At 38.5% G+C, this 144,179-nt stretch overlaps 1 protein-coding gene across 1 annotated transcript; it reads right to left on the bottom strand.

Moving 5' to 3' along the window:
* Window positions 1-54,430: 54,430 nt before the first annotated feature.
* Window positions 54,431-110,593, bottom strand: LOC104034491 (cAMP-dependent protein kinase catalytic subunit PRKX). Its single transcript, XM_075713733.1, has 8 exons — window positions 110,407-110,593; window positions 81,213-81,381; window positions 76,669-76,932; window positions 70,147-70,266; window positions 64,069-64,164; window positions 60,103-60,160; window positions 56,972-57,049; window positions 54,431-54,556 (listed from the first exon to the last, which is right to left on the bottom strand). Exons 1-8 carry the CDS (start codon window positions 110,591-110,593, stop codon window positions 54,431-54,433), a joined length of 1,098 nt encoding a protein of 365 aa, XP_075569848.1.
* Between the last annotated feature and the right edge of the window lie 33,586 nt (window positions 110,594-144,179).

The raw sequence follows: 144,179 nt of genomic DNA, 5'->3' as shown, positions 1-144,179 counted from the left end.
ACCCATCAGGAACAGCTCTGACAGTGGGGGGAAGGAAGGGGGCAGGGAGGAGAGGGGGGGAGTCAGTGCACAGTGGAACACTGTGCCAGAGAGTTAGTTACTGGGGGCACAGATGCAAAATGATGCATTGATCCTCACACCCAAATCTGTGCAAGTTGTTGCAATAAGAAAGCACAACACTAATAGAAACGTGTAACGGTGGTCCAGAAGAAGGAGGTACAACAAGCAGACAGGTAAGTTAAAGGGTCAGTCTAGGAAAAGGGAGTATGACAGGGAAGTAAATGAGCTGAGCACTTTCTGGGAAGTTGAGGGGAGAGAAAGAAAAAAGTCCTGCTGACTTTAACAGAAGCTATACATTCACGTGAAGGAGAAATAAAAGATTCACTGAAAAATGATATCCTGAGGAGAGGTCTTCTCAAAAAACAGTCTGCAGGTAGCTGAGTCAAAAACACAAGAGAAAGAAGGTGCCATTGGAAAAGTTATAAATTAAACTATTGTAGTGAGTAAACTTTCAGTTATTTGCTTACCTGGAGAGTGGGAGGGACCCTTATTTTAATGTCATATGAAATCCATGTGGTTTTTTTCCCTTGAACAATGAAAAGTAAACAAACAAACATGTCAGCTTAATTTAATTTCAGATTCAAGTTTGATCTTTTAAAATGCTTCAAAAACATTCTAAAATTATAGATTCATTATTTTTAAACACAAATACTATGAATAAAGTATGGAAACACTGCAAGAGGTGTAAAAATTACAGATATGCTATAAGGTCTGAAATGAAATCTTTTGACTTTCTGACTCACCCCCAGAAGAAAACTTGTTGTTGAAATTTCACCAAATTCTGTAATAATTTTAGGCCTCAGAAAGTTGTCTTTATGTAAGTAAGCAGTTGTCTGAAACAAAAATTAAAAATACATTTTCCAAAGCTAAACCATGAGGAGACAAAACATATTTCATCCTTACTGTTTAAAAGGTGGACTCTGACACACACCATATAATCCATTAAAAAAAAAAAAAAGTTGGATATGGATTTATGATCAAAGCTACTTGCACTGAAAACAAAAACAGCAGCAAAAAGCAAACAAAACCAGTTTTAGAAGTAGCCACTGTCCTGGAGCCACTGCCATTCCCTTCCCAATGTGCCCATAAATTAACAGCATTTTTCTTCTGAGGAAGACATAAAACATGAGTCAAAATTGTTGCTCAAGGCAGTATCCCCTTGACAGCGAGATACTGCTCAGCTTGAAATCTGGCACCAGCATGGCAGCTAATGTGTTGCTGATTATCATTTATGGTTTAGTAATTAGTGAAAACACTCAGCAGCAAAATTTCTACTATGCGGTATGTCTGAGAGCGAAGGAATGAGAACTCAGCTCCACATGTGTGAATGGAGTAACTGATACTGAGCTCTTTCCCCACATCTTTTCCCTCACATATATTCACTTTCCCATATGCAAGCAACATTTAGCTCTTAAGGGAGTGCAATCATCAAATCCTGCTGAATACTCTCAAAAAGCTGATGTCTAATATCCAGGAGATCCTTTGAAAATCTAGGATACCATCTGTGATAGATGGTACTATCCCACTGAAAAGCAGGATTTACTCTGTAATAAATCATAACTGCTTCTGCTATCCCCAGTTATGATTTATGTCTTGATTGGTATCTTATGCTGGAATTCACCAGTCTGTAATTGTCCTGGGCTATTACACTTGGCAACAGTTTAATACTTCTTATTCTTAAGGTATCGTCTTACACTGAGGTTCTGACTTTTCAGAAAATAAAGAACATGCAGGAAGAACATTTGATCTCTATCCCTCTCATGAATCACCCACTCTTCCTAGAGGCAGTCTGTTTTCATTATATTTGACCACTGAATTTTACCTGCGAGAGCACAGATCATGAACATGAGGATCTGCATTACAGAGATCATCAGTGACTTAACAAAGCCTCAGTGGCTAAGAGCTTCAATACGAGTTCAGATTTCTAAATAACTTCATGCTTTAAATTGTTCTCAAATGAAGACGAAGACAAAGACAATAAATATGAAACAAAATTTAAAACCTTCTTTGACTGTCTCACACTGTCAAAGGAGTACCCCACAGTTTGAAACTGATATGCACTGCAGGTATGAATCATAGCATAAGAGCATGTATTAGCCTCCATAAACTCTTCTTTGTGTCCAGACTGCTCCAGAAAGGCAAGGGCAGCTGAAGGCTGTTCGGTTCTGCAAAGCAGCAGAGGCTCTTCAGCTGGTTGAACCCAGAGATCAAGGAATAACCAGAAGAAAGAAAGGCTGCTTTCAGCTGAAGAAGTATTTTTGCATATAAAGAGGAAGAAATGTAAAAGTGCAAGATTCAACCTCATTTTAATAGGAGTGTCATTATGACTCCAGTGAATGCCACATGATCTTAATTGAGAAATATTAATGGGTATAAATTGGTATTTTTAGTCCTTCCACTGTGCCTAAGGACTTGCCCTAAATGTAAGCTTTTTGAGAATGGAAAACACAGTATTCCGTACAGAATATCCCAAATGGAAACAGGAAAAAGAAAAAAAGATTTTAGTTGGAATCTGACTTCTAGTAGATTATACCAGAAATTTGCTAATACAGCTTTAAATTTCTCACACGAAGCATGTAAACAAATGTGGAGGTAACCATGAATCTTACTGGCTAGGTTGTGGGAATCTATACAGACAGTTTTGCTGGGTCCAGTGGAATCATATCATGAATACACATATGGACTGAACATCTGCCCAAGTATTCAGCTAGCTCTCTGTGTGTGTATGTGTGTGTGTGTATATATATATAAAACATAAATCTAAATGGTCTACTGGTTAAAACAAAACTCTTTCCACTCAGGATTTCAGGGTTCTCCTGTTTCTAACACCAACAAAGGACTCAGTCTTACAGGATGCTCTGTATTGTCAATTACTCTTCACCTGGGATTCATGTGTGAAGGGGCGTAGGTGGAAAATTATGTATATGCAGCCTTTGCCAAAGAAACAAGATAAGTTTTCTAAATGTTACTTTTACTGTGATTCCTGCAGAAGCTGTATGTATTATAAGTAGTTAGCTGAGTGACTGAACAGAACACTTTCCTTGAAAAACCTAAAGACCTCAAGTGAAGAGCTAGCTCCAACGAAAGTAATTGCAATGCATCATAACTTCAATTACAGCTTTGGCATAAATGATTCCTTGTTAAAATTGTATAGTCTTTTCTCAAAAGGCACTTATTTGAAAACACAAAGCAGACTACTTTACTATTTTCATAATTTTTAAAACTAATGTTGAACACAGTCCATTTAATCCAGGAGTAATTCACAGAGAAAGCACCTTTCCTGAAATAAGGTCATCATTTATTGCTTCCCAACCTTCAGGCTGTTGTCACGAACATGTGCACAGCTGCGCCACTGGAAATGAATGAGATAGAAAGGAAAACCTGATTACAAGAAAACCCTTTATTTGCAAATTTTACAAATAAATTTCATGGGAAAGGTGAAGTCAGTTATGTACAGGTGGAACGTGTTTTAAGATTTTCCCCTGGGAAAGAAACCTCATTTTTCTGAGGTGTATGGTGGCCTCTAGTGGCTCCTGTCTTCAGACAAAAATATGACAGCTGCCATATTTTAAAAAATACTTCTTGGGATGGTTTATTTCAAACATATTATGTTAGGCTAAATGACATAATTATTAGCTCTGTATATTTGTAACTGTACGTAAGTGCCAGACGTTGTTAATCTTCAGGAAGGAAAGCTGCCAATAATAGAAATATATAGTTAAATATATATATAGTACTATGTAAGATAAATATACATCAGAGATAAGCTTGAATCCAACTCCTTAATTTAAACATCCTTATAAAAAGATAAGATATAAAAAGATAAGAAGATTGGGTTCAGCTCCAAATTTTTAGCTCCAGAACATCTGCACTGCAAATAGCCATGTGATATTCCTTCATCCTAGCTTATTGCAATGTAGAGAATAGTTGAATAGAAAAAAGTTGTTGGTGATGTGCCTCCAAGTCCGAAGTATAAATCCTCAAAATTTTTGCTTTGGTCTCATCTAATCCTAGAGGTGCATAAAGCTTGTGTTAGCCTTATTTAAATCCTTTAATATTACATATCTTAAAGATCTTTACAGTTCTGATTTGGGGCAGCCCCACAGTCACCTGAGTCCTGTGGTGCTGAGCAGTAGAAGAGTATCACGTATTGTGTCAGGATACCTAAGCTTTGCTTACCTGAAGGGAAAGGAGTTTTCTTCCCAGAGCACACTTGCCAAAATGGTCTTTATGCAACATGCAGTGAGAACTACCTCTTTACTTACAATAGCCTCCTTTTGCTTCTTATTGCAATTGGACAGTCTTACCAAAGGTAAACTCTTTGGTAACTGTGGGAAGTCAAAGAAGCAGGTAGGAGACTGTGGGTCACCTTCCTCCTCTGGATGAAAGGATTCAGACTGATTTCTCTCAGCTCCCAAAAGTGACCAAAAGCCCAGACTATCTTCTGTGGTAGTGTGGGACAGATCCCCATCCTTTCTGATGAATCTGATAGTCACTGAAATTCACCCTGGATGCCAGAACTGGTGTCAGAAAGGCAGCCAAAGCAACACTGACTCTCATAGCCCCTACAGTCCTCTGTGGAGTTAGGACACGATGACAGTCATGGAATTCTAAAGCCCGTAACACAACCAGGTCACAGTGCCTGAATCATGGCACCATTAATATTTCGTGTTGTTGGAATATAAATGTTCCCCTAAAATTGGGATAAACCTCACTGTGCTAAAGTGTCATATACCTTGGCCCATTTAAGAAATCTACAGGAGAGTTTTATAGCAGAGACAGTCATTTGGGGAACCCACAGATATCAACAGAGGGAAATGGGTGCTCCTATGGAAGGGTTCATCTGACTGGTTAGAGAGATCTTCTTAGGGATAAGCTGAACAGTACATCAGCAAGTGATCAATTAATTTGACTATTATTCAGCAATTTTGATCATTCACAAGCAAACAGGATTTGAACCCTACAGGAGTAGAATACAGAGGCAGTTAGTCTTTGGACATATTAATAAATGCCCACAAACCTGTTACTTGCATGAAGTTGACACCCTGGTAGGCTGAAAAGTAATTGATATTTTATTTTATTGATGCATCACTGGAATCTTAGTTTAGCTAATGAAAAACAAGTAATTAATCTGAAATTAAGATGTTCAGTTTTCTCCTTCTGGGTGTAGATTATTCTCTCTTTTCAAATTTGATAATACTGAATCATACAACACTCTCCTCTACCTCTTCTGCCAGCCTACGTAGGATTTTTATGCTGTTCGGTGTGGATGAGCACTGCTGCACATGTTACAGCACATCTCCTCAGATGGAGGTTTTTGTCTCAAAAGCAGAGGCAACAAAAACTATCAGTCTCAACCCTTAGCTGTTTCAGCGCTCAGCACTATAAATTAATGAACACTTGAGCATATATCTTGTGTTTCACTCGTGCTATCATATTGGCTATACCACTCTGTCTACAACACAAGGTCTTTTGCATTTTATGCACCCTGAACTAAAAAAAAATCATAGAATACTTCTTAGGCCTATGAGGCATCACATGGGGCTGAGAAGACACTCAGGCCAAGTCATATGCTGGATGTATATGGACTCTCTACTGCAGAAGCAGAGCACCTAGCAGTGCCCTCTGCACCATTATGTTGGGCAGTGGTCTCTTGCTGGAGAGTAATCATAAGGATTTAAGCTGTGCTTTGGTCTGGACTTATAGAATCATAGAATCATAGAATCGTCTAGGTTGGAAAAGACCTTTAAGATCATCCAGTCCAACCATTAACCTACACTACCAAGCCCACCTAAACCAATCAAGGGTAGACTAGACTAAACCATGTCCCAAAGTGCCACATCTACCCGTTTTTTGAATGCTTCCAGGGATGGTGACTCCACCACCTCTCTGGGCAGCCTGTTCCAATGCTTAACCACCCTTTCCGTAAAGAAATTTTTCCTAATTTCCAACCTAAACCTCCCCTGGCGCAGCTTGAGCCCATTTCCTCTCGTCCTATCGCTAGCTACATGGGAGAAGAGACCAACACCCACCTCACTACAACCTCCTTTCAGGGAGTTGTAGAGAGCGATAAGGTCTCCCCTCAGCCTCCTCTTCTCCACGCTAAACAACCCCAGTTCCCTCAGCCGCTCCTCATAAGACTTGTTCTCCAGACCCTTCACCAGCCTTGTTGCCCTTCTCTGAACACGCTCCAGCACCTCAATGTCTTTCTTGTAGTGAGGGGCCCAAAACTGGACACAGTATTCCAGGTGCGGCCTCACCAGCGCTGAGTACAGGGGGACAATCACCTCCCTGCTCCTGCTGGCCACACTATTCCTGATACAAGCCAGGGTGCTCTTGGCCTTCTTGGCCACCTGGGCACACTGCTGGCTCGTGTTCAACCAGCTATCTACCAACACCCCCAGGTCCTTTTCGGCTAGGCAGCTTTCCAGCCACTCTTCCCCAAGCCTGTAGCATTGCATGGGGTTGTTGTGACCCAAGTGCAGGACCTGGCACTTGGCCTTGTTGAACCTCATACAGCTGGCCTCGGCCCATCGATCCAGCCTGTCCAGGTCCCTCTGCAGGGCCATCCTACCCTCGAGCAGATCGACACTCCCACCCAATTTGGTGTCGTCTGCAAACTTACTGAGAGCACACTCGATCCCCTCATCCAGATCATTGATAAAGATATTGAACAAGACTGGCCCTAAAACAGAGCCCTGGGGAACACCGCTCGTGACGGGCTGCCAACTGGACTTAACACCATTTACCACAACTCTCTGGGCTCGGCCACCCAACCAGTTCTTTACCCAGCAAAGAGTATGCCTGTCCAAGCCGTGAGCTGCCGGCTTCCCGAGGAGGATATTATGCAAGACAGTGTCAAAAGCTTTGCTAAAGTCCAGGTAGATGACATCCACAGCCTTTCCATCATCTACCAGGCGGGTCACCAGGTCATAGAAGGAGATCAGGTTGGTCAAGCAGGACCTGCCTTTCGTGAACCCATGCTGGCTGGGTCTGATCCCCTGGTTGACCTGTACTTGCCTGTGGAGTTCGCTCAAGATGAATCTCTCCATAATCTTCCCCGGCACCGAGGTCAGGCTGACAGGCCTGTAGTTCCCCGGGTCCTCCTTCCGGCCCTTCTTGTAGATGGGCGACTTAACTCTGCTGAGGGCCAATCATCAGCAACTGCAGAAAGCCACCTTCATTTCCCCTAACCCTGAATACTTCATGTGTCAGGGATCTCCATAGAAAGAACATATACATGCAGATTACATTGCAAGCTCTCTCTCTCTTTTTTTTTTTTTTTTTTTTTTTTTTAGGATGACTAACAATTATTTGTGTTTTGGAAGTTCTTGAGAGATTCCCATGAAGACAATAAACAACATAACTGAACTGTATGATCATTATAATGCTGGACAGCAAAACAGTGAAACAAATAGAGCTGGCTAAACTACAGAAGCATTTGTGTCCAAAATGAACCTTTTTGTTGAATATTATTACTGCAAATACCAATTTGAAAATGTTGTCCTGCTTCCTCGGCTTTAGAAGAGACTTCTTATTGCTTCCTGCAGCTTGATGAAAACTGATTAATGCTCTGAAAATAATGTGATATGCCCTGAACCGACAGAGTTACAGTGCTTTACAAGTAAGTAGGCATTTAATATGTTTGGAAAATTCCATTGTCTAAAATACTGGTGTTTTTGTAATTGAGTATATCTAAAATGGGTTGGTATATACTGCGGTATGTCAGAAATGCTTTCTTACTGAATATTTAGCAGGTAAAATTATCTTTGGTTATCTTGCTAGTTCCAATAACCATTACCACACCTTCAGAGTGGCAACTAAAAATTTAATTTCATGGTAGAATGATTTCAGTGGCATTTAACATATTACAAATAATTGTGAAACAACAAACAAGGAAATGAGGTGGGTCCACTGGGAAACTCTCATCTGCAGAGAGGCTGATGGAATGTCACTCTCGGTGCTTGCTACATGGCAAATCTTTTTACTGTCATTTTACTGAAGACTGATCTACTGGGAATGGGCAATCTCACATATTTCTGAAAGCTGGTGTTATCAGGAGACAGTTGCTAATGGCAATGGCATATAAATCAGAGGGCTGGAACACCTATCCTATGAAGAAAGGCTGAGAGAGTTGGTGTTATTCAGCCTGGAGAAGAGAAGGCTCCAGGGACACCTTATGGTAGTCTTGCAATACTTAAAAGGGGCTTCTAAGGAAGATGGGGAAAAGCATTTTAGCAGGGCCTGTTGTGATAGGAAAAAATGGTTTTAAACTAAAAGAGGGTACATTTAGACTAATATAAGGAGGAAATTTTTTACAATGAGGGTGGTGAAACACTGGAACAGGTTGCCCAGAGAGGTGGTAGATGCCCCATCCCTGGCAACATTCAAGGTCAGGTTGGGCAGGGTTCTAAGAAACCTGCTTTAGTTGAAGATGTCCCTGCTCACTGCAGGAGGGGTTGGACTGGATGTACTTTAAAGGTCCCTTCCAACCCAAACCATTCTATGATTCTATGATAAATTCTAGAACACAATCAGAATAATCCCAGAAAGTTGCATGCTGGCCCTCAGTAATTTCTCCTTCCAGGTTGCATATCATTGTGGTCTACAGACATCCCAGATGTGGGTTCATACCCTAAACCTTGTGGATCCTTTATACCCAGAGAGGCAGAGCTTCCTCTCTTCCTTCTTTATTTTCAGTCCTAATAATTTGGTCTTCCACACATGGGACGCCTCTCCTATTCGTCTTGTGCCAAACACTCCTCCAGGTTCTTCCTTGAAAAAAGGGCCCTTCTGTTATCCACTGCTAACTTCTTCTGCCACATATCTCTTCTACAGTATGTTTGACCTTGCTATATCAGTATACACAGAAAGACAGGAAATGTAAACACTTTACAAAGAAGGTCAACAACTCACGTGTTTTTCCCACTATAAGTAAACTGAATAATCTGACTTTTTAATATAAAAAGCTGTTGTCTGTATGACCAAGCAAGGTTTTAATTCATCGAGATTCATACTGCTAGATTTGGATCTTCTTAAGGGGTTGGAGAGCTTGAGTTACTAGGATTATTCAACAGAAAGCAAAAACCAGGTTCTACTTTTGTCTTACCCAACTATGTTGTATTATGCTTATCTAAGAGCTAAGAAAAATTTATTATTACTAATTATTCCCTCCTGTTTTGGAGACATAAATGCTACAATAGACCCACAAGGCTCCTTTGGTCACAGTCCTCCTAACAGGTCCACTAATCAAAGCTTAATGGTCTCCAGAGATGTAAGATTGGATCATACAAATTTCTAGTAACTACACTTGGAAATTTTATGTAGATTAAGACTCTGAGAAATCCTTTAATTATTTTAGCCTTAACCTACCAGAAGTTTTCTCTTGTTCAAAAGAAAGAACCTGCCTGGTTCTTGGTTCCTGGTAAAACACACCATACTTCTGAGGCATGGTTTGCCACCTTTTTTTGCTACATACTTACACCTAATTACGTTTGTGTCACTAAAGATGTCCCATTCATTTCAGGACATGAAAGATGTCATTTTTTCACAGGGTATTTCTGATTTGGTTTGGTTTGGTTTTGCTTGGTAAACTGCAAAAAGGAGGTCAGGAAGGGGTGGATTTGTTTAATCCAGAAAGAAAACAGAAGAGAATGAACTGGGATCTTCAGTGGCAAATATTTGGACCTTTATGTTTAGAAAACAAAAGATAAAACAAATGGCAACTTGTGAACCTTGGAATTCAACAGACCTTGCCAAGGTGACAAAAATTAGCCCCTAGTAAGTGTGAGGGCTGTGTCTTTCACAGTGGCTGCACGTGTGTTGGAGCTCTTTACTTCAAGACTCGAGTGCCCTGACTTTGGCTCTGGAAGCCCACCGGTGGCCACGGCAGTGTCCTACCAGGCAGCTGCTTTGTTCGCTGCTGGTCTGAGAGCAGAAGAGAGGTCCCAGCACTGTGATGTGGGGCTTAGCTGTCCACAGAGTGCCATGTGGAGAAGGTCTGCTGACACATCTCTCCTGCTGTCCCTCACTCTCCTTCCCACCTTCCACTTGCACAAGTGGGTGAACAGGTCTTGAATTTTGGGAGAAAAGAAACTTGGGAAGTCTGTTTATATCTGCTCACTTACATCACTTACAAGATGAAATCTCTTCCCTTCTGAGATCTGCTTGGTATATATACAATCAATTAACTCTGTAGATGAATACTTGCCTAGAATCAGTCCTAACATCTGTCCGTATTCTGTATAAATTTCTCCATAAAAACATCTTCCCAAACAAACTCACAGTCAAACTCCTAAGCCCTGAATGCTCTGCGGTGATCATCAATTGGCTGTTACAACAGAGAAGTTCTCCAGTTATTCTGAAATATATGCCTTTTCTGGATATAAACATATTTCAGATTTATACATACACTATGTCACCCTGTACCACATCATGAGGAAAATCAGTAAATTGTGTAACAATTTCAAAAAACTAGTGGTATCACCACAGTCCCTGGTGTAGCTACCTAGAATTATTTGCAGAAATAGTTCCAGGGATAGTATCCAAACTTTTTTAAGGAACTCAAGAAGGTAGGTTTTGGACATACCTTGCATGAAATTAACACTGCTTATTGCATTACAACTTCATGTCTTCCAAATAAAACATTGAAATTGATATGGGAAAAGCTCAGATTCAGAAACTTACTGGCAAAATACATTTCTACTGCATACTGAGGCATATCACTCAAAACTGGTTTCTTACAGTATTTAGGAAAAGTGGAAAGTGTTTCTGGCATCCCTGAATGGAAATTCAATCATTTCTAGTGAGCTTGCTCAGAAAAATAACTTGCTCCAAAGTGTCTGGGTGTGCCTGCTTGTACATGAATTCTGTACTTGCAAGTGTCCGCATATAAGTGTCCAATAACACAGACCTATAAATCCTGAAACACTGAAGACTTTTATGCAAATCAGGTTTCTACTGTTATTACATGTTTAAAAAGATAAACTTTAGAAAGTACTTATCAAAAAACCTTTTTTTTTTTTGACCAGTTTACCCAGTTTCTGTGGGCAAATCCGCAACCAGGCTTTGTAACTTCCACAACCTGCCCTCTGTAACTATTGTGTGTCCTATATCTAAAAATACAAAAACAATGGTTTAAAAACAGAAAAAAAAAGGAAATATCATTTAAACAAACATATAAGTTGAGGTTGTGATGGTTTATATATGTTCTAGTGGAGATGGTTTGGTTTGGTTTGTCTTTTTTTTCTTGAAAATACTGTTAAGTCTTCCATAACATTATTAGTAAATGAAAACACAAAGCGATTCTTCCCTGCTTTCCACCTTATGGAACTGTGACATATAACGAACAAGCAGAAGGTGTCAGACAGCACTTAATCACGATGGGAGCACAGTGAACTTCCTGCTGAGTAGTGTAATGACTATTCCAGGTGTGCATTAATGGAGAATCAAATGAACATCAGTCCAACATGCTTATTTGAAATATCTCTGGAGGGATTTTCTATTAGCTACTTCTTTGTCATTTTCTCCAAGTATTATTAACACCTATGCTGTATTAGAGTACAGTATATACATATAAATCTTTATCAGGCCTTTTAAGAGAATTGGTGCCAGGTACATTTCTGACACAGTGCCATTGCCACTACTTTTAACAGAAGGGCATTGCCTCAGGTAGCTGTGGGCCATAGTCTACCCAGCTAGCACCAAATAATGGTCTGTGTTAAATAATTTGTAATACCAATGATGGTGGGAAGAAAATTATAATGACTATCATCCACCACAAGTTTGAGTGCAAGGAAAATCCCATGGACTCCATCCTTATCTGTGCTGGATATATCGCCTTCACAATTACTGAAGTAGTAAAATGGACTACTGTTGCACATGGTCAGCTTTACTGGTTCTGAAAACCAAGATCACAGTAGCTGCTGCCACAGGCAAACACCGCCTATGGCAAACAGTTCTTGTGCATTACAATACTTCTCAGCTAAAGATCTCAATTCACCGTGAACCCCCAAAATACAATATTCTAGGGAAAACACTTCTGCAGAGTTGCCAGTGCGGGCGTGGGAGGATTGTGCTGATGAAAATTCAAATTCAGCATCCTCAGAAGGAAACTGGAATTTCAGAATTTAATGTAAGGGGAAACTCTGATTTGGCATTATTTAATTTAAGTTCAATAGAATCCAACTTGGGAAGAAAGCACATAGGTTACTTTTTTAGACAGGTGTATACATATGTGTGTGTATGTACATATATGTCATTTATATGTACATATAATTTACATTAATCCAACATCTACCTCTGCTATAACAAATGCATACAGTTGGAGTTTCAAATATGCTAATAGATAAAACACACCTGCTTTACTATATGGCCTGACTGCTCAAAATATATCTATGTTTTTACACTGTTTTCATCATTATGCAACCTAAGCAACTATAGGATTCATTGAAATATGACATTTTTGAGTGTTAGTATTGACAATGACAGAATGTTATTTCTTCTCAAAAACACTTTTTATGACCTTTAGGGGGCATAGATCCCTCTCTCATTCTCTCCCCTAGCTCTTAGCAGTGTACAGTTTCTTAAAAACCAAAAATGAAAACAAAACCTCTCCTGAGATATTAGTGTCTGAAAGCTGAAAATGATTTTATGAGTCTAGTGTATTGATATGCCACAACTGGTGCTACACAGCACCTCCCCAGAGTAGTAATAACTTCTTCCTATCACTCTGTGGGAGGATGAAGAAGAACAATGAAAATCACTTTCTTCTCAAAAAACACCGCAAAATATTTCTGAAATATTTTCTATTAAAAATATGTGTATTTAACATGTACTCTTTTCAAAGGTAATCTTATTCCTGTTCAGTTAATTTTTTATTGACTGTAAGGTATAATGTGCCAAATATGTCAGATGGCCCTATAACAACACAGAAGACGTTTGAAAACAGAAGCCAGTTCTGAAGAAGTGACACCATCTTTCTAAGTTTTCTTCTAGGTTAAATCTCACCCAAGGACTGCCTAGGCCTAATCTAGCCTAACTCATGAGTTTGTACGATGTGCAACTCCGACTTTTCCTGACAGATAGTCTTATCTGTAGGGAACTGGAATTCCTAGGGTCTGCTTACAGGGGGTTTTTGTTCAGTTTAATCCAGGTTCATTGAGATCATCACTTTGTGAACTGACAGACTACCCTAAAAATGTGCTTTGTCCTCCTTGCAGAAGCCAGGCTCCAGTACGTTTAGCATGCCGTCCTACAGCCAGATGTAGCATGAAAGATTAATAGGCAGTGCTGGAGAGAGCTTCAGGTGATACTGAGATCCATCTGCCTTCTCAAGCTGCTCCTACTTCACTCATTGTACCTAACTTGTTCTTAAGAGCTACAAACTCCTTAGCGTCCCTCAGTGACCTACTCCAAAAGCTCACTATATTATTCATCTGGCCTGTAGAGGCATGGGAGTGATCTGAAATAATCATTGGCAGATATAAAAAGTAGCAGTGATACTGAGATGCAGGTACGGCCAAGTGCTCGCCAGTAGTACGCGCAAGGCTTGGAAATTGCACGCCTGTTTTCAGACCCTCTCCTTTGCCTTTCCGTATAGACACAGTCAAAAAAGCCAGCTGGAACAGCTTGCAATTTTATGCAAAAGATCATCTTACAAAATACTAATCTGTCAGGCCTCTGCCAGCAAGGCAAACCTCTGCTGGGTCCCGTTGTTCCAAGCCATCATCACGTAAGAGGTTTCAGAGAAAACTGGGGTTGGTAAGAAGTAAATGCATTTTTCTTTGTTCCAAAAAGATGCTGACTAAAAATAATGAAATAATTAATTATAAGTAACTGCCAGAGTCTGAGGCAAAACCAGCCTGAGGCTTCTGAAGTAGAAAGTAAAAACAACAACCAGAAAGTTCATAAATAAAGCAAGACTTAGCGGGGGGGGAGGGGGGGAGGGGAAGAAAAAAGATTAATCAAGTCAAGTAATCTATTTACCCCTTTGAAACAACTAACTCTGCACTTACAGCTGCAGTAGGGAGAGGAAGGGACAAGGAATGATCACAAATAAAAAAGAGGAACAAGAAAGAAAACATAAACGAACAACTCCTGCTGCTGCAATTTTCCTCAGTCCAGGCACTGAATCCAAACCTCAATCCAGATTGGAAAAGAAATCAGTAAGCCAACAGGTCATTAAGAGAGAAGGAAGATACTTTAAATTCATGCTGCTCATTAGAGGTTCACTTTAACCGCTGCACACTCACACCAGCTACAGTCCGAGCTGTGAAAGTAACCCTGCTGTTTATGGATGGAGAGCTGTGCCAATCAACTCTGCAAAGGGTGTTTACTGAACAACTTCTTTAACAGATTTGGACTTGGTCCTTGACTGAAGGAGAAGGGTATTGCAAAAGGCAATGTGACTGCTGCCTTCTGGTGTTTTCTTTTTCTTTGCTTCTATTTCTTTCTTTTGCAAGGTATTGAACAGTTTCTGAATTTCCATATTTCTCCTGTTTATGTCTATGGAGTTTCTATTCAGAAATTTAGTAAAGGGACAGCATTTGACTTAAAAGTCCGTTCTCTGCTCTGAGTGTTTTTTTCTTTTTTCTTCTTTTTTTTTTAAATAAATAAAAAGGTTGTGTCTATAGTTTATCCCAGGCAAAAAAATATCAGCCATAATTCTGTAATCTTACCTATCCCCCCGCCCAAAGTAAAATCTGAAATGTTTGCTGTCCTAAAACCATATTTCCCTTTTTTTCACAAGTCATGTTCATGACATCACCTTGTCATAGAAATGGGCCTAGGTTGCAAACATAAGTACAGACCCCAAATTTCTGGAAGTGTATTTTTTGCTGGTTTTTTTATTTGTTTGTTTTATCCTTTTTTTCATATAGATGCCAAATCCATATGGAAATCTTTCCAGAGGATCCTCCTCTAAATGGAAAGCCGTCTCTAAGTCTTTCAATTCCTTGCTCTGTTTTGGGTGTTAGTGATGTCTTCATTTACTACAGAAGAACCCAAGAATCCTAAGCTCAAATCTTAGCCAAGTAAAAAGACAACAATATCACTTTAATATATTGTCTTCCACTTGTAGATCATCTTTTTACATCTGTAGATACAGACGTGAATTTGGGCTTTAAAAACCTGTCTCGTTTTGGTCTTTTGCTTTTCAGTAAAAACAATTTTTAAAATATCCACTACTGTTATTTATTAGAAGGGGAAGAAGTAGGGTTTCATAGAAAAAAAAGAAAAAGAGTGGAAAAATGGATTATATAACTATAAAAGAAACATCAAAGCAAGTGACAGAGAATTATTATCTTGGTCATTTAGAATTTGTAGAGGAAAATTGCTAGAAAGATGTGGTGCACCTAATAGGGCTTTGGCCTCAGCACTGGTGGTGCAATAAGGAAATCAGTTTATACCTTAGTAGCTCGCTCTTCCCAGACAAATTCCAGATCCATGGAAGTGTAGGCTCATACAAAGAACTGTTGAAATAGGCCAACCTCACTAAGAAAAACGATCTGTGTGAGTTCTCCATGTTTTTGTAAGAGGGTTTGGTATGGGCACATGATTTTCATATATCAGCTGTGGGTAGGGGTTCCCATAGTTTTAAGGCTCAACCCACTTGGCAAAACTTGTAGTCACTGGCTAAGTGGGTGTTGCCATTTCTCCATATTTAACAAACCATTTCATGTGAAAATATTCAAAACTGTAAAAGAAAGACTGCTTAACTTTTATAAGAAACAATGGTGATATCTTTTCCAGACAGATAATTCATCAGCAGGCTTAAGTCTTCCAGGAAAATGTATACTGTCCAGTTTAAGATCAAACCAGCTGCTTTCAGTTTTTCCAGAAGCTTCAGGGTGTTTTCAAACACCTTTTCAAGTGATAACACATCATCTACTTTTACTGCACTCACTGTATTTGTCAAGAAACAATTTACAGTAGTCATGCCTTTACAGGATACAGGAAAAGAGACAAAAGACAGTCCACATGTCAGGCAGGAGAAGATGATGCCATATTAAAAGAGGTTATAACTATCATTTGGCAATGAAAGATTTATTTGTTCAAATACTAAAACAAACCAAGAATGTTTAGACATATACATATGCAGGATGTTTGCTTCCGCATCCTTAATCAAATTATTGTGTCCAAAGATCTTTTTAATAAAATACCTCATGCAAGTTTTAATTATGTCTTAAAGATTTTGGCTGCTGTGTATTTAATACTTCACACAGTTCTACCCAGAACAGATGAAACCAGATCACTTTTAGATTGTTAAAATATTCAAAAAAGTTTCTAGGATGGGAAAAGGTTTTTTGTTTTTATATCCTCAATTTTCAGGAAAGGAAGACTACTGAAATCCAGTTATATATAGCTGTGTCCCTGGGATGAATGCCAACCAGTGGTTCTGTCTCTTATCTTCTCTTTTGACTTTTAGGGCTTTGGAATTATGTCTGAGAAGAATTAGGAAGAAACCTAGTGATACTGGTTGTATGCTTTAATCTAGTCTTCTATTTATTTTCCCTCCAAAGTGCTACCTCTGAATCATACCTGTTTTCTCACACTGCCATGGTGGTCCTGGGCTGGTAGAAAAAATGGTAAGCTGTGTTCTCATTTTATTTTGGCCTACTTCCCTACTCCTAACAATAAGGTCAGCAAAAACTCCAACATCCATATCCTTTATTGTTTCTCCCATATACTTTCTGAGATATTGATCCTTTTAAAAACAAAGAGAGAGAAAAGAAAAACCTCAGTTTAACATTTTCAGAATCAAAAAACCATCTCTGTCTCCTATAATAAATCATTTGAATAGAAAAACTTATCAGGGTATCAAAGTATATGATGCTGAAAAAAGTCAGTATATAAACATCCTAGGAAACAGTCTATAAAACAAGGTATTATATTCATTAAGCATCACTCTCAGTAAAAATAATTTTCAACTAATTCAGTACCAAATGGAAAAACTGGCATAAAGTCTGTCTAGCTACACACTTTTTTAACCTGGAATGCAAAACTCAATTTTCCCCAAAGAATAAAAACATCAGTACAATTTTATTTAATGTTACCAGTAGAGGTGCTGTTGGTCCCTAACCACACACATAGTAAGAGCAGCTGAAACTGCAAGACAGCTTTACGAAGAAAAGCACTAGTGTTTCTGTGTTTCTAAAGAACATCTATCCTGAGTCCTACCAAATATAGGCCTACAGAGCTGGCAGTGGCCTATATTTTGGGGAAAACAGTTGTTCTGCCTGTACTATAGGAACATGGTGTGCTTTCAGGAGAAACTAAGCTAGACATGGGATTGCTAGAGACTATCTACTCAAATATTCTAATATCCCATTGCCACAGGTAACCTGGATAATACAAAACCACAAATAATACAAACCAAATGTAATCTGGTCTAGAAGAACAGGGAAAGAGACAGGACATAGGTAGTTGCATCAGCTGTGGCGTGAAGAAGTTCTGAGCTGGAGCTGGCCTGAGCTGGGGAATCCACATGCCACAGCAGTGCTTTGGAAGCCATGTTCTTTCATAGAGGCATATGAAGTGAAGGGTCTCTGCATGGATAATCCAAACCCCATATGAACCCACCCTAATGCAGATGTGGCTATAATCTTCCCAGTAATCATGGGCTTAATTATGGATTTCCTTCAGAGTATCTCAGGAAGGCCTAAGAAAGTTCTTAAGTTGAATCAGCCTTGACCAGTGCTCTTGATTTTATTTCCATCCTTAAAAATGTGGGTTTCGGGAAAGGTTAACTTTGAGTAAGTTCAACTGGGAGCACTTGAGTGTCTTCAGTGAAGTTCAGCACATTTACATGAGCAGAGAACTTGGTCATCAAACGCAGATCAACAGCTCTTGTGCAAATGGAAAATAGTCTTCACTAACATTTATTTTTTTAATATAGCAGCCTTCCCCACCCCTTATTTATGTAGCTGTAACTGAATTAACAAGGAATATTTTTTCTTTAAAACTAAGAAAGCTAAGACAATTAGAAAATGAAGACTCCTTTTCCAGAAAGATGGTCATAAATAAAAGAGAATTACTGCAGCATGACAATTCAAGATATCCTGGGTGCAAGCTCTTAGAGCAACTCCTTAGGGAACCCTCTCAGAAAATCAACAAAACCCTTAATCCTCAGAGGTAACTGTATTAAAATCACTGGATTTTGAAGATTGTAAATATTCTCACTCCATTTATTACTCTTCCGAAGGCCTTGTTTCTTCTCTTTCCCATTTCCCAAGTTTCAAGGAAGGGACTTCAGAAGGTAAAGCAGTACATTGCATTCCACTAAAATACTGTTTTCTGGAAGGCTTCATATAAAACAGGCAAGAACATATTGTTAGCAACAATATCCTAACAACGAACACTGTTATATGTTCTTTCCCCTTGCTTTCCTCTTTACGTAGCCATGTTCATAGCCAAGCGGCTATTCAAAAGGGAAAATTCATTAGAATATGCTTTATAATGCATCCACTGAGATCACATTCATTACTATTCTTGGTAGCTGTTTCAGCAATATAAAGCAGACATCATGCTAACTTACCCTTCTCCATTATGCTTGGGGGTCTATTGTATTATTAAAGCAGTGGAAAGTAGTAAAACCACACCTATTTTAATGTTCATATAAAATATTGATCTCTGCTGGCTAGAGATTTTCATTTTTAATGCATTACATAACATTCCTGACTTGAGTGGTGGAGTTTGCAATTCAGGTTATTTGAATTTATTTATATTTTTCATATGAAAACAGATTTTCTCTTCAGTTTCTATAAAAACAAGCAAAACTGTTGAGACATCTACATCTTCTGGGCTCAGTAAAGACCCATAATGTTTGTTTAATAATGAATGTAGTTTTCATTTCTTAACTGTTATATTGGTAAGTACAGTTCTCCTCAGTTCCCAGGTATAGGAAGGCACCTTAGCTCCATTCTGGAAAAAGATACAGGTATGCACCATTTCCCAGGAGTCCGATTTCTGAGGGAAATTACATCAACATCTCCAAGAGATCCCCAGGATCGGGGCACCAAAGCTATGAAGCATGCCAATGAGGTCATAGCCTCATTCAAGTATAATTCTCTTAAGAACTATATCCTGAAGCTGGAAGACTTCAGCCCTTCTTTCTGACTCTTTTTCCTCTGATTTTTCTGACATTTTTCCCTTTCATGTTTGTTCTTTTGATTTAGAGCTGGTACTTGATACATGCTAAGGACAGACGTCTTTAAATAAAAGGCAAAGGCAGGAAAAGGGAAGGGAAGGGAAGGGAAGGGAAGGGAAGGGAAGGGAAGGGAAGGGAAGGGAAGGGAAGGGAAGGGAAGGGAAGGGAAGGGAAGGGAAGGGAAGGCAAGGCAAGGCAAGGCAAGGCAAGGCAAGGCAAGGCAAGGCAAGGCAAGGGAAGGCAAGGGAAGGCAAGGGAAGGCAAGGCAAGGCAAGGCAAGGCAAGGCAAGGGAAGGCAAGGGAAGGCAAGGCAAGGCAAAAGAGTTTGGGGAAGTGCTGTACCCTGGTACAGTTTTCACATGCAGTTTGTGCACACAAGGTTTAAAAGGCTGACAATGCACAGCAATTCAGAAGGGAATTGAAAAAAAGCTAATGTTACTAGTGATTTTTGTTAATATTGTCAGCAGTCCTGCTTATCACTAATTTTACTAAAAGATTCTTTGCTCCTGTTTGGTTTTGCTTTTGTCTTTTCTTCAACCCTTTCTTTCTCACAATCCTAAACTGTTTTTTTCTAGACATTCTCCTTCTTCTCTATTCCTCTATTCCCAAAAGCTCATTTTTTTTCTCTTATGTTGCCTAAAGCAGGCACTAGTGGGAGAACTATTCAATAAATTAAGTGACATGTCTGTAGATGTGGACTACCTGAAACAGTGTAAAACAAATTATCAGAGCCAGCAGTGTACAGAAGAAATGCAAACTACATCAAGAGGGAACTTGGCACAACTTTTGTAGAAAAACAGTATACAATGCTGCAGTTAATAGCGATTTTGGAGTGGGTGGGATTATGAGATGCAGATGGCTTTATGTGCTCTAAAATTCAAATTGTCAGAAAGCCTATACAAAGTTTTCTCCAATTCAGAAATATTTTTAAAAGAAAGGAACAACTGTAAGACAGCATTGCACCTTTGCACAAATGCTTGGTGGCCATATGTAAAGAAACCTGGTGAAGTACTATGAGTGACAGGTAATCTGTATAGTAATGTCATATGTTTGACTAAAGTAGAAATTCAGCCCTCGGTCAGGGCCAGAGCCCAGCTTTTCTGAACACCATGCAAGTACCTAGGCAAGAAGCCCTTGCTTCTCTGCGCTTGCAGCTGAGGGCACCTGTATGGCTTGCTTTTCTCACATAGCTTAAGGATGGAATGAGTTAAATATTCCCACTTGGCAACCAGACCACAGATGCAGAGAACCTAGTGAAGGCAATGATAAAACTCCTCATACTGTAAAGTATGTGCCCCTTGTAACTTATTCCTGATATCCTGATCAAGCTTTTGGAGCCTTTATGCATTACAGGCTCCCATTCAGCCAACATCAGACAAACATCAGGAATCAAATTATAAAAATGTCAAAACAAATTACTGGTCTGTAACCCTTGATTATGTCTATCAATAATAGACAATAACAAGTAAGGACTTAAAGCTAGTGCTTATGGCGAATTGGCCTCCTCTGTGTATTCTGTTTGTTTTCTCTGTTAGTTTTTCTATATTTACATGCTCCATTTATGTGGCTTGCTTATCTGTGCATTACAAGTGTAGGCTGTGGGCTCTCTAGGGTGAGGCTACCTTTATATGAAGCATAGCAGGGTAGGGTCTAACCAGGATTTGTAGCTGTACTGTAAATAAACATGATTAATAAAAGGATTTAATTTTATTTAACTTTTCCAACTTAAGAAAATGATTTAATAGGCTATTCTATTTACCAAATGTAGTATAACCACAGATATATTTTTTTCTCCTCTGACAAGTATTTTTCTGCATATGCCAGGATTCTAGAAATACTATGATAACGGACAGGTATTTTGGATTTCTTCATGTTATTTAATGTGTTCAACCCAATGGGATAAAAGGAATTTTTAAATCCTTTTAAATCCTGCAATATATGTCTGGTTCTTTACATAAAGCTAAACAACATATAACTGCATCTAAGGAATTTACAAGGTAAGTGGGAGTTTCAGAAACTTGTTCTGAGATAAAGCTGTCATGTTAGGAGAGAAAGATAGTTCAGTGCACACATATGTGGTGGAAATGGGACGGTACATCTGGAATATGTCCTTATGCTTATTACAATATGAAATACCCTTCTGTACTGACTGTGTGAAAAACCCTGTAACATCAAAGTATGCTTTGGGAGAAGATGATCACTCAAAAAGAATAGCTTACTGAATATGGAGTTTAAGTCCCAGAAAAAAATGGCAAGATGAGAAAGGAAATTCACAATACCTTGTAATGTACTTAGATCACCTAAATATCCCACCTGTTCAGAAATAACCCCTTTTGAATAGGCTTGATATGCCTATACTGACTGCCTTTATTCCTTTTCACTGTGTATTCATCATAGTGATCATTTCTATTTTTAAAAAAACTGACTTGGAAGAGTCTGGTAATGATATCTTTAATTTGCATTTCATATTTTTTACAGTGCCCTTCTTGCAGAACATGATTTTGGAAAAGAGGTTGGTGGAGCAGGTCACAAGCGATCTGGGACAGGCCTGAGCAACTGTAGCACAATGGGGTCTCCTTGGGGGCAATGGTAATATAAATAACAATAAAATGCTAACAATTCTGCCTGCCAGGCTTCCTTCTTCAGGATATTACTGCAGTGCATCTGAATGTGCTTTGACCTGGCCAATGCTTTTTGCTTCCCTATTCTGGGAACTATTTGTTCCTTCCTACACATTTGTGACTTTCCATTAAGAGAGACATTAAATGATTGAACAGATTTAACCTTCTTTTTGGTCAGCAAAAGTCAATGAATTGCTGAAGATTTTTTTTTAATTCCTGGTTTCACAGAAGCTTCAAATCTGCCAAGAGAAAATAGTATGCCAGACTTTCCTTCTGACATCTTGGGAAAGCCGTACCTTTAGTCATTTACCTAAGTGTTAAGAAACCATCCAGATGCGGTTGCCATAAAATTTATAACCAGAACCTACCTTTAATTAAAACCTTACTGCAACAACAGAGAAACAGTGGGCTTTTCCATCCAGCCAAGTGGAATCTGCACATTCTGGTTTATAATTCAATTTTTACAGTGCCCTTTTCAGAGGAGACTCTCTTCTCTTTCCTGTCTGTCTTCGATTATGGCTGGGCTGGTGCCACTATCATGGCCTGCGCACCACAAGACCAAATCTGTGTTTACGCAACACAAAAGAGCTGGTCCAGCTCCTCAGTCACTCCAGACTTGCATCTGACAGCACTCTGGAAGCACAGACCTTGCACAAACTGCCAATAAAAGCCAACCTTCTCAACTGCATTCCTTTAAAAGCCACTATTGTTCTCATTCATGACTGAATAGCTCAGCCCTCATTTCAAATGAGAAAAAGAAGTCCAGGCTGCATTGAACAACTTCCAGACGTTTCCTCCACCCTCAGAGCATTTCAATCCTATCATAAGGCTTTTGTGTGTAGTACCCCTGAAATGGGTATGGTTGCTATTATTCTCTCCGATAGGACAAAATCTCTGAATTAACGCCAGCTTGATATTTCTTCAGTCTTTTAAAAGAAAGTTTCTGTACACATTAAGATGCAGAACAGGCAGGGCAGAGTAGTAAATACATGCAAGGCGTAATTTTACTGGCAGACAAGTAGGTGATGGATTAAGTCTGATGATACTTCAGCTTCTTCAGTAACAAGCCATTTTCATTGTGACCCCACATTGTTTTTCTAAGTCACGTTCTGGGCTTCAAAACAATGCAAGTGGTTATAATTTCTTTTCACTTTACTCAGTGTTATGCTAGAAAAACAATCAGCTCCAGGAAGATGTCATGAATGGACGTGTTTTTACACCAGACATCTAGATAGCCCTTTTCACCTATTTCTTGATTATGTTTCTTAATTTATCCCTTTACCATAACTATTACCTAAAAATATGCTACTAACTTCCAGTGTGTTAGAAACCAAAAAGAAGGCATGGTCCTTAGCCAGGAGACATAGCAATCTAAAATACATGGCAACTGGACAGTTAAATTGGTGAACTATAAAACAAACATCTGCCAAAATATACTTAAAAAAAAATAAAGTTGTATATTACCTCAGATGATTTCATTTTTTGACACATTTATATTATTAAAAGAAAAATAGGGATATAGATTATTTATATTCCCTGATATAAATTTAGATTTGATACATATAAAATAAAATAAAACTGGGTTCTCTGAGGTGAGCCAGCAGAGATGGAAATGCCCAATATCCATGGGCAGGTCAGATAGACTTCTGTGCTTCGCTTCCCATTGGAACAGGAGACAAAGCACTGAGGTCTCTCTCCATAGTGCAAGGGAAAAATCAGGTAGATTTAAATATAATTCTTTTAAAAAATCGAGCCCTGTGAGCAGGAAAGCATTTATGGGAAAATGCTAACTAGAAAGGCATCTTCAATCCTCCTTTCTGATGCTTAAGTGCCTTTTACTACAAGGAAAACCCCTTAAAAACCAGAAGCCTCTGCTAAAGGTGAGTCCAGGCACAATTTTTCATTAAGCATGGCCTGTGGAGGATATAAAGAAAGAAAGCTTCTGTTGAGCACACTCCTGGACAGAATTAATCCCTAGGTGTGGGAGCACTGAAAGTCTCCTTCCACCTGGAGGGATTCAGACACAAAGTTCCCATGAAGCCGGGGTGGGAGCATGCCTCAGGCCCCACAGTGAAGCTGTGCATAAAAATCACTTAAAGCTTACTCTAAGAGGAAGTGTGGAGAGATACAGTGAAATTGTGAACCTAAGGCACACTGATTAGGATGTTCAACTGGGAGGCAGGAGAGCAGTGATTTATTTTTTGGATCAGGTTGCAAAGTCAAATCCATATCCCCAGCAAGAGCACTCCTATGAAATGCACAGACACCTAAGCAGGAGATCCATACAGCCCTGTATGCTGAGCTAATTGAGCCACCTAGGAGTAAACGCCAACACTAAGGACATTGTGTTCTCCCAAATCATCAAGGTTTGTCCCAATGAATATGGCACCTGTCACAGCTATCTCTGGGATCTCTTTTTTTGGAATTAGCTGCCTGAAATAAACCCTTTATACACAAAATGAAGCAACTAGCATCCCTGGTATCTAATGGTCTAGTGGTTCAGTATTTACATGGGAAGTCATAAAGAAGGATAACCTTGCGGACCAGCTTTTTTCCATAAAAGCAGATAAGCTGGGTTCCATTCCCCATTTCTTTGAGTATTAAAGCATCTTATACATAGTGTAAGTAAAATTAATTAGTGAGCAGGAGAGGACTTTCCTCAGTGGTACATCCACTGGAGAGGAGGTGATGTGGGTTCAAATCTTGACAAGCAAGTAAGAAACTGAACTGGATCTTGCACAAACTGGATGAATTTTCTCTCCACTGAAATATTGGGAAAGTGAGGAGCCACTACTTCGGGCACAGCCTTATTTAGTCTAGATACTCAGAACACTGCTGTAAAACCAGTGCTTTGGACAGCAATACCTGGCGGCTCGACAGCCAGCTGAAAATGAGCCAGCAGTGTGCCCAGGTGGCCAAGAAGGCAAATAGCACCCTGGCTTGTATCAGAAATAGTGTGGCCAGCAGAATTAGGGGAGTAGTCATCCTTCCGTACTTGGCACTGGTGAGGCTGCACCTCAAATACTGTGTTCAGTTTTGGGCCCCTCAATACAAGAAAGACATTGAGGTGCTGGAGCATGTCCAGAGAAAGGCAATGAAGCTGGTGAAGGGTGTAGAGCACAAATCTTATGAGGAGTGGCTGAGGGAACTGGGGTTGTTTAGCCTGGAGAAAAGGAGGCTGAGGGGAAACCTTACCGCTCTCTACAACTCCCTGAAAGGAGGTTGCGGTGAGGTGGGTGTTGGTCTATTCTCCCGAGTAGCAAGTGATAGGATGAGAGGAAATGGCCTCAAGTTGCTCCAAGGGAGGTTTAGATTGGATACTAGGATAAATTTCTTCATGGAAAGGGTTGTCAAGCATTGGAAGAGGCCGCCCAGGGAAGTCGTTGAGTCCCCATCCCTGGAGGTATTTAAAAGATGTATAGATGTGGCGCTTAGGGGCATAGAATCATAGAATTGTTCAGGTTGGAAAAGACCTTTAAGATCATCCAGTCCAACCACTAACCTAACATTATCAAGTCCACCACTAAACCTATTAAGGGTAGAGTAGCAATTTCATGTTCCCTGGCTTGGTGGCTGAATTATTTTTAATAAAAGTAAAAACTAGGAAACATTAAGGTTGGGAAGGATCTCTAAGATCATCAGTCCAACCATCAACCCAACACCACCATGTCCATCATGGTTTAGTGGTGGACTTGGCAGTGTTAGGTTCACAGTTCAACTTGATGATTGTCCTGGTTTTGGCTGGGATAGAGTTAATTGTCTTTCTAGTAGCTGGTATACTGCTGTGTTTTGGATTTAGTTTGAGAATAATGCTGATAACACACTGTTTTAGTTGCTGCTACATAGTGCTTATGCTAGTCAAGGACTTTTCAGCTTCCCATGCTCTGCCAGGTGCTCAAGAAGCTGGGAGGGGCACAGCCAAGACAGTTGATCCAAACTGGCCAAAGGATATTGTATACCATATGACGTCATGCTCAGTATATAAACTGGGGCGAGTTGGCCAGGGGGCAGAGATTGCTGCGTGGGGACAAGCTGGGCGTTGTTTGGTGGGTGGTGAGTGGTTGCATCACTTGTTTTTTTTCCCCTGGGTTTGTTCCTGGTTTTGTTGTTGTTGTTTTCCTTTTCACTACAATTTATTATTATTATCATTATTATATTTTATTTTATTTCAATTATTAAACCGTTCTTACCTCAACCCATGCGTTTTCTTACTTTTGCCCTTCAGATTCTCTCCCCAATCCCACTGGGGGGAGGGTGAGCAAGCAGCTGTGTTAAACCATGACAATGATCTTAAGGGTCTTTTCCAACCTAAATGATTCTGTGAGTCATTGATTCTAAAAACATACTGATTACTGTGTCCTGCTGGGACCATCACGGACTAAAAGTGCCTACACTGTTTTGGCAATGGAAGTTACATGCCTATGACATCAGGTGGCAGCTGAAGGAGAGTTTTGTGCATGTCACGAGTACATGATGCTGATGTAAATTCCTTCATGGTAAGGAGATGCAAGTTGGCTGGGAAAATCAGTACCTAATGGGATGAATAAGATCTGCTATCCTAATCTCGCAAAAGAATAATACAGTAAAGCATTGTCTATCTGCATCCAAATTTAGCATGAGGGATCCTTATTGTTTTTATTTAGTGAATTAATAGTTACCTTACCCAAACATCCTCTTCCCTCTCACTGTTTCCTTCCCTATTGCCTGTTTCTCATCTACAGCTGGGAGGAAGCACCCTTTGGTCCCACAGGACTGTCCACTGGGTCACATTGTACTTGGCCAGTGCCCCTCACCCCAATTCAAGCTGAACACACACATTTTTGAGGTGCCAGAAGCCTAAAATATATGGGCAATGGTAAATAAAGATTAGGCACCAGGAAGGAGGGAGAGAAGGAGGAAGTCTGTCATGAAATAGTGAGCTGAGATGTTATTTCTTCCATTCCTCTCCCTGCTGTCAGGAAGGAGAGATGCTCAGAGCGGTTTCTCATTCAATACAAGGCTCTCACCTGTTGTACTGCTAGAAACGGGTATCTGATAAACGCAGAGCTCTGTTTCCCTTCCCTGCCACCTGTGCCCAGGCTCTCCTCTAGGTGCTGGAAGGGAGCAAAGTCCCTCTTTCTCTTTCTCCCTGCTCCCCTTCCTCTTAGGACAGACATCCCCTGGCCACTCTCCCGTTGGAGCACCCTTCAGCAGCTCTGACTAAGGCTCCCAGGTCACCAGCATGTGCGCGGGACTGGCCTCTTTCAGAAAAACCTGGTGACATGGGGCCAGCCGTTCTGCACACAAAAGCCTGGCAGGTCCTAATGTGTTCAGCATGTGCAAGCTGATTAAGCTCTGACTACAGGGAAATGTATAATCGTCTGCATATAGTTGGAGGTAGTAAGAAGAGAAGTTATTAAACATGGTATGAGGGAGTTTATTAGGAGTAATAGGATGGAATCGAGAAAGCAAACACTTGAACATATGGAAAAACTGCCTGACAATGAGATCAACTCTAAGTATGAAGGCTAGCGTAAGGAAGTGGTAGAAACCATGTTTAAAATTAGACTTAACACTAGAAAATGTGCTGTGGGGAACACGCCTGCCCTGGCAGAGAGATGTGCAGACTGATTGAGTAAATCTTTTCTCTCTGCACCTAGCATTCCTGGATCTGAAAACAGATCCAACCACAACAGACCCAGACACCACATTCTGAGGCTTCATGCCGTCTCTGCTATGATCAGCAGAAAAATGTTATCTTTTAAATATATGTTACCTGCTACTGGAAATTGTTGCTGAGCTGAAAGTCATGGACAAATGGGGAAAACAAACAAAGGAGAGGAGGTTGTCTTTGCAGTGATGAAGGCTAAAGAGCACTTCACCAAGACTGTAATAGTTATTTATTTCCAGACTTGCCATCACCTGTGGCTTTATTTAAAGATTTTATTGTGCATCTAGGATTTTCTGGATGGAGAGGGGCGTGAAAGCAACCAAGATGTGTAAGATTGAAAAAGAAAGCTCTTAAAATTATGTTCAGGGATAGGAAGCGCAGGCAGTGTGGTTTGCCTTTCTTGCCTTCAGCGTATGGGGAAGAGAGCTGTCAGGCAAGTCTGGCTTGTTTATTTTTACAGCTACACGACTATTGCGAAACACCGTCTGTAGACACCGCCGACTGGAAATACCCACCCACCACCTACGCATTTATTGTGAAACCAAGGCAATAGCAGAAGGCACCAGTGCTGCTGTTATCAAGTCAGCTGGGAATACCAGCAATCCTCACGTCCTCTCAGCAGCCAGGCGATTCTGCAGCTCCAGCTAGGCAGCGAAATCTTGGTTCTCAGATGATACGACAGTGCATATATGGGTCTAAGAAGGCTTGAATTAACTGTCAGACATTGCCTCAGGATACAAAGATGCATAGATTTTTCCATTCTCCTTCTCTGCAATCTCTCCCCTTAATCCCACACAGCAGTTTCAGTGAAACCCGATAGGTCATGAGTGGGTTGCTTCCTACAACTCCTGTTTTCTTCTTAGGCAGACAGTCTCAAATGGAGCAGCTAAATCAGGTTTAAGTGTCTGGCATGCAAATACCAGAAAAGAGCAGAGGTTCGTGTGGATATATTAATCGGCATATTGATTTATTAATCGGCATATTGATTTTAGTGACTGAATAGTGCTTTTTGGGAGGTAAACACGGAAATGGCTAAAGTTATTGTTGCAATTTGGTATTTTTGGAGGGTATTCTGGTTTTAGGACTAGAGATTTATGTTTTTTAAAGACTCTCTCTTGCTCTATTTTATGCTATGTTGCAGTTTTGCACCTCATATATGGACTCTGTGGGTGTCTTTGGCCTCTTGTACAATTTTTATGTAAAAATCAAGAGTATTGCACTGTGTAAACACACACCCAAATGAGGCAAATTGAACCATTTCTGTTCCCAGCCACCTACTCTATCTCAGAGTCCCTACAAAGCAATTATGCAGCTGAATACATTGTCTGTGGAATTTGATGTTTTTTTCATTACAAAATTGTGGGTAAGAAATTCTGAGTTTATCATTGTTACTTTTACGGACTTTGGCAGCATTACACAAGGAAATCAAGTAAGGTCAGTTTCATTATTTCATCCAAATGATACAGTTTTTCAACACAGGGTTTGTAGAAAATACTGTAAATTAAATACCATGGGGAGTTGATGGAGTATTCATTGATCAACACATTCAAAAAACAATGGCAGGTGGATGCTAAAAAATATTCAGAAAATGGTCTTAAGAATTCTGAAGCTGTGTAACCTCACTGCTGTTAAAAACCCAATAATATTTGCATTAAACTCAAACATTGTTCTTCATACTACCTCTACTCAAACACATACATAGTCAAAAGAAAATCAGGAAATACTACAAGTTTGTGTTTGTTCTTCTGTGAGTGAGAGAAAAGACCAGTGTGTGTTTACCTCATTCTTTTGACTTGTGTTTTCAGTCAGCCTGTAAGTGCAATGAGTTTGTCTTCACTACCATGCAATCTGAAAAACTTTTCTTCATCTATGTTCCAGATCTGGCCTTTGACACAGGTGACAGATGTGAAATGGGTTCCTCTTAACCACTGCAGAACACATTCTTAGAAGGTTGTCAAAAGTTATCTCAGCTGTCCTGAGGTCTTTGGTGACTCAACTCCATCATATTTCTTGCTTTTCATTTTAACACAGATGTATGTGAACAGAAGCTACATGGTGCCTTTTCTTCTGCTGTGTTCCTGTGTCATGCGGTATTACCAAGGGATCGGTTAGAGAAGAAAAAGGCTTTGGAGGTCAGGAGCCTTGGATGGCAGGCTTAAATTAAACATTTAATTGAGTCACCCTCAGCAAGTCATTTCATTCTGCACATCAGTTTTCCCTCATGACTGTCATTTGTAATACCCAGGACACTGAGATTTCTGGGTGGGTGGCACTGTTATTATTTGCATGACTCATATCCAAGAACCCTGGTCACAGAGTCAACCCATCTGTGCTGAACACAGTACAAAACTGACAAACGCACATATACAGATTGTAAAATCTTGCATTAGGGACAAAGTAACAATAATCCATAACACAAACAACGTTAACATTAGCTGTCTTTCATGACTGTTGCACTAGAAAATCCTGAAGAAGCAGAGCTTTGAAAATGAGACAAATAGATGAAACATCCACTAAAAATTACATAGTCGCAACAAGTTCCCTGCTCACCAGCAGATTGTTTTGACAAGCTGCTATCTGGAATATTTGAGGCAAAGCAGCTGTTTCCAGCTACCCCCACTCCACAGTGAGCTCTGCATAGAAGGCGTATGGCAAGGATACACGGAGGCAGTTAGCGCCTATATGATGTCACCCTGAAGTAATCAAACATCTGAGTTTTGTTTTATTTCATAAGGCTTTTATCATTAACAAAGCCAAATGTCATATTTCATTATCTAGTCCTTTCCACAAAAGGATTACAGCTGCCTAGTTTATCAGGGTTCATTTTTTTTTGCTCACAATGCCCACATTTCCTTCTCTTTACAGTACGATAAGACATTAATCTTGATTTTCTACTAATCAGTCCAAAGGTTTTAACATTTAATACTTTATGCGTGGAAAGCAAAAGAACTGTCAGCATGATATAATTAAATTCTCTCTCATTGACCCTTAAAATCTTTAACAGCACCTCTGGCAGTGACATAATTACAGTAAATTGCAAGGAAAGCGTCCAAATTCATTCAGATATCCTGAATAATAACTGCATTCTGCATTCCTGAACCCACAGCTGTTAGCATTGCTGTTGAGAAATACTTACAGAACCTTGAAAGAGTAACAACTATATAACCATAGCAATACTAGGTAGAAAATCCTACTTACATCACTGGTGATGTGTTAGATATTTGTCCTCACTGCAAAATGTTTTGATTTTTCTGTTCAGAACACGGTATCAAGGATTTAATGGAAATAATTCACTAGATATTGTCTCTCTGATCTACTTTCTCAGTAATCAAATCTACATAAACAGATATCAGTTACAAACATTTGTGATTTGAGATATTCAGGGAAGTATCAACGTCTTTGACCACGAGTTTCAGAAAAATTAATACCATCTCAGGCCATTTAGAGGTAAGATTCAGGAACAGAAATATGAAAAATTAAATATCAAAGCCAACTTTAAGACTGTCTGTCATTGCTACACGCACGGAAAGGATGTCAGGCTACTGACTGTCTGAGTCCTGAGACAGTCCACCGATCATGTCTGAGATAGTATCACCTGATATTAAGGTCGCAGACACCCTAAATTAAGATTTTTCTTTTTTGGTATTTGTTAAAGAAAACTAACTCCCTGTTTGAATCCCTATATATATATATATAGGATTGCACAGACAATTTTGTACTGAAAAAACAAGGTTTTTGTTTACTCAAATGTTCTCTTTCACAGTGCACAACTCCTGTGCAGTGACAGCTGGGATCACCATACACACGAACACCCCCCTCCTCCAAGTATCGTTATTTAAAAAAACTGAGAAGACATTGGTTTGCCACCTGCATCCTCTGCTGTTCCACTTCCTGGCTATTGATTTACCAGAAATTCCTTCCCTCTCGGAGTCCTCTATGCAGGACTGACTGTGCACAACTAATTCACTGAGCAAGTGAAGGGGAGGACCTGCATTTCAAGAGACCTCACTGCTGAGCGAGAGCAGCCACCCTTCTGATTCACACCCCCAAAGCTCTGTTCTCTATAAATCTGATTTCCCTAGACTTTTCCTGCTGATCAAAGTATTGCCCAGTGATAATGCGGAGCAGAAATGGAGGTTTCTTGGCTGCTGGACGCAGACATGACAGCACTCAAGGTTAACAGATGGTTTTGCTTTATCAGAAAATGATCTCAGCTTCCACCCCCTAAATTTCTCATGCTAGAGGAAAATCAGACAAAATCAATGGAGCAGATATTTGAGGGATGGGAGGAGAGCTGTGTTTCCTTTAACCTAGGCACCATCAGGAGCCCCAGCCAGTTCTGGCACATCCATCTCCCCTTACTGCTGTGAGTGTTTAGGATGGGCAAAAGCCATTTTCCTCTCTGTCTTACTCCACAGCGTGTTCAGGGCAGCTTTCAAGGCGGTTATATGCTTCCCCAGCCAGACACAGCAGCTGGGCCTAGGGCCAGCAGTCCGGTTCACTGTCCAGAAATTCGATTCTGATTTGGACTTTGTGATGGGTGAGGGAGCTGTGCTGAGCTTCCCTGGGGAAGAAAGGAGTTTGGCTAAAGCCTTTGTAACACAATGCAAGTGTAAACCCCAGAGCTGGAGAATGTATAGCGATAGGAGCTTTGGCCAGCCTCATTTGTACCACTTGCAGCAGTGCTATGACTTGCAGCTGTACCACGACTGTATTGCATGCAAACGGTAATAGATCATCACCGTGTTCACAACCATGAAAGGACACAGGGACCCGTCAACATATGAACTAGAGTAAATGGTTCGCACTGACCTCACAGCTGTTTGCCTCTGCTTTGGAACAGGATTAAAAATACATGGAGAGCAAGGAAAGGGGCTCTGTGCCTTTGCAAGGTATCCTGCTTGTGTGGAGCCCCTGCCCTTGGAAACTAACTGTGGAAGAGCAGAGAGGCAGGCAAGCTCCACTTCCAAGAGCCCTGGCTCTTTGCAGATTCAGTGGGACCTTAGGTGGGTGGGGACAGTGAAACTCAATAAGCCAGGCTGCCAAGGCTTGGCAACACAGCTTTAATTATTTGAGCGGTTTGCATTTTGTTTACTTTCTTGGTTGTTATATGATTATATAAGTAATCTGTCTTTAATTATTTATTCTTTATCCTTTCAACTTCCTCAGGAAAGAAATGAACAAAAGAAATTTAATAAGCAAAGAAAGGAACCTGAAGTATTTCCAAGGTCTTCTGTCCTACAGGCTCAGGACTAGAAAGAGAGTAAGTTACCAAGAATAGGAATTCACAAAGGTAGTTAGGATGCTGAGAAGGCAGTGATATGTGTTTCCTAGTTAGACGGGTTTACATTGCATAGAAATAATCTCTGGTGCAGAGATGGAGCCCAAGACTCCCTACCAGGCTCCAAAACCCTGAGCTTTTGCTCTCTTTCTCATCCATTCATACTAGAACCTTGCCCCTGTAATATCACATTGCTTCAAGAAAAAGTGTGGTCAAGCGCTCTGTGAAATCAGAGCTGAGAAAGTAAACAGTGGTCTCTGAAATTCTGTTTTCATTTTTTGGGTTAGTAATAATTCTATTTTACAAAAGATAACAGTAGCACCATTTCCTTGGGAGACTGCTTTCATGGTTACCCATGCCAGCCTGTAAAAGAGGATTTGAGGCTTTCATTTCTCAATCAGACTGAGACATCTTGTGGGCTTGTCTGTGTGTGCCTGCCTAAGCTCGAAAAAGGAGAGGAAATTCAGCCCCACGACAGCAGTATGCCTATTATTTCTAGCAGGAGCACCTACTTGTTTTTTCAGATACACTAATTTTTCCCAGTTTGCCAATCTTCCAGTAATTCTTACTATGTGAGTAACTGCATGCCCCATCTTGGCACTTCTCCTAAGGCCAAGAAGCAATGGTTTAACTGGGCTGGCCCTGCGAATGGACAGAGCAGCATTTTGGAGAATCAGGGCTCCTTCCTCAGTCACAGAAATCTCTAGGAAATTCACAGCTCCACGTCTGCAGGTTGTGTCTCTTATCAGAGGTATCCTCTCAGGAATCACACTTATCTCTTCTCATGCTAGTGGGATCTTCCTTGACTTTGTATGGTCCTAGAAAATTGGATATTTCTTTTTAAGTTGCCAAGATCAGACAGGATCTGGACGCAGATCTAGGTAGGATATGACATTTTATGCTTGAAAAAAAAAAGACCGTTAAGTAGAGCAAGTACAAGGTCTGGATTCATTTATACGGTAAGACTCTAGAACACTCTCTTTTTTAAGCTTATCCCATTGGATTTTTGAATCTTATTTTAAAATTTTTCAAAGAATTGCCCTATAATTTACGCTGATCTTTGCTTCGCTCCCCCTGGCCCACACTGCTGCCACCAGACTATCATTCTGCAAACAAGCAGGCACAGCAGTTCTTCTGTAGGCTGGGATCGGTTGGTGGGTGGTGAGCAATTGCATCATGCATCACTTGCTTTGTATATTCTATTATTTTTTTAATTATTATTACTATTAATTATTATTATTTCACTTCAATTATTAAACTCTTCTTATCTCAACCCACAAGTTTTCTCACTTTTCCGATTCTCTCCCCCATCCCACTGGCCAGGGAGTGAGCGAGCGGCTGCATGCTGCTTAGTTGCTGGCTGGGGTTAAATCATGACAGAAGGCCAGAAAAGGGATACAGAGACAGATCAGGTAAGAGAGCAGAAACTAAGGACTCCCAGAGAGGTTTTGTTCAGCTAACAGCAAAAGCTAGTTATTAGTAATTCACCTGCAGTTGCCTGCTTAGCTCCTACTGTAATTTTTCTAGTGTTTTCTCCATCTTTGTCTAAAGAAGAAGATTCCATATCCCTGGCTCTAAATAATTTTCTCTTCCTTCCCACAACAGCATTTCTATGTAATTTTATCCCAAGAGTACTGAAAAACATAAATTATCACAAGGCAATCAAAGCTCTTAAGTACAGGAATGTACTGCTAGGCAAAGGTACCATGCAGACACAGTTACCCACAGGGGACACAGCACAGGTAGCAATAATATAAGGTGTCTATGAAAAATTACTACAGCTAATGATATTAAGCTATTTAGTTATAGTAGAAAACAAACTCAAACTTACAGTTCTGGTGCTGCAAAATGGATAACTGATACCTAATAAGTAGGCTCAGTTTTCACAGGAAAATCTGTGAGAGTGAAGAAGAGAAGGCTGTGGTGGTGCATCCCCTTATTCCTCTTTCTCATCAACTGCTTTACAACCTCAGGAATTCCAGGCCGCGGCCTTTGTGCAGCGAGTTGGTCAGTTAAGCGCCCCTTAATTGTACCAGAAACTCCTACATGGCTGAAGCAGAGAGCGGCCCTGTCCTTATCAAAATCTTTGTATTATGGCTAATAAGGGGAGCGAGAGCAAACAGCTACCCCTGACAGCCTTGAAACAGAGCGGTATCATCGTTACTGGAATTCCAGCAACTACCGACCTGAATTGTGGCTCGGATGGAAATTTACTGGTGATTGAAGTCAATCATCTCCCAATCCTATAAACAGCCGTCCTAAGTGAGGCCCCTTGAGCTCTCCTGGGCTGCCGCGGGCTGCACCAGCATCTCCCCCTGAGCGAGACGCCTCTCAGAGCCAGCAAGCTCTGACAGTTTGCTACAACCAGAAATCCATTGCCGAGGACCGACAGTGGAGCCTGGGCTGAAACCCTTCACTCCTCGAGGCTCAGCCCTCGCCCACTGAGAAATGCCAAGACATTAGATGTATTTCACTGAACTCGAGGGGAATTTTTAACAGTATGCCAGTTTTATATATGTATCCATGTTTGTGTGTATGCATGTGTGAATCAGTTTAAGTAGTCTGTAGATGTATGATTTAATTTTAAAGTGAGTCTTATACTGCTGCATTATCTTTATTCCTATTAAACCACTGACCAAGTCTGAGACTAAGATTGGACCTAGCCGCACCTAGACTCCTCTCTGAGAAGGAGTGTTTAGAAAGCAAGGGGGTCTATTCTGAACCTTGTGACACAACGGGAGGGTCCTCCTTATCCCCGGCATCCACAATCTCTCTCACCCGAGTGTAACCTAATTTTCTTGTATGCACTTCTTCTATGTACTAGATATACATATATATATATTATCCTTATCACATAAAGCGTTGACCAAGTCTGAGACTAAGGGTGGGCCTAGTCGCACCTAGACTCCTCTCTGAAAAGGAGTTTATAAAGCAAGGGGGTCTATTCTGAACCTCGTGACTCAAGAGGAGGGTCCTCCTTATCCCCTACATACGTGATCCCTTTGTGAATCATTCCAACTCAGTGTAATTTAATTTTCCTTTATGCACTTCCATGTAGTAATAGAGTGAACCTTGCAATCTTCGAATCTGTAACTAAGTCACTGTTTTGATCAATTTTGTCTAATCACTTTGTTAATCACCGATGACTGAGTGCTATTAAAACATTACAATCAAATCCTGTGACTTGCTACAAGTAAATTCTAAATGCTACTAAATCAAACTGTGTAGTCACTCATTCGCAATAAATTAACATAACCAGCCGGATTCACAAACCTGCATTCGTGACAAAGGCTATGTTACTATGTATGTAACTACAGTAATAGATATGTTTGTTACCCACAATATAATAAAATAGTATCCATTAAAAGTGACTGAAAGAGAGAGGACTGCAAGAGGAGCACAAACAACAGCACATATGCAGCCTCTAAAGCTAAAGAAGCCTGGGGTTCCCAGCAGGGTAATTAGCTTTGCTAAACTGACAGCAGCAGCCACCAGAAACGGAAGCCCTGCCTGCTGAAGTGAATGGGATTACACTGCTGCGAAGTGTGCTGGGGTGAAATGGGTCTGTTCTTGCTTCCCAGCTCCCCTCTGGAGAAGGGGATTTCTCTGCAGACTGACCTATGCCATAAGAACAGGCCTACTCCTAGGGAACAGCATGCTAAAACCACTTTAAAAGTATTTTTCCTTTCTAAGGAGGTTGCTTCTTCACCCAAGAAGAGGCAAATGAAATCTCTCCATTCAAGTCCTTTCAGCATCACTCCTTTTTAATTCATCTTTGCTTTGTGACAGCTTCCCTTTCCTACCCTGTTCATCTTTGTGCAAAACCCAGAACACAGGCTCTACTCCACACGTCTTTTTTTCCCCTTTTTTTCCCCCTTGGATCATGCTTATAGATGCTCATCTTACTAAAATACAGTGGAAAAAGCCCACTCCTTATTTTGGATCCCTTATTTATGCTACCGTTACAGGTCTGCTGAAAGACAGAAGAGACGCGTGGGCGTTTGGGTTTGAGCCTTGCACAGAAGGATGCTTCGACACCTCCACCACAAATGCACCTACTAAAAATGGCCTTTTGGGCTGTGTGCTTGTGGTTAGCAGGCACTGACAAGTGGAGGTAACTGCTCTGTGTCAGCCGGCAGGTCCTTGTCCCTCTGGTCATGTCTCCCCACACCACACCACCACCGGCAGGGTTTTACCCTCCCAGAACTAGCTCATCTGCCGGCTTCCAGTGGTGTGGAGAGTGGCACCACTTCATTAACACTGGCAGATGCTTGCAGAGATAAAATTATCAAAGAATTTTAAGTACTAATTGGACTCCAGAAGCACGTGTACAGCAACTACTCATGACAGATACTGGATAGCCACCTGGAAGGTACTAAGCCCTTGACTCAGGCTGAAATACGTGGCTCAGGATGCCAGACTCCCTTCAGTACAGTGTCCGACAGCATGCAAAAACCAGCGTACTGCAGGCCTTCAAAAGAATTTTTACCCACTAGTTGGACATATCTGGGATATTGCGGCAAGCTCAGATTGAAAAAGGCCTGCAGAAGCTCTTTATTGGATCATGGTACTGTCATTGCACATGAGGATGATGCATTTCCAGCCTGTTGAATCACACTTTTTTAATGATCGCATATGGGACCTATACTCACTATACTCTAACTGAGAAGGAGATATTGGCAGTATATGAAGGGGTTCGAGCTGCTTCGGAAGTGGTTGGTACTGAAGCACAGCTCCTGCTGGCACCCCGACTGCCGGTGCTGGGCTGGATGTTCAAAGGGAGGGTCCCCTCTACACATCATGCAACTGATGCCACGTGGGGTAAGTGCGTCGCACTGATCACACAACGGGCTCGAATAGGAAACCTCAGTCACCCAGGGATCTTGGAATTGATCACATACTGGCCAGAGGGCAAAGATTTTGGAATATCACCAGAGGAGGAGGTGATGTGTGCTGAAGAAGCCCCACTGTATAATAAACTACCAGAAAATGAAAAGCAATATGCCCTGTTCACTGATGGGTCCTGTTGTCTTGTGGGAAAGCATCGGAGGTGGAAAGCTGCTGTATGGAGTCCTATACGACAAGTCACAGAAACTGCTGAAGGAGAAGGGGAGTCGAGTCAGCTTGCACAGGTGAAAGCCATCCAGCTAGCTTTAGATACTGCTGAATGAGAAAAGTGGCCAGTACTTTATACTGACTTACAGATGGTGGCAAATGCCCTGTGGGGGTGGTTGTGGCAATGGAAGCAAAGCAACTGGCAGCACAGAGGCAAACCCATCTGGGCTGCCGCATTGTAGCAAGATATTGCTGCTCAGGTGGAGAACCTGGTTGTAAAAGTACATCATGTAGATGCTCACGTACCCAAGAGTCGGGCCACTGAAGAACATCAAAACAGCCAGCAGGTGGATCAGGCTGCTAAGATTGAAGTGGCTCGGGTGGATCTGGACTGGCAACATAAGGGTGAATGTGAAACATGCACTGCAATCAAGCAAGCCAAGTCGTTAAAGCCTCTCTGGTATGGAGGGCGATGGCTGAAATATAAATATGGGGAGGCCTGGCAGATTGATTATATCACACTCCCACAAACCCGCCAAGGCAAGCGCTATGTGCTCACCATGGTGGAAGCAACCACTGAATGGCTGGAAACATATTCTATGCCCCATGCCACCTCCTGGAACACCATCCTTGCCTTGAAAAGCAAGTCCTGTGGCGACATGGCACCCCAGAAAGAATTGAGTCAGACAACGGGACTCATTTCTGAAACAACCTCATAGACACCCGGGACAAAGAGCATGGCATTGAGTGGGTAATCATTGTTTCACTCAGTTAAAACAGAAACATTATGACGTTAACCCACTTATGACTGAATTAAGGGAGATAGACTTACAGACATGGGAAGAGATTTATTATCTTGTTTTTGTGAAGTGCTTTGATATTCCTAAACTATTACAGAAGAAATAATCTTCCCAATCTCATTACCATGTTCAAATATAAGCCAAGTTTACAGGTGCCATTAATGTGATGACAAATCTATTTTTTAGTGAGTAAAGGTAACCTAAAAGGATAGCAGAACATGTCAACATCACATCCTTCTTAAATCAGATGTCAGAGCTACTTGCATGGCCTTGACTTACCTGAATACGGAGTCTTCAATGACTACCTAGTTAAACAGCTGCATAGTTTTCATCTGAATAAACCTATGATTTCCACTCTAGGTTAGAAATTCTTAGAAAATACCAGAAAAACAAATGCAAATCAAAATTACCTTTGTTTTGGAAAATGCTCCCATTAGATGCCTTCCAGTTAAATAGACTATGTTTTGTGAGTGATGTCTACCACACTCACTGACCCTAATGATGCTGTCACTTGTAGAATCACTAGTATTTGCAGACATAATAATCACAAAATATGTATTTCACTTCTAAAATATTAAGCTTGGCAGACTCACAAGGATACAATAAAAAATCTTGTGACCAAAGTCTCAAAATCCTTGAGCCTCATTATACTCTAAATCTACACTTAATGTCTCAATGAAATCCTTGATGTCCCACACGAGCAGAGAGACAGCCCCTCCAGAGGTCCGTGCAATCTCCTTTCATCTAAGGACATTTTGAAGCTCCTTGGCCATTTATTTAAATTCTTGGTGCGGAGTCTCAATCTCCCGATTCATTTTTATCACTCCTTTTTGATTCAGGACCATCAGGAGGAATCAGAGCACTTGGTGCATGCCAGTTGATGTTCTTGTTATCTCACTGTGCCTTGCTGTGCTTTTCGTGCTATGTATTATATTTCCAAGATTGTGATCAGCAGTATTAGAAGGCAATACATAATATATTCAAAACACTGCAAGCTGAAAGTGGAATCACTTCTGTACACAGTAGTATAAAGCCATTAAAATGCTTTTAATAGTACTGTAGCTCATTTTTTCTTAAAAGAAAAAGCTTTTTTACAACACACACTGGATTATAAATTCATGCTTTTCATATGAAAAGAGGACATTCTGTGATCCTAGCTAAAAAGACAGTTCATGGGGGAGTAATGTTTGCCAAGTTAACTACAGAGGAGCCCAAATTCTCATCAGTTCAAACAGGAAATGAGAGAGGAAGAGTGTTTTCTTTTCCTGTACGTCTTCTCAAGATCAGTTCTTTAACTCCAAATTTAGAACTGTTTGGAACTAAGCCTGGTTGAAACAATTGAATGATTTACTATTGTTTAAAAATAAATATTATGACTCTGGAGTATACTATAAAAGTACTTTTGTGGTTATTTTATTCCTTAACATACTTTTTTTGTGAACTGAGTGAAACATACTTTCAGAGGGAGAACAATTCTTCCTCTATCCTACTGTCACCAAAAGGACAAGAACAATTCATGTTCTATTAATGAACAGTGGTCAAATGCTTCTTGACTTCATCTGGAATGTTTTTCTTTTTCATTACAGGGTATTTCAAAAGAGGGGGATTAAAAAATAGATGTTGTTATTACTGTATGTACATAACCTGATTGCTAAGTAAACAAGGAGTATATATCACAAGAAAGGCATTACTTGGAAATGGCATCAGTCTTCCTCTGTTTTCAATTAAACATATTCCAGGCCAATTCCCATGGCAGAGTTTTCAGTGGAGGAGGAAGGAGATGTACTCTCTATTAGTAAAAGCCAAAATATTAGAGGGAATTACTTTGTTGACATGAGGAGCCCTGCATGAGCAATATGGTAGTTACACATTTGGGGAGCCTGAACAAAGCTGGGTGGGTGTGGACATAGGTCTTTAGACCTATTGCACAACTGTCACGCAGCCCAAGGAACAGACGTATAGCTACTCCAGCCTTTGCCTTGAACGTCTTTCCTGCCTGAGGTAACGTCTTCTTTTCTGAGAGGTCTCGCTGTGCTCCATTCCTGTCTGCCTGTGATGAAGGAGCTGGCTGGCAAGACAAACACAGTCATGCTTGGGCTCATGGTTCCTGGAAGGGCTTTTTTGTGGTGACACATTCTCTTTCCGCACTCCAACTAGCCGTACGGGAGCTCCTCAGCGTTTATGAATCATCCAGACAACCACATCTGGTGGAAATGCAAGCACAAGGTCACCAGACTTCATTGTTTGCCTGCTCGTCACATCACCATAGAAAGAACTGGGTGAAATAGGTTTCTGGTGAAACTTTTTTATCTGCCAGAGGCATATTTTGAGCAGCATCCAGTATTCTTTGGATGCAGTGCACATCCAGAAACATGTGAGCAGACCAGTCTTCTGTCCCTCAGTTCGCAAAGAGCTGGGTCCACACTGATTTCAGTCCCCCTCCAGAAGCCAGAGGGAGGCCACACTAGCTTCCTAGACTTGGGAGAAATGAGGTTGAATGGCACAGCCATTTAAAACGCTTCTGAGGTAAACTAGTTTATGAACTGCTGGAAACTTCTACACATGGAAGACAATGAGGTAACATTCTTTCTACCATGAGCTGGTAGACATACAAAACCAGTTTTCTTCCAAATGAAAATCCAAAGCTGCCTATAGAGACAGCAAATCAGCACCACCTTCAACCAGAAGAACTTGCTTGTCATGAACAAACAGCGTGCAGCAGTTGACATCAACACATAGTCCATTTCACAACTTCAGACCTCCATTAAGTCCAGAGAGGTTAAACTGTCCTTCCACAGCATTTGAGAAGACAAGGAACTCAACAAATTCCTTAGCTCATTACTTCAATTCTGCTGAAGTTAAAGTTGTAAGAATAATGGATTTATTACTTTGGTGGCTGTTTGGAAAACTTTAAAATGGAAAAAAAACCCTGTAAATAAATGCTTTATTTTTTAGTGAAATACAAAAAAAATGAGCATTGTATATTTTATTAACTTTTGGGGACAGCTCCAAAAATGTCATTTGGCTTGAATGCAAAGTAGTTTTATTGTTTTGGCTCTAGGTGACCCTGCGTGAACGGGGGGGGTTGGACCAGATGACCTCCTGAGGTCCCTTCCAACCTCAACCATCCTGTGATTCAGTGAAATGGTGAAGTGAAAGTCAAAACTTTACCTAAGTATTTCCTCCCCCTCCTTCAAATTAATTTACCTAATTTGATCTCTGAAGTCCTGAGTCCCTCTGGCGTAATATAAGGCACCGAGCATGAGATTCAGATAGAAAACTTTCAAAACCAAGGAAATAACACTTCCTCTCCCATTCCTGAGATGTTGCTATCCTTTAGTTTCAAGTACTCTCGCCACCCCTAGAAGCTGCATCTGCCTTAAATCAACTGCTTCATGGGTGGTAGTGTTTTTTTAGTTGGTTTTGATTTTATTCTTAGAGAAGTAAGAGGATACAGTGTCAAAGAAAATAGGCGTTGAAGATTTTTGATTTGTGTAGTCCCTTTTCCAGTTTCAAAAAAATTAAAACACTGACCAAAGAAAGGAACACTGCCTAAATGTGCTATGGCAATACCATGAAACATGCAATGCAGGTATTTTTTTTTCCCCCTTCTTGCCACAGGTAAAACATTTGTTATGCAATTACATTTCTATTAAAGAAGCTCACAGAAAATAATTTTTTTCACTTACTCCCTTACCCAGAGACCCTCTTTTTCCAGCCAATTACATACACCCCTACTTACTGACTTCCCCCTATTCAAAATGTGCAAAATGAGATAAATTGGGTACATGGACCCAAGTGACTTTAATAGGAGAAATTTTCTTTGATCCTTAAGCTTTGTATCTTGAGACATTGTTTTAAAGAGTTATAACTTACGTTACTGGGAATCCTTTTAAAGACTCTAGCATGATAGGGCTTTTTCTCTTTCTTTTGTTTGTCTACTTCTCATTCATAGTCTTTCATGTGACTCACAATAATGCATTGTTTCAATCTGCAATTTATTGCTGCTATCTCCCGTAACACCTCGAGAAGAAACAGGGTCAGAGATTTTTTCAACAGAATAAACAGAAGTGAACGCCACTGAACGTCACCTTCAGGGCAACTGCGAAACAAGCTTGAACATGAAGCAAGCACTTCCAAAACAATACAGGAAAATACAGCTATGGACGTCTTTAAAGGGAACTAGCTAAAAGAAGCCAGTAAATGCAACAACTTTTTGTCAATATATGAAACTATACTGTAACTCAAACCTGATTTTCAATGTGGCTTGTATTTATTTTTCCTTCCAATACATCATACGCTATGGCCCTATGCACAGGGAAAAAAACCCACACTTTGGGCAACATATGTTCTAAAAGTCAATGACTGTTTCTATAATCTTCTTGCAGCTTTACTCTTTTTAGCTGCTTGAAGCTATGCCAGTCTAAGATCAACCAAAGAGATTTAGAGAGAAAGAAGGAGAAGACTGAATTATTTCAAGCAGGATGAAATCTCCACTCAGGGTACACTAGAATACACAGAATACACTAGAATCTTAAAGATATTACAAGGTAAATGTCTCCTCATTTGCATTTTTATTGTATTAATTACTATTATTGTTGACGGTTTGAAATCAGAAAAAAAACCCCAGAACACCGAGACTCATAGCAAAGTCAGATAAGGAGGAAGAGTGTCCACAGCGAACCACTGTCCTGGTTTTGGCTGGGATAGAGTTAATTTTCTTTCTAGTAGCTGGTATAGTGCTGTGTTTTGGATTTAGCATGAGAATAATGCTGATAACACACTGATGTTTTAGCTGTTGCTAGGTAGTGCTTACACCAGTCAAGGACTTTTCAGCTTCCCATGCTCTGCCAGGTACACAAGAAACTGGGAGGAGGCACAGCCAGGACAGTTGATCCAAACTGACCAAAGGGCTATTCCATACCATATGGCGTCATGCTCAGTATATAAGCTGCGGGGAGTTGGCCGAGAGGCAGCGATCGCTGCTCGGGGACTGGCTGGGTATCGGTCGGCGGGTGATGAGCAATCGCATTGTGCATCACTTGCTTTGTATATTATTATTACTATTATTACTATATTGTTATTATTACTCCTACAATTTTACTTTATTCTAATTATTAAACTGTTCTTATCTCAACCCATGAGTTTTCTCACTCTTACGATTCTCTCCCCCACCCCACCAGGGCAGGACGAGCGAGCGTGGTGCTTAGTTGCTGGCTGGGGTTAAACCACGATGTGTACTGTTCATGATTTTGGCACTGGCATGATAAGAAAGTCTATTTGTTTCTATTTTTGAATTACAATGACAAAAATCATCAATCCATTGTTTGATCATTGAATCTTCTTATTTTATACTTGGATATTCAAAAAATCTTTTGCAACTGTTGTCTACCACCACAAGCCTAAGAGAAGTTTGTTTCCTAGGCTGATGTCCTCTGGTAAACTTATTACCCATGAAAAGATACCTACTCTGCAGAAAACACAGAAGCTGAAAACTTGCTTGTATTGGCAACTTCACTCTTCCCTTGACATCTTCCTTGCTTAATACACATACAGGAACAAAACCAGTGAAAAAGCCCCATATTTTAAAGGTGTAATGCCTCCTTTGATTAAAAAATGTGACATATCACATGTCAAACTTCAAGCCATTTAATGTTTTATATAGATACTTAGTAATTTTGAATGTAAAAAAAGATATGGTTAACATTATTAACTCTGCTGCTCCTTTTCCATCCAGGTAAACACTGCTTTTGAGGGTAATAAGCCAGACTTTACACTTCTATCAGACTTACACTTTAAAGTCAAACAAAAAGCATTTAGAGTATTAATGAATGACAACAACCAACAATTTTTTTTCAGGAGGTAAGTGACCCCCAACATATCTCATTTCACCAATTTTTTTTTAATGAAAGCACCCCAGTAAAATCTGCCTAATACAAAACAGAGGACAAGCTGTGGAGCATTCAGCATGGCTTGGATTGCAGTTTTGAGAAATGCCCCATAGATATCTCTGCTTCATTGTTAGACATTAGCTGGTGCCGTAGCTACATTTTTTCTACTACATAAGTTTTGACACGTGGGTGGAAGAGAGGAATGGGTGCCAACTTCCTCTTTTCATTTCCCATTCAATAGCTTCCAGTTTTAACACGCAGCTGAAAAATTGAAATCAGCCCACCTTCCTGATACCTGTTTATTCAGACAATATTACTCTATTTCCAATCTTAAAATATTTTACATCAAAAGCTTTTGATATTTTAAAATACCTTGCTCTGAAATTGAATTCACGGATTTCTTTATTTGACTGCCAAGTCAGTATATTACAGGATTAAACTTTTAAACAAATTAACGTAAGAATTTAAAACCTGTCATATTTTGCATGCAAATAATCACCAGCTGTATAAATAAAATTTAAAATCTTTAATTACTGGCAGAATCTACAGAGTCTTCAGACAGACTTTGCAGACATTTTCACAATCCGCAAATTCACTATCTCAAAAGCAAGGGTCAAGAAGAAAACCTGACTGAAGAGTAATGGCCACTCATGTACTGATGGCCTGCCTAGAAAAAAAAATTAAAATCTCCCTTTCCTCAGCCGCCAGACAGTGAAATTAAAGAAGAGACTCAGTCTCTAACAACACTTACTTAAATGATCCACCACCACACTTCCCTTCTTGCATCACCAGGTTTTTGCTGGGGATTACATGAGTCACAGGAGCTTTATGTAAAGATTTTAAAATGAGTTGAAAACGTGCTGTTTGAATTTTGTGTTACTTTATGGCATATTGCAATAGTCTTGCTCCCCAGTGGCAAATACTTGCAGAGAGAATAGAAGCACTTCAGCTACACTCAGCTATTGGAAATTCCTTTTCAGATCAACTAAGCAGAAGTAGTGCTTTTGATCCAAAGTTCAGTTCACAGCGGGGAAACAATTCTCATAGATCAGTTGAGTTAATGGGCTGCCTTATTGCTGCCACATGGATGATGGCAGACTGGCAGGAGGAAGCAAGTGTCAGCACAGGACTGCAGTGCTGCTTTAAGAGAGAGGCCAGCAAGAAAAATCCTAAATCTGAATACGCTCAAACCATGACTGCATTAGTCTGGAACAAACTTTACTGTTCGTTGATAATGAGTTTACATGTGTGCTCCCAGCTCAGTTTTATTAACACAAAGACGAAATAAATTACCTACTTCTATTTACTTACCTGTGCTTGTGTTTTGCAAAATCTGTTACTAGAATGGGTAGAAACTTGACCAAAACCGAAGAACAGAATGTTGAGTAATTTTGTCAGCATGCCTCAGAGGAAACTGTTAATTAGGAGAAATGAAAGACATGCCACTTGTGAAGGTTTTGCTATATTAACACAGTCTAGCAGCCCTGCTTCAGTTAAGTATTTTTACAAGCACCTTGATTAGAAGAGGGTCCAAAATTAACTTAAAACTTCTATTTAATTGAGAAATGAAAATCAGGTCAGAGAAAGTACTAGATACTACACACACAATTTGAAACACTCTATATTTTTGACACTTGTTCACCAAACTTCAGAAGCACTGAACAGCTGAGAATCTTGTATCCTAAATAAAAAATTGAGCTGCCTAAGCCTCAACTTCTGAAGAAATGTGGACTTAAAGAAAGCTGTCATTGAAAAGCTCAGAGTTTTTCTAAGGCTCAGTCTTAATATCTGCTAAGCTGTTCAGTTACAGTCTCACAAAGCTGTAGAAAGAAAAGAAGATCTGGTTCTTCAAGGTGAGAAGACTTAAGGCTCTGAAGGAAGCCTGACACACTGCATGCCTGAGCAAGCTGCTCTTTTCTGCATGTGATTTACAACAGTAGCAGCATTCAAAGCACAATCATCTCCTCTGCACAGCTTACACTTGCGCAGAACAGCAAATTAAGAGGACGATGATTGTAAAGCACTTTTCTCCTTCTCCAATCAAGGTGTTTTCGTCTCAAGAATCCTCTAAACTAGACTAATTATTGACTAAAGTTGAAACAAACTCTGGCTCCTACAACTCACTCTTTTTATACAATATTGGGAAGAGCAGCATTTTATAGCTTAGAAGCCAGCATAAAGCTAGAACAGGCACAATTTTCTCTACAACCTTTAGTGACAGAGCAAGTACATGGAATCATAGAATCATTTAGGTTAGAAAAGACCTTTAAGATCATCCAGTCCAACCACTAACCTAACACTACCAAGTCCACCACTAAACCAGTTAAGGGTAGAGTAGCAATTTCATGTCTCCTGGCTTGGCAGCTGCATTATTTTTTAATGAAAGTGAAAACTAGGAATCATGAAGGTTGGAAAGGACCTCTAAGATCATCAGTCCAACCATCAACCCAACACCACCATGCCCACTAAACCATGTCCGAAAGTGCCATGTCTACCCATTTTTTGAACACTTCCAGGGATGGTGACTCCACCACCTCTCTGGGAAGCCTGGTCCAATGCTTGACCACTCTTTCCGTGAAGAAATTTTTCCTAATATCCAATCTGAACCTCCCCTGGAGCAGCTCGAGCCCATTTCCTCTTGTCCTATTGCTAACTACGTGGGAGAAGAGCCCAACACCCACCTCACTACAACCTCCTTTCAGGTAGATGTAGAGAGCAATAAGGTCTCCCCTCAGCCTCCTCTTCTCCACGCTAAACAACCCCAGTTCCCTCAGCCGCTCCTCATAAGGCCTGTGCTCCAGACACTCCACCAACCTTGTTGCCCTTCTCTGAACACGCTCCAGCACCTCAATGTCTTTCTTGTAGTGAGGGGCCCAAAACTGGACACAGTATTCCAGGTGAGGCCTCACCAGCGCTGAGTACATGGGCACAATCGCCTCCCTGCTCCTGCTGGCCACACTCTTCCTGATACAAGCCAGGATGCTGTTGGCCTTCTTGGCCACCTGGGCACACTGCTGGCTCATGTTCAGCTGGCTGTCAGCCAACACCCCCAGGTCCTTTTCAGCCAGGCAGCTTTTCAGCCACTCTTCCCCAAGCCTGTAGCGCTGCATGGGGTTGTTGTGACCGAAGTGCAGGACCTGACACTTGGCCTTGTTGAACCTCATACAGTTGGCCTTGGCCCATCAACCCAGCCTGTCCAGATCGCTCTGCAGGGCCATCCTACCCTCCAGCAGATCGACGCTCCCGCCCAACTTGGTGTCATCTGCAAACTTACTGAGGGTGCACTCAATCCCCTCATCCAGATCGTTGATAAAGATGTTAAAGAAGACTGGCCCCAAAACAGAGCCCTGGGGAACACCACTCGTGACGGGCTGCCAACTGGACTTAACTCCATTCACCACAACTCTCTGGGCTCGGCCACCCAGCCAGTTTTTTACCCAGCGAAGAGTACGCCTGTCCAAGCCGTGAGCCGCCAGCTTCCTTAGCAGAATATGTATAAGTACATACTGTTCAGGCATAAATTATTTCTTGGAACTTATTTGGTTTCCCAAAATAGTTTTCTCTCTTCCATTTGCCTTTATTACCACAGTCCGGAATACGGACAATATGCTGGAGACAAGAAGGAACAAATAAAATAAATAATAAATCTCGTGCTGGTTAGTTGTTTAAGGTGAATCAGACTACACCTTTCAAGGTATCTGTGATATACTCCTATAAACTAAGTAAATCACTGCAGCAGAGACAGCACCTGCACAGCACCTTAGAGTTTCATATACTAGAAGTAAGATAGGCCTGCATTTTTGTGCTTCAGGTTGTCTACCAGTTTTGGGATTTCAGTGGCCTGTGTCCTAAATTACAGATACAGTAAGAGACACTTGGCTCTCAACTGCCCCAACAACTCATTCTTATTGGCACCAAAACAAATGCAGCAAGTCAGATAAAACTGTAAACATAAGTCAAAGCTGGTACAATAGCCCTACTTTCTGCTGAAATTTTCTGTTGTCACACTTTGGAATATTCCTGCACAAGACTAGAAAAATATCTGGATACATTGAAAGAAATTCTTACAATTCAGCTTGGTAAAATTTTACAGTATTCCTGGTTTCAAGGATAAATACGAAGGTTGACATATACTCATGTGTGGCATTTTTTTGAAGGGTAGATGGAAAGGAGAAGTGGAAGAGAGAAAGGAAAGCTTGACTCCTTCACTGGGACAGCAGAGAGCCTTTACTATCCCTGTGAAAAGCTGTCTAAATCTGAAGCTGAGACTGTAGCAGCTAGCACAAGTTCACACAAGAGCTCGATATGTGAATTATATACCAATTCACAAAGCACTGGGCAAGATCCGGAGGTGCAGCAGTGCCAGTTGCTTTCAACTCTTTCTTACAGTATCATACTGTTATTGGTTTACAGCAGGTCACAGAATGGTGGGTCCTTGTCAAATGCTGTTTTAACAGTGTTTTGCAGTAAAAAGGGCTAATGAACCATGGAAGCGAGACAGATTTGGGAGCAGTGAGTAATGCTATATGAGTACGGTCCAGACAAAGTTAAACACCAGCAAAACTTACCTGCCCTGCATGAGTGAAAAAGCATACTTAAAATGGCCTTTGTTGGATAAGGTCCACAGCTATACGTGCAGTCAAAAAAGATATAGTACTCGGGTTAGAACAAATGAACAAAAATTCTACCACATGGCAAAAGGCTGGGGTAAGAAAGAGATGCCAAACCAAATTCTTTACAAACACCCTGGACACTTGCTAATATTCAAAAATTTGTTATGTTTCAACTGAGCAGTTCTTTTGATTCATGTCAAAGACATGACTAAAAGCTTGCCAGGGCTCATGTTCCTTCACTTTCCATTAGCAGTTTCTTGAAGCACGTGACATAGTGGTTTACAACAGAAAGACATCAATGCACAAAATTTAGAATTAAGCCAGGCAGAAAGAAACACAAAGTTCTGTGTTAAAAAAAGAGCCCTTAACTAGTCCAAATTGTATCCCATTGGCTCTATGCCTACATAATTATCTCTGCAAGATTAAGCTATCTAGTAAGAAATAAAATACAACTGTCCCAGGAGAAGTAATTTAACACCAACAGCAACTGAATTTTGTTAAAAATGAACTTTTGAGGTTCTTGATAGAAGATGAAATAAAGGTTTAGTTAGGTGTGCCTGACATCATAAGAATATTTTTTGATGCTTAAAGAAACAGACTGAAATGAGTGTTCTGGACAGTGTTCAAGTCATTAAGTTCTGAAAATGTCAAAGCAATTAGGGTCACACAATCAAAGTTTAGTGAGAAGTCTGAATTAACACTTTTCATTATAGGTGCACTATCTGAAATGAATTTGAAAATATACTTTTTGGTGCTTCTTCCACGCCCACTAAAATATGTTCCACCACTTGTGTCTTGCTCTGGAAAGACTTAACTCCTGAAAAGAAGGAACAGTTGTTTTCCTACTCCTCTCCTCTTCATCATTTTTTTGGATGAAGAACCTCTACCTCCTCCCAACATAAATGGAAGCAAACTAGGTTTAAACATTTGAAAAGATATAAAGGTTTATTAAATGAATCCAGATTTGACAGATATTACATAAATTAAACAGCAATAAAATTTTATTAGGATTTATGTACAGATCACAGTGATTTTCATTGTGCAATGAGGGCTGACTTTGTAACTTTGAACAGTACTTACACATGTGAGCTACAACAAGCAACCAGCAACATACAACATTAGTCCAAGTTAACCTCGCAAGTCTAGCAGTTCAAACTGACTATGCAGTACACAAATGCCTGCTACCACTATCACTACTTACTACACAACAGAGTATTTATAAAGCAGTCAAGGTTTGCCATAGAAAAGTGCAAAACATGGAAAGTCTGTACACAGTACAGTACAAAAAGGAATCATGCTACAGTCATTGAAAGCTGAAAAATAATTCTATAGCATAGGAAGCACTGCATCACAACTCTTCTGAATGGCAAGCAGATGGGCTGACAACAGCCATATCTTAATTGCTTTCAAAACTGCAAAATCCCTGTTCATCCATTTAAACATAGTTTAGTACCTATATTTTGATCAATTAACAATAACTTTCTACAGTGGAAGATCACATTAGTTAAAGCTCAGTAGCACACATATTCATTGATCAAGCTAATTTACAGGAAAATCTACAGCATGTTCTCCATTGAAATCATGAAGCATTTATATCATTTGGTTACAAGGCAATTGAGTTTACAATGCACGTTTATCACTTAAAACCTCAAGTCGGGCAATTAAAAATATATATATATATATATAAAACTCAAAAATAAAGGTTGTTTTTTAATGTTTAACATTCTTGTTCACCGAAGCAGAATACCAAAGGCCTATGGGCTCTTGCAAGAAAACAGTCCTTATGCAACAGTCTATACACAAAAAACACGTTAACAGAAGCAACCATAATAAAACGAACTTCAGAGAATATCATACTTGAATAGAAAATTAAAAAGTATTCTAGTCTGCTTAAAAAAAACCCCATAAATCCAGAGTCCTTAGTGCAGTGTGTATCTGGGGACTTCTGCGTGAGCACTCGGACAGAACTACAATAGTGGGCCATGAAGTCCCAGCAAAGACTTAAAATAAGACAGACTCACTTGTGCAAATAAATAAAATGGGCAGGTATAACAGCTCATTAAGTCCAAGACTGCAGAGAAAATAACTGATCACTTAAAATAATGCTTCAAAAATGTTCGTAGTTTTTTTCTTTTAGTTAAGGATTTTAATTAAAAAAATTTGAAAGTGGTTTTGTACTAGAAAGCATGTTGACGAGGTCAGTAGTTAGGCATATGTACACATGGCTCTGGAAACAATGTAAAGTCAATGGACTAGCGTTATTAGTAAGATTGTATTCATTTCTTTAGTCTCTATCATAATGAGTGTCAGTGCATCCACTGCCAGCAATGGATAAGATTCATAAAAAGAAAATCCACTATCTTCTGTTGTTCAAGCATTCAAAACTTCTAACCACCAATGTGGCACATTAGTCAAATGCAACTTCATTTCCTCAGCTTTGAAGACTTAAACACAGTGCAGTTTTTAAATTTGAAAAAAACAAAACCAACCAAACAAAAAATGGTATTTAGCACACTTGCTTGCTGCAGTATGTACATTTTTAAATAAGAAACTGGTTTTGTAGTACTCGGATTCCATAAAATACTGTAAGCTTACACATTAAAAAAAAACCCAAAAAATCCAAAAAACCGCTGAACCATGCTTGGTCCCCTTAGACAAAGTAAGCTATGTTTTATGTGCCTCAGTTTTTCCGATTGATTTGTAATAACTAATTCCACAGATACAAATACAGTGGACCAGATTCATTTTTTTCAAGAGAATAAGGTATTTTCACCAGGTTAAAATAATAATTTTCTATGGATTTTCCTGTATTTCATTATACATTCCTACACAGTATTTACTGACTGGCAGCTGGGGCCATCAATCTGTGACACTTGCATAACATCAAGAAGACTTTGCGATATTCCAGAATTACCACTTTGAAGTACCCTGATTTTGTTACACATTGTGTATTTTTGCAAAAAGTTATGCAATCTCTTAAACTTAGACTTGCTTTATGAAGAAATAGATCTAATACCCTAGAAAATGCAAGTTCTCAACAGCACTTCTGTACTGTTTAGAGCTAAACAAAGGAAAACGGAGGTCACTTTTCCATGAGGAGACTCTAGCTGCAGATCTGTCATAAAATTATAAACATGGTAATTTCATTAATGATTACTAGAATGTCTACTTCATAAACTCAGGATTTAGTTCAGAAAAAATGAATCTTTGGCCTACGTTTCTTACGGCATTTCAGATGAAAAATGTGAAAGCAGTTTGTGGGAGAAACTGCCTGTATGATCTACTTAACAGTTTGATGTAGAGCCAGTCATAGTAGTGGAAGTCCAGTGAGCTGATGTGCTTTTGAAAAAAAAAAATTTTTTGGTCTAAATATAATATTTTCACTAAAAGTTATCTAAAACCACAACATCTGAAAGAATGTATTTAATTTTTGAAATCGAAGCACTTCAAAAATCAGTTTCCCTACATTAACACAAGTTTCATAATATGGAACACAAAAAAACCCTAAAAAAAGATTCTGACTTGTATACAATCTACCTTCATGTTTATGTGTATTCACACACATAGATACATACATATGCACATACTGATATTTGGTGCTACTTAAAATGAAGCAGTATTGCACATACTTCCTAAATACAGTGTACTCAAGCTGCTAGAAAGATGTTAATACAGGATGAAAAGACAGACTCCTTACATCTAAGGTTTGAACTGTGTACATATGGAGTTCCTGGCAGCAGAGACTTTAGGACATTTCCAAAAGCAGGAGCAGAAAAATCAGGCTCTAATATATTTTCAGTCTTCCCTCTGATATTCTGAAGTGCCAAGCATCCAACAACAACTATTTCAATAATGAAAAAAGTCTGTTATGGCTCATGCTTAACATTTGGAGACAACAGCATGCTTGACAGAGAACAACTCCTGGAAGAGACAGTTAGAGCCCTTTTATCAGTACGCACTGAATTGCATGTTTACAGAGAGTCTTCATGTGAGGAATCTCATGTCAGACAGTGTATAATCACTCAATATCCTGGTTTGTAAGGAGACACCAATGTAACAGAACTTCCTAAATTAGCCATTAAGATGCATCTTAATCAACAGTAAAACATGCCCTTGTCTTTCTGCTTTCAAGTACTATGGTTACAAGTGTGAGGCATTGGAAATTTTAGGTACAAATCTTTTTTAAAACTTAATTATTTTTATTTTTTACAAAGAATTATAAAATGTATATAAGATGATGAAAAACTTATTTATCCTTTTAAGATTTTTATTCCTAGAGAACTTCTTGAAAAACATTATTTGAAAAATAAAAATCATCGACTCTGCAAAGTACAAAAATTTACATCTTTGCACAGTTCCTGTGCTTTAGTTGTGTTGCATTCATTATATACATATATACTAATTTGTGCTTTTAATTACACAAGTTTAGTATAAACTTATAAAATTAAGTCTATGAGTTAATTATGCAAAAAGGATCTGGGAATAGCAGGAAACTTAACTAAACCATAAGTTAAAAAAAAAATTTCTAAAATATACCATTTTAGTGAGCCTACTTCAGAGTAGACTATCAATATTACAATTTACTAAACTAATGTCAAATGTTTACAGCAAAAAATTATTCTTGCCTGCCTCTAACTCTTTAGATATTTACTATATACTAATACACATATCGGAATGCTGTATCATTCTTATTCACAAAGAAAGTCTTCATTTATGTATGACCTCCATTTTTCTTCAGACTTGCTCTTAGCACTTCAATTTCCTTCCAGTTTCTAAGACAAAAAATAATGAAAAGGAACACAAAATGCAATGTGGAACATTTGATTTGAATAACAAGTATCAACCTATCACAGTTACAAGACAGAATCCAGGGTACAGAATTAACTTCACAATCTTATTCCTCTAACTAAAGCCTTCATTCTGAGTATGTCTTGCATTCAAGAACTATCACATTTCCTTGTCTGTCAAATCAATTCAGATATTTGCTTTTAACACACTATTTTAAAAATTTTAAGGACAGAAGGACTTAAAAATCTGTATGTGAATAACTCTTCAACACTATACAACACCAAAGCCTATGAGATAAATTATCTTTGTCATTCCATAAGCCTGCTTTACAATATTTTATTACAATATTTATTTCAACAGTTTAGTTATACTATTACTGTAATTCATATTGTTTTTACAAGCTGTAAGGAAGTATTAATCACTGTTATGAATCAGAAGATGTAGTTTCTGCATACGGCTCTCACTCACAGACCTACAATGGACTTTGACATTTGGACATACCTCATCCAGTGCAGATGTCACATTCAGAAGTTCTTGAAAATTTCTAGATCTTTAGCGGGTACTGGAGGCGTCTTGTTCCAGTCATCTTCAGGATAAGCTTCAAAATTGGAAGTATCCCCATCGTTGGATACTTTCGGTACTATGGGAGGCTAGTCAGAACAAGCACAACAAAAATGTTAGTACAGTTTCTTCAATGAGGTCCTCTCCATCAGATTAAAGCAGAAATTCCGTAAAAGACTGATTAAGCAAAAGGAGTATATATTTATAAAAGTTCACCTTTTTCACTAATAGTGAATGGCATGAGCGAGACAAGCTTGCAGTGACATAGACATGTTCCAACGCTTTGTATTGCAGTTAAGTATCGTTGTTAAAAGACACTAATAATACAGATACCTATTTCATTTAGCACTCAAGTTCTAGCTGCTTTGCAGACTGAAGGTAACTGCTGCAAAGGATTACTACAGCTAAGCTTCCAGGCACATGCTGTTACAGCATAATCTGCCACTCTCCTTCCTCACTCTTCCCCTCTTCCGGGGCCTATGAGCAAAAAGGAATGTAATCACTTTCAACTAAGAGTCTTGACAGCAGCGTTGGTAACTGCTTCCTAATTGAAGGAAAAAAGCCTCCTCTTCTCTTCATTGCTTTCAAGTACATTGATTGCTTTTAAGGAGGTTGAAATGACTAACTTGTGTATGCCTTACACTACCTACTATGTTTTTTCATAGCCTAGCAATGAATTCAAGCAGGTAAAGAAATTGCTGCACTGTAAAAACTCATTTCACAAGGATGTCTGTGAAAGCATCTTAATTTTAGGAAACTTGGAAGTGCAAAGAGAAGTTATCTGTTTTCTATTTCTTCCCTCAGAGGATCCTTTGAATTTCTAGTATTGCCCACCAGCTTCACAGTACCTGTAGTTTTTCCTTGTCTTATATGTAGCATCAAGATTACTCTGCCCCTCTGGCTAGAGGCTATGAGATCAAGCTCCTTTCTGGAACATTTCATTAATTGCAGGGGTTAATATAGGGCAAAAGCCTTTTCCTCTCTCAAGGGACATTCACCTCCCTATTCCCTTCTCAGTAACAGAGAGCTTAACTATCGTCATGAGTCCAACAAAACACTTTAGGATGAGAAAACCTTACAAACGATCACCAAACTGGCTAATAAAAGTCATACTGCATACAGAACTATAAAGTACAGCAAAATGTTATCCTGCATCTCCTCAAAAAGATAAAAGTCTGGCTTCTGCTAGCTCTGAGATCTTATCTCGTCTTCCAAGAGCTTAATGTAACCAGCACAAGGATTAAGAAAGAAGTTTGTTGGGGGTTTGTTTGTTTGTTTTAAATAAAAATGCAACACAAAGGATGTTTGGATCTGAGAGACTTGATTTGTACCTCTAACATTCAGGTTTTAATACTATTTGTTATGTATTTGGTAATACAGTAGGTTGTCATAAACTTCAGGCATTGAAGTATTTATAAAACATGTTATCATCCAGTTTGTGTTCTTTGCTGGTTTCTGTGACCAGAATTTACAGTAAATAATTTGAAAAATGTGACTTCATTACAAAAGATCTACATGAAACATCAACTGGGTGTAGTAATCCTTAACACCCCCCCCCCAAACAAACCCCACACATTTAAAACAATGTAAACTTTTTTTTAAAAGAAAAGTCATCTACAGCTTTGTAATAGGATGTTGTCTACAAGAACACATCAAGAACATTTTCATCTCTTATCTATTTTGCAAGAACTCAAGATGCCTAGCCAGAAATTCATTGTAAGAAACTAATGCAAAGAAAAGGAAACCCAAACATTTAATCAGTACCTGATTTACTGTGTATGGCCACCTATGTTACTGAAAATCATTGCTGTAAAAAATTGTACTAGTTAGAACTTTGAAAAGGGAAAGAAGGGAGTTTTACTTCCAAAGGACTTTAAAAAGCATTTTGCAGTGTTGATAGCTTTTGCAAACATCTGCCCTCATATTCAGTGCCCTAGAATTCAGTGCTGTTAAAAAGTATGTTAGAATTACATTCATAAATCCTTCTCTCTCACCTTCCCTCTTCCTCCTATCCCATATGCTTTACATTTTATTAAAGCATTTACCTGAATTGAACTTGGCACAAAAATTTAAAGCCCAGAGTAAAATACTTCCACAGATATAAGGGGCGGGGGGGCGGGGGGCAAACCAACCAACAAACCATCAATCCTCCCTATCCCCCCAAACAAAAAACTACTTACAATAGATAGTCACTTATGAAACCATAAAACTGAAAATTAAATGTTGTATTAACTAATCAACTTCAACAAAACAAGACGGGATTTTTTTTTTTTTTTTTTTTTACATTTAGTATATAGACCAAAATGCAGGCAGACATTCATTTAATTAATTCTGCAGTGTAAAAGGAAAAAAATGCATGTAATTATTAATGTGTGCATATGCACACATGCTGACACACACATATGAACACACAGATGCAACAGGCAACAAAACTTCAACACATCAGCTTAAATGAACAATGATTTCTTGTTGCGATGTCCTATACAGTATTTTGCAGAATATACCTTTAGTCTCCTTTGAGGTACAGCATCCCAATCTATAGACCTGAACCACCGATGTCTCTTCACATCGTCTGCTCCATTCTTTAAAGAAAAAAATCAAAATAAATATTTAGTAAGTTATATGTATGACAAACCATGTATTTCATCATAAGAACTGTGGTATCAAGGCAGACTAATGGTCTGTCTAACCTTTTTTCTTTTCTCAGGTGATAATTGTTAAAAGATTCTACAGGATAAATTCATAGTGTTACTTCCCTAGCAGATCCTGAGTTCCAGCAATAAGATCCAAATTTTTTTGTTGTTGTTTTTGGCAGCATTCTTCTGACAAAATCATTCACTGCAGTTCAACTCATTTCTGTTTTCTCCAACATTTTAGAGAATGCCTCTTATTCAGAAATACTTTCTAATTCTTACACTAATAATAAAAAAAAAACCCAAACGAGGGCTGATGGTGTCTTAAAAATCGTATCTGGGAAGCATGTATTTCTATCAAATATTACAGATGATTAGTGCCAACAGCAAGAGGTTCTCAGTACTGTTACAAAAGTATATATATAAACCCATTTGTTTCATTTTAGATATATGGTTAAAGGCATATTTGTATTGTAATGATTATTCTCGTTAGGCTGACTGTTTTGATTATGTAAATAAAGAATGAAAATATCTTCTCCCCCTTCCCCCAGGATGAAGCTTGGTTCAAGAACAGACTCATGCTCAAGGCATTAAGCACTGGGGAAAACCAGCTGGTTCTCTGTCTCAGGCCTGATCACAGCACAGCTTTAATGCACAGCACTCAAGCTCATACCACATGCAGTTCCATGGAATGAGGCATACCACACATTTATTTTTTTCAGATTTATACAGAGTGGGACTATCCATATTCATATCCAAAGAGGCAACAAGGAGAGTAATTTATCACCTAGTTCACTCGAAAACAGATCTGATTGAATGCTTCACCAGGAAATGCCCAATGGGATTTAAATCTTTTTAAACCAACTATGATTATGGAAAAGGATCAGACTTAAGACTGACCTACTGCCCCCGCCCCAAACCCCGCTTCTAATTAGAACTATTTTTAATTTTGACATTTTAGCCAATTGTAGGGGAAAACCCCCAACAAACCAAACCAACCAGAGACTAAATAAACAAACAAAAAAAAGCCAGCCAAACACATTTCCCCAAACCCATGTCTGAATAAACTAAGGTTTGCTTTTGTTTTCCTTCAAAACTGCCAGAAGATATAAAAGTTTGCACTGGTCAATAACTTTCTAAATTGTCAGCTTATGAAAGTTTGGTTTTAATCCTCCTGCCACCCTCCCCAAAAACACTGCAAAGAACTCTGAAGGATACGGGCAACATTAATTTCCTAGCTTTTCTTACCAGTCCACATCTGTGCCATAAAAGGCTCTGAAAAGGAACTCTGGACAGCAGGTCTTAGCATCTATACCTATATCAATATGTTCAAGGAACGTGGATGACTGTGCATCTTTTACCTTCTTCCCCTATGCGCAACTTAAATTGTGCTTTGTGCAAAAGAGCAAACCTCTAACTTCCCCTGCCCAGGAAAATGGAAATTTTAGCTGTCTCCAAAGAACTAAAAGATTACACAAGGTAATTTAGGTATCTGCAATGCTGTAACAACAATAACAACCCAATGAATATAGGATTAACTTACTCTACCAGAAGGGTAAATTAACCTACACTGCGTTTTGTGTGGTGCTTTGGCTAGCCTGTTAAAGTACCCAAGTTAGTTCACATGCAGCTAACTTCTCACTGCACTACCAACCATAGCTACTTGTCCTGGTTTCAGCTGGGATAGAGTTAATTTTCTTCCTAGTAGGTAGCATAGCCCTGTGTTTTGGAGTTAGGATGAGAGTAATGCTGATAACACACTGATGTTTTAGTTGTTGCTAAGTAGTGCTTGCACCAGTCAAGGACTTCTCAGCTTCCCATGCTCTGCCAGGTGCACAAGAAATTGGGAGGGGGCACAGCCAGAACAGTTGATCCAAACTGACCAAAGGGCTCTTCCATACCATATGACGTCATGCTCGGTATGTAAACGGCAGGGAGTTGGCCGGGGGGGCAGCGATCACTGCTCAGGGACGGGCTGGGCATCGGTCAGCAGGTGGTGAGCAAATGCATTGTGCATCACTTCTTTTGTATATTCTTTCATCATTATTATTACTACTACTACTTTCTCTTCCTCTGCTGTCCTATTAAACTGCCTTTATCTCAACCCATAAGTTTTACTTACTTTTTTTTTTCCTGATTCTCTCCCCCATCCCACTGGTGGGGGCAGGGAGGGTGAGCGAGCAGCTGTGTGATGTTTAGTTGCTGACTGGGGTTAAACCACAACACTACTGCACAGCTGCAGAATCAAATAACCTTGTAACATAGCTATCATCATCTTCACATGATTCTATGATTCTACCACCACATCAGGACATCTCACAGAATTCACAGGGTTGGTCTGTGTTCCTCCTTGACATATCACAGATATAGATATTTCTGAGGTAGGCTGGAATGCTACCCAAGGCATGGGAGCATATTTTTTGACTAGTAAGCTACTGCCTTCAGAAGTCTGTTCAGAATAGGATGAATAATTCTTCTTGGTGGAAGACTATTTGACTGTGCTTTATCAGCCCCACCACCAAACTATCAGGACAATGACCAAACATCATGGTACTACAACAACCCTTATATTCTTTAAAATAATTTTTAAGCTTCAAATTTGATTAGTGTTCCTTCTGGGATTAAACAACTTCAAAGAAAGTTTGAAAATCAGCTGGTGCCCTATCCTACAGGACTTAGCACCATGTTTCTGGTCTAATGTAAGTCTTCAAATTAATTACTAAACAGGTAGGGTTTCTTTTTCTTTTTTGGGGGGGTGGTGGGGGGCAGCAGAGAGCAGAAACTATCATGAATGATAGCATTAATCCAGACAATATGATCCAGGACTATGATTTTCAGAAATACACATTTAAACTTTGCATTTATGATTGCACAACCAAAGTAATGTATGGGAAAACATATCTCAATTTCATGCTTATATGAACAAAAGCCAAAAAAAAGCTGTTCTACATCTTTCCTCCAGAATTCTTTCAACCTTGTGCTATGTTCTGCATGATACTGACCTTCATATTTCCTAATCGTCTTGTCCTGTCAACCACAAGCAGCTTCTTAATAAGGTCTCTGCAGTAAAGAAAACATGTTCTCTGTTAAACAAAAAAAAAAATTTATATTTGACTGTCATATAAACATTACAGAATATGAGCATACTTCCTTTGACTAGCTAATACTGTGTATAATTTGCCTATTTATTTCCTTCATATTTTAGGACACCTAAGAGTGAACGATAAAAAGGAATAACCTATTCGAAAAGGAATTTGCAGAATTCTTGCAAGTTCCTTTTAGACTCTTTTAAGAAACAAAGGAGAAAAACTTTCTCTCCACCCCTGTCCCCCCAAGTAGTACCATATCTTTCCTTATATTTTTATATTTTGCTGGGCATTCTGAATCTCAAAATGGATCTCAAACCTATTTGCCAGAACACAACTCTTAATATATATAAAAAATACAGATAAAGCCACACCCTCAACTTTATACACTGACTTTTAAATTCTGTGGCAGCTAAATATTCAGAGAAACCATGGAAGAGTTAGTCATCTGCCTGAAACTTGTAGTATCTATAAGCTTTAATTTCATTGAAAATTAAAATCCTTCCCCGAGATTCTAGTTCACTGAGCAGTTTTTTTCTACATAAAGCTAAATCAACATTTTAAAAGATGAATGTAAGTTTAGAGACACAAAGGACTTCCATTTTAATAGCAAAGTACTTAAACTATGAAGTGCCAAAAAACTCCCAACATAAATCAAAGCAAGTATCACAATTTATTCAGTTAGCTTGATTACTTATGAGTTGAGACAAAAATCTGGCTTCACATTTCTATAAGCAGTTACTTTATATCTCCAAGATTATTTTGCTATTTATTTTTAAAAGAGCAGCATTCTGGTCTCATTACATGAAGTACAAAAGTCAGGAAAGAAGAGAAGTTAGCCACGCTTCTTGTTTCTACAGCCTCAGATAGACCTGGGAGATGCAATACTGCATGAAATGCTGTGTATCTGCAGAGTATGACTAATTCAAATTTTTAACTTTGCAGAAGGTTTAAAAAAACCCAACAACTTTATTTACAGAAAGGAATGCAAACATAATGACACACCTGCCTCTCTCCACCCCTTACTGTAACACCTACTATCCCAAAACAAAAACAGTATTCTGTCACCTATCCTTGAAATCACAAAAGCGTAAGCACAAAGAATATATGAACTGAGAGTGAATGTGCTAGACTATTTGAAAAGCTGTTGTATTTGGCAGGAATATAGTTCTAAAATTCAATTGGAAAAATATTCAATTGCCAGATAAAAGGAGAATAAAAAAGTCAAGGTAGAAAGCAATTTTTAAAACTATCATGATCGTTCCAGCCAATCAATGTCTGGATTAGACTAAATCATGTGACTGACTCCTTTTACAGTCACCTTTGGGTCTACAACCAGACTTTAAAAACAGAAATAGGGCTGAAAAGAAATCCAGAAACCCAGAACGAGATTCACAGGCTGTATGGCCAAAGATAAATCATGGAGTTTCCTATTCCTATATAACCAGAAAACATTCAATGGATCATTCTTGTCTTGCTTCAAAAATTCATCTTAGAAAAGCACAGTTAAGGGATGAGCTTGCTCAGTGATACGGTATTGTCACTAAAGATGAAGACATTTGCTGCATTCAATAGAACAAATATCCATTACAGTGAATCGAGTAGTAGATAGTTTAGTGCTTCTTTCCTACATAGTTTCTAAAGAATAATTTAGAAATAATCATGTTAATGTCAATCCAATAGCTATGTTGCTGTATGTATTTGGGGAATGAATTTCTACATCAAGGTCTTTCCAGACAAATAATCACTAAACTGCTGTAGCACTGATGTTTCATTTGGTATTTTCCAAAACTGCCTTTGCAAAGGAAAGACAAAAACAAAAAAAAAGAAAAATATAAAGAAATAACTTACAAACTCATTAGTGGCCAAAGAAATGGGTGGAGCATAATTAGTACTTATATTTTATCAGAAATGAAGTAACACAAAACTCTTGAGTCTTTCTTTGGAATGTCTAGTTGGTTAATTTATCATCACATGGCAGAAGCTGCTCTTTAGAAGTGATCTGAACTAATGGTCAAATGTATCAAGGACTTCACGTGTACAGGACAAAGGACTGGAAGAAAACATGATCAAATTGCAAGGTGGCTAACAAAAGGGACACAGTAGAGAGCAATGTGAAGAGATGCTAGCTCAGGCCAGAAGGAACAGCACTTACACAAGACACACAGCAGTTATACAGCACAGTAAGAGAGAGTGAACATCATGCAACAAGAGGGGAAGCAAAAGTGGTACAAATTCAAAAGATAAAAAGCGCAAGAAGGTCGTAGGGGGCAGGTGGGTAGAAAAATGTCAGCCAGTAAGGTTATGTAGTACATCTAGGTAGAAAAGTTCTCTCAGACTTCAAAAAGGAAAATAGTTTTGCTGCCTAGGAGCAAAGAGTTAAAGTTTCATTGTTATAAACACTGTATAGCACTAATACTTCAGACATAGCCTGGATGTGACAGGATCCAAGATAGTCTTCATCCTTGCTGAGATACCAACTGATAAGGAAGAAGAGAGAGAAAGCAAATGGGATACCAATAAGGTAAGTGGTTTAAAAAGAAAAGAAAGAGGGGTTGATGGAACAAGAGAGATACATTATGTTAACAACTCACTGCAGAAAGCAGGTGAAGCCATGCAAATGAATGAGATCACCCAAAAAAACAAGCTGTGAAACGAGGAAAGCCCAAGCTAGAATCCCATGAGACCCCTTAAAGGCAGGAGTGTAATGGGAATGAGCTGCCAAGCACACACTGAAAGAACATCTGGATAAGAAAAGCTGGGATAGAGGTGTATCAACAGCTATGTTGATTAATGTATCCTACAACTCACTGACAGTCACGTCTAGACTGAAGAGCAAAACCTGCATATGCATGCTTACTACCGTAACTAGGAAACTTCACATCAGGCCTCTTCTGGATAGTAGAAGTCAGTGCTGGTCTGTGAATGTTGAGCACAAATAGAAGCTAACAGCATCTCTACCTTTAAACGTTTTCACCGTGTTAGTCAGGTTGCTAGTGATAATAACCTACTTTGAGCTGTTCATCTTCTGGTCACACTCTTATACTTTAGTGCACACAATACTATGTGAGAAACTCATTTTATCTATTTACCTAGTGGTGACAGTAAGCAAGTGCCACCTCTAAGGTCACTTCTTTGAAACACCTTGAACGATTAACCTGGGAATGCAAGAATAACTTCCCGTCCTCACTCACTCACTCATGTCTGCTTCTGAGGAGAAACTTAATGTTTAAAATTGCATTTCCTCTGTTCTAATGCTTACTAACAATTTTTTTCAATTATGGAAGTTTTAAATAGGGGAAAAGAACATTTCATCTGCAATATACATGTAAATTGCAAAATACTATGAATAAAACCCACACATATATAAGACTGCATACTGAACTGGGGCCCTGCTATCAGAAGCAGAAGTCGATTTTACACTGGAACTTCTGAAGTATCAGAAAGTTCATTCAAGTAGTTATGTTGAGAGTGACTTAGCTGGTACATCTGCACACAAAGGAACAGTTTAGTGTTCACTTCCTGCTCTCCTAGTTTTTATTCGTATTAAATTATCTCCTCATATTTCTCCTCTTTTCTTCCTTCCACACACTAGCCCGGTACCAATGAGCTTTGTACAAGGTGGAAAAGCATTTAATATTCCAAAATATGCAAAAAAGTAAGAGAGGCAGATACTATCTTACAACTATATCTCCAGCTTGAAGTTTACCAAACACATAATTTTATTTGGACTGCGAGAGTAAAAGTAATCTAAAATGTTTTCCAACATGGTGTTTTAGAAAAATCAGAATCTGGTATCTGGTCTTCTATGAAGATCCTTTAGAAACAGTGCTCAGGAGGTGTTTAGAATATAAAAGATAGTGTTTGGAGTCATGGACTTACTTTACATATAAATCCAAATGCCTCGGGAAATCTATTTTGCCAGCAAGAATCTTCTGATATATACCAAATGGATTGTCATCAAAAAATGGAGGAAACCTATTTTAATACAGCAAATTTTTAGAGGTTAGAAAAAGGATTTCTAAAAATCTTATAAACACTATTACGTTATAGTAATTCCCTTCAGAAATTGTTGATTATATAGTTTTTTAGTAGCGCATCATCAAATACTAACTTGAAGAATAACTTAAGGCTGCTATTGCAAAACAGAAAACATTTTTTGTACGCAACACACTGAATATAGAATTAAAATTGAAGTATCACAAGAAAGATTTTTGTTATATTAATACAGTAAAAACAACAATTATGAAACAAATTTTCAGTCTTGAAGTAAAAAATGCTTTGCCTTTATCTATAAAACCCAAGGGTGTACTTTCCAACACAGCATTACCATTTTTGATCTTGTCCTGTAACTGCAGGCATACCCTTACTCACTCTAGTTTCTATCTAAAGTGTCAAAGGACCCTCATATGAATAGATTGTCCAGTTCAGTTATTTATTTTATTTCTTGAGTTCAAGTATATGTTTCTTTAGAGAAGGTTTGAAAGAGACAGACTGTTCAGAACCTGAAATTCTCTCAACGTGCAGCTGTCCTTCTGTGTTGGACAGATAAAGTACTTATTTCATAATCTTCCCAAGATGATCAGTAAATCAAGATGCAATTAAAATTCTACACTTATTATTTTCTGAAAAGTTTTTCATTGAAGTTATGAACTAACAGAGAGACTACTACTTGTTTTACAGCTACAGGAAGAACTGAGAGAGTTTTCTGTTGTGCTTCCTTTACTGGTGTAATACATACCCTGGTTAGTGCAAGAATCTCAGAGTATGGGTGCATCAGTACAGGTGATATAAGCAGCTTAGCCCAAGTGCCAATAGGTTTTCAGAGTGGCAGTCACCTTTTTAGAAGTTACCACAGGAAACCTTTTAGGGAAATGGAATAACTAACTACACATTCACTAATCTCAGTCACACTGACTCCTGTAACATGACCAAAGCATCCCTCTTACTATGCTTCTGTGTTAAAACCCCTACAGAATAGAAAAAAAGGGATTTTGAATATTAACCACATAAATAACATCCAACCACTATTATAGTCCGACGTTTAAAATATTTTCATATCTCCCTAACATTTTATAATTACTTTCTAAGAGAACTTAACTGCATGCATGTACACACAAATACAGTGCTGGTGGCTTTGGAAGTCATTCATAGCACAAACAAGGGTGAAAACAACGTTTCTTCATTTCACATTCTTTCCTTAATTTTATGTTACTCAAACTAGCTTATTCCTCAACAAGTATTAGACATTATTTCCATTGCATAAGTGTTTTCAGACATACTAATTTCTTCATCATTCACCTGATGGTCAAGCAGATTAACTCTAAAATTCAGCCACAGACAAAGCCAAATTCCATCAGAATAGTTAAATAAAGCTGTCTGGATGCATAAGGTAAAAAAAACTAACACTTCAAAGCACAGAAAAGCATGACAAAACTATCTGGTTAAGGAAAGACTGAAGAACATTTGTTAGTGTTGTTCAGAAAGCCCGAGTAGTTTCATTATGAAAAACTGAATAGCCTCAGCTAGAAAAAAACTGAAAATACAAGAATCTCAGAAAAAAAAAAATGTGTTTTTTATAAATTCTTGCTTTGACACTAAAGAACAAGGAAAATGTGATAGATATTTAACATGCATAACATTTTCCCACGCCAGAGAGACTATCATATTAAGTTTCTTTTTTAGCCAGGCAACATTATGTCCTTCACATTCTCCAAAGCAAGTTGACAAACAGTATAGTCAATTTCCCATTCAGTAGTTATTACATATTAGCATCTATAAATGCATAAAGCAATTAGAATCAGACTTTGTAATGGTGTATTACAAAGGTGCCAGCTGCAGTAAGTGGATTGGTATGAAATGCAGGGTTTTTTCCCCTCCCATCTCCAAATGTTCTGTACACCTCTGAGGTGTGAAATCAAGAAGAATAAGAAGTATGTATATGTTTTTACATATTTACATATCTCTAAATTGCTCTTTTCTTTCCCACTTTGAAAATCCAAAATTACTATGTCTAGAATTCTTGAGAGAAATTTAAATCACACTTGGGTATGTAATAATTTAATGGCAATACTGCTTAATGGCAATCCTGCTTAAAGTGCATTTGAACTGTGCACAAAATGAGAATAGCTTTGAAAGATTACACAGTTTTCTTATGGACAACCCAAATAACTTGACTTTGATACTACCTGCAAATGTCAGTCTGCAACACAGCACAGATTTTAGACCAAGCACCACAAGTATTATGCTGGAAGCTACCTAATAAATCAACAAAAAACCACTTGAGTTTCAGACTGCCTGCACCATGACCCAAATACAAACAGCTGCCTTTCTTCCACAAACTAAAAAGCAGCTTAAAAAAAAAAACAACCAAAATCTCTGTATAAGGGACAACAGCTGCAAACCATTCCTTTTGCTAACTGATGCATAACAATGGCACTGACATTGGTCTCAAAGATAACAGATAGTTTTAACACTGAAGAAGAGAAGTTGTAAAACCTCAAGGGAAAACACACAGGTCTGAGAATATGAAACCACAGACAGGAACCATTAGCTACCTAAAATGACAGACCAGCACATCACATATGACCACCAAAGCAGAAACGGAAAACACAAAGCCCTCATTAAATGAGAAAATTCAGTTAGCTACGCATCTGTTGACAGTACAATTATGATCTAACATACCTAAAATTAAATAACAAGTATATTTTCCTCTATGGTAGATTGCAACAGCACACATTTACTCAGAATGAATAGATCTTTCAACTCTTTCTATTGACAGTTTGTTTAGCTTATTTAGCTTAGCTCGATGGACTCGATATTACTAATCTGTTCTGTAAAGATTTCTTCTTACCCCTGGTTCTCCCTGCTCTTTCCCCTTCCTATATTTTACTGTCTTAAACCTAAATGAGACCTTGGCTTAAATCTCGCATGTGCAGAACTAGAATTCCATGGGCCTCTAGAGATTAAGTTAGAGAAATAAGACACTGCAGAACAGGAAAGTGTGGTTTTGTTTGTTTGTTTTTAGAGAGACCATTTCCTTACACACACGTCTACCAATTCTTTTCAATTGCTTCTGGGGTTCAGAGAGAGTAACTTCAGGAAATAACTACCAAATGTCTTAAGTAATTTACTTGCAGACAATAACTTAGTCTTTAAGTCAGGTTTTGTTCACCTTCAAATAATTCTCATATTCCTTAAACCTTCTTTGAATTTCAAGGGATAAAGTTACCTAGGACTGTTTTTGCATTAATAGCTTTGATAGTAAATATCAAGCCACATCTTGAGTTGGTGAGGAAAAGCATTTTAAAACACTTCTGCCAACAAGAGCGTAAAGCTGATAAAAAGCTAAAAGCATATGCCCTACGTGATAACCTGCCCTCTTAAAGGAATCACACACAAGCCACAAGCCCTACCCGCCTCAATCCCTCAAACTCCAGAATCTTAAAAATCCTAATCAAGTAGTATCAATCTATCCACCCCCCCAAAAAAACCCACCCACCCCAAAACCTCAAAAAAAAAAAAAAAACCCAAAACCCAAAAAAAAACCACCCCCAAAAAACACACAAGACAAAACACAACAACCAACAAGCAAACAAACAAACTTGGGTGGAGTCCCTGTCACACCTTTGGATAGGGACTCCATCCGAACATTAAAAAAAATAAGAAGAAGCTTCCAATGATTATGAAGAGCATATCTACACAAATACTGTAGTATAAAACGTTACAAAATCACTTGCAGCAGACAGCTGCTCTGTCAATCAGCCTATATAAGATCTCAGTTGCCTTTTAGAAATGCGTAATTTATCTCCATTGGTTAAGAGTCTCTATAGCCAAAGTGTTTATATTAAGCTTGGGGGAATCCAGCTCTCATCACTTGAGCCAGACAGTTTCAGGACGCAGATGATCCTACACAGAAACAATTGTAGCTGCTCCCTTTTTTTAATGAAGAATATATACCAGTCATACTGCAGTGCCCTGCAGTCTTGAGGGCTCACTGACTCCGGAGATGAGATCTTGCTTGACTGTCACTTGTAGTCAGCATGTTAACCTTGGAAACCATGTTTCTATTACTACTCTAGTAGACAGAATGCTATCACCACCTCTGTGAGGCACAGAAAGGAAAAATGCCTAATATCCACTTACACTGAGACCACGCAGACCAAACAGAGTGATCCCATCAAAACCTGTGGCAGGAAGGTAAATCACTCGGACTACAGCTAGGAGACAGCAGCACCTGCGCTAATGTTACAGCACCAGGCACTTTTATCTACACTCTTCATGCTGTCTAGGACTACGATGAGTGGTGATCAGGCTGCTGGGAATCTCTTGCTCCTTTCATCCCTCCGAGAAGAATTCCCTTGACCAACTTGGGCTGCTCACCCTTACAGGGAATGGTAGAAGAAAGGTGAGGCCTGACCTCTGCACAGATCAGCCTATATAAATAACAACTTTTTGTTAGACCAGTCAGCCAAGCCCACTTGGGTCAGTAGAGAACTATTAGTACATTTTTATGCTTTTTCTGTCCAGAAATTGCCTTGAGATTCAAAGTAACTGCATATGCAAGCCTTCAGGACATTAAGAAAGAGCAAGCAGTGGGCAGCAACGCTGTCCTGCGATAAAGTTTTGATGCTATTGGACTTCTTCACAGCAAACACACATGATGGATTGGAGCTGAGTTCCCATCAGGGAACTGTCTGGTCAGGCAATCCGAGGAGCTTGTCCAAACACCAGAACAGTCATCAAAGTTACCCTGAGCTGACAGCACTGTATAGAGAAAAGGAAGAAGAAATCCATGCAAGGATGTTTGTTCCGATTTCACTCTGTGAGGCTGCAGATCCAGAATGAAAAGCCATAGAGGCAAGCCGACTCATGCTCAAGGAGCAAGAAGGCACAGAGCACACTGGGCCCGGTACTGAAAAGAAGTTCTAATGACTATGAAACCAAAACAGATTAAATATACCATGTTTCTTCCAAAGCTATGAAAGCTTTGCTTTCACCTGCATTTGTTTTACTGCACCAACCATGGCAAAAACGATTTTCTTTCAAAATTCCCACTCTTCCTTTTTCTTTTTTTGCAAGTACCTTCAAAAGATACAGCCAAGATAAAAAACAATGAAAAACATATGGATGCCTTGGTCAGTATGCAAGCAGAATTTCACATTCTCCCTAAACCAGTTATTTGTTTTACTGAAAAGAGTATTTGCTTTTTTACAATCAGAGCTAATTAAGACAGTTAATTATATTAATGCCAGAAAGTCTCTCTTCAGTTTGAATTTGTATCTTTTGGAAATACTGCTTATCAAGTAAATTCCAAAACATCACAAGTAGCATTTGAGCAAAACTGATGTCCAAATAGACCTTTTAAGCTTTTCCTTGTTCTTTTTTCTCTGGTTTAAAGAAAACCAGTGCTCAGTAGTAATACAAGCTGTACTAATAAAAGTCTTCCTACTTGCCACTATGCATTTTTACAGACTAAAGCTCCCACTGCAAATATTATTTCACTATGCTAGAAATTACAGAAATTTCAAAGAAAACTGATAGTCCTCTTCTTCACCCTTTAAATATAAAGGATTTTATGTATAAAAATCTGAACTTCAACAAAACCTGAACTTCCAAGACGGATAAGGAAAAGAGCAGCTGTTAAAAAGGTCTTACTAAAAAAAAAAACCAAAAAAACCCAAAACCCCCCACAAACCCCAAACAAAAACAACAAACTCAAAAAACTAAAAACTAAAATAATCCCAGTAACAACAATGAAGTATGTTCTTTTGTACAGCTTCCCAATTCCTTTCTTCAGAGGCAGAAATGAAACTGGTATATCAATAATAAATTTAGCCCAAATATGCTATTCTGAATATTGTACACAGAACTAGTAAAGAATCCTCTGTGTGTGTGTATATATATATATAAAAAATATATATATAATATTGCTGTGATATAGTAATCATTATCACTTACCCTGACAGCATCTCAAATATAAGAATTCCCAGGGCCCACCAATCTACAGCTCTTCCATGGCCTTTGCTTTGTATAACTTCTGGTGCAAGGTACTCCGGGGTACCACAGAGCGTCCATGTCCTGGGAGGAAAAGAAGGAGGAAAAAAACCCCACAAAACAGAAACACAAAACAACAAAACCAGAGTGAAGTGAAAATGAAATAACAGTAACAGAAAAAAAAACACACACACAGATAGGAAGTACCCAACATATGCCTATGTATTGATTGTATATAGGAACAAGAGAAAAAAGAAAGACCTACAAGATCTAAAAAGACTGCTTTGACGATGCTCTCCAATTCTGCTGTAACAGAGATATATGGAAATTAAGAAACTTCTTGGCTGCAGGAAACATCCATGCACTGGGCTTCCCCACTGCTGGTGTGGTACTCTATCCATTAGGCTATATGTTGCTTTGAAATTATTAACTGTTTTTTTCATCCTGTAAGCTGCAGACCCTGGGAGTTCATGGACTACTTCTCACAGGCCCAGCAAAAGGCAAGCTTATTGGCACTTTCCAGCAAAAGGAAAAATTTTTGTTTAGAAAAAACAAAGGGAAGATGGGGAAAATAAAAAAGTAGTACTTTAAATCAGTAAACAGCTGCAGACATAAGTAAGATTCCTTTTACAATCTAAGCAATGTTTTTCAAATAGTATTGAAATGTAACCTGTCATCACTCCCACAATATCCATTAAAAGGAAAACATTTTGTATTTTTAGTTATTTAAAATACTTACAAGGTGTAGTTAAGCAAGTGTGAGATATGTAAGTAATACTATTTTTGATATATTTTAATGTCATTTTTAGTCATATCTTTCTTAATATAAGCTCAGGATATAAAAGTGTTATATTGCTACCTAATTGAAATGTGTACTTCAACTTCTATAAATTCATTAAATAAATTGAAGCTAAGCAGATAATATTTACAAAGACGAAATTACAATTTGAAACACAGAATATTCTGAAACAATTTCTTTCAGAAACATGCAATCTTCTTTGTAAAAATACTCATGCAGAGTTTGCTTGGCTTCACTACCTTGACTTATGTTTAAATACATGCTAGAGAAAAAAAAAAATGTGTTTTCATTCTGAATTACACTTCCCTGACAGCAAGTCAGAAGAGGAAACTCTGAAAAAGTGCTCATCAATTCAAGAGATGAAATAACAGCAGAGAACAAGAAAAAAAAAAAGCATACTGCATTTTAAGAAGAGTTCTAGTAAGAAATGACAAAGAATATAGACACAAAATTAATGGTCACTGCACACAATTTCTAACTTGCAGCAAAAGAAACTCTAATTATTTTATTTGTGAGCGCAGGAAGAATCTTCTCCAAGGCATGAATCAAACTGGTAACATGGTCCTGAACAAATGCATTGAGATGAACAGCAATCACTTTTAGAAGTAATATATACTTCTTTGAACTTCTAGTTTTTCCTACCACTGTTCTGCTAAACTTAACAAACCTTCTTTTTCCTAACCATAAATCAATATTCAAGATGCACCTATGGTACATAATTTGATTTTAAATAATATACTTTTCTGAGATTGCAGAATTATTTTAAACATAGCTTTTGGGTGTTTCCTGCCCCCCCTTTTCTTTCTTTGGTTTTTTTTTTAAGCCTTAGCCTTGATTCATAAAAATACTTAAGATCAAGGAAGAGGAGTGTATAGTCAGTCAAGACTTTAAATGAAGATTTATGATACACACAACTGAATTTCTTTAGGCCCGATTTTAATATGACAAAAGCTAAATTACTCGGCTAAACTGCCAGGATTCATTTGACACACTATGCACCCAAGTGCTTCATGGTTCTTGAAACTAAGTTCATTAGTGTAAAGAATACATATTTATTTTTTATCATGAAAGGGTGATACGATTTTTATTGCTAGAAAATATAAACTCTCTTTTTCCAAATCAAGCATACTCAAGAAAATGCCTACATACAGCACTGCTTTACACACTACTGCCATCTAGCAGTTGCCTAGATCAGGACTAGGTAATTAAGAAAAAACAAAGCTTTGTTGTCTTTTAAAACAAAACAGCCCGCCCTTCCCCAAGTTTATATAGCCATATTACAATCCATTGTATGAATTTTTATTCATGCTGATTTAGCCAGCTCTGCAAATGAAGCAGCTACCAGTTTTACTGTATTTGGGAAGAAGGGCTGTACAAATAAAGCAAACAGGGCAGGCACATTTGTTTTAATGGACAAGCCGGACAGTTTGCAGGACAATGCCCCACAACAGTCATCCTTTCCTCCCCCAAAATTGCCAGCACTATGAATGCACAAGCTCAGCAAAGATGCAGTCTTTGGTGGTTTGCATCCCTTATCAAGGTCATTTGGGATACAAAAAAAAAAAAACAGTTTAACACTTGACTATGACTTCCAGGACCCACATAATTTGCCAGTGACAATGTAACTAAAATGACCCTTAATTACCTTACAGGTTAATAACAAGATCTTTTTTTATTCAAGCAAAAGGAAAACCACAAATTAAGGAGAGGCCAATGTAACTTGAAGTCCCCTAGTTGTACCAGGAAATAAAATGTATTGCCACCAGCAGGTCATCTACTGCTCAATCAATTTCAATCAAGAAATTTGTGTTTACTAACTACACAAAAATTTGGAGGAAGCTCAACTTCTTTGTCAAGCTATGTATTTGTGCCATATGATCATGCCTTGTATTTCCTCTTTTGTTGGTCATGAAACAAGCTATTTAATATTTTGGAAAATGCACATCAAGTAAATTCTATACAAAGACCAAATTAAGAATTTTTTTAATCATCACTATTTTATGACTGTTGCATATTAATCTGAAACTCCCGATTATCCTTTTGAAGATAAATTATAAAGCAGAAAAATAAGAATAGACTGTTTCCTTCAAACTGCTACAGAAATTCCACTGCTCTGGGTTTTCAAGATAAAAGCTGAAGTACAGGTAAGCAATAGTTGAATAAGGTTGAACATGTAATTTCAAAACGTGAAAGGGAAACAAAGAATCTACTCTGGTCAGAAAAATAAGCTACAAAATAATATCTGTGGGACTTGTTAACAGTATCATTTGAAGTAGTTAAGTCTCAATGGTTAACATATTTTAGCGTTCTACACTATTCAGCATCCACCTCTGTAGTCCCTCACAAGCTTCTCATATACAAGCCAGAGATTAACAACAATGTCCTTTTTGGTGTTCTCTTCTGGCAGTTTCTGCATAATTATACTCAATGGAGATTGCTTTGTTTCCAGCCCACAAAAGTTTGTTCTGCAAGACATTCTTGCTTCTACAGTAACATACAATACACTTTACAAACGAGATTTGCTACATCTTGTTTTTTGACCTTCTCTTCAAGTCCACTTGGCAGAATAGTCATGAGTTACATCCACTTTAAGCAACAGTGCCAAAGTATCCCCAAAATATTTAATGTTCATTTTTTTATTAATTTAAACTAACAAACTAAAATGAAGTGAATAATATTCTTCTAAAAAAAATTGTAAATTTACTTAGAATTTTCACAAAATTCAGTGAAATCTGTGCATCAAAAATAGGAAATTCTATGAACTTTTGTTTCAGTTTCTCTGAAAGAACACAAGGGGGGGGTGGAACCAACAAAAATGAAACAGTAATAAAGATCAGAAACATGCTCAATGGATATATTATACCTGAAAAGTAGTATATGCTTTCCAGAAAAAGGAAGGTCTAAAAATGTAATGGCTATAAAATTTGAAGCAAATCCTTCCTACATCCTTCAGGTAATAGTCATTTATTCCAGCCTCCCTGTTGCTCATTTTTTTTTTGACACTGCCCCTTTTTCAAAGTAGTGGCACATCTATTTTATGTGAATGTACTTACAAGAACCTGAAAAGGTTATTAAGTCTTCAGTTAAGGAACACCAAGGTGGAAAAGAGGAGAAATAAACAGCAGCTGAGGCAAAGACACACTGTTTTGGAGAAAAATTTAGACTTTTTAGAAGCACACTATGACCAAAAAGGGGAAGAACAAGGATAAACAGAAGGACATATCAATAAGGAACAGAAGGAGACAAGAAAACCTCCTCCCTTTCCTCCTTCTCTAGGAAAAAAATATTAGAGTCTAGCCCTTCAGAAAATTTACTAACATGAAGGAAAATGTGCAGGCTGCTTCCCACGGCGGGAACATGAGCTATAAGCCAGCCACCCTCTCTAAAGAGCAGCTTAATTGTAGATGGATGGACATGGTGAACACTTCACCCTTTCACACATGATAGTGGGATGAAAGGCAAATGCTTACAGATATGTCTCAATTAAGCAACTACAGAATCATTCACAGGAAATAATATGTATCAAGAAATATGTACTTGTATTGAAGGTCTTCTGCAGACCACGGTTTATTTCACATCATGTTTCTCTAAGGAAATATTTGTTGGTCCTAAGTGGCATGCTTCATCACAGCTGTTTGAAAAACATATACTTTGTGTTTTATTTTCACAACTCATAGGCCCTGTATGTATGTATACATATATACACATACACACATGTAAGGTTCATATGTATAGATATTTTGTCATTTCTATGCATGGCAAACATCTATACTTTAGGTCAAATAGTCTATGAAACAAAATAACCTACTGGAGTGCATTAGTGGATAAATTGCTGACAACTGTGTATCTTTACAGTGACAAAAACAGTTTTGTGAAAATGACTACAGCTAGTAGGGTGAATACTACATAGTTGGGGAGGGGGGTGGAGGAATCAGACTTGCATAGGTAACTACTGTGCTCTAAATGATAAAGTCCTCGCTCCTTCCAACTTTGTGTTCTGCATTTTATATTAGCTGTTGTACATTTATAGATAATGCAGGTATTAATATAAAAACAGCTATAGCATTCTATGATTCAGTTCAACTTCACCACCGTCCCTGTACCTCTCCCCACTCCCAGCAAGACAGGATGCAAAAAAAACCAACTAAAAAAGTAGTGATAACTTGTTTTGATGTCCTACAATGTAATTGATCAAACTTACTCTTATAGATTCATCTTCCAGATTGAAAAATATACTTTGATATGATCTATCACCTTATTTAATGAAAGGTTACTTCTGTTGTGCCCGAAACCCACAGAAATCCAAATTAAGAATAACCACTAAGTGGCACTATCTACATGTAAAAAGGAAGCCGTAAGAATTTGTATGAAAATGTCTTAATAAAGAGATCGTCCCACTTTTTTTACATGGAATTAGCCTTACCTCTTCCTACAAAAAGTTATTTTGATTTAAAACAAAAATATTTTTTTAAAAAAAGCCAACATTTGTAGACCTATCTGCTTCCCAGTGGAAACTGAATTCAATCAAACATACTGATATTAAAACACTATGGTTTTAAAACAGACTTTTAGACCTTAAGGGTGAATAGAACCAGCGCACTTACTAGTTGCCTACCATTCTTCTGTGCCGAGGCAACTCAGCACTGGCAGCACGTAACCCGTAGGGAAGTAACCTTCACGACCTCTCTAACACAACTTGATCTGTCCCATCTGACTTTTACTTCATAAGGGATCCAGTAAGAGTAGATCCCTCAGAACCACCATAATTTCAAATTGATCTTGTAGAACTCTGCCCCCAACTCCTCCCCCACCCCCAATTGTGGTAAAGGCAGCATCAAACAGGTAAAACAGGTGAGTGAAGAGGATGAAACTCACTTACTAGGCTGCCTCAACTAGAATAATCGACCCTAGAGCACAATACCAAACCTTGTAACACCACTATTCTAATATGACAGGCTCTTTTTTTCCTCCCTTATTTTCAATCCCAATGACAGCTCTTCCTTCCTTTTAAGAACATGTATTATAATCTTGGAAGGGTAGTTCAAACAGAGAGAACAAAGAAATCACTGGGGAAAACACCTCTGCATTTTCAAAAAGTTTACATACGCTAGTAAAACAGACATAAGGCTGACAGTATTGTAGAAGTTACAGTTAAATAAATACTTCTGAAGATGGCCTTGTTTCTGTCTAGATTTTTCTGTTTCATTTTAGCAACAGGCTAGTGAAAACACAGTATCCAGTTTTAAAATGTTATTTCCACATTTCAAAAATCTCTCTAAAAGGAAAGCAGAAGGAAACAGCAGTTACAAAACATCTGGCAATTCAACTTGTATGGAAAATTAATGTCCCATTTAATGTACTGATGTACATGTCTCGATATTTGCTCACTTTACTTCATTGAACTCCCTTTTTATAAGACGACTGCTGACAACTTAAATATAGAAACCTACTCATATAAAATACTTTTCTATGGTAGCTTATCTGTGATATTGCTCCTACTTATACCTAAGGTGTGATAGTGGTTTCCATACAGTCATTTTAAGACAATAATTTCCTTCATATTAAGGGATTTGACATGCGGGAACCACACTGAGTATTAGGTGAAATGCTGAGCTCCGAAATCAAACTTTTTTTCTTCCAACTGTAATTACATTTTGCACATTAAACCATAACAAAACCCCACTTACCTATCCACCAGCTTTTTAGCAAATCCAAAATCAGTTAGCTTGATATGTCCTTCTTTGTCTAATAATATATTTTCAGGTTTTAAGTCTCTGTAAACTATTTCTTTGGAGTGCAGGTATTCTATTGCACAAATAATTTCTGTTGAGTAAAACAGTCCTGTGCTGTTGTTGAAACGCCCCATGTTGCGCAGATAACTAAAAAGTTCTCCTCCTGGCACATATTCCATTAACATGTATAAAAAACGTTCATCATGGTTGGTCCAAAATCTGTAACAAAAATATTATTTTAATGAATAAACAGATTATATCTCTGATTTGCTTTAGAAGTAAATTTCTGTAAAATGATGTCTCTTCCCCAACTACGTACATAATTAATTTATGGTTCCTATTCTGCAAATACTAAAACCCCAAGAATCTAGCAGGACTATGGAATACACGTTCAAGTAGCTGACTTCACCTGAAAAGTAAAACAGACAGTTCAGGATTCGCACAGCACAGGCTAAGAAAGAAAATCTAACTGATAGACTCTGTTGCATTGTACAAAACTGGTCTCTGCTAAGCACCTAATAACTGACTTAGTATAATGCCAGTCTGCTAAGACCAGACAATTGTCACACACCTTACATTTTATTTAATCAAATATTGCCAAAGTGATGAGAGGTGAGCAGAATCTGCTTTTGTAAATATGTTTATGACAATATGTTCAAAAACAGGACACCAGAGTTCTCCTTCCCCTCTCCTATCCCTTCCTCCCCGGAAATACACAACCCCAACTAAAGTGATTAGTCACTAGATAAGCATCAGATCACAATACTTGCTCTTCTACAGTATCTTTACCAAAAGCAGCAGAAAAGCAAAAATGCCAGCGAAACAATATTCATTTCTGTACCTCAGATTAACCTGATGGTAAGTACCTTCCATTCCTCAGACTGTTGCCTTTAATTTAAGAACTATTATTATGGTACAGTCATTACTAGAGAGCAGTAAAGAGCAGCTAAGGAAGAAAGAAAATCATTCCACGTGGCTTTCAAATGCTTCATTACAGAACACAGGAATCTTCTCTTCCACATTCCCCAAAACCAAGCTGTTTTTCTTTCTACCCACATTAAACAACTCATATACCACACACCCAAATGTAACTCAATAGTTAAGAAGCAAATAAGTATCTGGTAACATCTTGAAGAATATTCTACCATTTTAAACCAAACAGCTATCCCTCTTACTATGATAACAGATAAAGAACACTGTATCCCTGCCTACTTTAATTATACAAGAAATTACTTTAGCTTCTGCTGTTTCTGCAGTATCACAAGAACGAATGATCAAATGTACTTTTTTTCTTTTTTTTTCTTCATTAGCTGGTTCCTAATCAAGGCATAGAGTCTCAAGAAACATGAGCAGAGCAAACTGAGCTCCCAAACCCATGAGTGACTTTTGCTCAGTAAGATTTTCTTTCTTGATAGTGGCACTGAGGGCAACCAAGAAAATGAGACAAGACTATCAGACATAAGCAACAGCTCCTCCATTCCTTTAAAGTGATGGAGAAAGCAGAGCCCAGGCTTGCCTTTGCTTTTATAGCACTACTTCCCTATCACATAGTCATCAACATCATTAACTGGCTATTGATGATGTTCATAGTATCTTTATTGACTATGTAAAAACACTCTTGAGATGTGTTTTAAGGAGTTAGGCCAAGTTGCACCAACAGTAAACAAAGAAAGAGGAACAGGAATGGGCAAAATGAAGAAAACCACGTATTTAAAAAGCCATATACAGGTGAGAGGAAGAACAAAATCTGACAAAGAATGCAGAGAAAAAAATGGAAGACCTAGACCATTAAAACACAGTATTTTTACTGGAATTAATTTCTTCAAGAACTGACTCTTAAAGCTATCCACAGAAAAATGGACACTTTATTTAGTATATGTGAAGAGTAACAAAAAAACCCCACTTTAATTAATACACAAAAGGAAAATATCACAGAAGCTGTGATTAGAATAATATGCATGGTGTCAGGTAATTTTAAAATTCAGCTTCACTACATAAACTTTGGATGCCACTGTGAACTCTTACAGACAAATAACCTATTTCAGCTTATAAGACTATAAGACACGGTTGACTTTTAGTAATTCTTGTTCTCTTGAAAAAAATCAAAAAGATAGATGCCAAAATTATAGTATAATATGAACTGCTGCACCCACAGTTATGATATGTCACTCAAACATGTGAGTAAAGATTGGTGCTCCTGAACAACTGGTCACTGGAGACTCCTAGGCAAACAAGCATTTCCAAAAAACAATTCAAAGAAATAAGTAGATAATAACTACATTCTCTACAGAAAAACTGATTCAGGACCTTCCTACATGCAGGAAGAACATTTCTCAAAAGTAACAGGAAAGGAAAAAAAAAAATCATATATGAAAGTTTTTATATATAGGAATATATAGGAAGGATGAACACCAGAAATAAATTACATGCAGCATTACTTTAAAATTCTCCATAATAAAGTGCTAAAAAAATACCGTATTACGCTGCACTGGCATATATTCCTTCTTTCACAACCAGAGGAAGATACTATCCATGTTTAAGGTGGTGACACTAACTGAAAATATAAAAGCCAAACCATGTAGACAACACAGTTCAAAGGCATTGAAGCAGAACTATATAGAGAATTTTTGCCCTTTTTGCTGATCAAGTATAGTCAAAGAATTCATGGAAAAAAACCACGTATCGGGCAGGGGAGGAGGCAGCTGAAAAAAGCTATTAACCACACAAAAAGCTGCAGAAAGTTTTATTTGTCATCAAGTCAGCAATAACTGTACATGAATGCTTGTTTAAACTAAAGCACACAAATATTAACATGACTTAAAATTTAACTACCTCATTTCAGCTAGGTTGCTTTGAGTCTCCTTTTCCAAGGGACAAAGGCAGCACATGGACAATTACATGAGCATAGCTGATGCAGCATTTCACTGAGCATGTCAACAGAAAAGGCAGAGAGCTAGAAGACATGACAAATGTTTGCCTCACACACAAGTTAACTTCCATTTGAATTGTGTCCTTCCTTTGGCAACTTTAAAATCTGACATTTTGGAACTAAGGCATGAACAAAATCCAAGAAAACTTATCAGTTTGGATTTTTGATAACTTCTGTACAGACAAGAACCCTTACATTCCTGTCTGACTTCTAACCTAAGTTTCTCTATTCCCACACGTACTGCGCTGTTCTAGACGCACAGATGTACTGGGGTGGTGGTGGTTTTTTTTGTTTGGTCAGTTGGTTTTGGTAGGTGTTTGGGTGTTTTTTGGTTTTGTTTTTTTGGGGTTTTTTTTGTTGTTTTTTTTTTTAAAAGAATTTATGTATGTACATAGATACACATACAAAACCCTGTTCCCCCTGTTCCGTCCATATTTTAACCAGTCTAACCTGATGTACTCAGCCTCTGCATCTTGCTTTCCCACATGCATCTCAAATTCCACATACCCCAGAACTCATCTTATTGATACTATGGCACGCACAGGATATCTGAACACTGGCTGGAAACTAACAGCATCACGACGCTGCAAAAAGCAACAGCACACCAGGGAAAATGCCTCCTCCTGCAGGCCTCTCTCCACCTTTTGGATGACTACCATGCTTTTGCCTCTTCCTTTCTCTCTGATACTTTCTTAGCCCTGGAAGGAGGCTGCAATCCCCGCAGCTAGAGATTAACTAAAGCTAATTTTGTCTAATTTTATGTAAAACTGATTAAGGCAGGTAAATGCAAAACAAGTCTTGGTCAATGGCACTGTATCCATGCATGAGAAAATATACATGGAAATTAACTGTGCAATTATCCAGAGGTTTAGTTATCCCATTAATAAATATGGACTCAGATACACAAAAGGCGCTGTGGTACTGTGAACAGAAAAGTATGATGCCTTCTCTCCTTAATAAAGGGATCACTAGAATCATCACAATTCCACTTAAAAAAGTATTCTTCATGAACTGTGTTTAAATCATGTTTCTCACTAGGTTCCATCACTTAACCTCAAATATGGGAATAACAAAGCCCAAAAAGTGCTGCAATCATTTAAACTCTTGAAAAAGAAAGTTCACAAAAGTTTTCAAAAAGCAGACACTTAAATCTAATTATATCTTTATCTAGACATCTACAGGAAATACAGATGTAGAAATACTTCTTTTCTCGCCATTCTAACATCAAGAATCATTCTAGTAGTCATTTTGATGAGCCAATCCTAACATTTCTTCATCAGTATTTTCCCCTCACTTAGGAAAATTTCTCTTCTGCCCTATGAAAATAAGAGACAGAGTAAAGCTTATAATAAATTATTGCTTAAATGTTTAAATTATGCCTCTTTATTTAAACTTCTTGATTCTTCTATAATAAACATTTTAGTCTGAAGTCTATTTTAGTCTAGATTACGTAGTAGAAATTAAATGCTTGGTGTTGATTAGGTACATAAGAACTTGCAGTGAGACTCTGGAACACTTTAACTGCACTTTATACATGAGTTAAATGAATTAAAAAAATACAACAACTTACAATCTGATCAAAAAGGGGTGGTTGACCTCTTTCAAGACTGACTTTTCATTGTGCACATGTTGCTCTTGCTTCAGTCGAATGACATCAGGAATGCTCATTACTTTCAGTGCAAAGTAACGTTTGGCCATTTTTTCCTTCACCAGATGAACACGCCCAAAGGTACCTGTGCCTGAAAAGTCAAAGAAGAAATATCAACTTATTGTAAAAAAGAAAAAAAGCAAAGATAATTTACCAAATTAAAACCTACAGGAATTCAATTCCTGGTTTGTTTTTTTTTTTTTTCCCCTCATCAATATATCAGTATTACATTTTTTTACCTGTTTTCACACATTCTGTTTCTCAGGATTTCTCAATTTTTAGTGATAATGATTTAATAAAAATAATGGTATTGTGATACCGCTACTTTTTGGATAGATACTGGAAGCATTTCTTGCAAAGAAGAGAAGTGGTCCTGAGAAAGGGTAAGGGAGATGTATTAAAACTTAAGTATGTAATATATAAGATTCAAAAGTTACCAATGTAAATGAAAAAAGCAAAACTGTTCTCAACTGCAGAAGAAAGGCTGGAAAACATTCTTAAATTTCAGAGATCAGTTTTAATTTAGATCGGGTGGGGAAGGGCGGGATAAACTCAAAAGTAGCATTCAGCTTATTATATCCACAGTGTGTGGCATTAAAAAAAAAAAAATCATCACTGACCAAGAATGTAATGTTCAATTGTAATGGATTTAATAATTCCTCAACACAAAAAACTACTTAACTTCACATGTATTATTTATTATAAAAAGGTAGCTAAAAATCAATTAGGGTTTAAAATGTAGGAACTCATAACATGAAGAGTACAGAATATACAAAAATGATGACAACAACAAAAATTTCAAAATATTAATCTACCAAGTTTCAGTTACTGAGAACAGCTGTCTGCAATTATTCAGATAAGGAGATAATCCCCTTAAATGTGCACAGAGAGGTGAAGCAATTCAGTAGGATAAGGAAGTGATGTGAAAAAATACTTAAAAGTTGTTGACCCTTCTAAAAAAAAAAAAAAATCTCCTTATAATGCTGCATCATTACATGGAAACAGTGCATTTTAGGCACCCCTTTTTTGTAGTTAATGTATTCCTTTTTCAATTCACTCTTAAAAATACAAAAGGAAAATAAAAACATGTTGTCTTTTAAGTAACGTATTATGCATTTCTCTATTCAGTACAGTAGTCATTAACGTTCCTTTTAAGTACATTGCACTCAAGACAATTATACGTAACTGAACCAAATATTTCTTCTAGTTTGAAATGAAACTTAAAACTAGCACATTTATCCACACTGCTATTTGTACTGCAGCACAGTGTTATACATTTGAAAGATGTTCAGCTCACTGGGTGGTTGCTCATTGTTTTTTCGTTCATTAAACAATGCCATGTAGGTTCCATTTAGTTATTCCAACAGTACACCAGATATTTTTAATCCTATTCTCCAACAGAAATATGTGCCACTATAAAGGATGCTCGGCATTCAAACCAATTGCTTAACTTCTAAAAGGTCACTGTCTTTGAGAAATGCCTTCCAAAAAAAAAAAAAAAAAAAGTCAAAATCTTATACTTAAGCTCACAATCATTCCCTTCTTTGCACACACCCTAGGAAGGCAGCCCACAAACCTGCCTCAGTGTTATTAACTGGTATGTCAATTGGTTTCAGATTGTGCTGACCAGTTATCACCAACCTATTCCAAGACAATTTTCCAAGACATGTAGTGGGTACAGGGAGATGAGTATGTATGTAAAAAGAAATAGATTTTTGAGAGGGGGCAGGAGAAGAGACCAAGAAATGAACTTCCAAAACTGCATTACTTGAGGAAGGGAGAAAAAACAAGGGAGTTTTTGCCTCTAGTAGTTTCAAGAACTTGAGAATTTATTAAAAGATGTTTGTGTTCTGTATGCATTCTCACTTACAACATTTACATTTTATTGCAATATTGTTGTCACTTGCAATATTGTTTAAGAGCACAGTGTTTACTAAAAAACAAACCAAAATACTCATATTACAAACTAGAAACTAACAACTTCAGCAATGCAGTTTTACAGAACTTGCAGTTCCATTGCCAATACAGCTTTCAAAAACAGCTTTTGAGATAAAACTTCTCAGTACACAAACCCACCAAGGATTACAATTGTCCAAGCACAAAAGATTCTATCAAAGCAGTTTTACATTCCCACCTGTCCTGAGTTACAGTTCTTTAACCATGAAAACTGTAAATAGGTCTCAGATAAAGCCTGCTGTTGTAGTGAAGTAAGCCACCAGGTCACCCTTGAAAATTCATCATGCAATTAAATCCTTTGACAATGCAGTCACATTACATGACTATACCTGTAAACAACCTTATTTTCATGGGGATGGGCTTCTGCAGTAAAAAAAAAAAAAAAAAAACCAAAAAAAATGGCCCAAAAGCTTCCAAGCAGAGCCATCTGATCAAGCTACTTAAAATACTGATTATTTACATCTTTATTGAATGCATAGACAAAAAGTTAACTTAGGTTATTTCAGAATTAGGAGCTGAAATTTAAGTTCTGAGGATCTGGAAAAACACTGTCAAGAATAACTATAGTTGTTTTGCACACTGAACTAAAAATCATCTTAGATTTTTAAGACTTCCAAATGTGGACTTGTGGAAATTAACAGTACCAACCCCATAAGTAAATGCTGGTTTTACATGCATTTTAATACCTGTATGAACAAAGTGCTTCCATAGAGATATGCAACACAGAATTCATAAGTGAACACATACCTAATTATTCCTAGGTCTTTAGTGAACTCATGTTTCATGACTTGTTCTACTCGTCCTAGAAATTTTAATTTTAGAATGCTTTAATTTTTCATTATGCTATTGGTCTAACTTTACAAATGGTGCTGCTCAGAAATAATAACAGTAATAACAACAGCAATCACAAGTTCCATCCATTTTCAAAGAAGGACCTGTCAGGGACTTATTTAGCAATAGTTCTAACTTTGGAAATACGGCCTCTTTAAAAATGCCTCTGCCAGGAGCAGCAAAGCCTGGCAGGCTATTCCAGAATAGTGGCAAGCACCTACTCTAGAGAGCTTCTGGGAAAACCAGAAGACCACACAGACAGGCAAGAACATACAACCTCCCTAACCAGTTTTGTTGTTGACCTGATTGCAGGCAGCCTTTTAGCCCAGTTTCAAGCAGCTATGGAAATCAAAAAGACAATACAGACCAAAAGTCATCTAACATTTGTTTTCAGATGCTTCTTCTCATGACATGAATTTTCTCCCATTCGAGTCTTCTCAGAAAATCCATTAGGCCTACATCAGTTGGTAGTGACAGTACCCAGACACACAACCACAACCCTTCCAGCACTTTTGACAAACAATATGCTCTCTTAAAGCCCTTAAAAAAAAAAAAAAAAAAAAAAGTGATGTTCTGGAAAATTACTTCCACCATTTAAGCTGTTCAGTCAAACTCCTCTCACTGCAAACATCAAACATGGCAAGTACTACATATTTTTTCAACCACAGACTTTAACCATGTGGGGCCATTAACAAGGGGGGAGTGGGGGAACTTGATGAAACTTAACAGTTGTATAAAAGTATGGAAATGAGGTTTAATTTATGCCTTTGCACAGATACATACAGAACTAACTGTTTTTTGGTTTTTTTTTTTTAAATGCTGAGACAGTCTTCAGACAACCAGATAAAGTTTGCATACAAACATGACTACAAATATCTCTCTTCAAGCATTTGGTCTGGATCTCCTGCTCATGCTTTTAGCCATTTCTTCAAAGACTTTTGAAATTCTCTTCCTTGCAAATAGGGGGGTAGGGAGGAGGAATAGGATAGGACATGATGGTCAAGGTGGGAGGCTGCAACAAGGTATGGTTATGGTTGTTTAGCACAGTCAAGAAAATCTAGCTGTTTTATAAAAACAGGTCTTTTATTGTTGTGACTAGGTAGAAATTCTGCCTCTCGCATTCATGGAAAGAAAAACTAAAAAACTGAAGCAGCGAGATGGCAGCATGTAAGATGGAGGCCCAGCTCCATAAATTTGAGGGAAGGTTTTTGGAAGCAGGAAAAAGCAAGGTCACTAGTCTTCCATCAAAGCACCACTGCCTCCTGCCCTCCAGGACAGAGACACTAAGCTCATGGAACAGCTTCTGTTAATCCCCATGTAAGAACTGTTTAATTTTTTTCCCTGATCACCTCAAAGCTCAGCTGTAGAACTGGCTAAATCTGACCCTCTGTGACAGGTAAGTAAACCTTAGGATTACCTTAAAATAGAAATATTCTGTACTTGCCCATCTTGCACATAATAATTAAAGGAAATACAGTGTTACAGATTTGCATAATATTCTACTGACATTTATTTAATGTTTAGTTCAAAACAAGAGAACTTCAGGGGCTGTGTACTGTTCTGGATGAGTCCTGGGATCTACCAAGTACTATCCTGCTGAAGGAAGAGCAATGACTACACACACACGCACGCACACATGCGCATCCCTACCTGTCTTTATTATAGCAAGTAATGCTAGTATTTCAAAGCAAAATTGTGCTTACATCAGAAAATTGTACCTCATGAAAACAGTTGTTATTAGAAGGTAACAGTAGTTTATTTGCACAGTTCCCTTCTCCGTGCTAAGGCATATGGAAAATGAAGGTTTCTGGCCACCAGTAACAAAAGCAAGAGAAAAGTGCCTGTGCTATTTGCAACATGCAACAACACAATTCAAGATTTTCAGGACTAAACGGACAAAAAGAACAAGCATGCAAAATGCTAACCACTAATCCAGTATAATCTGTTTACAACAGAAACAATAAAATTTTTGGATCCCTTTGCAAATTTAATGTGGTTGCAGAACTTGAAGGAATGCCAGCAATCTTCTCAATTAAGTAACCTTCTCATCTTAAACACACACACAAAGGGAGGAGGCGAAAAACTGCAGAGGACCAGCTTGGCCTAGGTATCAAACCCAAGAAGGGCATTCTCAGCCTTACAAAACAAGCTGGATTCTCTAACGCCATGCCAAAACACCATAGCCAGCTTCCAGGGTTTTACTCTCTTTGAAGCCTGGTAAAAAGAATAAAGAATGTGGGAATATTTCTGATGTAATTTTAGATACTTCTGATGCTAGGAAAACCAATCCTGCAACTTTTGATCAGCTAAAACAATTGAGTGAGTAGTCATGTAGTGACTATTTTGCTATTGATGTAGGTGACTAATTTAATGCTCAGTTTGCCTTTTTATTTGCTCCCATTAATTAGGCTCAGCTGTTCCAGCTTTCCATCCTTTTAATCCCCAGCTCTTTCTTAAAACCAAGTTTGCCTTGCTCAGATCGATACCATCTGTTTAAATGAAGAATAAACTAGGTCATGTAAGATCCATGACCCTGAGGGCTGCTTTCTGAGTCCCAAAGGGGTTGGTCCTGACTTCCACAGATGCCTACAAAAAGCATCAGATGTATTTGCTTTTATTTACAGTTAGAAGAAACGTTTCCTACTGTGCCACATATTAGTCTTTGTTGCTAGCCACAAGCACAACAGACTTAATTCTGCTGAACATCAGAGATAAACTAGGTGAACTGTATCAGATTACAAACTCACTATTAAATGTCGAGTTTGTCTGCCATTTAATCTCTGTCTCATCTTGGGACGGCTCTTGAACAGCCTAGCAATACATGTCTTAACAGAAGGAGTGGGGGTTGTCAGTAATTCTTGACAAAGAAGGGGAAGAAGTGGCACAGCCAAGGAAACCAGCCTGCCCAAATAGAATGGTAATCAGATTAACACTTGAGAGAAAGATATGGGGAAACCACATGACATGAGCAACTGTGGGCTTCTACAACAGAAGATGTGGCTGGCACATGAACAGGGCAACACAGAACAAGGATGATGATTTTGGACATCACAGTAGCCAAGTTCACATTTTTTTTAATTTTCAACCCATAGACCACTGTAAGCTGAAAATGCCTTGCAGACTACCACTCAACCTTCTCAAATTCAGTGTATTCACACTATTCCACAAACCAGCTGTGTATTGTTCACCATAACTCTTAGACCACTGCTTCTATAGTTCTATACCACTCTAGAGGGTTCTGATCTAAACCTGAAAAACATGCCAGAGAAATAAAGAAATTTAGAGGATGTTTTACAGGCTTACTTTTGTTCTGTCTACAACTGCATATCTCATACTATTAAATGTAAGAAGTAAACGTCAGACAATACTTTTTGCAAAGCTTTTCTATATCCTTCAATAATCATATATCTGAGGAGACAGTCTGATTAAAAAAGATTAAAAGCATATAAAATACAGATGCCTTGTGTAGAGTTCACCATGTGCAGCTCTACCAGAGCAGCTTGCTTCTATGGCTTTGTTAATTCACCCATTGTGCTATGATTCAGTTCACACTAGGAACTCTTTGGATAGAGAAAATGTCTTTCTACTTACCAATAATGTGAGATACTACACAGCAAGAAATATGCCTGCTACATTCCAGGCAAGATCATCACTTTTCAGACTACCTGTCCCAGAAATTTTATTGCCAGTGGCATACCAGTGGTTCTCTCTTACTTCTGTTTTGGATTCTAGACTCATACCTTGTCAAACCATTTTTCAACTGAAAGCTCGGTATCATTAATTCTTTATCACAGCTCAGTTAAAGTTGAAAAGAAAGAAGCAATGCATGTTCGAAGTACAGTCTAGCTCTTGACTCAAAGATGCTGCTGTAAAAATTTTCCACCTCTTTGCTGCTTCCAGATTCCAAAAATCTGACATATTTTCAGGTTCGTTCTTACTTGGTATACAGGGAGCCTATAACAACACACCACTAAAACTACATTTAACAATCTGGAATTTGGTATAGTCTCTTTTCAACTTCGCACAAGATTTGATATGCCAGAGAATACTAAGCAATTGCGTCAACAATTCTTGTTGACTCACTCATTTAAATCTTTCTGAATTACAATCCTTAAGAATTAAGAACACAGGAATCCCCAGGCTAATCAATACCCATCAGTCAAGCTTCCTGTTTTCCTCATAGTTCAGAGACAGGATCCTGATTTCCAAAAAGTACCACTCAACAGAACACCCATGACAGGAGTTCCTTTCTCCTTCCAGGTAATTTTTTTTTTTTTTTTTGGCTCACAACTTACTAGGTCTCTATAAAAATACTCTAACTATCAGGGTGTTTTTAAACAAAATAAGCAGAATCCTTGAAAGTTTCTCCTCTTTTTTTATTTTTGTATTTATTTTGAAATCCCAGGGACCAATGAATAAATGATACCAGAAAGTCACCAGAAGGGTGATAAGAAGATAATCCTTAAGTCTTTCCACTTGTAAACAGCTCTTAGAACACTGAATTTAGATGCACGTCGTGTCCCTTCACAAAACTAATACCCAGAGTCTTCAGAACGATTGTCGTAAAACGAGTATTTTTCCACTTGATTCTTCAATGGTATTTTTGTAACTCTTCCCATGCCTTCTGCTACCTGTGATTCATGACACATTTATATAAAGAATATGAACAGATGAGTGGATAGAAAGTTTTTCCTCTGTATTGAAAACAGGACATTGCAAAGACATTATTACTCCTACTTTTACCTATTTAAATGTTGCCCATGAAGTGCTGACAGGCCTCAACTGCAAAACTGTAAAGACGTAAACATTTTATAAAACAGCTCAGATAGAAATCTTTAAAGATGTACTCCTTTTTCACCTAGAAACTAAGCTCTATACTACTAAACTAAATTTAGGAGGTCTGTTGAAACAGCGTATTTTAAATGATACCAAACCCCTGCTAAAAGTAAAGCGTATCAATCTGTATCGATCCAATTTAAAAAAAAAAAAAAAAAAGCTTGGTCTATCACATTTTAAAAGACAAGCACAATTAAGCTAAGAAGCAGGTACCCATCTGGCTAGCAACACATTCCAAGTTAAAACACTGAAAAGCATTATATTATATTATTTCATCTGATAAGAATTTCAGGTAATTAAAGCATTATCAAATAGTGTCACTTTTTAATACTTGGAAAAGAATCTGTAAATTAGAAAGTGTACTATCAAGATGGGCCATCTTTGGACTTTCTAAAGTTATAAAACGCCATTCATATCCTATGCACAGGATTGCTTCTTTCAGGTAGAGAGAGATTAAAATAAGCACGTTAACTGCAAGCTTCTTGGAATGCAAATATTAAAAAGAAGGTGTTTTTTGTGTTTGGTCCCCCCCTCCCAAGTGTCTCAAACAACAAAAGCTAGACATACAAAACCCAGCATATAGCCACCTCCTGTTCATTAACTGGTGCTCAAAATTCCCATCAAGTTTAGAGTAATTCAGGATTTTTTCTAAATGAATTTGGACTCAAAGTTAATCTTTTATAATTGCTTGAATTTTTTTGTCTTGAAGTGTTTAAAAACACTATGAAACAGCTTCCTTAAAAATGAAACCTAAAACAAACTGATGGACATTTAGGCTAAAAGTTACTACTTTTAATTAAAGTCTGTTACACTTTTGCTTACCACAAACAAAATAATACATGAATGCATCACAAAGTAACCAGACTCAGAGAGAAGGAAAACCAAAAAGATGAGTCTAGTATTATTTGAGGTATCATCAAATCCCAGATTTTAGGCTACAAGATTCCTTTTGATTGTTTAAAAAAAAAAAAAATGCTACAACAAAAACATTTCTTATTATAACCCAAAATGATGAATCCGGATCTCTCTTCAGATACTGTTTAATTTTGGGTCTGCTGTTGTGAATACATGGCTCCTACTTCTCGAGTTGTCATTAGTACTACTTCCAAAATTTTAAACTGGATGTCGCATAAGCAGTCTAAGCCAAAAGGGATTGACCTCGAATATTCTATGAAGACTAATAACTTGCAGTTTATCTCTGGTAGTGCCTAAAGAATCAATTCAAGTAAATCACTAATACACCATTTTTCACTTATTCTGATGATGAGCTGCAAGTGCTTCCCAGTGACTTTTTTCCCCTCCCAATGAAGGTAAGAAGAAAGACGGTGAGTAAAACCTATGCAGGAACATCCTAAATTGGAAAAAACAGCTCTGTTGCTAAGTTTAATTCCTACAATTAAATCTTTACCCAAGAGGACAGCAAAGCTTTCTCTCTCATCATTTGTCAGCACTTCTATCTTCACCTTCAGTTTCCCTGTTCACAGGAAGCATTGACAAAACTGATTTGGCTAGTTGCTTTACTCAATTTCAGCACGGGGGTATTTAATTTGGCTTTCCATTAAAAAAAAAAAAAAAAAGCTATGTCACAAAGTAAAGGACAGACTTAAAACCTCTTCAGGTGACTTCAGTTAAAGGAAACAGTCATCAAGGTCTTAAAAGTTTAAAACAGCACCTCTGTAGAAGATAAACCATAGTTCAGGTACTTAATAGATTGTTCCAGTAGCTTTTGCTCTGTCAGTTGCTACAGTTTAACATCTAAGGTCTTATACGTTGCTGCAAAACTACTGTATGGACAAAGCTTATAATTATACCCACGGAAAATAGAAAACCTTAAAATAAAGTTGACCAGCCAAACAACTACAAAACATGGCTGTGCCCAAAACTCATGTTCTTGTCTAAGAAAAACAAATAAGAAAACCCCATTTTGATGACTAAGAAACACTTACAAACACAATAATCCGTGAAGGATTTAAAGAGTCACTTGGTTCCATATAAGTTAAAGTTACATGGAGCCTGACAAAGATCAGAGATACATGCAGCAGGGGTTGAAACTTAAACAGCAGCCCCCTCTGAACTATGTGAGGCTAAATAGGGGTACTTAGTAGGTGTCTAACACCTGATTAGCCACTTTCCTTTTCAACACAGAAATATGTGCTTCTACACACTTCCAGGATTTTTACATAATCAGCATATTTTTGTCTGTCCTGAAACTCAGCTCTTGCAAATTTCTTCCTTTGTTTTCTCTGAAAGAACTACTTGATGCCAGTCGGTCCCATATTAATGTAAAGAAAGTATCAGGCTTAAGATCCTTGACTGCATCCTTTTAAAAAGCAAACAAAAAATCTTGTTAAAGTACAAAGGTTTATTATTGCTCAGCAAATGTAATAAAAGCCACATTGTTTGTACTTGACCGACTTCCTCCTTCACCAATGCCGGACAGAAGCCTTTGAGGGACTGGTACCTCTTATAATCATACATTCCTTTCAATTACATTTCGCTTCCATCTTCATCTAAAGTAATGCTAAAGGAGAAACAAATCAAGGGGGACATTTCATGTAGTGCACAAAAATGGTATTTTTTAATACTTTTAAAAAATGCTTTAAAAAATACTTTAAAAGCAGATTATCTATTCACTACTTAATATGGTATTTCTACAATACTTTTAAAGCATAAGATCAAAGAGTAAATTGAAGAGCTCCTGGATGAAGACAGATCAAAGACTTTGACTTAATTTAAATGCACTCAGCATGTTTTAGTTCTCTCATATGTTTCAGGAAATAGCTAAATAAGCAACTAAGAAAATTGTTCAAGATTACCTATTCCCTGCTATTTTGTGTGTTACCACAGAATTAGGCACATAAGGCCCTAGTCCAGAAACACACTTGCATATGTATTTATGCCCAAGTGTACCAGCAAAACTGAGATTTACCTAGAAAGGACAAGTTGAAATCCAGATACACTAATATTCAGAAGCAAATTCTATCAAATTAGCAGTGAAATTAAAGTTCACTGGTGGCTAATACCTACTTTTCCTTTTTTTTTTAAGTTTAACCTTTTTTCATCCAGACTTTTTACTTTCATTTTTAAATTTCACTGACCTAGAGCTAACTCAGGGTAACAAAAAAAAAAAAACCAAACCTCTGGACATTCACATTGAGACAAAGCCTCTCCACTGAGTAGCAGTTGTAGTTAAAGGCCTTGAAGCATCAAGAAGTTTGTTCTTCACATTACACCTTCAAACCTGAAGACTGATATTTTTGAAAAATGACAAACTGGAGTTCGTTCTTCTTTCAAACATAGAAGATTACCACAGAGGACCACATAGCCCCATATCATCTCTTTATGGTTGGACATTAAAAGATACAAAGGATATATGTCCTGAAAGGCTGCCATTGTTCTGCGCTTGTTGCAATTTATGGTGGGAACTTATAAAAAGTCTTTTCACAAGACAAAAAAAAAAACATTAGTGTTAAAGTTGCAGGTTAACCCTGTACAAGCAGTAACTGACCAGCTTGCGTGTACCCCAAACACACAAGCTGAGAGATGGAATTTCTCCATCTTTTAGTGAAACAATGAAGAGCCTCCCCAGACACCTTGAGTTGGAATTTCCTCACTTATTACAGAGCTTATCTTCACACCAGCCAGATGGAATCCTTTCCAAGTCAAAAGAGGGGAAAAAAAAGCACTTCTATATTCAATTGAGCAGTTTTACACATCCAATTTATGAACCCAGAAGTACCTATTTCCCTCTGCTGATTATAAAGTGATTCTACACATGTAGGTTTGATAGTCACTTACACTGCATAGGTCTACATTCAGACAGATGAAACCAACCTCGAAATTATATGGTCTGGTAAGTGCATATGCAGTTTCATGACATGGAAATTACTGGCACAGAATATGGTAATTTGTATAAGGAAGTATACATTTGTGAGGTTTAAAAAAAGAATTGTTAGCAACTCACTAAATTCTTCAGACAAGTCACCAAAACTAGGCCAAATGATACTGTACAACTTCATCATCTTCAGCACTATGACCCAAATAAAACTGGCACAATATCACGAATGTGCTAATAAAAAAAAATCAGCTCATTCACCTAGCAATTTTTTTAAAATACTGATACAGTTAATAAACAGACATTACGCACAGGAAAGAAGAGATGCAGTTTTTACAAATAATCATAGCTCAAACCACATCCAATTTGCAAGCTTACATTTACCCATACAATCTGGTATTTTACATATGCTGTTGAAGTTTATACAGTACAAAAGAGTCCTGGAAGGTACTTAAAACTATTGTTATGTTTACCTTACACTTGTGCTGTTACACAGACAAAAACAGAAAAAAAAAGATTTCTGATGCAGCTAAGCCCTTTTCTGAAAACTTTATTTAGTTTGGTCTTTGTTTTGAATGGGTTGTACTGAGTATTGAAGATTTTATTATACTATGCACAAAAAACTTAATGTTGTAACTATAGCAAAATGAATACCTTCCTGAAACACTCAAGTATTACTTCTTTGCATCTATAAGCTATGAACAGTGTGCTGAGACCCTGTATTCTATCTTCCGTTAAGTTTTACAAAACAAAATCAAGCTACATGGCAGTAAGAATCTTCTCCTAAAACACTATTTCAATCTGGAACCAGCACTGCAAATGGATTTGGTTTTGGTTATGGGTTAATACATGGAGAATTCATGAGTGGAACAAAGTATTCCTCAAAGGGAAGGCTTTGTTTATATTCATAAGGCAGTATCAGCTGATACTCCTGAGACACTACAAAGATGCATAACCTATCTAGTATTTACTTCATGTGTTCATTACTTTTCCAAATTCTCTCATACTACACCATACAAAAAAAAAAAAAAAGAAGTGTAACACTGTCCAAGGAAAGGTGATGAAGTCACTGTTGTTTGGAACTAGAATGGACATCATAATATTCTCCACATAAAGAGGTATTACATGAGAAAGAGGAAGTAAGTCTAGAATATCCAAATAAAGTTATATCTGATATGGAACAAGTGCACTAACACAAATATTAAGTTTCAAAATCCCAGTCTCCAAATTCCATTCTCAAATATCAATTAAACTTTTCAGAAGAAAATCTCTATAGTGCCCAGGAAATACACTACTGATAGAAAAGACTGAAAATATTCTTTGTCTTAATACCTAACATTACTGAAGACATGCCAATGTTAATTTAACAGTTGTGTTTCATGTAAACACTTAAATACTCTAGCAGAAAAGGACAGTGGTCTTTAAATTTTTCACACTATTCAGGATTGCATGGACCACTACACTGTTTTTCCTCTATAATGAAGAAGTATAAGTCTAAACTCAATTAAAATTCTGCTCTGTTTTCTAATTTCAGTTCAGCCTACTATGTGACTGAAACACAGAATGGATAGAATTTTTTTTTCTATTTTTACTGTGCAGCTTCTTAACAGGAAAGAAAAGCCACTCTCCAAAGTTCTCACAGTTAGAAGCCAACTGCCCTTTTTAGTTTTATATACACACCTTCCTTTCCCTCCCATCTCCAAACTGGGATCCAGTCTCTCTCCAATATTCTCTCTGTGAATATCACATCCAAGAAACGCATTCAAGCCAATAAGTAAGACTTTAAATAGAAGGTTGCACATAATTGACAATTATTTGAATGGACAGAAAGATGAACCAGGATGAGAACATTTGAGAATTTATGAAAGAGTATACCCAAACAACCTACAAATAAATTCCTTTCATGAAACAAACTTGATTTTCAAAGTGACTCTCAAGAAACAAACTGTACAAGAAAATGGAAATCAAGAGGTGAATGGGTCACTCCAGTCAATACTAAAGTAAGTTTCAGAAGCTATGGCATATATCATAACAATCATAGTGTGAACAATTTTGCAACACTGAGGATAGACTTTTTGGCTGACACCAGATGGCATTCTTATGCTGGACATTGTTTCTGTACACTTTGGTTTTTTGTTTGGTTTTTTTTGTTTGTTTGTGTTTTTTTTTAATTTTTAAAAAACATAAAATCGCTAAGGTACAATATTTATTTTAGCAAACTATATTTAATGCAAATAGTGTTAATTTCATACATCTGAAAACACAGGTGGGAAGACTCAGTATGTCACAAACAGGCAATGATATAGGTGCACTCCCTAAACAATACATTTTTCCCCATCCAAAAGCAAGCTTGACATACAAGGTTATGGAAATAAATCTCATTTACAATGACTATTAGCTGCTCCTGAACAAAAATATTTAAAGAGTAAATATTTATGTATAATAAAGAATTTAGCAGATCTGAAATTATTCATGAGTCACAATACGAAACTGAGAATTCTTCATACAGTCACATGAAAAGCAAAGAGAAGGATATGGTTCAAAATTAAACACCAATGACACAGGCAAATAAAATATCCTACAGTATATATGTTTCAATCACACACAGGCCAAAGGTTTTAAGATTCCCAAAAGTATGCTTTGTTTGGACGAGTGAGCACAATTTAGCTTACCTCAATTTACACTTACCAAGCTGCAATATTCACTCCTAAATTTCCAAGCTAATATAAACACTGGAGAAGAGCTAAGCTCATTACCTCTTGGAATATTTATATCAAAATGCAGGCAAGTAATTTCAAACCCATTTTATACTATTTGTTAGCTAGTTTTATAGAATGACCAACTTACACAATATAAAACAGTATGTGTAGTGTGAGAAGGCTTAAATCTAAGAAAATTAAAACCTGTATTGCAGAACATTACTGAGTCCCATTAATGGCACAGTATATGCTTCTTTAAATTGCATATAATCTTTCAAAATACAGATCTCAAGTGTCATTTCTGATGGCAATTTCGTTTTATGATTTCTAAATTATTTATGAGTAGGCCTTTCCTAAATATTATCTGTCAATTCAAGGACTGGCTCCATTAAAATAAATAAATAAAAAAAAGTCACCTCATCCTCATGTTGTAGGATTTGAGCAATACCATAGACAAAAATCCATACAAATCCAGAAGGAAAACAGTAGGCACATACATGAGCATGTACCGTACACAAATCTTTCCGTAAGACCTGAGAACTTGCCATAAAAACTGAAAGCACTTCAAACACTGTCAAACAAGTTTAGTTCAGTTTTCAAATGCATCAAGAAAAAAAGACCACATAACTCTTCACAGGTACTGAGTTTGGGCTGATAAAATCTCACCCTCACTAATGACCCCGTGTTCAAGATTCATCTCAAATTGCAGAATCTCAGCCTACCAATTCATTGGATTCACCCACTAACCTGATGGTGACTAAGCTCAAAGTAGTACAGCAGCAAATCACTTAAGATGCATACACAAAAGTCAACTGAGATGTTAAAAACTGAATTTCAGGACAAATGTTTGGACAATACACTGACTCAATACAGATGGACAGCTCTCCATCCTAAGTGGACTGGCTGAAGAATGCCTCAAATGGAAAACAAAGCTTTGAAAAGAAAACAAAACAAAAAACCCCAAAACCCCCTCTCCATTATCTATGACAGTCAAAAGGATCACTAGATCAGAACCTTGATATTTAAAACCCATCAGTCCATGGTTAGTGTCATCTGGGTACACCCTTTCTCACAAATCTCTACTCGAGACACAAGAGTTTAACTTTTACATATATAGTGTATTTAGAATGCTGCATGGAAACCAATTTTCCACATTAAAGATTTATCAATTGCTTTATTCCACAGGCCCTGAGGAATTATTTCCCAGATCTTAACTCACAGTGCTCTGCATGGTCATAAAGAGTATCAAGTGTATTATATACTAGTAATAATAGTGAACACTACAGGAAAGAGCATACTAACAGAAACACGATTTCCAACCCATCATACCACAGTTACAGTTATAAGCTAGTCAGCCATACAGAGCTCTTTTTATGTCCCAGTGTTCTCACTTTCCAGTCACTGAAAGCAGTTATTCATTAATACTCAAATCTTGAAAGTAAAACCAAGTTACCTTTTTTTCCTAAGAATCAATATTTTCTTCTAGGTTTTCAGTTATTTCATTCTGTCCTATGTATGTCTTCATCATACATCAAATTTCTTAGCAACACATACCCATATACATAGATACGTGGGTATGTAATATATATACACACACACACCCCCATCTACCCAACCACAGGTTAATTTATTTTGTTTACTGCCATAGTTACTTCTCACTTGTACTCTCTCTCATTCTCTCGCCCCATAAAACCTCAGAATTAATTATCTGAACCTAGTCTGATATATTTAAAAACAGGATCACAGTCTGCAGTAAGACAGCAATGAATAGCAAATCCAACACGACCTTGATAAATTACAGCTAATTGAATTCATGAGCTGTAGTTCACATGCCAAGAGTACTTGACATGCCCTTGTAGATTCTCTTTCTCCAAAATTGTAGCATCACTGCTTAGTAAGAGGCTCATTCGCTATTATAGTTGACATAAAATACATTTCTGCTGAAAGGTGTGCTAAATTATTCATTTTAAAGAATATGCAGCTCAATACAATTTATAATTCAGGACTCACTCTTAAAGAAATAGTGCACAAGCACAAATGTGCTAAAATTGAAGGTAGGGCCAGATGTAAGGATCAGAAATGAACATAAAACCAATCTATCTGGGCCGGGTCATTGGTTCATACACAACCCAAATCAGTTGTAACTGAAAGTTACTGGTATCTGATGGTTATTAGTTTACCATCCATTAACATGCTTCAGCTTCCCTAAAAACTATTAACTTTTCAGCAACAAAGATAAAAGGCATATTTCCGCCCCAGAGAGAGATGAAATATGCCAAACAAGAAAAATTATGGGGTGTATTAGGAATTTACTGTTCTATCAAGTGAACTACATTTTGTTTCAGATGCTTGCGTGTTTCCTAGGAACAAGCAACAGTCTCAGAAGACAGGACAGAGACTGATGAAACTATTATTTCATATATAAGAGGTCCTCCTACATGACTGATTGAAGAGGAAGCTAGCATTGCATTATCCAAGATATACCTCCTCAGAAGGTACCAGAAGAAAGCTGTGCCAATGACTAATACAAATATCTTACTTCTTGACATAAAAATGAAATGTTATCCTTAATAGGATTTGCCAGTACACAAGTTAAGTACCATCAATGTTTAAAGAGTCCCTAAGCACCTGCTTTCATTGTACTGCCCTTTTTAGTCAAGTTTACCAAGTTCCTCAGTCTTTAAAATAAGGTCTGTGTATAACATGCAAAACTCTTTTAGAGATAACTGTACTTTATGGTAAATTATTCAATAGTTTGCAACAAAAAACCCAATTTGTCTTGCTTATAAACCTAAACCAACTATGCTATGGAAAGATAACCAAAGCAAAGTGATCAAACAGTACAGATTTTTTACTTCTCTCTGCTTTCCCCCTCACCCAAGTGTCCTAGCATTTCTAGGTTGGTGGTTTGTGTTTTTTTTTTTTTTTACCCCCTATTACTACAGTAATTGTTTAATTTTATTTCAAGAATCATATTTCAGAGATGCAAGGGAGGCCAAGCACCAAATTTGTTCTCAAACAATGCAGCAGAAATCACAACTAGTCTGGGTGTATCTAGAGTTCTGAATCTCTCTGCCTGTTACATCCAGTAGCCAGCAGGAGAAGTTTTTCCTCCTACAAATATTTTAAATGACAAAACACGTGAAGATTAGAGGGATGTTTAGCAATGTACTTTATTATAGGAGATACACGGGCAATATTTCATGCAAGAGTGCCCAACTTTAGGATACCAGTGAATCCATAGCTGGCTCATTTCCACATAAAGTTGCTGACATCACACACTCAGTATTAACTAGCCACAATTACAAGTTCACGTATACCTACCTAACAAGCACTAGTAACATTTGTTTCTCCACATAAAATCATTTAGAATATCCAACCATGCTCCTCGCCAGACATTCACTCTACTTGTTTTGCTCCGAAAAATGAGATAGAGGAAACACAAAGCTACCTAAACAAAATGGAAGTGTCTCCGAACAGTGTTAAATCCCCTTATCCTACTCTCTTTTTCCAACACCATTTTTAAGTAGGAATTCCAACATTCTGAACCAAAGGTATAGCCTCACCTATGTATTCATGTCCATTACTGCCTGCCAGCCTTCTCTGACTATTCATCCACTTTGGTAGTACCCATTTCACTAAGAACCGTCTTTATTAAAATACAAATAGCAACCATGCAAAGAAGTCAGTAAAAGTCAAAAAGAGTATTTAAAATTAACACAGAGGGGTGAACCCTTGCCTCCAAATATGCAGAGTCAAGGCATTTCACTTGCAATTAAACATTTAAGATCAAGTTTCAAAGACAAAATTCTATTGCAGGCTTTTATTGCCAAGGTACACTCCTAGGAAACTCTTAAAAGCAATATGAAATAGGCATACTCTAAGCTATGAAATCAGTAACTATGCAACCAACTCCTGCTTTAGTTTTAAGTTAGATGGGTTTACCTGCAGACCTGTGAGAGAAAAAAAAAAAAAAGAAGATTGCTGAGGGACTGGCTAATTAGCCACAAAGCCAGTTGTCTTCCGTGTTTCTCATTTCACAATGTCACTTCTCTATTTACTATTAGCATGTATTGCAAGCTTTTCTCAACAGATAAAGAATTCACTGATAAGTAACATCACCTGCAGTATAGTACAATTAATACACATTTTGTGTTAAAAGAATATTAAAAATCCTTGCTAAACAGGATTTTGAGACTTTATTTCTCAATCTGCCTCAGATGTCAGTCAGGTTGAATATTTACAGAATTATACCTTAGCCACATCTTATGCTCAACTTCTGCTCACAAAATTAAATCGTTACACCTTTTTTTTTTTTTTTTTGGGGGGTGGGGGGAAGAAAGACATAATTCCAAATATCCTTTAGCTTTCGGATGTCAGATACTGTTATTTCACAAAAAGCACATGACCCACTCAAATTGTCCTATCACAGATTTCACTGTTTTCCCAGAATTAGCCCAAATCAAGCCAAGGCGGCTGTACTCTGCCTAACCCAATACCAACAGTGCAGTAGGAGCATTGAAAACAACAAAGGCAGCAAAAAATCATCTCCACCGCCACCAAAATAAATCTTATAGCTTTCAATAAGCACTGCAGATAAAAAGAGCTGAGAGAATTCTAGAAAGTCTCTTCACTTAGACATTTAGAACAAAGGATATAGTTTATTTTATTAAATACTTAAAAGCGATAGCTTTCATAGGCTTTACAGCATCAGGAATGTATATGCCCCAATTTGTTTCTACTTTTCAGCCGATGAAGGATGAAATGTATACAACTGCAATGCAAAAAATTAAAAGACCATCTTTTTTTTTCCCCCATAAGAAATATATTTCCATGTCTTTTAAAATATTTTGCATTAACTTTGGTGTTAGTTCTTTTTTCAGATTCTTTCCAAATCTCTTCTCAGTTACTTTGTTTTCCATCTAATGGCTCTGTCTTGTAGGACACACTGTCTTTTTCACAGCTTCTTCCCAGATGTCTTTTCCAGCAGAAAAGAAGAGTAACAAAACCAACCTTAATCAAGAAAAATTTTCCATTAACAGATCCAAGGAATCACTGCTACTCACTCTGAAATTACTAGAAGAGATGCAGAAAGCTTTTAAACAGAATAATTTGCATTCAGTTGTAATACTGGGAAACTTTCAGAAATATTTTTAAATTTATTACACCCCAAATGACATTCTCTCCAAAGATACTAATGAATGAGCAATTTCTACATATATGGTTGCTAACGTGAATTTATTTCAAGTGGATTGAACTATGCTGGTCACTAAAAAAAGGAGGAAGAGCAATGTTGTTGATTCAGTATAACTTCTCTATCTACCACTTCTGAGTGTGACAACTGTGTGGGTTAAATAAAGACGTACTGCAGAAGTCTTCATAGGCCTTTGAAAGTCACAAAAGTCAGGGAGAGTTTAGTGACCTCAGAACACAAATTCAGCATACCAACATGCAACCTGAAACGTTTTGATGAAAGAAGGCACAAGAATCCCAGTTTAGAAACAGGCTGACCAGCAGCTGTCCTCATTGTTTGTTCCCCAGGGACAGACAAGGAGTTACCCACTAATCTTCCTGAAAACAAACTAAAATTTTACAATGCATACTCTGCAGTTATTTTTGGCAGGCCATGCAAATTGAAACCATACAGGCTATCATCTCCTGCACCCAAGGAGCTGTAAGAAGCCAGTACCAAGCTCTGGGGAATAGGTCTAAGGCTACAAGTCTGTCATCAGTTTTGGGGCAGGTGGCTAGAGGAGTCTACTATTATAGCACCCAGAAGTTTCACATAAACAGTCAGCTCCCAGCCTCTTATTTTTTTTGTATTCGCCATCCATATACCTATTACAGTGCATCCTAATTAGTAGATCAGCAAAGTAAAAATCTTACACCCAGTTTAGCCTGTTTTTGAAGAGTCTATGGAGGGATAGCTCTGTTAACACCTACCTGCACAATACTGGAGCATTTAATTTACTGACTGGAGCAATACCTGAAAGGCATAAAAAGCAATACTAACTAGACATTTTGCTTTAATCCAGAGAGCTCCCTGCAGCTTCAACAATAATGGCACTGTCATTACCATAAATATTTCAGATTGCTCAGAGTCCCCATATTCCCCAATACAAACAGAACAACACTTAAGCAAATACCAAGAACACTGTGTAAGATTATTTTAACATTTTAATGAAGAACCATACCAAAACTCATAAAAAAATACTGCATAGTGGGCACCTTAAATGGTCATTTTATATGATTTTGGTAAGAAATCATTACCTCCTTTGTAAAAATCATAAAAAAAAAAACACAACAAACCTTGGCAGCTCCACACACTTTCCTCTTGTATTAGACAATGTCAGAGATTATGTAGTCACATTTTCCAGGCAAAATAATGTATTGCATTGATAGCTTAGCGCTTTTTAAAAGTATGCATAAGATAATGCCAAGTGTACACAAGAAAAACAAATGCACGTCTAAATCACAGGTTACAACTGCTAATAATCATTATATAACTCTTCTGCCTTGAGTTGCCTTTCCCAAATACTCCAATAAATACAAAATATAAATCATTACACCTGAATTCTTGCAAATTGCATGGCAGAATCAAATTAACAAATACGATACATGACCTTTCACAAAAAATTAGCGCAGAATCAATCCTTTAAAGAAGTAAAATATATCCTAGTTAAAAAAAAGTTACATGCTATAGATACTGTATAGTATCTATACTATACTGCGTACTGTATAGTATATACTATACTGTACTGAACAGTTTGTAGAAACAAAGATCTGCTAAGTGCAATAGATAGCCAATTAACAAGTCCTATATATGCTGACAGAAAATGAGCAGAAGACTTTTCCATATTCTCACTCTTCCTACATCAAGCTGTAGAATTGCAGAACTTATGTTTTATGAGTTTATATAAATTTCAATGCATATATATATAACTTATAATCCAATAGAGAAAGCTGCAGGTGATATTCAAACTGAGTATCCAGAAAATAAACATGAGCAAAGAAGATTTTACATAAAAATTAGTCTGTTTTAGACACCATAAGCTGTTGGCATAAGGGCTATGAAATACATCACAAACCAAATAAAACCATATAACCAATCTACGTTTACTCCAGTATTAAATAAACACTCCACAACAAAGGGTCACAAGACTAGAAATCCAGATACTTCACAAAGTATTCAAATTGCCTGAGGGGTGCAGTTCAGATTTACTTAACTATAATGTAGGTCAAATTGAGCCGGACTTCCCTGCTCCCTCAACAGACTGAGAAAGTTGAGGGTCAAAGCCAGACTTTGGGAATGGTTCCATTGACTAGATCAACCCAACCAGACAAGTCTAACATTCCACTGCCATCAGTATTATACAGAAATATGTTATTCCATGCAGTTTAGCCACATGGAAACGATGCTTCCTTCATTAATTTTAATGTGTTTCAGTTACAAATAAATAAATAAATAAAACACACACACTAGCAATTTGTCTGAGGTGAAGCGTATCAAAGCAGACCAACTGATTCCCTGGAGAAAAATGACAACGCATTTACACAAAAGTTACTGTCAATCAATTAATAGACCAGTTATCAACTGCTCTAAGCTGGGATGGGAGTGAAGAAAGAGGGCAGCCAAGTGGGAAGTTCTCATGAACAAGTGCCACAGATCACCACAATTTAAGACTGGATAGGGTAGCTGTCAGAATTCACCAGAAGAAAATTTGAGCATCTACACATTTGAAGAGCAACTCTGCAATACAAACATCCTCAAACTACCTTAAAATAGGTATAGATATTAATACAGCTCCTTCGGTATGAGCATTACACAGTAGCTCAGGAGAGCTTATTTTACTAACACAAAAGCACAAGCACTTTAGCAATACCACTTGAAGTCGTATTGAAATGACGTGAAAATGGTTTAAATCTAGTTTAGCTGTGTCTAAAAAGGAGAACTGTAATTCTAGATTCTACAAAGTGAAAGAGCTTAGGTATTTACATAGAACAGTTAAGTTGCTTAAATTCAATTGTAAAAACACAAAATTCAGAATTCTTTAAGACTGTGGCCCTTAAACTCTGTAAAAACAAAAGCTTAAGTTCATCCTCATGAGACTGCTATTTTAATATTTTTAGAATGCTTTTTAGAGTAGAATAAGATGTTTTGTTCAAGTTCAAAGAAGCTTTCCAAAATGGGAAATCCATATTGTTCTCAGAATTTTTTTTTTTTTTAGATTTTCAGTGCTCACAGAAACACTGTGTCTATTTTACACCCTGTCCCTCTAAACCTTTAGAAGAAACCAAACATCACTCACTGTTTCAGAGGTAATATCTTTTCAAACACCATTCCCTGAAATCCCTCAAGAAAGAAGTCTTTAAATTGCCAACCTACAGTTTTACCATCACAACTGAAATTATTTCAATACCCTTGAAATTTATTTACCCAAAATAAAATGGTAAACATAATACAAAGTGCAAAAATTTGAACATTTCTTTTACCAAAATTAATAAAGACTACAATTATCCACAGAAATACAATAATGAGACTGACATAAGTGTGTTTTTCATGTTTTCCTCATTCTGTAACATTCCACTCACTTTCCAAATGTAATGTGTTTCGTTAACTACTTTCACAATTTACTCACCTGTCTCCCAGGTGGATTTCCTTTAGCACTCTAAATTTACAATCTCTACAGTAAAAAAGAGGCTGTACTAAAGGAAAATCTCTGATTCACCTTCAGTATTAAAAAAGAATAATAATAATAAAGCAATACATATTTCAAATAAAAACTGAACCACTGCTCTAATGCAAAGTGCAAACAGTGTTTAAAAGAATGTTGTATCATATACCTCCCCCCCCCCCCCCTTTTTTTAATGAACATTTGTCCATTCATTTGAAAGACAGTCTTCCTGTGGGAAAACAGGAATACAGTCTAATTTTGAAAATTGCTCTTCCTTATCACCTGAATATTCCAGGTGCACACTAACACACAGTACTTGGCAAAATTTTACTTACCAACATCTTTGAAGCTGCTAAAACAACTCTAAAACTGTACAGAAATGGGAAGATGCTTTCTCAAGTAAAGACATTGTGTTAAATTATTCCCAAATAGGACAAGCTAATGCTGAAGATGTTTTACACTGATAAGTATCAAGAGTAATGGAATTGTGTTGTTTAACCTAAACTGATCTGGTTAAAACCAACTTATGCCCTTGCAAGGTAAACACAAAGTTCCCATCTTTCACTTCACAAAAATTCAATCTTCATTGCTGTATACACATCTATGCCTCTCATAACGTAAGTGGTACATAAGCTCCACCACCCTTTTGTTTCTTCTCATATCTGTATATTGGGCATCTCTGGGCTATTTGTAGGACTTAACAAATTATTTATCTTCAACAAGTATGTTTGAGTGTCAAAGCCCATTCTATAACATACCATCAAGTTCACAACATGAGAGAAAGAATACTAAATTTCTTTCTGCAGTTAGATGTCTCAATAAGATTAAGGCAGAAGAAACAGGTGACAGGCAAACACTAGCTGTCTACCTCAACACTGATTTCGAACACTGAAGACAGAAAAGCAGAAGTGTGAACTTTGAGTTTTCACATTTGCAGACTTCTTCCGTATACTCTCACTTTTCTGACCTTTCTGAAAGATAAAAGAGAATATTTGTTTCTATAATTTTTTTCTAGCCTAATGAGAACAGGAACCTTATGAGAAAGGACCTGTTGCTGCCTACTCCACAATGAACATTATGCTACTGAAATTCACCTCAGCAGTGGATAACAGGAAAAGCAAGAGAAGAAAGCTGAGTCACACCTGGTCATTTTCTCTCTAGAACATCAGCTATAACAATACTAAGGATTTATTTTGGGACAAGTATGATCTTGTGGGAGGGAAAAATGAAGCAAGAAAGACATTCCACAGACAGAGAGTGAAAACAAAATCTAAATAGTTTAGCTTTATGACTAAAGTCTCAAAGATGTACAAATGTAACGGTGAATTCAGGTCACCATTACAGTCACAACATTCAGATCATGTTTTATTTCAAAACTTGTGGTATTTAAGGACATTGCCAAGTAAAATCATCCATTATTATTTATCATTTCAGTATCAAAAAAAGGTGACAAAACAGGAAAAAAAAATGCTCACGCTTCTCTTAGAATATAGTATTTTAAATACGTGAGGACCTTGGTAGTGAAACCAAAAATAACACTTGGTAAGAAACAGAACTAATTTGAGCCCCTTTACCCCTCCCCCCTCCAAAAAAAAACCAAACCCCAAGCCACCAGTGTTCTTTGCTAGTAAAGAATAACTTAGTTATTCTGTTGCAGAATTTTTTTACTGAGACTATATGCAGGAAAAATAGTACCGTAATGTCCTATACAGGAGCAGATTCCTTCTTACAGCATTAGACTACAGTTCTGTATCTGCCGTCCTGCTGATATAATGCCATTTGAAATATATTTGGCTACCATATTTTGTGTGTGAACACAGTGAAATTAAGTATTTAAAAAATATGTTGTGCCTCACTTTTCCCATGTACTTTTTAAAATTTTCCCACGCTTATAAAAATTAAAATACTGGTTTGCCCAATTTTTTATTCAGCATTTGTTTAGTGTAAAGCACTTCATGGGAACTGTTGCTTAAAAGAATCTTTTTGCATTAAAATACTATTATTAAAATATTTCAATCAATTGAATAGATTTACAAAACCCAATTTACATTTATAAAACCTGCTATGGAATTCATAGCACTTGGAAAAATGGGCAAGAAACAGATCTCACAGGCGAGAGAGGGCAAGAACAAGTTTGTCATCTTTCTCTTCCTGAAGTTCTCTTCCTTCCCCCTTCCCTATTACCATACATTTAATTTAGGAACATAACATTTGTTCTCCCAACTTCACCTACCCAGAAGTGAAGAAGTATGTTCTGGTTTTCGTGTACTTATTATTCTAGTTTACCTGAACTACTTCTTCATTATGGTATATTAAAAATTTAATATCTTTATTTCAGGATATATGTTAGGTGTCCGACTGCAGCCACTCTGGCTACTGGAATGGGAAGGTTGCTCTTGTTACCAAAGATGATTCAGAAACTGTGCCACTAGTATCCATAGTCTCTCTCTTCCACCAACCAGATCTATAAAAAGTTTAAAATGGGTTCAGATAAGCATGGGTGGGCCATGAACTTTCAGCAGTTAAGTTTCAATGAACATGGTGGTCGTGGCATATCAATTTTTGCTTCTGTGCAGCACAGAACTACCTCAGCCTTGGCACAGCTAAGTATGTAAATTCACAGAATATTTCAGCCTGGTCTGAGCAGCAGTTTCTGAGCACACATTCATATTTCGACCACCTTTGAAAGGAAAATTAATTCAAAAACAGAAGTGGACAACCAGGCACCTTCAATAGCTCCAGAGCAAGAGCGCTCACCTTTCATGTAAGAGGACTAGCTAAAAACCCGTACACCTCAAAGGTTCAAAGCCACATCTTCAACCTCTCAGGAAGTACCCTCAAAGAAACATTCTTCCTGTTCAACCTCTCTTAGTGCCAGAAATCAGTACGCACCCCACTCCTGTGCTCTCCCCAAACCCATAACTTCACTCTATCGACTAAATATTAGGGCACTTCCCCCAAAACCATACCTGTACTCTAGTCTCTGCTCCCAATGCCTTTTACCAAAGGGCCCACAAACACCAAAACAAAGGTGGAGTCCTGGGATGTTTGGGGGAGATAACTCTCCTCCCAATCATTATGCTAAACTGTTGTCCCCTTTTGCTCTTTCTTCCCTCACAGTGAGTTCTTTGCTAAACCAGGCACAGTGTCCAACAGAAACCACAGAGCACACATCCAATCCAGCCTGCATTATGGTGGTTGGATTAACAGAGATATTTTAATCCTCTCAGACTACGAAGGACATTTAAAACAGTAGGTTTTATATTCAAAGCAGGTACTGCTTCCAATTTTTTTTTTTTTTTTTAATTTTTACATGAACTTTATTCCATCCTCCAAGAGAAGGCACCTAAAGCCAGGGATGACCACAGTCTCAGACATGCAAATATAATTTTGTTACCTTAAATATTACTCATAAACAGCTGTAAGAGCATGGAGCTCACCTCCCTATTTTGCCACTTTCTCAAGCTGATAGTTTCCAAAGCCATCCTGTTTCAAAGCCTGGGTATGTCTATAAGCAACAATGATTCTAGTAGACAAGATATCAGAAAGTCCTGTTCTGTAATTTCTGGGTACCCCTCTCAACTCCACAGACATCTCCAAATATCTCAGATAGAGCACATAGCTTTTGGGAACATCAACAGAAAGAAAATTGGCTCTTCTTACCACAGCAATCAAACTGCAGACGACTCTAAATTGCTGTAGCAAAATTGATGACAACACATTAATCTCATCCATTTGTGTGGGAGATCAAAACCGAGGATAGAGGGTAATACTGACTTAAACCACTGCTAAAAAAAAATTGTAACATACTCTTTCAGTACATGCGATATAAACCTAAACCGTACTTAACTAACTTCAATAAAAAAGGTTTAAGCCAAGCAAAACTGAACTTTTCAAGCCAAACTACACAACTACATAGTATTCTGCACTGATTTAACTTGCAGCCCATTTAACTCAGGAATGCAACGTAGCATGTTAGTAGCTGTGTATGGAACAGCCCAACCTCCCGCAGAGTTACCGGCTCAGATCTCAGATGCACTACAGACACATTAGCAGGGCACTGCATCTTTTACAAACTGCAATTCAGAGGCAGGTATGAATGTGTTCAGTTTCAGTATCACTTTGAGGCGGCTGTATTACTTCCTGGTCAAGAGCTAGATCCCTTCCCTCCTCGAAGCCTTCTACTGAGGTGCACAGGCATGTCATAAATTCATTTTAAAACCAACTGACAGTAAGCCAGCTCAGCTTCTCTGATAAGGTAAGGCCTTATGTATTTATCTGTACATTTTTTTATAACCTTCAAGTGTTGTGCTTTGCCTTCCTTCTCCCTACTAAACAACCAATGCCACTGCTCGTAAGAGATGCAAAGAACAGTCAAAGAACAGTCATCGTCTCAGACAGAGCTATTTGAGAAAAGAGGGGGGGGGGGAACTATCAAGATGGGGAAGACAGAGAAGGAAGGGAGACTGTTCTTTAAGTATTCTGTCAGTGCCCTGATAGGCAGCTATATACTCCTTTTACATTTCATTCCCTTCTGTGTCTTCATACCAAGCAGTGTCTCTTTTCTTAAGTCTCTCTTTATTCCTTGTGGAATGAAAAAAAACTTTCCTCTTCCTTAACCTCTAAGGAGGACATTAAAGAACGCTCTAAAAAGATACGCTGTTTAGAATTGACACCAGGATTACTTCTACATTTCTTCACTGGCCTCGGGAACACTTCCATGACTCTTATGCCTTCTTTAAAAACTAGTATTTTTCTGCAGCCTGTGCTTCACTCCAAGTCATAATCCTCTACGATGGCAATTGTATCCCCAGCAACCAGTCATGATGTAACAAACAAGATCAACCACTTCTGGTGGGAAAAAAAGCATCACGAACCTCTCAAGCAGTCTCTTAATAATCTCAATTAATTTCTCAATAAAATGCCTGTTCACATTTCAAATTGGAAAAATTATCTCAAAAAAACAACGCACTTCAAGAGATGATAACGCAGTCTTCACCGATCACAACATTCTTAGGCCTCTCCAACCCCTTTTTTAAAGGCCTATTAAAAACGTCGATTTCACTAAGCAAAGGTTTAAATCACACCTTCTTTGCTGAAGACAGCTTAGGAAAAATTGAGATTTACAGCACTTACTGGAATAAATCTATCCAAAATCATTTCACAGTCCTATAAAAAAAAAAAATAAAGCTTCCATATAGTTGAACATACAATCCTTCAAACCAGGTGCAAAAACATATTTAACTACACATATGTATGCTCAAACACAATGCACAGACAGATACAGCGGTTATGAACACAATGAACATAACCACTGATGTCCAAAATGCCAATTTACCAAACACATGCATTTCGTCTGCAATGCCGCCGATTACAGGCAGTTTTTAGTAAGCGTAGTAAATGTGAGATGTAACCTCACCTTCTACCAAAATACTACACACGCAAAGCATCTTTGCATCAATATTCAGGGCAACAGCGCGCTGGGGTTCTGAAATAGTATTCAGCTAACCTGTTTGATCTCTTCACTGGCCCGACAACTACATTTAAATGATGAATCTTTTATCACGATGCAGGTAAATGAAGTTAAACCAGATAAATCAGGTTTTCCACCAAAAGGTCTTTAGGCTTCAGCCGTGACTCGTCCCCGTCTCGCCGACGGGCCAAACCCAGTTACAGGCTGGTTCAGCTGCAGATCAAAACCACCACCTGGCAGCCAGAGCCGGGGACACTGGCAAGCACTTGGGGCTCCTCAACGCCGCCGGGGACACGCAAACACCCCCCCCCCCGCCATGCACAGCCCCCAACAAACTACAGCAAGGCTGCAGCGCGTCTCCCTTCACCCCCCTACGGCCACCACAGGCAGCCCTGCGCTGCCGAGCAGCCTCAAGCCGGGCCGGGGGCCCCCTCCCCAGCGCCGCGGTCCTGTCCCTGTGTGTGAGGGGAGCGGGGGGGGGTGGATCGCCCCCAACGGCACCTGCCGGCCGTTCAACGGTTCCAACCCCCGCTGCCTCAGAACGGGCCCACAACGCCCGGCGGCCGCGGCTCCCGGGCGCGGCGGGGGAAAGAAGGGAGGGGGAAGGAAGGGGGGCGTCCAAAAGAAGAGGGCACCCGGGAAGGGGGCAGACGGCCGCTGGGGCACCTCCAGGGGCCGCGCCCGGCGGGAGGAGGGCGGGCAGCGCACAGCGCTGCCCGCCCTCCTCCCGCCGGGCACGGCCGCAGGCAGGCACCTGGGCAGCTCCTTTGTTCCTCCCCGCTCCCGCCGCCTCCCCCCTTCCCGCACTCACCCACGGTAGCCAGGGTCTCCAGGTCCTCCAGCTTGTATGCGGCGGGCTCAGGCGCGGCGGGCGAAGCGGGGCCGGTGGGGCTGGCGACCGGAACGGCGGGCTGAGGCGCGGCCAGCCCCGCCGCCGCCGCCGCCTCACCGCCGCTCTTCGCCCCCATTTTGGCTTTGGCGGCGCTGAAGGCGTCCATGGGGCCGAGCGGGCGCCCTGCGGCCGCTCAGCGCATGGAGAAGGGCGAGCCGGGCCGGCGAGGGGAAGGGAGGCGGGGGGGCGGGGGAGAAGGAGCGGCGGGGACGCAAAGTTTCAGTCTTCAGCAGCAGGCGGGGTGGCCGCTCCCCGGGGCGGGAGCCCGTTGCCGCCTCTGAGGGGGCGCGGAGCCCTTCAGCATCGCGGCCGGCCGCCCGCCAGCCGCAGCAGGGACCGCCGCGCAGGCAGACAATGGCGAAGGCGAGCCCGGCCCCGCCGTGCCGTGCCGAGCCGCGCCGCGCCGAGCCGCGCCACACGCGGAGCGGAGGGGCGGGGTTTGCCTTCCTGCCGCTGCGGCACGGTCCCGCAGAGGGATTGCGCGGCGGGGAGGAGCCGCGGCCCCGCCGCACGGCGGGAGCGCGGAGCTCGCCCCCCGCCGCGGGCACAGCCCCGGGGGGGGGGTCTGGTAACGCCGCTGCCTTTCCCTCGTCCTCCCCCGCGTCCCGCCTGAGGCGGGGGGCAGCGGCGGCTGCGGCGCCTGCTCCCGCTCTCCCTCAGCGCGGCGGCTGCCGGGGGACGGGGGGAGGCCCCGTCCGCCCCCCACAGAAAGTTAAAAATGATTGATAGGGCCCTGGCCCAGCGGCTTCCCGGCCCACCTGCTTCCACGCTGACAGCCCTGGGACGAGGCAGCCGAGCCCCCGGCGGCTTCGGGGCTGGCGAGCGTCCCCCACCGCGCCTTTCCAAGGGTTTCCCCCGCCTTATTTCACTCCCTGTTTCCGAGCAGGTGTGGATAGTGCACCGGCCGCAGCCCCTCCGTCTTCCCTGCTCGAGCCTCCAAAATATTCGGGTGACTGGGGAGGGCTGGCCGGTGCGCTGAGCTGCGCCGCGCCGGGCTGAACTGGGAAGGCACCGAATGTGGCAGCACTCGAGCACCGAATATAGCTCTTTCCACGGCGGCCAAGAAACCGGTGACGATTTTGCTGAAAAACAGGGAAAATTGGTGCGGGAGCCAAGTCACTGAGAAGCGTTCGTGTCAAAATTGGGAAGGAAATACTAATTTTTTCCGTGCCTTGTTCTGGCCTGGTTTTACGCTGTTCACAGCTCTTACCCCATGCTCCAATAAGCAGGGTGGCTGTACAGCTGATGTGTAAATCAAGTGACACAGGTGGCGTTTTGCTTCTCCTTTTTATTAAGTGTGAAAACATGGGAATATAAGGCCTACTAGTTTCTGTGTGGAGTAGGCTCAATAATAATGAGAAATAATTATGCGTGTGTATACCAAAAAAATGAGTATAAACATATAAATTATATATAGGAATTTACAAATTTATGTACATTTTTCCTGAATCTTAAGAGATCCTTACAGTCTCCTTTATAGTCACGATACTCAGAGGATATAACATGTATTTTTATCTTTCAGCTTGTTGACAAGAAGGGTTATGACTAATTTGGAAAAATGCGAGGTCATCTCTGCTTCCTGCCAGTGTGTGAAAAGAATCACCAGTCAAGGAGGATGATGTCACTTTTGCTACAAAATTTCAAATTTCATTTGTGTACTCCTCAGAGTGCAAGTTTGGCACTTCTATTTTGCTTTACTACTTTACTTAATTTCCTTTTGTGTTATGTTTTGTACATTGTATACAAAAATTACCGTGATTCATGCCTTGAATGGAATATTTTAAAGATTCCTTAAATTGCAAATTGTAGATGCTCTGGCAGGCTGTAAATTTAGTTCCTGTTTGGTCAAAAGATGAGCAAGCCAAAAAGCCTCTTTTAACAATAACAGAAAATTTAGTTTAAGATAACAGTCTGAAAAATAAACATTCATACATTGAAGAAATCTCAGTGTATATAAAAATGTAACTGTGTTTTTTAGGCAGAGTTGCAAATTGAGATGATTTTTAGGAAAAGGTACAAGCTAACTGTGATCATCATTTTTAAGAGAGAGTACCTTAACTTCAGTCTATCCAAGAAGATCAATATGCGATCTTCCTGAAACCTTTTTTTTTTTCCTAAAAGCTAAGAAAGCATTCACTGCTCAGATGTTAAAAAGGACATAAAATACTTTGCAGAAGCTATTGATTACTTTCAACTGGTATTTCTATTTATGCTACAAACTTTACTTAGTGATTAAATGACTTGCATTCAGGCACTTAAAACTTTCTTTAAAGAGCCTCCTACTGCCATGTTTCAACAGCTGGTGGCATGTATGGAGGCACACATTCAAAAAGGCTGTGATTCAGCAATTCAGCAAGGATTGTAAGCACAGGATTAGCTCCATTCAGTGCAGTGTCTCGTCTCTTATGATTAAAGTTAGCTTCCTACCTTGCTAGACTGGCATCCAAAGCATTCGCTAGCTGTAGTTGTAGCAATATAATTGCAATGTTTATATTTAGAATGTCAACATATTATTAGTGTGCTTTACCACCTCTGTATAACCTACTTGGAATTTATCTTGCAGATACTGATTATTACTCAGTATTTCAGGGAAAGAAAATGCCGTTCTTTCTAAATACAGTGAGACTGAGAATCAAAACTTCTAACTTCATAAATTGCATGTGGAAGTAGAGCTGGCCACTGGGTTGCAATAGGGGATATGAAACTTAGTTTCTTGCCCAATTTGGCCACACTTCACAGGAAAGTCTGCAGCCCTGTTCTCCTTTTGTCTTTCATTTTTGCCACTTTTTCAACTTAATATGTGAACATTTGGTCACAGGTACTTTCTGAATAATCTGAGCCTTTCCCTTGCCCTTGAGAATTCATAGTTCTCATCTTTTTCACTTTCCCCAGACATGCAGTAGAAGCCTGCAGCCAGATTCCTTTAGCTTAAAGCAGAGTTTAATGCCTTGCATTTCCATTCCTTTACCTTGCAGGTCCTTGCACCAGGGTTAGCTCTATTTTCATTTTCCCTTAAAAGTACCAGATGCTACATACAATTCTTTCCAAAGACAGTGAATGCCTTACTAAAAGAGATTTTTTTTTTAAATATAGAGAGGAGTAGTTTGAATAGTTTTCTCAATACTCATGATTTTAGGTGAGGGGTTTTTTCTTCCGTTTCAGCTGCAAAAAGTGTTCAGTGTACTTATACTCCTTTATAAGCTCAGGATTTTGAGGGGCCAAAAGGGTCCCAGGTGTCAATTTGGTTACTCCACGATGCCTTTCATGTATGTACTTTCGCCAAACTTCAGTTTGCCACACGTACAGCCACACCGGTAGTTCAATGATTCTGTAGGTGCTAAATTACTAACCTACCTCCCATTCCTTCCTTTTTGTTTGTTTGTAGGTTTTTTACTTCCCCACAGGAAATCTTTGGTTAACAATTCTAAACTAATGGAAAGGATTACAAACTTTCTACCCGACTATCTATGAATTGGTATGAGAGATCATTTCTCTGCCGTTTCGAGGGGACACTGTGGTACACATATCATGTAAATGGAATATGATTTAAGCACCTAACCCTTCGTCTTTTGGTTCTCTGAGAAAGGAGTCAGTCATTTTAATGTCTCCATGACTGCAGACAAAAGAGTCTCCCCTGTGGTCTGAGCGGGTTTGTGTTTGTCTACCTGAGAGCGTGCTTTTTCCTTCCCTGCAAATACATAATTTTCCTTACAAATCTTATTAAAGCATCTCTTTATCATCACCATCATAGTAAAACTACTACAACAAGTTTGCTAGAGAACCTGTTCAGACCTGTAGGGAGGAAATTGAGAAGTCCTTCAGTGGTGGTTATTACTAGTAAATAGCTCCATATCTTCTCCTTTTGTCATGTTATGTACAGTGCCTAAAAATGTGGGACTGCTCTGAGGAGGAAGAATAACTAGTAAAAATAATTAGTACTGGTATGTGTTTTTCGTTTTTGTTTTGCTAAAGAAGCTCATGATCAGGCAAGTTCTGTGAAGTAAACAAGCACCCTTTCATGCAAGAAATCCCTGCCTGTGACAAAGGAAGGGGGAAATTGTTCCACCCATCTGAAGTAGTTCCTCCATAGTATGGAAATAAAACCATTCGTATAATGAACAATCACACGCATCGTGCGAATGTATCTACACATTCATAAAGCAACAACTATCACACTTGTATTTTTGCTATGATTATGTTTAATGTTGTTTTAAAAGAATTTAAATGACTATGAGTATAGTGGCTGAGTCCAAATGAGAATTGAAGCACCAAGAATATAACGTACATGCCTACATCCAAAACTGCGATTCTGTCAAGTCTTGCCAAGTCGATGCCTCGCTTCGCAAGTGCACCGACTTAGCTGGTTCAAACATGGAAATGCTGTTACTAGGGTGTCTAGACTTCTGCCCAGTCTGAGCAAGTTTGTGCCTAGTTTCTGCCAAAACTAGATTGAGATCTGGAAACAAGACATTGCTTTGCCTACGTTTGCTGAGGAACTTGTTCTGTTAAGCATTCTGAAAGCATATCTCACTTATATGCAAAATTGCTCCCTTCACAAAATCAAGTTGCTGCCACCTTTTTGGAAAAAAAGTGTTGGTGCAATGCTGTGTTATCTAATAGGAGACACAGAAATACTGGTGTGCTGGACAAGTTCTTCAAAGACAGATGGTGATATTTTCTTCAGATGGAAGACGGAATAGAGTAGCAATGCACTAGGGCATCTTTTTGTTCATTCTTTTCCTCAAAGAACTAGTTATGTATATTCATACTAGCACATCTCATTTTGAATACTCAGGATAGCATGCTGGTTATAGCAGTCGCTCAGCAATGGAATATCCAGCATTTTTGATCTTAATTTTATGAAAAGAGTTCTCATTCCAGCCTCCTTCCTTTAAATTACCGAAGGCAACTGAAGGACATATTGTCTCATATTGTGCATTCCTACTTCACAAACACTCCATTTTTACTGTGCCCATGAGATGAGGTGTTTGGTTCACTGCTCTGTGGAATGCTGCAAAAGTCATAGAAGTTAAATATAGTACAAGTCACATTTATTTATTCAATTTATGGTATGCAACTGTGGTGTGTTTTTAGAAATTTTATCAAGGTTCTGCAAAGATTACTGTAAAATAATAAATTCCACAAATAATTAAATTGGTATGAGCTTTACAATGGGTCTTTTTGCAACAAGACATGCATTACATGAACTTTATAACATTCAGGGTAGTCAAACAATAATAAAACCATCTGTTGGCAGCAACCTCAGGGAACTAAGCTATGTCATCAAAGAATCCTCAGATAGATAAATGTAAAATTTCTCTGCCAAACCATTTTGCCCCCTATATTTAAAATAAAGGACTTTTAAAGTGAAATTGCATATAGTATCTTTTCTAAGGCACACATATCCAATGCGTGAACAGAATAAATCTTTTAATTCAACATTTTTTTGAAATTCTATTTCGTTTCATGTTGGCATCTTCATATCCAAGACTAAGGACTTGCACGAGGAAAAATAAACAGCTAAAATCTTCCTTTAGCCACAGGCATCAAAGTGAGAAAGATGTCAAACTTAAGAGTCTATTGTATCTTCATTGACTTAGTGTCAGGTTTTCCCTGTGTCACAATTTATGCAGGCTTCAGGCTTAGAAAGGTGTGGTTCATTTTAAGCTGATCCAAACCCAGGCTGCCACAATTCCGTCCTCCTCCTCCTTCTCTCAAATCAGCAGTCCCACCCACGCCCTTGCTTTTGCATTTGACATTTAGGTGGCTCCCTGGTGAGCCAGTTCAGGAATTAGTTCAGGGATTTACTTATAAAATAATTAGGTTTTTTTTCCAGATCAGTTCCCCAAACCATTGCCATGCATAAGGTTTTAGGGCATTTAGTGCCCTAACCACTCAGCTGTGAGGAGCTCTGAGGCAGGCTGTGTTTTTGTCAAGCTGGTTCAGCTTTATCCTCCACTTTTTTCTGCTTGTGCCTTTGCTGTCCCTCCCATTGCCCCTTGAAAGAAAAAATCAGCACTTTGAATAGTCCACGGATGTACATGGCTGCAGCTGAGGTTAGTGTTTCCCATGAATGCTTTTTAAAGAGATCTTCATTCAATGTTCTGGATGAATAAATCACTTCACAGTGGCATTGAGGCCGGCCATAAAACCAGAGGGAAGAGACGGGCACCTCATTTAGGTTATCAGGATTTCTTGTATTCTGGAGGTATCTGCCTAGCTCTATGAAGAAATACGCAGTTAGATGTAACCTAAGTTAGTTCCAGGGGAGAGGCTGGCATTCTGTCTCTTACTTCTGTACCACTTAAAATCAGCTAAGAAAGTCTGACCCTTACTTACTCCAAGTTTAGGCAAATCTTGACAAATCTTTGCAGTTTGTCTCTAAACCAAAGATGACACCATTGTACCCAAAGTTTTACACGTACTATGCAAAGATGTTTTATACATATTTGTATACATGGCCAAATGTAAGCAAGTCTCGTTACTTATTTTTTGAAAGCAAAATGCTTGCATGCACGATACCTACGTCTTTAAAAAAGGAATGTAATTGTGAAAAGAAAGGACATTATCAGTCGCATCCGGCAACATTAATGATGCCTTTATTATCCATAACTGATATCTTCTCCTGTGAAGTAATATATTCTTTCCTTAATCTGTTCTCTGGTGTTATGCAATTCATTAATTTAATTAAAACACTATAAATTCTGTAAAGTCATTCTGTGATGGCACATTTACCACTTCAACACCACAAGCTGGTCTGATTTATACTTTTATCTTTCACTGTCAGTTAATATCCTTATAGAAACAGGAGCTAAAGTGGATAGAAAAGCTTTCAAGATATTTCTGCTGATACTCTTACAGTCTGATCACTACTGAAGGTGCAGAAATAGATTTTAGATTTCTTAGAATTCATTTTTGTACTCTTCTGTATGAAATAAAATTTATGTGTGATTTTCAAACTCTTTTTCTGCTAATCAAATGTATTTTTTGCCGAACAAATAGAAAGTGATATAACTGTGATTCATTCTTCTGTTTACAGTTCAGTTCATGAACTGTTCAGTACATGAGAATCATTGCAGACTCATTAAGCAAAGTATTTAAGCACCTACTTAATTTCTATTAGTTTTAAGCAGGTGTCTAGATTCTGTTAACGCCAGTGGAATTAGTCACTGTGCACAGTTTCAATGGCTATGGTTGAGTTTGTATGCATACTTAAAGTCGTGCATGCACTTACGTGCCTTTATAAAGAGAAGCATAAACCAAAAAGCATAAAACTGTTCAAGCAACAAAACAGAGAATGAATCTATTTTCAAATATAAAATGGAAATACATTTTCCTCAGGCATCTTGTCCATTTAACTATGAACTCCAGCAAAAAATAGTGTTATGGCTTTTTGGAAAAGTCATGTTCATATATGATCTTTATAGATCTGTGCAAACCGTAGGTTATGTCCAAGCATATATACCATATTCATTCCTGAAGAAGGACAGTTTACCATCAAGGGCTTGATGTGGTTTGACCCCAGCTGGCAACTAAGCACCACCCAGCTGCTCACTCACTCCCCCCAAGATGGGATGGGACAGAGAATTGAAAAGGTAAAAGTGACAAAACTCATGGGTTGAGATAAAGACAGTTTAATAGGTAAAGCAAAAGCTGTGCATGCAAGCAAAGCAAAGCAAGGAATTCATTCATGACTTCCCATCGGCAGGCAGGTGTTCAGCCATCCCCAGGAAAGCAGGGCTTCATCACATATAACGGTTACTTGGGAAGACAAAACGCCATCACTCCAAACATCTCCCCTTCCTTCTCCTTCCCCCAGGTTTATATGCTGAGCATGACATCATATGGTATGGAATATCCCTTTGGTCAGCTGGGGTCAGCTGTCCCAGCTGTGTTCCCTCCTGACCTCTTGTGCACCCCCAGCTTCCTCACTGGTGGGGTGGGGTGAGAGGCAGAAAAGGTCTTGACTTTGTGTAAGCGCTGCTCAGCAGTAACAAAAGCATCCCTGCATTATCATCACTGTTTTCAGCAAAAATCCAAACCATAGCCCCATACTAGCTACTATGAAGAAAATTAACTCTATCCCAGCCAAATCCAGCACATTCTCCACCCCTTATTCTATACCATTTACATCATGCTCAGGTCCCACACTATCCAATACATCCTCTTTACCCACCCACCCCCCTTCCCATCCTTTGATATAATATACAGATATCATTCCCTTAGTCTATGGACCAACCCTGTGAAATGTCCACAAATGTCCACAAAACGTCCTTTGAGTTCATTTAGTCCATGACTTTGGGCTCCATCTGTTATGGTGGTCACTCAGCACAGGAGAGGTGGTGTGTTGCATGGAGTAATTACTCCAGTCCCAATAGGGCACCAAAGCCAGCTCAGGTCAGGTCACTGCTGCACTTGCACCGCTTCTTGTAAGGCCTGTTCTCCATTGGGTCAGGCAGTTCCTGGTATAGTAATTCATGTAACATGCAACTCAAATCATGGGTTACAACAATTTAAAGGTATATCCATGATAATCTCCACCCCTGGTCCCTTTGAGCTAGGTTATAGGGTTTAACATTGCAATGAACTCCTGCCCTTGCTCCTAGCCTGGCTAGCAACAAAGGGTTCCTGCTGTAGTAATTCCCATAACATGTAACTCAAATCCTGGGTTACAACAGTGTAAAAGTATTTCCACTACAGTCTCCACCCCTGGTCCCTTTGGACCAGACTAAAGGGTTTAACATTGCAATGAAGTCCTCCACTTGCCCCTGCTCTGGCTTGGACTTATCCACAGACACAGTCCCTTAGAGACTGCTCAGTACCTGCTCCAAGTGGAGCCTTATCTATGAGCCACAGTCTCTCCAGGGGTATACCTGTTGCGGCATAGAGTTATGTGCAGCCACAGATGCTTTGAGGTGCACCTGTTCCCACATGGCCTTCTCCATGGGCCAGAATGCCTTCAGAGATATACCTGCTCCAGCGTGGCCTTACCCACAGCCACAGTCCCTTCAGAAGTAAACCTGCTCCAACATGGCCTTACCCATGGCTGCAGTCCCTCCAGGTGAGTACCTGCTCTGTCAGGGGCTTATCCATGACCACACGCTTTGAGGTGCTCCAGCATGACCTCATGCACAGCCACAGATGCTTTCAGGTGTACCTTCTCCAGCGTGGACTTATCCTTGGGCCGCAATCCATTCAGAGGTATACCTGCTGTGGCACAGACACGACCATGGCCAGAGACGCTTCGAGATGTACCTGCTCTGGCATAGGCTTATCCACAGCCACAGATGCTTCGGGGTGCCCTGCTCCCGTGTGGACTCATCCACAGGTTACAGTCCCTTCGACTCGAGTTCACACTGGAGTTCCAGCCTGTCCAGTACAGCAGCACAGAAACAGCAGCGATGCCCTGGCCATTTGCCAGCCCAGGTGCATGGCCATTGCTGTTATCAAAATGTTCCCAGGCACAGCACAGTAAGGTGATAAGCAGTACAGCAAGCAGCAAAAGCAAAAAGCAGCCACTAACGAGCACTAGACTCAAATATACAGTAAGGCAAGCAAGCCCCATGGCAAGCACAGAAGCCTGCGATTAATAGCTAAACAGCAATAACAGCTATAAATTCGATCTAGCACATTCCAATCAAATCTGTCATTATCTCGAACCCTTTGAGCCCCACATTGGGTGCCAAAAAGGACTATGTGGGTTGGCCCCAGCTGGCAACTAGGCACCACCCAGCCACTTGCTTACTCACCCCTGATGGGATGGGACGGAGAATCAAAAAGGTAAAAGTGACAAAACTCATGGGTTGAGATAAAGACAGTTTAATAGGTAAAGCAAAAGCTGCGCATGCAAGCAAAGCAAAACAAGGAATTCATTCATGACTTCCCATCAGCAGGCAGGTGTTCAGCCATCCCCAGGAAAGCAGGGCTCCATCATGCATAATGGTTACTTGGGAAGACAAAACACCATCACTCCAAACACCCCCCCTTCCTCCTTCTTCCTCCAGCTTTATATGCTGAGCACGACATCATTTGGTGTGGAATATCCCTTTGGTCAGCTGGGGTCAGCTGTCCCAGCTGTGTTCCCTCCTGACTTCTTGTGCACCCCCAGCCTGCTCGCTGGTGGGTGGGGTGAGAGGCAGAAAAGGTGTTGACCCTGTGTAAGCACTGCTCGGCAATAACGAAAACATCTCTGTGTTATCAACACTGTTTTCAGCAAAAATCCAAACCATAGCCCCATACTAGCTACTATGAATTAAATTAACTCTATCCCAGCCAAATCCAGCACAGGGCTTTACATGTGAATTCATTTCATGCTCTCACATTTTTTACTAATTTATAGTGCGTTTTATTTTTCCTTGTATACTTCTTTTATCTAGTATAAAATCTGCAAAACAGTCAACATAACAAATATATAGTGCAGGGAATGTTGGACAATAAAGAATATGAATGTAGATGAGTTCAGCAACATATAAGCAGACCAATAGTTCATTGATCTTGCAAAATACCTAATACATAATTCCCATACTTGTCCTGGTTTCAGCTGGGATAGAGTTAATTTTCTTCCTAGTAGCAGGCATAGTGCTGTGTTTTGGATTTAGTAGGAGAAGAATGTTGATAACACGCTGATGTTTTTAGTTGTTGCTGAGTAGTGCTTATGCTAGTCAAGGACTTTTCAGCTTCCCATGTTCTGCCAGGTGCACAAGAAACTGGGAGGGGGCACAGCCAGAAGAGTTGATCCAAACTGACCAAAGGGCTATTCCATACCATATGACGTCATACTCAGTACATAAACTGGGGGGGGTTGGCTGGGGAGGAGCGATCGCTGCTTGGGAACTGTCTGGGTATCAGTCGTCGGGTGGTGAGCAATTGCATTGTGCATCACTTGCTTTGTGTATTGTTATTATTATTATCATTATATTATTATTATTATTATTATTATTATTATTGTTGTTGTTGTTGTTGTTGTTATTATTATTATTATACCATATTTCAATTATTAAACTGTTCTTATCTCAACCCAGGAGTGGTTTTTTTCACTCTTACTCCTCCAATTCTCTCCCCATCCCATCGGGGTAGCGGGAGTGAGTGAGTGGCTGCGTGGTGCTTAGTTGCTGGCTGGGGCTAAACCACGACAATACTATACTTAGCAGTTGATCTCTGGCCTTTGAGCTGATCTTGTTTCCAGTCTTTGTGTTTGTTGGGAGCCAATGGATCATTTCTCTGGACAGCTGGAGTGGATCACTTGTTCATAGTTCTGTTAAGAATGAGAACTTTTAGAAAGCCAAGGTTTAGTGTATAGCCATTCTGTTATCCAGGTTTCAGACTGATGTAATTTTACAAACTTTATACAGATGAAATTAAGATTATTTAATTAAATGTAAAATCTGACAGCTGGAATTGAAGCGAATAGCATTTCACGACGTGAGTAACTGCATTTAACTGTTGCACTGTCAATGCAATTTCCTGCAAGTCCAAGCAGAATGAGGAAGACAGTGGCTTGAATCAGAGGAAAAATTCATTTAGGAGGAAGAGATGCTTTTAGTCAGCTAAAAATAGATGGAAGCATTCTTTGCCAGTTTTGAGCTTAGTATATCTAGGAATCAGATCATGTCCATCGCGAGGCAGAGAAGTTATTCTCATCATTAACAAATTCACTTTGTCAAGGCTTATACACAGTGTTTTGGAAAGTTTCTCAACATGTTTATCTCTTTTTGCCATGATTATTTTTCTTCATCCACCTAGCTACTCCTCATAGGCACAGGGATATTTTTTGTGATGACAGAAGCTTTGTATCAGCTATAAGCTATATACATAAGTTTAGACACTGATTAGTGGAAATTAATGTGAACCTTGCACTTACCAGTCTCCAAGATTATTAGATAATATGATTTTGTAAAAAGAAAGAAATTATTTTTGGGAGTCTCACCTTACAGAAAAAGGGTCTTTAGTTCTGATATTTCCCTCTCTCCATTTTAGTAAATTTCTCAAAATGTATTTTGTGCTTATTCACATTTCCTATGATGCGTTTATATTTATCTATATATTAAAAAATATGACAACTTTAATTTGTATTAAAATTACTTAATTATTGTAACTTGGAATCCAATTTTAAACGTTACCATTTAAACATACCAAGTGTTTTCTTTGCCATCAATATAGGCAATTCTTGTAATACTTTGAGTTTGCCTGAAATGCTGTGGATACTTTTTTACATGCACATGGACATTCCATTTGTGCGGAAGGCTCTCACTGGCTCTGGCTGTAGCTTTTTTCCTTTTTTGGTATATTTGCAGGTAAAGGAAACTGCAGGTGGAAGAGACATTTAGGAGATTGTACTGGGACTGCAGAAAACCCTTTGTAGCTGCTGCTATGCTTTATGAATATGATGGGTGATCCTGCTCGTGTTGAAACCAAGAGTAGTTTTGCCATTGATTTCACTGGCCTCACTGTTCGAAGCATGGAACCGGCTGCTAATCAGCACACCACAGAGCAAGAGAGACCTCTCATTAGCTTTCTACTGGAATTAATTGTGAGGTTTTGTTTTCAGCCATGGCTTATCTCTCCAGAGTTCCCAGCTGCTCCAGACAGGCTTCACAAGGCAAACACTTGGGTCCACAGCCTCTATTGAGCATCCCGCTTCTCCATTGCTAGCCACACTTGAGAAGGGACACAGCAGTCCCCCAGAATCCCTGTTCCTTTTGGTCTGATACTGCAATACCTAAATGGATACAAATGAACAAGGTGATGACCTTTTTAGGTGCAGTATAATGTATGACATTTATTTGTGCACCCTTAATATTATGTATTATTTTTTAAATGTATTTTACATAATGTATCTGTAATCTGTTTTATCTAATATATCTGTGCTCACTTTTTTCCCACATACCTGTTTAGTTCTTGTTACTATTCTCAGATCTCTCAGATGTTCCTAAGTGCCTCTGCAACCTATTAACTAGAAATGGAAGGGGGAAAAGTAGGATTTGGGGTGGGGGAAAGAACAAAAAGCATAATAAGGTTCTTTCTGCACTTATTTTAGAAATAAATTTCTTTGCATTTAATCAAATTATTTTCATTTTGAACAGTTCTGTTTTCAGTCTTTCTCATGCCTGGATGTTATATGTCATGGATGCCACACAGATTTGTATAACCTATTTTACTAAAAAAACTCCGACTATATATATTTTAATAAAAATGTATATTTTTGTTAACTCTGTTTTTAACTTGGGCTGCATTTAACTGCTGGGTAGGTCCTGTAGCATGGGGGTAAGGTTTTGATCTTTATTTGGTTACTCCTTTTTTGTGACTGTTATTCTTCAGATACTTTACTGCCTTAACCACTTTATCAGTGGTGCTGCTTTCATGTTATAAGAAGCTGTTCTCCTCACGTTTATATACTGTGGGTTTCTTATCTGCTTCTGTTTTTACACACCCTTTCATCAGACAGCCAGGCAGTCCCCTTCCTTGGAACAAGGCTCATATCTCCCAATGACACTTACACAGCTGAGAAGGTTACTACTTGAAAATTAATAGAAAACTGTGCTAGATAGCTTCTTCTTTTTCACATCCTCCATTAAAAAAGGATACCCAAATTCACTACAGAAAAGCATAGTATGTGAAAAATGACAACTGTAAATAATAAATTATAGCAGACATATAGGCCAAGGAAAAAGAGTGTTCCCGTTTGAAAACTGAGTGAAATGCAGGGTGGGTAAGTTAGTGGGAATCAGGGCATCACTTCCAGGTGGAGCTGCCGAGGAGGAGGGGCTGCAGAGGATTTCTGACCCCTGGAGACAGCCTCTCAAAGGAGAGCGTTGGCAGGGTTACCTTTTTCAACTTCCTTCTGAACTTCTAGTGGGGAACAGCAGATTTACATTTCACTGGGGACTGAGCGCCCAGTCTATAAAAAATACTGAAGAGATAAATTGGATCAGAACATACCATGGCTCGTGACATGACTTTCCTGGCCAGCTCTGTCTGTTTCAAATCCCACAGGTGGAATGGGCAATAAATGCACATATGGTAGCACGTGACTTTTTTTTCATCAAGGCATCTGTGCTGCCTGTAGTTTATGTAAGCTTTGGTTGATTTATACTCTAGATATGAATTTGGCTCTAAAATTAATGGGAGAAGGATGATGTTCTTGGGGGATGAATTAGTCAGGTTCATCGGTTGTTTTTACTATCTGAATTTGAACAGCTGGAACTTGGGGAATATTGAAAAGAATAAAATTATTGTAATTCAGAAAGAAACATAGGTAAGGGGATACAGGGATTTCACAAAGCAACAGTGGTGAAGAGACAGAAGTGCTTCCCTAAAAATGCAGAGGTACAAGTTTTAGGGTACAGGTGACAAGGGGAACACTTGGTGAGTTTTTTCTGAATGAGCACATGCTCTTTTTATTCTGGACAGTTGACAACCTTTTTGTCAGTGGTAATACCTGACTGTGCCAGCCTATGACCCCAGTGGATGTCATGTAGGATGAACGTAAATGTTTCTATGATTCTATGAATGAGGATCTTAAGACGGACATGCAGGCAGGTTTTCACCAGTTAGAAAATCAAGAGCTGAATATATGAAAATCATATTATGATGGTGTTACAGATAGCAGAGTAACAAGGCTATATTGGAAGACATCAAAAGTTTCTTCGGGTTTATTCAGTACTCTTCTACTCTGTTATGTGGGGTGCAGTAACTCTTACCTGACCACTAAGAGGTATTCCATTCACTATAAATATTCAAGATCTTCAACAGTGTAGTCTGCTGTTCTAACAAAATTATTTCATTGATAATATTTGATGGGGAAAAAAAAGATAGCACAAAGATGACTTGTGCATTTGAGAAGAGATGCAAGAATAGTTGGTGATATTTCTGAGATTCAGTGAGAAGTGATTATCACTAGATAATTTGAAAAGCACTACTAGCATTTATTTGGCAATATTGTAAATATTGCATATCTTAGTCTCATTACATCATACATTATTTTTATTTCTTAAAAATCAGTAGTTATTTGCTGAATATAATATGACAACTTTGATACTTATTTAAAGTTTTTTGACAGAAAGGTTTTAACTTTAGATAAGGTTTCAAAGATTGACAGTTTAATCTCCCCAGCTATACTCAGGGATTTTGAGCAGGATAAAATCTTTACTGAATTTTAATGGAATCGGATGGTATCTTGACTTTTTTTGGATAAGTCCATTTAAAATGTATTTCTCAGTTTGGCCTTGTTTCATGAAAGCAAATATATGTGTGTTTTGGCTTAGGCTTATATATGTTTTGAAGTCAGTAGGAACAAAAGAAATGTTTAAGTGCTTTGTTGACTAACAAAAACCTGAGCACATACTTAACAGTGAGTGTGTTACTAGATTGAAACTCTTATAATTTAAATGTTTTCTCCAAATTACCTTTGATCTTACTGAACCATTTAAATTATAAGCATGGGTCTCTAGGAACCATTTGTACCAAATCAGGCCAATTCAGCGGAATGAAGCTTCAAACTACGTATTCTTATTACATGTAACACTAATTTCACTGGGTGTGAAATTGTTTTCTGCTAATCCAAAAGCATGAAATAAGCACAGAGCAAGTAATACCTCATAAAAATAAAATACCATGCTGATGGTTTCTGACAGTGGGTAATGATTTGACAGAGGGAAAAAGTGTGTTTATGACATAGGTTTGCTGGAAACTCAGAAATTCACTTTCAAGTATTTCTTTAGCACACAAATTTATTCTTTCTGAAGATGTACTAAATTTTAGTTTCACAAAGCAGTAACAGTATCAAAAGTGGGACTACTGAGGCAAAGGAAGTATGATATTAGAAATGTACGTTTTTGTATTTTTATACATTTGCTGAAAATATGAAATAATTTCTTGCCCAATGAACCCTACAGTGCAGTGCAGAAAGAAAAGACTAGCAAATGATATGTCATTGACACATGTCAACTTCTGTGCTAAGGCCTTCCAAAGAATTAAAATATTTTCTATTTGTCCACACATGTTAATATAATCTAAAGAACTGGGTTCCCCCATATTACAGAAATACCATAAGTTGTCATTAGAAGTGATTATGCATTAGGCATCTCAAAATAAAACTGCAGTGATATAAATATCCTGAAAAGATTACTCTTTACAAGAGAGTAAGGTCTGCCTCTGTTCTGAGAAGTGTTCCTCCTGAAGCTGTGGCAATCATTCAAGGCCATGAGTATACTTGCCCTGCAATGAAGCCTGGTAAGGTCTAAATAGGGAACTATTTTAAGATGGGAAAAACTATATGACTTCTGGAGCCCTTCAAGACCTCTTACTATACCACAGAAAGATTTCTGGTGCTATTTGTCCTTGCTTAGCAAAGTTTCGTATCATTACAAGAAGGAAGTGTTCATACCAAAAACTTTTGCGAGAATTTTATATATTGCCTCCAAAAACCAACTCAAATGATTAACTCACTATTTTATTCTGTAGTTTTTGCTTTTGCAACATGTAAACATGAAGTAGTCTACTGCTTATTTCAGTCTATTTCAGTATTCCTGTTTTTATCTAAGTTTATGCTAATGAAAATCAGACATTTTCTGAGTAGGTCATTTACCTGACGTAGGGAAATTTAAAACTAGGTTAGAATCAGAATTTATATTGCCATATTTTAGTTTGAAACAAAATGTTTCAAATTTAAACCAAGCATAGCTTAAGGGTCTAACATTTTTCTTCTAGAGATACATTTGATAATTACTTGAGTGTCTCTATGACAGTTATGCTTTGCAGTTTCTCAAAAGCATATAATTACAATGTAAAATGCCATGCTATATCTTTGGTTCTCTTTTAGAAATCTCACCTAAAATTGAGGTTTTTTTCACTGTTTAAATTTTGAAAAGAGGCACATTTATTCAACATAGCACACAGCTTTCTGGACAAAATTTCATTTCTGTGAGTGCAGGGGAATTACCTGGTTTTTATTTTCACTCTGCAAAATTCTCTTTGTTTCCCCCTGAAGGACTAGATTATTTCTGTGGCATAAAAAGAAAAAAGAATGAACACTTCTATCTACACTAATTTAGTACTGAAACCAGAGTTGCAGAGCCCAGTGTACTGAGTGAGGAACTGGTAATCATCCACGAGTGAGTGGAGGTGAGAGCAGGCAAGGGCAAGTGCAGTGTGGGCAAAGCTAAGACTCTACCTTTGATATGCAGATTAGTAGTATACAAAATCAAGGTGGAAATGCAGGTGCATTATCACGTCAGCCATTGGGGCAAAATGGGATTCAGGCCAAGTTGAACAGCCATCAGCTGGTTGTTTCTTTTTCCTCCAGCCCCTTCCATTTGTCCCCTCAGTTGCGCAACCGTGCAGTGAACTGTCCTGGCAAAGTCATCAGGCTGAAAACTGATGTAATAAAAAGAGAGGGCTTTTTTCAGCCTCACCAGTTCCTTGGTTTGGGTCACCACACAGCTGCAGAAATAGCTCTCCCAGAAAAATGGAAGATGTGGTCAGGAACAGAGGATGTATGTGAGCCATGTGCGATGGTGCTGCTGCTGAAGAAACCCACATAAGATGATGACCTCACAGTCTTATTTTTTCCAAACTATTTCTTGCCATTGATTCAGAATATACATATACAGAATATAGTGGAGTCACAACACCTGTGTTTCCTCCTGAATCTATGTATCATCTAAAGCTGTTTTATAAGATCGCTGTTCTTAATAAAAAAAGTTTACATTTGCTTATCCACATTTAATTATGAAATTGGTTGTTTTACCTAAGAAATAATCTGGTTCATCAAAATTAATAAGAACAGTCAGAAAAGACACTAAGATAGTGAACCCTGGCTTTAGTGATTTCTAGCATTCTTTGGACTGCATTCACAGGTGAATCATAAACTGTAGTCCTTGACAATATACTCCATGAGTTGATTCTAAGTAGAGTGATTTCTTTTGTATTCCTGTTGCTTTTGCATTCCTATAGTGCATTACCTACCTTTTATAATATAGATATGCCTTTTGTTGTGGGTTTTTTTTTTTTATTATTATGGCCGTATCCTCACAAGTATTTGGGAAGAACCCATCTTCATGCAGTTGAAAAAGAAATCTGACATTGTAATGTCTATTTGTTTTGTTGTAATCTTATTTCTGCAGTCTCTCATCAGAGCCAAATTCAACTCAAGATCTTGCCAATCTTGACTTCTTTTTATCATTCAAAGTTCTTTACTATCTTCCTTTGAAACACATTGCCACAAATATTGGACAGGTCCCCATATGAATTTGTCAACAGTTATTATCAAGTTATTATCTTTTCTGATTTTTGACATTTTTTCATTCCTTTTTCCATTATTTCATATCTCTGTTTTTCCTGTCTTGAACAATGTCTTTTCTTTCTTCTGTAATTGCATCTCACCATTTATAATATAAAATATGTGAAATCTGTCATGGCTGTTAATCTGAAGACTAGATCCTGTGCTACTGTAAAATACATCCTAACTTACCCGTGTTAGGTTTTGTTCTTCCTCGTGATGTATTTAACATTTCCATTTCTCCATATTTCTCCCTGTCTTTCATCTATTTCATCATTGTGGAATACAAGCAATCTGTTTTGGAGCTCTCACTACTTTTTGTTGTTTAGTAGCCTACACACTTATTTACCCTCCATTCTATCTAATTTTCATTTCTGTAAAACAGGTAACAATTTCTGGCATATTTCACTCATTCTCTCTCACTCATGACTGTCTTCCCCTCTGCTGTTTTAGAATTATTTCACCTTCCACAGTGGCACTGCAATCTGTTTATGTCTTGCATACACGTCTTTAAAAATGTATTGATCTCTAATGATTCAATTTTTTACTTATTTTGCGGGAATATAGATATTTGGCAGATTTCCTATGCCATTGTCCTTCTCATCCATTTCACATATATTTATTTTATCAGCTGAACCCTTAATTTTTTTTCAAAATGTGTTTGGCAAATATTCCCTTTGTGTGATTAACGGGTTGATTAATTGTTGTTACGAGTGGTGATAAATGACCACAAGGTAAATATAGCAGCTGGATTTCCCTAAAAAGGATAGCAGATCAGGAAAAAGTTAGAATTCATTTTCACTGTGGAGTGAAGAGTAGACAGAGTCCATAGTTATCCTCACTTGGGATTTGGGAAGCAGTGAGATCATGTGAGTGCCCAGCTGACAGGGCTCTTTAACTCAGGTGCAATGATAGCTAATGCAGCAATGCTGCTTCTATGTTGTTCCAGGTGTATATATTAATGCTATTGGGCCCTGTAGTTGTGACCTTAGTGTAGGATTGTTTTTAAGAAAACATCAGTGAGGACCATATGGAAATAAAAATTCAGCTGAAGAGGAGAAACATGCTGACAGAGTATGATGTAACCTATGTAAGTCATTATAATGTCTGCTGCTTTAACTGCATCTCGCAGGCCAAGGTATGCATTTCCATTGGCCTCACTGTGGTCTTCACAGCAATACTGGAGTCACTTCACTGCTAAGCTTTGTCTGGCAAAAGGCTCTGGAGAAAAGCCCTATAGAGAAGGTATAAAATGTTAGCACAAAATGAAAAGAAATAGCCTCACGCTTCCTAATCTTCTTTTGAGGTTGAGAACAACCATCTGTTTTTGATCCCTGCATCACTAGCTCCAGAAAATGGGCTACTCATTAACCATTTCTTCTTCTTTGTGTGATTTCTAGGCCCATGACATTTCTGTACCAGCTTAAGAAGGCTGGATAATGCCAGAGGGGCAACCAAGCCAGTCTTCTGTGCTGTAGGGGGAAGAAGAGTACGTGCTAGGTCTCCTCCGAACCTGAGTCTCAAAAGAAATCATCTAGTTCTAGAGTTTCAGAAATAATTCCTGCCTTGAGCAATGGAAGATTCACAGATCAGATGAAATATGTCCTGTTCTATAAGTGCTCTTCACAGTTTATGAGAACTGCTAATTGATAAGCAGGATTCAGCCTTTGTGTAAGAAAGACTTTCTGAAGCATCTTCCACATGGCTAAGCAGCATTGGACAGTTTAATGTTCTCTAGCACATTCCCAGGTCCTTATTAATATGAGAATGAAGCATGCTATGTCAAATTGTTCACTTCAGAACAAGTCTTTTGATCTTGTTTAGCATTTATAACTAGAACTTAAAAGTCAAGCTGGTTTAGGCAGCTACAAGAGTATGGTCCACACTCCGTATTATTTCTCATTAGATGTTCTTTCTCCCACACTTTATTCTTTTTACTAGCGTTTAACTTTTCCATTCTTCTAATTACATTCTGCTGAGTGTATGCTCTGTTCCATTACCTCTCTTGCTCTCTTTTCATGCCTGTTCCAGATTCTCTATCAATTTTAAAGATAATTGTTTTTGTTTTGGATTGCAGTAGAAATCAGACATTGATAAATGAAGGAGTGGATATGGCAGTGGCTGTACAAATGTTCTTCCCTATTGCTGAGAAATTACCTACTCTTCTGGTTTTCCCAGGAAATCAATTATCATCGTTTTAAAATAATCATACTAAAATAGTGCTTTATGGTAATTTCTTCTGAGGATTGTTTTCAAGCTACCTAAACTTTAGACTGAAAGTTCATTTTTGGCTCCTAAATTAAGGTCTGAGTTTCATTAATGCTTAGTGTCTGGTAGTTTCACCCAAGACAGTAGCTGCATACTCTACCACATCAGAAAATCATATTATTTGTTGTCCCTATGTGGACATAGGAAGCTAGTTTTATATTTGGTTGAATTAGAAAAGCTCATAAATTTTATTTTTACATTTCAGGAAGAATTCACATTGGGTTTAAGTTCTTAAGGATGTGCTCTCATTTGGAAGGACAGAGATTGTCCTATACATTGCTCACTGGAATTAATCAGGAGTGACAGTCACAAAAATCCCATGTGTCCATCATACTGCTTAGGCTTTCAAATTTTCTCTGAATTGTCCTTTTTTGAAATTAGTGAAACTGATGCAGAGATTTTTGTGGTCATGGTCATTCAATAAATCATGAATAATATTTTCTACTAAATCCTGTGCTGATAACCTACCTTGTGGTTTTTCAAAAATATTGCTTAGATGCCTTATTTTTCATTATTTTTGAGAAATGGGTAAATAATGAAAAATATTTTGTTATGTTTATATCAATGTTTGATCATGTATAGAATTCTAGGACATGCTACACCTTTAATTTATGTACTTTTTGCCAGATGATTCCACGGTCATTAGCAGGCCTTCAGATTGCTACTGTAATTAGTCACCATGTAATCTAGAGCCTAATAATCATATATAAATTCCTAACTAATTACCCTGTAATCTACTATTTGTTGATTAGAAGAGCATGGGATGAGTATTTCTGCTATTATTAATCTCAATTTACATTATAATTATAGGGCTGTTACAGATTTTTCTTGTTTAGTCACTTGGCTATGTTGTGTGGCATTTTGTTATGTTAATAAAATACTGCCTTTTTATGTTTGTACATTTTAATCCCTACTCAGCAGGCTCCTCCTTATGTGCACTTCTAGTCTGCATTGTTCTTGGGCTGGTGTACATGCAGGTCACTACAATAGGTCATCCTTTGTTTTCTCTGAAAAGTACCCAAACAAGTTTTGAGGCTTCAGGATATAAGTCAACGTTTATGTGAAACATTTACAATGTTCATGCCTAGTTTAAATATAGGGTGAAACCCTGCCCATGCTGAAGGAAAAACACAGGGAACTCTTGCTCTGTGGATCGATAGTGTACACATACCTCCTCTGAAGTTCAGGAGGAGACAGTGTGGTTGGATACTTGGGTGAAGATGAAAGGGGAAAAGAATAAGGTTAATTTAATGGTAGGGATTTACTATAAACTGCCAAACAGAAGGAGTAGGTGGATGAGGCTATTTTTGTGTAGCTATTTAATGCATTGAAATAGCCAGGTTGTAATAGATGGTTTTAATTAAGCTTGTATCTTTGGAAGACTAATTTTGCTTTTCACACAAGGAATAACAACTTGTCGGATGGACACAATATTTTTATTTGAATAAATGGTTAGTACCAGCAGTTTTAGATGTGATTCTAACTAGCCAGACAATACCACTTGAAAATCCATAGAGAAGACGTGTTGATATAAGTGGTTATGATGTATCTGGGATTCCAGGAAGAGGATGCATAGATAGAAGAGGAGGATAAAGACTGACAGAAGTATATTTCTACAAAGGAGACTTAGCAAATTTAAAGTGCTGCTAGGTAAGGTGTTTTGGGAAGACAGAATGAAAGAAGGATAACTATCAGGTTAGAAAGTTACAAGTCAGCTAAAAAGTTAATTAAATTTTGCAACAGCAAAATATCTCAATACAAGAAAAAAGTGAGAATTTAATGATATGATAGATTAGAGAAATGATCTGAAGTCAATAAGATGAAATCCAATAAAGAAAATGATGTGTATTAAGGCACTGGGGGATCAAAAAAAAAATTACACAAATATGAAATGGTGAATCACTCCTTAGGCAGAAGAATTACAGAAAAGAATTTTGGAGCTATAGCATACAGCAACATAATAAATGTAAATCAACAGTGTGATGTAGTGAAAAAAAAAAAAAGTAAATTTCATTCTGGGGGATATTAGCAGCTATGTTACACATAACACAGGTAATAATTATTCTGCTTTTTCCAGGTCTAGTGAGGCCTCAGCTAAAGTGAGGTGTCTAATTTTAGGAATTACTCTGTATGGAAGATGTAGGCAAGTTAGAATGAGCTCAGAGTAGAGCTAAAAATGCTAAAAGATTTAGACAATTTGATCTCTGAGGAGAATTTGAAAGCACTGAGTTAACTTAGTCTAGAAAAATTAGACTGTTAAAGGATACATCCTCCAGTACATACATTCTATTACTTAGTGGTAGTCAGTTATCTTCCATGTCCACTGGAGGACAAGGATGACATTGGCTGAATTTGCAGCAAGAGAGTTTTAAGTTAAATGGAAAAAGATAATATTCAAAACAATTGATAATCAATAACAGGGACAAGCTGCCTAGTGTAAAAATAGTATTTCTATACTTTTGAGGCTTTGAAAGAGAGGCTAGGTGAACATCTGTTAAGAATGGTCTAGCCTGCCTCAGTAGAAGGAGATGGACTCAGTAACTTTTTAGTTCTTACGTCATTCTGATATTGCCAGGGTTCTTCTAAATTAATGGCAGTAGCACCTTGGATTTTGGAGAGGATTTTACACCCTGAATTAGTTGGATGTGGCTAAGAGTGGAGCTACAAACTGGTATAAAATTGGTATCCTGCAGCTGGACCCTGTGGAGACTGGTAAACTAGGGATTTGGCTCAATACATGGAAAATGTAATGTCAGAGTACATGAGTGAGCTTTATGCCTCCTTACCTTTGACCAGTTTTTATACTGGATCACAGGATTTAGTGTATGATCCCCAGAAATTAGATAATTAGGTGGAAAATACACTGAGTGTGTAGTATGAAATTGCATAGCTCAGCTACATCATGGTATTTGAAAATTTATGTAATTATAGGAGTTCAGATTGATGCTAACAATTTAAAATAAAATAATTTCCACTTGAGTGCTTGCTTTCAGATTCAAATTATAAATTCTTATTATAATTGACTCTTTCTAATAAGCTTTTATTCTTCTGGGTGATATGTTATCAATCTTATTTGAATCACTGGGAACAAATGCAGAAATTAACATAAATAAATTCATAAATCCAAATGAAACTATACCTTTGGTAAACAGATAATGTTCTAAATAAGAAAACCTCGCCCACCTTAAATACTGAAGAGAGGCTGGCTTTTGACAAAATGTTTGGAAAATTTGAATGCTAGCACCTTCCTCATCTTAAATTTTTTCAGTATTAAAAGAAAATTTTACTTACATCTCCCTATCAAGTCAATGTCAGTCATGAATTACAGAGAAGTCATCACTCAAGAGCTAGCCTTGTACAATGGAAGCTACCAGCACGTAACCAGTGTTATAATTAATACAATGATTTAATAGCCCATTCAGATCACCATCTGCTTTTAGAGAGGGTCAGAGCTGCTACCCAGGAATTTTCTATTAACAATTTTTATGGTTCTGGGATTGAGTATCCAGCAATGCTGTCTGACTACAAGGTATTTTAGAACTTTGAGCCTGAAAAATAGATGTCACCCAAATACGTTTCAAATTACAACACTTCTTACCAAAAAAACAAAGCCAACATAAGCAACAGTAAACATTGCATTACTAACAGAAGATAAAACTGCAAAGTGTAATGCCACACAAATTGTTGATTTGCTCTGAATAAATAGGAAAATGATAGTTCCACACAGTCGCAGTTTTTATGCAAGTAGTGATATATTAATGTACTCTTATTGTATAAGATGTTATGAATTATCACACTAAGATACCTATCTAGAATAGGTTTCCCATTAACTTCTGTTATGTAGAAGAAAACATTAGGGGTATTTATTTTTATGGTTACATAACTGAGTCTCTTTCAAAGCAATGCACTCATTAGTACCAGGGTGTGAAAGGAGTAAGAAGAGATGTATCCTTAAATTGCTGTAAAATGTATTTCTTACAGGCAACTTAATCCGTATGTATGGCTGATTGTTCAGATATGAATGTTCCTTCTTTTTGAACATTTGCTTATGAAAATAGAGGTAGCCCACTGTGCTAAGTCTCTGTCATCTTTTGCTGTCTCTTGAAATCCAACCCATTCTAGGTTTTGAAGAACTGTCATATACAACCACTGGGTAGATTTCTCAGATTTCATCAGTAAAAAAAATTAAGATTACATCCTGGGGTAAATAAGGGAACTCCCATCACTGCTGTCACTGCCCAGGTACTATAGTTGTTATATGCACCACCTAAAATTAGGCTTGCAAGTTACAAAGCCATTTTGCTTTAAAATCCTGTAGAGTTCATGAAGAGAGAGAGGCTTCTAAATTAGGCCTCTTCCCTGAACTGGAGGATCATTTTATGAAAATCTCTCTGAGTGACTGCCTTAGATATAGAGGTGGAAAATCCTGGACTGTTAGCTGGAAACAAAGGAGGCCATGGTACACAGCTCAGCAGAACTGGGACAGAGAGGGAGGAACCCAAGCTTGGAGGCTGGGATTGGAACCCAAGCTTGGAGGCTGGGATCATCAGGGACAAATCTGGTTATTAGTCAACTTTTGAGACAAGATGGACAAACTGGGAGAGTGAGATGCTGAAAGGGGGAAATCATTATTGTGCAGTCAAGAACAGAAAAAGGAAGAAATAGGTAACCTGTGGGGAAAAACCTGGTGTGGAACAAATTGGAGAAGATGAAAAAGAGTGGGTTAAAGACCACAAAAGGCTCTGCGACCACAGTCACATGCTCCTATTCAGAAATTAGGGTTGCAGTAGATACTCCTTGAGTGTCATCAACCCTCTGTTGTAGTTCCTGATTTTACTGATGACTTATACACACCATCACCATGATACAACATTTTCTGGTTTATTTCGTTTTACTTCAGTTTACATTTTAGCAAATAAATATGGAGAAGGACACATTAAGGAAATACAAAGTTTTCGAGTACTCAAAATTAAGGAATGCCAGACAGAGGCTTGCCTTTTTATGCTATGGTATTACCTTTATTTGCATGATCACAGGACCTGGTCCCATGGGCCTGCTCTTACAGTGAAGGTGATTGTAATCACAGTACCTGAGGTTTAAATTTCACTGCAGCTGGAGCCTTTGAAAAATTAGTGTCTCTCTTCCTGTTAAATAAACACCATCTACTCTGTGTACTGCAGTTACTCACTGACTGTAGCAAAAGAATAATGAACATGTAATAACATCCATGCTAATGCAGATGATACAGTGGGAGCCTGAATCAAGGTGGCATAGGTAACCTTAATTTAGTTGCACGATGTTTTCTGATAGCTTGATTTTGTCCACTGAGTTCTTCTAGTCTGGGCTGTTCTTTGCCTTGACTTTAGATTCAGCACTCTAAAATTGCCTGTGAAAAGTATGAATTGTCTTGGGTAAATATCTCTCTGCAATCTGTTTGGTTTTGTGTGGGGTTTTTTTTGTTTGTTTGTTTGGTTGTTTTTTTTTTATCCTGAAGGGAAAATTTGCTTTTAAAAGCTGCTTTCTCATCCAAGTTTCTCTGGAGCTTGTTATACTTATCCTCATTTCTAGGCAATTTTATACCAACATTTTTTTCATCTATTTGTGATTATTTCTTTTTGTGTTTATGTTCATCCCTGCTTGATAGTATGATGGTTCTAGGCAGTTCCATTTTTATGATATATGTATTTTTTCAGTCAGGTTTTCAGAGTTCTTTCACAGTGCATTGTCTCCTTGGTATTGTGACATGAGAATATTTTTCTCCAAATACAGAAAGTTTTATTATTTCTCTTTTGATATTTTTCACTATTTCCCTTCCCTCTATTCCAAACCAACCTACATTAAAGCTTTTCAAGCAAGATATAAACACTTTATCTGGCAGAGTAATTTTGCCTTGCTGCCTGATTTGTATTGTTCTTGCAGCTTTATTGCTGTGGTCATAGAGTTTTTACTAGTCAGATTTGGGATGTGCATCTTGATTGTAACTAGAAAATAAGTACTGAGATTTTATTCTTATAAACAGTTCATGAAGGCAAAGCAGAATTTTTGATTCAATTGTGTTCTTTACCCTTTATGTTTTCCTTGACCCGCCCTCCTAACATCATGGGAGTGAGATGCAATCTATTTTTACATTCAGGGAAAAAAGTCCCTTATGATTCCCCCCCCCAAATTTGAAAAAAATATAGTTGAATGAAGGAAGAAGTAGCAGCAATTGAATGAAAATTTTCTTAAAATATTAGTAAGAACAAGTAGAAAGTGAGAGTATAGATGAAGAAAGGAAGACGGAAAAAAACTGGTGAAAAGATGAAGGTGTCTCATAAGGAAAGGAGAAAAAGGGGAAAAGACTCATAGAATCATGGAATCATTTAGGTTGGAAAAGACCTTTAAGGTCATCCAGTCCAACCATTAACCTAACACTACCAAGTCCACCACTAAACCAATTAAGGGTAGAGTAATAATTTCATGTTTCCTGGCTTGGTGGATGGATTATTTTTAATGAAAGTAAAAACTAGGAATCATGAAGGTTGGAAAGGACCTCTAAGATCATCAGTCCAATCATCAACCCAACACCACCATGCCCACTAAACCATGTCACAAAGTGCCAGGCCTACCCATTTTTTGAACACTTCCAGGGATGGTGACTCCACCACCTCTCTGGGCAGCCTCTTCCAATGCTTGACTACCCTTTCTGTGAAGAAATTTTTCCTAATATCCAATCTAAACCTCCCCTGACACAGCTTGAGCCCATTTCCTCTCGTCCTATCACTTCTTACTTGGGAGAAGAGCCCAACACCCACCTCACTACAACCTCCTTTCAGGTAGTTGTAGAGAATGATAAGGTCTCCCCTCAGCCTCCTCTTTTCCAGGCTAAACAATCCCAGTTCCCTCAGCTACTCCTCATAAGGCCTGTGCTCCAGACCCTTCACCAGCTTCGTCGCCCTTCTTTGGACACGCTCCAGCACCTCAATGTCCTTCTTGTTCTGCGGGGCCCAAAACTGAACACAGTATTTGAGGTGTGGCCTCACCAATACCAAGTACAGGGGGATGGTCACTTCCCTTCTGCTACTGGCCACACTATTCCTGATACAAGCCAGGATGCTGTTGGCTTTCTTGGCCACCTGGGCACACTGCTGGCTCATGTTCAGCTCATGTCAACCAGCACCCCCAGGTCCTTTTCGGCCAGGCAGCTTTCCAGCCACTCTTCCCCAAGCCTATAGCGTTGCATGGGGTTGTTGTGACCGAAGTGCAGGACCCAGCACTTGGCCTTGTTGAACCTCATACAGTTGGCCTTGGCCCATCAACCCAGCCTGTCCAGGTCCCTCTGCAGGGCCATCCAACCCTCCAGCAGATTGACACTCCCACCCAGCTTGGTGTCATCTGCAAACTTAGTGAGGGCACACTCAATCCCCTCATCCAGATCATTGATAAAGATATTAAACAAGACTGGCCCCAAAACAGAGCCCTGGGGAACACTGCTTGTGACGGGCTGCCAACTGGACTTAACTCCATTCACCACAACTCTCTGGGCCTAGCCACCCAGCCAGTTTTTTACCCAACAAAGAGTACGCCCGCCCAAGTCATGAGTTGCCAGCTTCCTTAGGAGAATGCTGTGGGAGACGGTGTCAAAGGCTTTACTGAAGTCCAGGTAGATGACAGCCTTTCCCTCAGAAGTGTTTGAAGGACTCTGTCTCAATGTCTGGAGGTCTCAAAATTTGCAGCATGAAATTTTACCTTTTCCTGAACATTTCTTCTGTACACAAGCAGAGGAAAATCTGTCATGACACATATCTTGGGAGGTGTTGTCACAGTATAGGTAAATCAGAAACAGTTTAGCAAAAAAGAACTGGTATCTGGAAGATGTATCAAGTCATCCTTTCCAAGGCCCATCACCCCCCTCTTTCAGTTGAATGTCTCTCTGCCTTCTGGGAATGCTGCTGCCCCAGGACTGTAACTGTAGTCCCAGAAATTTGCTCCCATCATGAATGAGTCCTTCATTTATTGGTGCCTATATATCAAGCTCGTAAACTACTTTGTTCAAGTCATCCTCCACAAGTATAAGATTTGGAAAGGATGTGACAGGGCACATGTTCAAAAATGCTCTGTGTAATGCAATTTCATTCATGTTACAAAAATAGCTACATGTAAACCCTGTGGACAATAAAAAAATGAATTATTAAATAGTGCCAGAATAATTAATCTACTGGTAGATTTGCTGTGTGGGAAGAAAGAAAATGACCATAACTACTATGATAGCAAAGCACAACTGAACAGGAGACAGACAAGCAGACAGAAGCTGACTTGCTAATTATCACTACTGAGAAACTATTAGCGAGTTGTCTGTGTGCCAAATGCTGCTTTCAGAGGATAGGGTACAGTTTATTCTACAGTGCTTGCTCCTTCCTTTTCCTCCTCTTTCCCTTATGCTAACCAAATGAAACCAAATGATCTTCAAGAAAAAGGCAGCATATGTTTTTAGTAAATAAATCTATTTCTGTTTTTTTTTCTCCCACAGGCACAGTAACACAGTATAGAGTAACCTATTCAATTGTTCTTGAGGAAAGCATGGTCATAAATTTGTCAGAAAACAGAAAGGTGGCTGTTGCACATTCATGGCATGCTGCAGTATTTGCTGCTTATTAGAAAGCTGGAAAGTTTTCTGGGGAGATGAAGAAGGTTTAGATGTGTCTCTGTGGACCCAGCAATAACCTCTCCTTAGAGCAGTATCTATCTATAGATATCACTGACAATTTAGATACAATAGATAAACAGTGACTTCTGACACACATTGGATTTGAAATGTCTGGTAGGCACCATGAGATTAAGTAGCTGGGTCACTCAGTGTGCTTTCTTTCTTGTTTTCCACTTTCTTGCACAGCGCTGTTGAATAGGTATCTGTTCCTCTAGTATTAAATTTATATGAAATATAATTTAATTACATTCAACAACACAAGACATTTGAGAAGCTAAAAGAAAACTGAAGGTTGGCAGTTAGAGGAAGCATAATTGGGTCCTCAGGCACCTAAAAGAGTATAAGACAATATTTGGTTTTCAGTATCAAGGGACCAGTTTGATTCAGAAGAGACATACTTCTTCATTCCCTGACTTTGCTGGCCAGGTAGGGAATTACTTTAAACATCCAGTGAAAAGATGTGAATGTCTTTAACCTTGCCTAGCAACCATTTCCCAAAAGCTGTAGGTACGTCCAGTATGGGTGGTTACCTAGTAGTAGTTATCTAGTAGAATTGATAGTGAAATAATTGGTGTTAAGAGAATTGTCACCAAGCTTCAGCAATAACATCCTGCCAGGAAGTGTGAGGCAATTTATGCCATTCCAAGCCTTTGTTCCAGACTGTAAACTCAGAGAGACATCACTACATTGATTACACACTCATTTTATGTTTTAAAACACTGGGACTTGAGACGTTTTAAATATAAATCATGAATCTGAAAGATGATGGTTTAAAAATGCATCTGACATAGTACAGCAATGTGCTCAGGTCCATAGTCATATTACACATGTTCCTTGGCAGTAAGACCTAGGCAAAGTGGATGGGATATATCTGGCAGTCATTACCCTTGGCTTTTTGTGGGCAATAAAAAAATGAATGTAATTCTGACTGGTCTGTCTGGTCCTAATGACATTGTGGAGCTTGTGGCTAATTATTGTCAGGCCACTGATTACTTTTTTAATAAAATATATAATGTTTTGAAAAACTTCTTTACATTTGGACAGTGCTCTGGCAACCAGAGCTTGGCTCAGTGTAGGTCCTGTGACCTCAGTGACTGGTGATCAGTTTTGTTACCTGTCTGAGCATGGATTTAAATCCCTAGTGTTAGATGTACAAGCTTGACATTTTAGACCTGCTTTTTTTTTTTTTTTTTCCTGACTTTGCATTTCACTATGGTATAATTTTGCTCCGGTGGATCAGAACTATAGCAGTGGCCAAATACCAGATAATACCAGATGACTTTTTCATTCCATTCATATTCCACAACAACTAGGAGAGAGCAGGCCTGTATACCAAAGCTTATTATCACCTCTGACTACTCCTAAAGTTATCTGGTTTGTAGAAAGATTTAATGGGTAGACTTACACTATTAAACAACATGTAATAGTTAGATATAAATCACGCTAAATCTTGTATTGAGATCTGTTGCTTGCAAGTAGAGTAGGGATAGCATGTACCAAGCTGGAAGGTATTCTGGATTGTTTTGTTCACCTGCAGGCCCGGAGCAAAGTAAAATCAAGTCTGATATCTAATACCAAAGAACAGGAGGCACTGTGTTTTGATGCATACCACATGTCAGTGTCACTCTTGCTAGCCCTTTGAAGGAGCAGAGTGCAAGCTGCTTCCACGTCTTTGCTGGGCTGGTTCTTCTGGCCAAAGCAGAGGCAAGGAGAGCCAGGATCCTGACCTTTATTTTTACACCGTTTCTTTGTAAGAAGGCTCTGGCTGTTTTCAGTATTAGCTTTAAACAAGCTTCGTAAGGGGGAAAACCACCTTGTATTCTGACCTCTGTGTCTTTTATAGGATAACTGTAACTTAAGGTATGGCATTAGGTTTATGATTCCAAAGAGGAAGGACTGGCAATCTCAGAAGCACGTGTCAGAATTTAGAATGAAGATATGTTATTGTTACACATTTTTGTAGTCTCTTAACTACAAGTAGGTTGTCTTTCAAGGCCAATGTTTACATTAAAACTCTTATCGGTGCCAATAAAAGCAAGGCTTGCCTCTCTAACAATAGGAACCCTGTTATTACATCTTGATGAGTGCTAGGAGAAAAATGTCTCCCTGCTGCCATTGCTCAATTGGGCAGGAACAAGCAGTGTGAAAGGAAAACATGTGACCCATCAGAGCTTATCTCTGAATGTGACTGTATCAAGAAAGCAGGGATGTTTTTTGCAGCCTGTCACACAGAAATACTCCAGCACCTCTGCCTATTGTTAAGGAGCTGTCAGCATCGTGGTAGCCTGGCTCCACTAGACTGCTGCTGCCCAGAGAATGTTAGTGGTAAGGGGTTAATGAAAAATAAGAGAGATGGAAAACGGAAAACAAGATGAAAGAGATGAAAGTAATTAGTCAGCACAAATGATGCTGAGCCCCTTTCCAAAAATAGCAGATTTAACATTTCTTACGAGCAAGAGCAGAAGTATCTTAGTGACATTGGCTTTTGCGGTAGAAGAAATATAAATAGAAGCAGGCAGTTATGAAAGCTGTTGAAAGGAGAACTAGAAAACACATGAAAGACCTTGGAATCACTTAATCTGATTACAAAGAAGTAGGAACCTTAACATTAAAGCTGATGTTAATATTCTCAAAATTAATTAACAGCATAAAAATAATTAAGATGAAATAGGAAACAGGCAGCCTCACTCGTCTGTTGACCTAATTTGGTTAGATGAGATTTGGGGTTTTTAATTTAATTTTTAAATGAATGAGTTATAAAAACCAGAAGGATAGATGGACTTGACTTCTTATTTCTTCCTTTGTCTGATGTGGACTGTAAACTAATTGTCTGCTTACCATTTCTTATTTGGATCACCTCTTCGTTCAGTGGGAAATGGGTTAAAAAACTGCTCCCTTATTTTCTTTCTGTTTCCTAATGAATTGTATCACTGAAATTTTCCTTTATTTAGGAAAAAAAATAGAACCAGGAGGAAGATGGTAGACAATGCAGAGTCTTATTTTTAGGTCACTGGCTTATTTTGGCACAGTTCAAAACCGACAGTCAAGTCTTTGGATGTGAACCAGCTCTTTGAAACTTTTGCTGAGGTTTAAATCTGACGAATCCCACCCTTAAACGCTACCCACCCTGTTCAGTTTGTGCCCACATTTCTCACATTATATCTTGAGGCAAGATCCAGTGACTTTCTGGGAAGAAAAGAGGCTTACACAGAGCTGCTAGCTTCCCCACGGTATGAAGAGGTAATGCATTTTTATCGGCCTTTTTTGAAAGTAGTCTGAAGTGTGAAAAGACATTTAACTTCAGAAGCAAAGCAACAAAAACACTTAGAGTTGACATACTTTTGGCTGAATCTTTGGCCATAGATTACTTTGGCACAGAAGCAAATGGCTCAGATATACTAATAGGTTGTAGGGAGAGTGTTCAGCTGATCAGCATTTGTGGATGTGGGTGTGGTATGTTCACCGGAGGTATGGTTTCAGGTTTTTCTAAGGTCTCTCTTGGGGTTAGGACTAATAAATTATTCAAAACAAAGAATGATGAGCACGTCAGTTTTTAATGCAAGAAATCCAGCCTCTTTTGCCAACAATAAACTCACTTGTAATATTTAAAAGGCTTACATTAAAAAAAGGAGAACGTAGTAAGGAGTATGAAAAACCTACATAAACGTGGGGAAAAAATATACCCACCCCAAAACCCATGGTAGAAAGAAGTATTAATACAAGTAGCAGAGAGAAGAATGCAGAGATGTCTCATGGATGGAAAGTCACCATAGAAAAACAGCTCTCGTTTTCTCCAGTGATGAAGGACCGTGAAGGACCAGCAGGCAAGTGCAACCTTAGACAGGAATGGAACCTAATCTGAGGGTTGTGCTCTATGTGTCATGTTGCAGAGAAGCCACAATGTTTTGCCATAGCCTAGATTTAGTGAGAGTCAAGCAAGGGTCAACCTAAGGTCATGTAAGGACTCCTGCATTCACAGTGCTTACACTTGCCTAAAGCTCCTCAGACTGCAGGGAGCCAGCTAACTCCTGAAGATAGCTTCTTCTGGCTAGAAATATGGGGAAAATGCAAGCGCTTACAATTGCAGAGAGATTTAAAAAAATTAAATATTGATTAATTAAAATTGTCAAGGAATTGCTAACTACTAAATTATAGTAAGATGACCCAGGAAAAGTTCCAAGATTTTCCATTAAAAGTGCTGTTTGTGATAGACAAAAGGAAGCAGGCAAAAGTAGGGTCCACATAGTTCTGCTCAGGTAATCTTCATACTGCATCTTATTCTGGATTTGCAGTGCCTTCTGATTGCTCTGACTAGAGCTGAGTTTACACCTTGTGCTGGGTGCTTGAGGCAGTTAAAACTTGCTGCTGGGGTAGACCAATGTGTTCAGAAGGCAAAACTTTTAGGTTCTGTGCTCTGCTTCCTGTCTTTCCGTAGTAAACTCAAGAAAAAATAGAGGTGAC

Source organism: Pelecanus crispus, chromosome 1, assembly GCF_030463565.1.
Source record: "Pelecanus crispus isolate bPelCri1 chromosome 1, bPelCri1.pri, whole genome shotgun sequence".
NCBI lineage: Eukaryota > Metazoa > Chordata > Aves > Pelecaniformes > Pelecanidae > Pelecanus > Pelecanus crispus.
Note: the sequence above shows the minus strand (reverse complement) of the source record. Positions and strands in the feature narration are given on the sequence as shown.

Coding starts and splice junctions, on each gene's coding strand:
- LOC104034491 (XM_075713733.1), bottom strand. CDS start 110,593: ATGGACGCCTTCAGCGCCGCCAAAGCCAAAATGGGGGCGAAGAGCGGC. Junction 64,165..70,146: donor ATATTTGAGATGCTGTCAGG/GTAAGTGATAAT, acceptor GTATTAAAATAG/GTTTCCTCCATTTTTTGATG. Junction 60,161..64,068: donor CATTTGGATTTATATGTAAA/GTAAGTCCATGA, acceptor TCTTTACTGCAG/AGACCTTATTAAGAAGCTGC.